The sequence below is a fragment of the Protopterus annectens genome, chromosome 17.part0, assembly GCF_019279795.1.
Source record: "Protopterus annectens isolate FY-2018-M chromosome 17.part0, PAN1.0, whole genome shotgun sequence".
Lineage (NCBI taxonomy): Eukaryota > Metazoa > Chordata > Ceratodontiformes > Protopteridae > Protopterus > Protopterus annectens.
In genome coordinates this window covers 280,949,561-281,093,739 of record NC_056751.1, presented here as the reverse complement: position 1 = coordinate 281,093,739, position 144,179 = coordinate 280,949,561, and positions in this window count along the sequence as shown.

Sequence of the window (144,179 nt, the reverse complement as noted above, 5' to 3'; positions counted from 1 at the left end):
GCATAAGTGTGCACACCCTTAAACTAATACTTTGTTGAAGCACCTTTTGATTTAATTACATCATTCAATCTTCTTGGGTACACACCTGCCATCAATTAAAGGGACTCTGATTAACTGCAAATAAAGTTCAGCTGTCCTAGTAGGATTTTCCTGACATTTACTCAGTTGCCTGCTACAGCAAAAGCCATGGTTTGCAGACAGCTTACAAAGCATCAAGGGGATCTTATTCTTGAAATGTATCAGTCAGGAGAAGGGTACAAAAAAATTTCCACGGCATTGGATATACCATGGAACACAGTGAAGACAGTCATCAAAAAGTGGAGAAAATATGGGACAACAGTGATGTTGCAAAGAACAAGGCATCCCTCCAAAACTGAAGAAAAGTCTAGATGAAAACTGGTCAGGGAGGCTGCCAAGAGACCTACAGCAATACTGAAGGAGCTGCAGGAATTTCTGGCAAGTACTGGTTGTGTACTACATATTACAACATCATTCTCTCTCTTTCGGCTTTTCCCGTTAGGGGTCGCCACAGCGGATCATCTCTTTCCATTTCTTCCTATCCTCTGCATCTTGCTCTGTCACACCAACCGCCTGCATGTCCTCTCTCACCACGTCCATAAACCTTATCTTAGGCCTTCCTCTATTCCTCTTACCTGGCAGCTCCATCCTTAGCATCTTTTTCCCAATATACCCATCATCCCTCCTCAGCACATGTCCAAACCAACGCAATCTCGTCTCTCTTGCTTTGTCTTACAACAATCTCCCATATTCTCCATATGTCTGAACTATGGGGTAGGGTTGCAGGACGGAAGTCTTTTTTTTACACGGAAAAACATCCAGGTCCAGCTAAAATTTGCAAAACAATACATCATGTCTCCCAAAAGCATGTGGGAAAATGTGTTATGGTCTGATGAGACCAAAGATGAATTTTTTGGCCACAATTCCAAAAGGTATGTTAGGAGCAAAAACAACTTTGCATCACCAAAAGAAAACCATCCCCACAGTGAAGCATGGTGGTCGCAGTATCATGCTTTGGGGTTGCTTTTCTTCATCTGGAACTGGGGCTTTAGTCAAGGTGGAGGGAATAATGAACAGTTCCAAATACCAGTCACTTTTCGCCCAAAATCTTCAGGCATCTGCTACAAAGCTGAATATGAAGAGGAATTTCACCTTTCAACATGACAATGACCTCTAGCATACATCCAAATCAACAAAAGAATGGCTTCACCATAAGAAAATTAAAGTTTTGGAATGGCCCAGCCAGAGCTCAGACCTAAATCCAATAGAAAATCTGTGAAGTGACCTGAAGAGGGCTGTGCACAAGAGATGCCCTCGCAATCTGACAGATTTGGAACGCTTTTTCAAGGAAGAGTGGGCAAATATTGCCAAGCCAAGATGTGCCATGCTGACAGACTCCTACCCAAAAAGACTGAATGTTGTAATTAAATCAAAAGGTGCTTCAACAAAGTATTAGTTTAAGGGAGTGCACACTTATGGAACAAGCTTATTGTACATTTTTTATTTTTTGTATTTTTCCCCTAACAGATTTGTTTGTTTTTCAATTGAATTGTACAGGTTATCGGTCCCATTAAAGGTGGGAAAAGTTCTGAAATGATTTATTGTGGTCTCATTTTTTATATCACAAAAACCTGGAATTTTAACAGGGGTGTGTACACTTTTTATATCCACTGTAGTCTCTTGTTTGTTCTAGTAGATGCCTGGTGAGAGCACTAATGAGAGTGTTGTCTAAGTATGGAGACACCTGGAATTCATGCAGTCTCAAGTGAGCTGCTGCTACTACTGTCATGCATTTGGTGAACACCCAGGGGACTGTGGTGATACCAAAGGGCAAGGCAATGAACTGATAATGACAGGCTTCCAGCCAGAAGCAGAGACATTTCCTGGAACCCTTGTCCATTTTTATGTGGTAATACACATCCTGGAGATCTACTGAGCACATCCAATTGTCTTTCTTTAGAAAAGGAAGGATAGACTGAACCATGATCATCCAGAATTTCATCTGTTGAACAGACTTGTTCAAAAAACTTAGTCCAAAATGGGTCTCAAGTACCCTGTCTTTTTTGACGCTAAAAGAATCCTGTGTAAACTCCAGATTCTATCTGGTCTGGCGGGACCTCTTGGATGACTCTTTTTCTAGCAGTTTTTGAATTTCTAGAACTGCTGGTTCACTCTTACTGGGAGGAACACTGGGGATGGGGGGGTGGGGGTTACTTTGTATCCTTTGGTTATGATCCTGTGCACCTAAACATCCAAAGTTATCTGGAGCCAGGCATGTTGGTGCAAATGCTTCCAAAGAAAAACAATCAGGCCTCCTTTCAGGAAACCTGATAGAGGTTTCCAGGAAAGGAGTCCCTGGAATCCTGATTTTTCGGGCCACCTCTGCCGCTAGGATGGCATCTTGCATTAAAGCTCCCCCCTCTGCCCCTGGGGGAGCCACTGCCACGCGTGTCCTGTAAAGGCACTTGGGACTCTTTGAATCACATTTTCTCATTCCTCTGGTTCCTAGAATAGGACTGTTGAGGGCAGAAAGGGTCTTTCCATCTTTTTTTGCACCTAGACAAAGTTTCTCGAACTTTAGGGTCAAAAAGGGATGATCTGTCAAAGGGGGCATTGATGAATGAAGACTTGAATGGCTCTGCAAATTTGCACAAGCATATCCAGTCATGTCTCCTTATGGTTGTGTTTGAACCCGCTGCTCTGGTAGTCACTTCAGCTGCATGAGCAATGAACCGCATGGAAGAATTGGACACAAACTCCATGGTAGCTAAACAAGAGGCAATTTTATCTTATGCCTTTTCTGAGAGCTCCTGTTAGGTAATCCAAGAGGTCCTTGACCAGATCCCTTTAAATCTTGGTGTAAAATGCCCAAAATTTCAAAGACTGTAAGGCAAAGGTCAATAAAACTTAAATCCTCTGCCAAACAAATACATCATCCAAGACTCTCTGTTGAGTGGAAGGAACTTTCCTCAGCCAGTTCCTGTTGTGTGGCAGCTGCTACGACCATGACATATACTCATCCTACAGATGGTTTCAATAAAGTTGCAATCAACTGAAAAGGGTCATCCATGGGCAGAGTCACTCAAGAGGTAGATGGGTGAGTGCGAAAAGCCTGCAGGTATGCAGATTCCTCAAGGGTAGGGTTTTTGTAAGTTCCAATCACCCGTTTCACAATTTTCAGGGTGTTTCCAAGGGAAAAATCATCACGGGAATCTAAGTGGTTCTTCTTGCACTTTTTCTTCTGATGGGTCTCATCTAGGGGATGGTCTGGCAAGGTATCAGAAAAAGACAATCTGTATCTGAGTCTCATGAGGTTTTATCACTCGCTGATCCAGTGCAGGAGCAGGTGGATAACTGGATTTGAGTAAAAAATATGCCTCGAGGAGGAAGAAGTCAATTCAGTGGTTGAGGCAGCCAAGGATCACTCCATAGCCTTGAAGGCTGGTCTCCCCAAAGAGGGAAGGGGAGCCTGGAATCATGATAGACTGACTTGGAACCGTGGTCACACTCTGCTCTGGCAAAACCATCTCCGAGACAAAAAACAGTGGCAAATGACCAGAGCCAATGCCCCAAGATATAGAGACAGCTCTGAAACAATTGAGATTGAGTCCTGCCCCTCGTGGCCAACCTGGTAGATAAGGGCTCAGGGAGGTTCCAAAAGTATCAAAGAACTCCTCTCATTTTTTTTTGTTTGTGTGGAACAGATAGACAATGCTGAAGGAGACTTGGGTATATGCAAAAGGACATCAAGAAATTCCCCAGGGAAAAAAAAAGATGAATGGCTGGGGAACACTGAAACGTAGGCAATTGCCAACTAGAAGTACTCAGTGCCAAATCAGTCAGCGCCAAAAAAGTGCTCAGAGCTGAGACCATTGGAACCGGGTTAGGGGTTTAAATCTGCACTGAAGTCCTCATCTTTGATGGTTTAGAAGCAATACAGGGTGTCAGTGTCAACATTTCAATACCATGACCATTGGTGCTGAAGAACTTTTTGGCACCAAGGATTTAACTTTTTTTACTGTCAGTGTTTCAGTACTAATGCCCATCAGTGCCGAGGAGCTTTTTGGCACCAAGGATTTGACTTTTTGATTTTCAGTGCTTCAGTACCAACGTCCACCAGTGTCGAAAACCTGTCTGACACTGAGGATTTGACTTTTGATTTCAGTGCTTCAGTACCAATGTCTGTCAGTGCCTAGGAAAGTTTTGCTATAGAGGATTTGACATTTAGACTGTCAGTGCCAGTGAAGAAGATAGCAAAGACATGCTTGCCTACTCAGCCTTCTCAGAGTTAGAGGAAGTAGAGGAAGGTGATGAAATGTCAGTTTGCTTATTTTTCTTAGCAGATATGCTATGAACGAAGGCTGTTCTGAGCTAAAACCATGGTATTGCAGGATCAGAGGTCCCAAGCAGTATACATATAATGCTTATAAGTCTGAAAAAGGAATTTTATTGCCACACTGCTGGCATTTCTTAAGGCCAGAGGGTACCAGTTCTTTCAGTCATAACAAAGAAGAGGAAAGTTTCAGTCACACCACACAAGCCCATGACAGATGGGTGGAGAAATACACAGGAAAACAAGCACTCGTAACCCATTTAAACACAGTAAATAGTCAAAGATTTTTAAAAGACTTTAAGGAAAGGGTATCGTACACCTGAGTGCACGGAAACAGAGATATCTACTAAAAATGGTAGAAGGACAGGTACACAAAGTGTACAGAAAAAGAGAAAATTACCAACAATGGTAATTAAGAACTACATGAGAAAGAAGTAAAGGGTAGGGATAACTACAGAAATAAATTTAGTTGTTGAAAAAAGAAGATAGGCAAAGTAATAAGAAAAATTCCTTACTTAGCTCGACAGCAAAGGCAAACGCGTCTGTCCAAGAAACCGGCAAACAAGTTAAATTGGAGAGGAACATTCTGGGTAGGACTTATGCTCGTGAGTTTTTGGTTCTCATGGGCTGTAGTAATGGCCAAGTTGGTTCCGATATTTGGAATCAAACCTATATGCCAAGGATTAAATGAAGAATGACAACATCAGATGAAATATTTTCAGTTATAACTTTTTTCAGATGCATATCTAGCCACATTCTGTTAATCTGTGAATGGATACAAAAACACAAGCTACTGTTATTTAGCACTTATGTGCTACAGTTTTCAGAATTGCGACTATGGAATTTAGTTAAACTGGTTTAATGGTTACACTGTAAGATTCCCTGGGCATTCTATCCTATTTGCTCTAAGGCCAGTTCCTATAAGTTGCATCAAAAAACTTATTTTCAAACTTAAAACCTGCTCTCCATCAGCTGACGATCTTTCATCTCTCTTCCTAAAATCTGCTGCTACATCTATAGCATATCTTGTCTCTCTTCACATAAACTGCTCTATTACTGAATCTACTGTTACTACTCTTTGGAAAAAATACTTTACTATACCTATTCACAAAGGAGGGAATTCTACAGAACTTTCTAACTTTCGACCTATTGCCATACTTTCTCCCCTCTCAAAAATGCTTGAACATTGCATCTACAAACAACTCACGGTCTACCTCATTCATAGGAACCTGATCACCCCTACCCAGCACGGCTTCCGCCCACACCACAGTACCTCTACTGCTCTCATTTCCTTTACCAATACCATTTCCCTAGCTAGAGATAATAATAAACTTGTTTTGTTTCTCTTCTTAGATTTGTCAAAAGCCTTTGATACCATCTCCCACCCTTCACTTCTCTCAAAGCTGTCCCAACTTAATCTCTCCTCAACAACAATCTCCTGGTTTAAGAGCTACCTGTCTGATCAGCAGCAATCCATCAAATGGCTCTCTGCTGTTTCTCCTTTTCACCCCATCAAAACTGGTGTCCCACAAGGTTCTATTCTTGGACCCTTTCATCTGAAGTAGTTAACTTTATTTGATCATCAACCTGTGGGTTACAGATCCGATACGGATCCGAGCCGGCAGCTTACCAAGCTAAAGATCCGACCTCCAAGCTCCTCCCCCTTACCCATACCACACTGCAACCTCCTTCCAATCCTCAGATCTTGTTTGCCGCGGCTTTGCCAGCATGGGATTCTTGAACTCCAGGCAGGTATAGTTGGGTTAATCAGCTAACCTTTCGGTCTGTGTGTTTTGTCTGACTGTTAAAACATTTAATCCCTTTCCTCACTTTATCCTCAGGTTTTGCGTCAAAAAAAAAAAAAAAAAGTAGTAGAGAAGAAAAGTTTTAGAACTTTCACCCAGTGTATGCCTCCCCTTCCCATCCTTGGTGTGTGTGTGTATGTGTATGTGTGTGTGTGTGTGTGTGTGTGTGTGTGCTTGACTACTTAGCCTAGTCTGTGAAGATGTCAGAAAATCAAAAGCCAATGTTTTCTAAGTGCACAAAGTGTAGCCATAAGCTGTCGCCGGCCAATGGTCACACTCTGTCTAGGGGTTCCTCACCTAAAATTGGGATGCAAGATATGTGCAGCTTTCAACCCCCGGGCCCTGCAGGATCGAAGGACCAAGCTGATTCTGGCGGGTCATTTACCTGCAGACTCAACCACCTCTTCTGCAGCATCTTTGTCAGCCACGGCTGTCTGGGACTGACACTCCCACCTTTAAACAGGGCAAGAGAGAGGCTAGGAAGGACAGACACAAAGAAAAGAAAAGGAGTGAGAGAGAGAGAAAAAGAGACAGAGACAGAGACAGGGAGAGGGGTTGCAAGAGGCAAGCGGACTCGGATCCATTGCCACCCCCCCCCGCGAAAATGGTCTCTATGCCAGAAAAAGTTGCTAGGCCATCTTCCCCTCGGCTCCGTTCTCCACGATTCTCCCCGGAGCCGGAGGAGGAGGCTCGGCCCACTTCGAGGTCATCCTCACATCGGCCCTCCCGACTGGTGTCGGTGGCATCCTCGAGATCCACAAGCAGCCTCTCGGAAACTGATATGGACCGGATGATGAGAAGATTCCTGCAAACTCAATTGCAGATGGGAGTATTGCTGGTTCCCCCTCCTGCCAGAGCGCGGAGTTCAGCTCCAACATTTGCCCCAATAGCTCCTTCTCTGATCCACCCTCGGGTTTCGGAGTCCATGGATCTGAGGAGCCCCAGAGTCAGGGGGTTGGATCTGATGGTTCCTCCAACTTCGACACCGGCCATGCCCTCGAGACTGTCGGATCTGAGCTCTCGGAGCCGAGATCTGGGCATCAGATCCGAGGTGATGAGTGTGTCATCGGCGCTGTTGTGGTCGGGGCATACCATCTCCCTGGGTCCGGCTGTTCCGGCTTCGGCTCCAAACCCCTCGTCGGATCCGAGGGGCATGGCTACCCATCCCACCAGTTTCAGCGAAGCCGGTTCCCCTTAGACTTTTGACATTGTGAAGAGGGTTCTCTCTGGAGGATCAAGACACCTCACTCTTTCCTCAGAGTCCGTCCCTGCTCCCTCGCAACTGAGTTTGTCTTCCATCATCCAGTCCTCCCAGGGACAGCCTGTGTCCGATAAGCCCCAGACGGTTCCCCTTGAGGAATATGAGACAGTTTGTGAGCCCTCCCTGGAGAGTCCCCCCGAGAAGGCCCCTCACAAATGCCAGTGCAAGAGGAGGCACATGGACTCCCCCGAGTCCCTCACTGAGGATACCGACTTGGAGGAAGGGGAAGGTTCCCCCAGATCGCCCCCCCAAAGACGTCTCCTTCAGAGACATAATGGAAATTCTTCACCAGAGTGGGGGGAGGGCTGGTCCTCCCAAAAAACTTTCTCGGATGAGTCGGTATTTCTGGAGGCATTCGACACAAGCCCATCTACCGCTTGGGTGTCCCCCCCGGCTGATCCTCTGGTGGACCTCATTACCACCAGAGCTTGGAAGGAACTGGACACTGTAAAGCCAATACCCAAATGGCCAGACAAAGTATTGAGCCCTCCTGCTGACAAGCCCACATGGAGTAAGGGTTCCCCCAGTTGACCCCCAGGTGGTGGTGGCGGCCATCAAAAAGGAACTGGCCCAGGAAAGTTCCTCGGTCCATCCTCCAGACAAGGAGTTGAGGGTGATAGATCATTTTGGAAAGCGGACGTTTGCTTCAGCTACCTTTGCTTTAAGGGCGCTGAATTACATGGCCCATGTAATTAGACTGCTGCATGACCTTGTGAAGGAGTATGCGGAGTCTCCCCCGGAGTCCATTTCGGCTGAAGATAAACGGACATTCTCGGCTTGTATGGCCACTCTCAAGTCTGTTTCAAATACGTCCATGCGTCTACTCTCTCATGCCACCGAGGGAGCTCCTAGGGCAGCCGGGTCCAGTATTGCCATGAGGCGTCATGCCTGGCTTTGGCTTTGCAATTTTTCGGAACCTTCCAAGGCATCCTTCGCTAATGCCCCTTTTGATGGTTCTACCCTGTTCAGGAAGACCATCCGAGATACGCTAGTCCAGAGCAAGAAGGATGGGAAAACACTGGTGGCCATCGGGATACACTTTTCCAACCCTCAAAGGTCCTTCTCCAGGAACCAGCGAGGGCAAAAGAAGTTGTGGTTCCAGAAGTCTCAGCAGTCCCGGAACACTCCGGACTCTTTCTCCCCTAGAGGCAGAGGGGGACAAGGTGGACGCCGGCCCAGAGGCAGAGGGGGACTGAAGAACTTCGGGTCATGGGAACCCTTTTCCGACCTACCTGCTCAGCAGCCCTGAGGGGTTGCCTGACTGCTCCTCTCTGGAGGCAGTCAGGGGCCATTTTTCGAGGCACCTAGCCCAGTAGGAGTTCATCACGTCAGATCGCTGAGTGCTTCGAATAGTATCCAGAGGCTATTCTATTCCCTTCATAAACAGTCCCCTGTCTGCAAGGCACCTCCCGGACGTCCCATCAGCTCACAGGGAGGTGGCAGCTTTGGAAATAAAAAAGCTGCTAGACAAAAGAGCAATCCAGCTAGTGCCCCCAGACCAGTCTGGATCAGGCATCTAGTCCAGGTTCTTTTTGGTGCCAAAAAAGACAGGGGACTTAAGGCCAATTCTCGGCTTATCCACAATGAACCTGTCCGTTGCCAAGGAGAAGTTCTGGATGGTCACTTTACAATCCATCCTGCCATTCTTGCAGGAGGAAGACTGGATGTGCTCAATAGACCTCAAGGATGCGTACTACCACATCCTGATAGACAGGCAGTCCGGGAGGTTCCTCCGCTTTCGGCTAAGAGCCAGTCACTACCAGTTCAGGGTCCTACCCTTCGGTCTCACCGCAGCCCTCAGGGTGTTTACCAAGGTCATGGCAGTTGTAGCGGCCACCTGAGGCTTCAGGGCATTCAGGTCTTTCCATTCCTGGATGACTGGCTTCTCACCGCCCCCACCAGGCATCAACTTGCACTAGCCAGAAAATTTTTTCTTCAGTTGTCGACTCGGCTGGGTATCACAATAAACCTCAAGATGTCGTCTCTTCAACCTGTTCAAATTCTAGACGTCATAGGGGCAAGAATAGATTCTTTTCAGGCCAGGATATTTTTGACCCCAGACAGACTTCACAGCCTGGCCCTTCATGTCTTGGTACTCCTTCAGACTCCTGCACCTCCAGCGGAGTTAGTCCTGAGAGCCCTAGGGTCCAGGGCAGCAGCTATACATCTGCATATGAGGGTGTTACAGTGGACGTTACAAGTTCAGTGTTCTCTACTATATCAGTCTCTAGACTTTCTGATTCCTCTAAGCAAAGTGTGCAAAGCTTCTCTCATGTGGCAGCTTCAATCCCAGGATCTGAGAGAAGGACGCCCCTTTGTTACGCCTCCGCCCCAAGCCATGGTGAGCATGGATGCTTCCCACTTAGGGTGGGGGGGGGCATTGCTCGGGCAGGACTGTCCAAGGCACGTGGACCCCAAGCAAGACTGTTCTGCATGTCAATGTTCTAGAGATAAGAGCAGTCCTTTTAGCATTGCAGGCCATTCATACCTCTCTTCCTCTGGGAACTATTGCAATCCAGTCAGACAATATGTCAGTGGTCTGGTACATCAACAAACAGGGGGGATCCAGGTCCTATCCACTTTGTCGAGAGGCCATGAGTGTGTGGGAATGGGCGATTTCCACCAACTGTTTTCTGATAGCAATGCACATCCTGGGTAGGTCCAACATTTTGGCAGACAAATTGAGCAGGACTAGCCTTTTGCCTTATGAGTGGTCTTTGAACCCTTATGTAGCGGAACAGATCTTCCTCAGGTGGGATCAGCCTTGCTGTGATCTCTTCGCATCGCCGTCCAACGCGAAGTGCAGTGAGTTTTTCGCACTGATTCCCCCAATGGGGAAAGTCCCCATAGACACTCTTGTCCATGCTTAGCCACCTGGTCTTCTTTATGCATATCTCCCACTTCCTCTCAAGACAAAATTCTTATAGAAAGCTCGTCAGTTGGGGAGCAAAGTTATCCTCATAGCCCCATTCTGGCCTCGTCAAGTTTGGTTCCCTTGCCTGCGGTCTCATCTTCTAGCTCTGCCCTGGATTTTGGATCCCATTCCGGATCTTATTCATCATCCCTCGGGAATTCTGCCTCCAAATCTGGACAGCCTCAAGCTTACAGCTTGGTTGTTCCAGTTCCATTAGTTGCCAGGACTCCTGGTATCGCTTCCCCAGTTAAATCCATTCTGGTAGCGGCACACAAGTCTTCTACAAGAAAAGTTTACAGTAGTAAATGGAAATGTATGTCTATTTGGGCTTCGCAGAGAAATCTGGATCCTTTTACCACTCCTGTTCCAGCGGTGTTAGACTTTTTGTCTCATATTTTCCAGCAAGGGGTCAGCTCTTCCACAGTGAAAGTCCAGCTGGCAGCCATACCCCATTTTCACTTGGGGGAAAATTCAGGTTCTCTAGCTGCTGCCAGAATTTGCAAGACCTTTATTAAAGGTACTTTTCTTCCGAGACCTCCTATCAAAAACCCTTTCCCTCCATGGGATTTGACATTGGTTCTTCATGCCTTAGCTGTGCCCCTGTTCAAGCCTGCAGCATCAGTTGACTTGAAATTCTTGTCGTGGAAGACAGCCTTCCTGGTAGCTATCACTTCAGCCAGGATAGTGTCGGAGCTTCAGGCACTATGTATGAAACCCCCATACCTAGTTTTTCATAAGGATAGGGTTTCTCTCAGGACTAACCCGTCTTTTCTTCCTAAAGTTGCTTCAGAGTCAAACATAATCAGTCTATTAATTTGCCTGTATATTTCCTTAATTTTAAAAATAAAGGGGAATACAAACTTCATTTGCTGGATGTTCACAGGCAGTTACGTTTTTACTTGCATAGGTCCAAACTCTTCCGTAAATCTGATCAGCTATTTGTTTCCTTTGCTAAACCCTTTTTAGGAAAACCAGTTTTGAAGGTGACTCTCGTTAAATGGATTTTGCTTTGTATTTTACAAGCATATAAAGAACTTGGATTACCAGAACCAGAAGGGGTTCATGCTCACTACCCATTTTATGGCTACTTCTGCTGCATTCTGGTCTAGAGTTTCCATGGATGATATTTGTTCAACAGCTACCTGAGCCTCCTCTCACACTTTTTTTACTCATTATAAGCTAGATATGGTGTCTAGAGGAAGGATTCCTTTGGCTCTGTAGTGCTCCGGAATATCCTTCCTTAAGGGCCTCCCAAGATTTCAGGTAGCTGGGGACTCTGTCCCACAGGTTGATAATCAAATGAAGTTTATGTACTCACCATAACGTTGCATCTGAGTAGTTAAGACTTCATTTGTCAGCAACCTTCCCTCCCTCCTTCTCCCTGACCTTGGTGGTTATTTCTCTGTTTGGGCTCGATGTCCTGAGTTTGACAAGCCTGGTGTATGTGTTTGGGTCAGGTTTTTGGTGTCTTAGGTTGTTGTGTGTCACGCAATGGGTGGCAAACTCGATCTGAAGATTGGAAGGGGGTTGCAGTGTAGTATGGGTAAGGGGGAGGAGCTTGGAGCTCGGATCTTTAGCTTTGTAAGCTGACGGCTTGGATCCGTATCAGATCCGTAACCCACAGGTTGCTGACAAATGAAGTCTAACTACTCAGATGGAACGTTATGGTGAGTACATAACTTCTTTTTTTTAATATATTTACTAATGAAATACACAAATCCTGTCCTCAGTCTTCCTTGTTACAATATGCTGATGACTCTACTTTCATATCTATAGCTGACAATCCTGCTGAACTACTCACCTTCACACAAAATTCTTTCAAACAAACTGAAACATGGCTTGCTAATGACCATCTAATACTTAATCCCAAAAAGACAAAACTCTTACTTTTTCTCCCAAAACCCCTCTTCCACCTCAAATCCTCTTTTAACATCTTTTCAGTGAATAATAACATCACCCCTGTTAGCCAGACTAAGCTCCTTGGAGCTATCATAGATGACTAATTAAAATTTGGCCTTCATATACATCACTATATTAAGAAAACTCATCAAAAGCTTGGTCTCCTATATAGAAACAAAAGGTTCCTCACCCCTGATACCAGAATCTCACTAGCAAATGCTTATCTTATTCCTAACCTTTTCTACAACTCAAATGTTCACAAATCTCCAGTCTTCTCATCTCTCTAAACTTGAAACTACCTATAAGAAAGTAGCCCAATTTACTGCTAATCTGCCATCCAAATCACACCACTGTCATGCTCTTAGAGCACTCAATTGGCTAGAGTTCCCTAACCAACTTAAAATCACCCAAATGCTAATCATTCACTCTATCATCAATAAGCCTTCTTCCTGCCCTAGTTTGTTCTCACTAGTCTCATTTTATACCCCTCCTCGATCTCTAAGGAGCTCAGTTCAATATTTGTTACAGATACATAAACCTAAAAAGTCTGTCGGACAGAACTTATATAGTTACTCTCCCGCTATTCAATGGAACAAGCTTCCTATGACACTGCGAAGCAAACCTCAAGCTTATAAATTCAAGAGATTTCTTAAAGAATACCTGAATCACTCTTGGAAATGCCACTGTAACCACCCTACCTGAATCTAGTTCCTACTCTAGCTATTCTTCTATCTTTCCTTAACCTATCTCTCCGTCTGTTTATTCCTACTAGTTTCCAGTCATTATACTGTATTTTTCTATCTTCTGCTCTACTTATTTGTGATAACTTCATGTACCTTTGCTATACAATCTCCTTTAGTTTCTATTCTTTTTTATCACCATGCTGCATATTGTTAATCTTTTGTATTATACTTCTATTGTAACATGTAGTTTTTATATTTGTATTGTGGAGTATTTCTCCCCAGGCCTCCTCTGAAAAAGGGATTTGTCCCAGTCTGACTTTCCCAGTCAACAAATCTCAAATAAATAAATTGAATAAATAAATTGCTTTATGTTCACCAGACACATTTACATTATACGACTGTTCTTGAGTAAATGTCACATCCAGTGTTACTAATGGATATTGATTTCCAAACCACACTTAACAGACCAAGATTTAAAAAACAGACCAGCTCTGTGATGTGACTTGGAAGCCTGAAAGAACTAACTGTGGGGGATGAGAGTGGGAAGCCACTGTCAGGCCATACATCCAGTGTGGAAAGGAGGCAGCTCTGGCTCACCATTAGTGTGATACCTATTGAGATCACCAAGTGTTAACCAGTCATGTTTGAGCCATCTGAGCACCCTTGAAGCCAAACGCAATTCAGTGTGTGGAAGTATGCCTCTCCATATGAGACAGCAATAGTGAGATCATGGGAGCCAGTGAGGACGGGGGGGATGCTCCCTAAGTGGACAGTGTAGGCCACTCTCCAGGCAAGCATGGTGGGCCGCTCCTTACCACCTGTCCTGACTCCTGCTAGAGATAAGACTAATTGGGATTCTTGGGAAAGAACAAGTAGAACATAGGGCCCTTGTCCAGCTGAGAAATGTACAGCTACTTTTGTGTCCTCAGAAATAATGGGATGACTGAGTATCAATAATGGAGCCATTAAGCAAGGTCCTGGAGGTGTGAAAAAAAAACACAGACTTTAAAAATTAGTCATGTCTTGTTTGTCAGTGCTTTCTTTAGCAACTGTTGTCTAGAACCCTTTATACACTTTATAAATATGGTTCAAAGTTGTACAGAATGTTGTATTTGTGATTTGTGTATTTCTTGTTACCATGTCATTTATAAAATATATGTTCTTTAATTCTTCTCCTTATTTCCTTATCTATGTATCTTTTTATTTTTCCGCTTTTATCAAAGTCTCTTTTCCTAATAACTTAATTTCCTTATCAGTTGACATTCTGGAGACTGTTACACAAAGAAGTTTATTCCTAAACAAATACGTAAACAATAACCTTGCAGATATATTTCTGCTAGTGATATACACTGAACTTCTAATGGCACTGAACATTTCCATCTGATATTCTTGGTTTCTGCAGATTTTTAGAAACTTGGCACAAAACAGCCTACAAACCTTTTGGCTTGTGCCTGTAGACTAGTCACTTTTCCTGTTGGCTAGGGGTCCCTATCAGTTGATTGATTTTCATAAACTCAAACTCCATATGGTCAAGACCATATGATCGAGTTTTTGAAAACTCAAAGCTACTGAATGGAGATCAAGGATCGTGAAATTTACCCTTTTCCTCACTGTAGTGCAATCTCAGAGATGGTATATATAATTTGCAGGGGGTTTGGGGGGTGCAGGGGGATTTGCCACCCTGCAAAAATGTAAAAAAAAAGATTTTTGTGGGGGTTTTTTTGATGCTCAGGTTTTCAGAAACTAGATCATATGTTCTCTCTGATATTTTTTTGAGTTTGCAAAAAGTCGATCATCTGACATAGACCCATTGGCTATACCCTAACACTCACATATTTTTTTGAAGTGGCAGCTGATAAAAGTAGAATACATTATGTGTTCCTGCTGTCTCTGGCTTAACTAATTTTCCAAGCCTTTAATTAAGTACAGGTATCACAGTGTCAGAAGATGCAGAAGACACTCATTCATATTAGTTCTGTAATGGAAAACCTTAAATAATCACCTATATCATCTATGATAGCCAGCAAGTATTGTTTAATGTATCCATCCCTGCTCTTCAAATACATTTGACTGCTGTATCAACCCTGTGAACAGACATGTCTATTCACAGAGTTTATTAGGTAAGTAAGGGAAAGGAAGTAGATTGCTGAACCTTTCTACCACGTTAGACATACACACATATAATGGACAGACCACTACAGGGAATTTATAATCACCAGGCATTCTATCAAATGTCTTTGGGAGTTGGACTATATAGGCCTTTAAAAGAAAAACTCGGGTTGCTCTGTGATTGTGTATAATTCCTGACATCAGAATGGCAGAAATCTTCCCACGCTGGGTGCAGGTTTAACCTACCAAGTAATATTTTATTAATAGTTTCCTATTAGTCCATGCATAGTGTACATACAGATTTTTTTATAATTGTCTTAGTCTCCAAAATACCAAAATTAAATTTACTGGCTAATTTTCTACATCTCTTCTGAAGATATTTTGTTATACTTAATCCGGTGTCACTTAGTGAACACCTTCTACTTTAAGATACTTATTTCCTTCTTACACTTTTCATAGCTAATCAGTCAATTCTGCATCAAGGTAATCAGAATTAATTTTGTGCCATGTGTAACTGATACTGAATTATTTTACCCCTTTTCAGAACAGTGTCACCTTCAAACTCCAGTTTCTCTGTCCATCAGTGTAAAAGCTCTTTGTACTGTATACTCAACAATCATGACATCAACATCTGTTATATAGCTTTCAACCTTTTCTGTGGAATCTGTAAGATGTTCAGACAATTTGCTATATGCCCTTTTTATTTCCTCAATTTTTATTTTTTACTGGGAACTGGTAGGGTTGTAATACTAAAGATCACCTCTTACTACTGACTGGGGTTTTCAGTTTTAGGTATTGTTGAATACAGTATATAACGGTTTGTGGTCCAGGGTGAAAGTAAAATCTTTGCAAATTCCTGGGGCTTTTTTTTAGTACAGCACAGTCTTTTCTCTATATTAGCTGCAGGCTTGGCACAAGCTATCATTTTTTTATATCTGTCATGTAATTGGCTCAAAACCATGTTAAATTACATTAAACAGGCATTAACATATAATAATGCTGGACAGTTTGTGTCAAAGGTTGAACTAATCATATAGAGGATTATGACCCAGTCTCCAGTCATAACTACCTTATTATATGTTTGAGACATGAATGCCAAGAAATTCACCATGAGAGTGAAGCTTGAGAGGTGAATCTTTGCATCCATGTTGAGAAAACATAATAAAGAGTTATGATCTGATACCTGATCATAATTCTTTATAATGCATGGAGCTTTACCTGCTGAGACAAAGGAAGAAAATAAATTCATGTAAAAAGTGAATGGGTCAGTGGGTTTTCCATCAATATGCATTTACCGAATATTAATGAGTGAAGCTATACTTTTGCCATGTGTGACTGACTGTAATCCTAATTAACCGTGCAAAATAGCAGACAGACTACTCAGGGAGAAATTCAGAGGTAAGGAAAGTTCCCAGTGCAAGACCTGATTGCAACAGCACTAAGGAGGGTATATGTGTGTGTGTATATGTAACACCCCCCTAAGTGCTGCTATGATCGGGTCTTATGCTTGAGATGTGCTTTCCAAGTTTAATTTTTCCCTGATACTGAAGCATAATCATGGTGCTACAAGCACTACGACATTTATAATACCTCTTGTTGCTTTTCTTCCCATTTGAATGGCAATTTTTTTTCATTAGTTCTGTGATTGTCTCTGTTACACTGCTAAACTTGATACAGCTTGACCTATAACTGGCCATATCGAACAAACTTTTAACTTCTTTAATATTTGTTTATATCCTTACATGGATTGCTTTCACAGAGACATGCCAATTTATGAATATGTAAATCTACAGAAATCAAGAATATTTTAATCAAATTTTATTTTAAGTAATGACACATACTTGTTTTTTTATGTCACTTTATTTCATTTGCCCATATTTCTACTGTATCCTTGGACCCTGCAAAGGTGGAAAAAAGTACCTAGTGTCATTTCTGCCTAATGCAGGACTTGCTTCCTAATAGTTCTTGTATTCAAGACTACGTTACCTGAGCTTTATTTTCCTTATCAGAATCTGCAAAATAATCGCTTGTTGTTGCCTTCTATTATATACTACATTTGTGTGGAAATAACTTCTTGTTATATAGTATTCCTGAACTTGTATATGTCAAAATGAAACTCCTTTTTCTTCTCAAGCTATATATTTTTGTTCCATTTTTGTTGCATTTTGAAACCTGTGTTCTGGTCCCATTATGGCCTTATAAATATCACAGACATATTGTCTTGCCACACATAAAAATAAAGCTTCAAATCTGTAAACACTTTGCAATATTCAGGTTAATGGCATATTTATTAAATTTTATGGGGGGGCATAACTGCATAATGGTAAAAGTGTTTAACTTACAGATACATGGTATAGGGTTTGATTCTCACCTATGAACATCCAGTTTTTCCAATGTTATCCTACATTAAAAATGTTACTGTCTATGCCAGTGGTAGACAAGCATAAGGATCAAGGGTCACTGATTGATGTACATCTCATTAACCACACATCCCATAAAATGTTACATGCCATTGAAGCTACTCATTAGTGGGGACTTCAGAGGCATGCAACCAGTTGTTACATGTTGATATAAAGACCTAAAAATGAATATGGCCAAATAAAGAATGGCAACATTTGGAAAACAGTTTTGCAAGCAGACAAAACCCAAAAACATACCTTCCTGTATGTCAGATTATGCTCCTTTGGCCCTGAACAGTCAGCCATTTGTGGGCCTGATCCTTGTCCATGATTTCATATCTATACACAGAAGCTGCCTGCATGTGCCTAACATCCCCAATGATGAATGGCTTCATCAACTTGGTGAGGGCTGCACGGGTGATGAAATACACATCAATCATCAGCCCTGCAGACTGACTTGGGATATTTATTTTATTATTTTGTTAACAGGGGTTATGATTCTAACATGGTGAGAGATATTAGGTGCAGGGTTTTGGGCCCAGTGACATCTGATATTGTTGATAATAATTTAAGTGTTAGTAAGAATTTGAGCCATAGAGATCATTATAGTACATATAATTCTGGCAAACATATTAAATATACTATCAAATATACGAGTGATGTTAAGAGTATACAGGATGTGATTTCTAGAAACTGGAATGTCCTTACTATGGATCGAACAACTAAAGATTTAGTAGGTGATAGACCCAGTTTTTTTATATAGGAATTGTGATAATCTTAAGCGTCTTTTATGTAATGATCAAGTTATATCTATTCCATCTATTGCTCCGAGGATGCCTAATTTTGGAACTTACCCCTGTAATCACTGTAACAGATGTAGTTATATTACCACTGTTCAGGAATATTGCCATCCACATATGAAGTATATGTTTGTTCCCAGATTTGTCGCCACATGTGACACCAAGAACTTGATTTATCTCGCTACCTGCTCAGGATGTGAAGCCTTTTATGTGGGCTTGATGAAGAGAAAATTACAAGATAGAATCTATAACCACGTATACGACATTCGTAAGGGGAATGAAGCTAATGCTTTGGCCAAGCATATCATGGAATACCTCTTAGATTACTCTTTTCGATTTAGAGTTCTACAGGTTGTAACCATGAATTTGAGGGGTGGTGATAATATTAATAGGTTAGCTCAAGCAGAGTTAAATTGGATATTGAGACTGGGTGCACATCAGCCACCAGGTCTCAATAATTATATATCTATTAAACCTATACTTGAACATAGGAGGTAGTAGCAGTGGTTATTGCAAACTTCCCCCTACATGATCTCCAAGTAAATAGTAGTAGGAACATAATATAATATTTTCATTATTTATAGGTTTAGTTTGTTTTGTTTATATTAACTGTATAGGTTTTTGTACATATATATGTGTTCCATGAATTTCCATGTACAGGTTTAATATTAAGTTTTCTGTGCTACATATTTTATGTAATGTATTCATATTAGATTGAAGTCAATTATTGGTTTTATGAAATGGCGATTGACATAGATTTTAATCTGCAGTTGAGGTATCAAATTGTACTGCTGCTTTATTGTTTTTATTTTATTTTTAACTTTATGAGCTGATTTATAGATAGCATTACTAAGTTTTAATAGCGATTTAATATGTCTTAGGTGGATTGTAGCTATGAACTGTTAATTAATTAATTAGATCTTCCCGCCTAGTTCTGTATTTAAGGGAAGTGTTTTGTGTATATTGTTATCTGATGAAGCGTAGATTACACTACGCGAAAGCGCTCATCTATATGTTTTTTATATTTGCGAATTAAATCTACTTTGCTTTTCATAACCAGTTTATGGATGTACATTTTGTTCGTGGTTAGACTCCCGTGTTGCTTCTACTGTTGATATTTATTTTATATATTTCTTGTTTTGTGTGCTTCAGCTTTACACAACAATGCACTTTTTTCTGTAGTGTTTTATTTTCTTGGGCATTCCTTCTGCCACAGTCTGCATTCCTCTAATGAAACATATCAGAAAAAAAAATTGTTTTTGAGGTATGTAGACTGGAATAATGCCTGTTTTTTTTCAGTCATGATTTGCTACAATAACCACAGTGGAATAAGAAAGTACAACAAAGAATTAACATCCTGTTCTAAGAGACCTATTATGACAGTACAGTCATACTAAAGTAGTGGTAGTTGTCAATTTATGAATTACAATGCAAGACCAACTTATCACCTACCCTAGTGTGTGTAGCAGTTAATACATGGGTGACCTTACTGGACATTATTAGTAGGTTTACTGAATTGACAGAAACATTTACATTTGCAAATTACTTTTTTTTTTAAAGGAAAGACTTTAACCTGGAATTAATCATTCTATGTGTTGACAAGTTTCTAATTACAAGAAGAAATAAGTTCCGGATTTTAGACTGTATATAACTAGTGCTCAGTTGCTTCCCCGCAATGCAGGTGATAAAGGCTGCTTTTGACTGAGAAGTAGTCCTCAACTTTACTTTGGTCCATGATACTGAGTACCTGCCAGTAAATCAGTATTGCTCTTGAGTAAACCTCCTTTAGAGCACATTAAAGCTTGGAGTCCTAGCCTGTGTTCCAGAAGGGTTTTACTTGTATCCACTGCGTTGCAGACAAAGTTAAATAACTTTGATTGCTAAAATGCACTTGCTTAAGGTATTCTGAGTAATTGCTACTTTTTCCTGCTTTTGTGTGAGCAGTTCACTGTATTATTTCGGAAATAAATCGCTCTTTCTGTCACTGTTACCGCTGTAAGATTGTCTTGAAGTCAGTCGCCTTTAATGAAGGAGTTCCAGGTAGCTATTTAATTGATTTGTGGTAGCACTGCACTTGTGGTCCTCTTCTACTGTGTTTTTACATTTGGAAAATTGGGTTTTTTCATCTTGTGGCAGGATGTGTTTGCCTAGCCTGCCAGAGCTGGAAAATATACAAAATGACTTGTTGTGTAGTCATTTTAATGGCCAGACAGTTCATTAGTTAGTTTTCTTTTTTTTTTCTGTGCTGCTATAAGTTTTGCGCATTAGCATGGATTAGCAGTAGCAAACACCTAGACAGCAAAGGGTCTATATTAGATGAGCGACCATTCCGATGTTGGAATCATAGATGGTCGACATCATATGATCGAACTTCGGAAAGGTCGAAGGTAAAAGTCAATGGCTTTTCATGTGCAGAATGGGAAATTTTCCCTTTCTGCACTGAAGTGCGTTCTCAAAGTTGGTATATTTAAGTAGGGGGGGTGTGGGTGGTGCAGGGGGGCGTGCCCCCCTGCTCAGAGCGGTAAGGTAAGTTTTTTTTATTACATAATCGATGTTTCGAACTTCGTTCATATGAGTTCGCTCATGTGAGGTTCGAAGTTTTGAAACTTCGACTATATAATATAGACCCGACAGCAAATTTTCCCTGTAGAGCAGTCCATAAAACTATACTTTATAAAAACAGCAATATAGAGCAAATATCTTGCAGGCTGACAAGCTTAGAGCAGCTAGTTGAGTGTTGAGTGAAAATACCTACAGATTTAGTAGAATTCAGTGTTGTGTAAAGATTAAATTTAGTAGAATTTAGTACTATTTATCATAATCTCCCCTAATAAAGCAATCTTATAAGTTTGCACCAACAAATCACCCTTAAAAGCATTCTAACACCACCCCACTGTATCTCACCAAAGAAAGGACTGGACAATATGGATATGCACTGTCCTAACTTCTCTGTAGCCAGTTTGGTGGATATGGGCATCTTGAGAAAATGTAGCAGTTGTCTCATGTTTACTGACAACCATTTAATCCTTAAAGAAGCAGACAAAGTATGCGAGAGGTGTACTTATACAATGACACTGGAGGCTAAATTCTCACATACAAGCACACATCAAGTTGTTGAAACCGCACACACAACACCCACCTCACACAGCACACAACACACACACAGACTAACTTAAGCTGAGGCACTTAAAAGCAATCTTCCTAAATAACAAAGATTGCCAAGGTTGCTCATTGTCAAAGCTATTCCTCAGCAAGCCCAAAGGAACTCAGAAAAAAACACCCAAAACCAGACATTCTGTCACTCTCAGTGGAGCTCCAAACATTAAACTGCTAAGGTAAGCAAACATACTTCTCAGGGATCTTGTTATATGGGACTCTACTGTAAGATATACTAATTCCCCTCTAATCAGGCTGAAGAAGAAAATAACTTTTAGTTGCTTATCTGGAGCCAGGATTGCCAAATCATGCAAGCAATCAAGTCATTATGCCACAGGTACCGGTATGATTCCATCATGACTGTTACTCCCCAGTAAAAGAGGTGTGAGGCACACTGATAAGGGAAAGAGGGATTGGAAATAACAGAAATACGTTGAGGGAGCAAGCGACCTTCTCAATGAGTTGTATACTATTTGGAAGTGGGACAGTATAGCACATTTGCAGTTTGGACAGAAGTTTGTGCTCACTGAATCCAGGAAAAGCTGCCCCTGAATTCTCCCTCAAAAATCTGAATCTGTTCTGTTTGGCAGGTGAGTACTGCTCATGGATGGTGACTTCACTAGTCAGTAACTGCCAGTAAGGAAGGCTGTTCACTGTCTCAGGATCACACTTCAACTAGTACTGCATTCAGTGGACTATCCTAGATGTGATTCTGCTTGTCATTGTTGGAGGCTTCAGACTTCTCCATTAGTCCCTCCAGTAGGAGAGAAATCTGGTGCAACAGTAAACATTTCACTTTATTTCCGGTTCTGTTCTTCCTAGCAGCTTCTTGTGCCATGGCACCATATTTGTGTTAAACCATGTTGTATATTTGTGCTACTTTTGTTAAGTTGAAGAGTTTGGAATAGAAGAGGATAAACTGAGATCATTCACTAGTTTCTAAAAGGGCCCATTGCCTTTCTGCCCCCCCCCCCTCAACTACTGAGCGGAGTAATCAGGCCGTGAGTTTCTCCCATCAGATAATCCTGTATCATGCCGCTAAGTCTGAGGCTGGTTCCAATAGACCTTCTCTTCCGTGGCTTGGACATTTATCAACCATTAGGTTGGTCTTCTCTCTGATGGAAAATCTGACCAGCATTTTTTCCTGCAATCTCTAAAATAAATACTTCACTGTTTGTACATTTTTTTTTCCGGGACTTGCCTCTTGAGCAATTCCATTTTGTTGTTTTAGACTCTGTGGTCTTGCCTTGATATTGTTTTTCTCTCCTTTGAGCTATTCTGGGAACCTTCTTAATATAGAGGGATGGCTTCTGATACAAGCATGGTCTCTCAGACTCTTTGATGCAGTCACCAAGTGATGAGCAGCTCAAACTAAGTGAGTCTGTCTCTTCAGACAAGAATTTCTTCAGTGTTTTTCAATACTTCCTATGTTGTTTTGTTGCTCGTTCATCTGTAATACAAATTACAAGAAGGCTTGGGGTTTGTTCTGATGCTTTAATACATAGAAACACATCAGGATGGATAGCAGCATAATTAAATATGAACAAACTAGTTAGCCAACAAAGCTTGCATATATACATGCTTACATCTCAACACCTAACTACAAAATAGCAGTCAGGCTTGCACATGCTCAGTATTTACACACTTGTGCAAGCCCTTAGAAAGCTTCTTAATGGTATATATACACACATTGATCTACAGCCTCCCTTTTAAAAAGATTGCCCTTTATACGCAACAATATCAGAGTCAGGCATGCATTACAATATACACTGGAGCAAAACACAATGTTCATGTCCAAGTTGCTTCATATCTGCTCCAGGGTTTAGAGATTCAACCACATCTCGTAACATAACAGTCTGGACTAAATTTAGCACAAGACAGTCTACGGTGCACAACTCATATCAGGAACTTCTGGATTCATCACAGGAACAGGAATGTCCTCTTTCCTCAGGAACTGGAACACTGGACAACTCACTCTAAGATAAAAAGTCTTTCTCACAGGCTATGTGCTGTGGTATAAGCTTGGACACCAGTTTCAAATGCTTCAGATTCCACCTAAATGTTGCTCCTTCTGATTCTATAATGGACAATCTCAGCTCTGGACCAATATTCTTCACGACACCAATCCGATCATAACCTTTGGATGTTTGCATACTTACCACTTCTCCCTCTTGTAATGGATTGAGTGGTTTACTTCTTGGTTAGGCGCTTCATCAACAGATTGGTTTTCACTAACCTGTTGTTGTTGACACATGGAACTAACAATTGACTGGTGATTGGTAATGTGGTTCTGGTTTGTCTCGACAGAAGTCTCTGAGCAGGTGAACCAAGATGTTTATCATGAGAAATACTTCTGAGATTCACGAAATTCAGGAAAACATCACTATTATCTCATTTTGACTTCTCTAGTAACTACTTTGCACTTTGCATGGCATGTTCTACCAAACCATTTGACTGTGGGTACTCTGGACTACTTGTGACGTGAGTAAAGTCCTATTCTTCAGCAAATCTTTTGAACTGTTGGCTTGTAAACTGTGTGCCATCATCAGAAATAACTTTCTGCAGACTTCCATGAACAACAAAATAACACTTCATCTTAGTAATGACAGTACTAGATGGTAGATTGGGAAGTAGGTCAATTTTGAACTAATTGGAGTAAGAGTCTACTAACACCAAATAATGTTGACCATTCCATTCGAAGACATCAGTGGCTACTGTCGACCAAGGTAGTTCCAGAATCTGGTTAAGCTAAAGTGGTTCCTTCTGCTGATGTGGGTTTGTACTTGCACAGTGAACAAGATAAAAGTGCTCTTTCAATGTCTTGTGACATAGATGGCCAAAATATAAATTCTCTCACCTTTCTTTTGCTAGATTTGGTTCCCGGGTGACCACGATGCAAGACAGTAAACTTTGGAACAATTACTTTTGGACCTTTCATTATGATACCTTTGTCAGACAAAATCTCAGCTCTGTATGGAAAATAAGTTTGCACTTCTTGAGGTAAATTGGATTGCTCTGATGGCCATCCTTGACTGATAAAGTGGTTGAGCCTTTGTAAAACTGAATCTGTGGCTGTATGATCTCTCAGCTCATCATGAGATGTGGAAGAAAAATGTCTCACTTCCATGACTTCAAAATCAAGGTTCTCATTCTCGTGCTGTTCTGTGGTGTTTCTGGGTGATCTGGATAATGTATCAGCAAGATAAAGAAGTTTGCCTTTTTTGTACTCAAGACTGAAATTGTACTGTTGCAATCTTAGCATCATATGTTGCAGTCTGGCTGGAGCTGAATGTGTTGGCTTTCTCGGGATAGTGACTAATGGCTGGTGGTCTGTTTCGTTCTGGATAGGTCTACCATAAACATAATCATGGAACTTCGAACATGCAAACACAATTGCCAAAAGCTCTTTCTCGACCTGGGCATAATACATCTCAGTCTGGGTAAGAGATCTCGATGCATAGACAACAGGTTGATCCTCCTGTAAAATGACTTCACCAATACCAAATTTTGAAGCATCACAGGAAAGTGTAACTGGTTTGTGAACATCACAGTATCTGAGCATCGATGGACTAGCAATTCTCTGTTTCAGGACATCATATGGTCATAGGTGTTGCTCTAACCAAGACCAGGATACATCTTTGTGTGTCAGCACTGTGAGTGGTGCTGACAGTTGGCCGAAGTCTGGAATGAACTTGCCTAGCTAGTTGACCATGCTAAGAAAACATTGCAGGGCTTGAACATTGTCTAGAGTTGGCATCTTGAGAATGTTTACTCTGAAGGGTCTAGTCGTAAGCCTGTACTTGTAAATAAATGACCAGCATAAGTAACTTCATGTAGCCTGAATTTACGTTTGTGTGGATTGAGCTTTAGATTCACTTGACATGCCCTTTCTAGAAATTTTCTGAGGTTTCTTTCATGTTCTGCTTCATTATGACCTCCTACTAGTACGTCATCTACTATAATAGCACAATGATACCCAGAAAAAATTTGCTCCATTGCACATTGAAAGACTTCTCTTACAGAATTTATCCCAAATGGCATTCTCAAAGATTTCTACCTGCCAAATGGAGTACTGAATGTAGACCAATGATGCTTTTTTTGTGAAGCTGCATTTGCCAAAATGAACTCTTTGCATCTAGGACAGAAGAAATAGTGGCATTTGGCATTAAAGCTGCAACTTCTTCGACTGTGTGCATTGGATGATGAGGTCTTTTTAGTGCTTTGTTTAAATGTTGTGGATCAATACATATTCTGATATCATCTGAGCTTTCACCATGAAGATACCCTCTCAGTTGGAGTTTCAGCTGGACAAATCACACCCTGTCGCACCATTTTATCTAACTCAGCTTTGACTCTGTTCTGCATGGCTATTGGAACTTTACGTGCTGGCTTGATAACTGAACTGACCACTGGGTCTAACTTCATGGAATACAAAACTGGAAGTTTGCCTAGTTTGTCTTGGAAAAGATCAGTATAGGTAGAAAAAATGTGCTGGGCAAAATTAGAGTAGTGGGCTTTTAAGCTAAGATGATGGACTTCCTTGTTAAGTTAAAGCAGTCCCATTTTCAAACTGTCTCTGGTCTCTAATAATGACTGGACATGCCTTTTGAACACATAAATGTACTGCAATGACTGTTTCATGAAGCACTGACACACCAATACCATAAAGAGTAGGACTGCCACTGTCTAACCTATCAACTTGTTTCTTAAAATGTTGCCTTTTAATAAAATAATGTGGGCCTTTTGATTTACAAAACCTTTTGAAATGATTCCACTTACTGCATTTGTAGCATTGTTGACCAAAAGCTAAATATTTTTCCCTTTTAGATTCATGATTACCACCACAATTATGACAGTTGGCAATGAAATTAGGTTGGGGCCCATGCTTTGAGTTTGCTGACTCACACTTGTGCTTCACTGAGACTATGCAAACTCTGGAATTTGCTAGAAAGTTCTGGGGTTTACCAGTGAGTACTGCAGAGGTTATAGCTGCATGTGCTTGGGCTTGTCTCTATTAATAACGTGCTGCATACTATCAACATGAGCTTTATCACTGTGCCTTCTAAAGCTGTTCTCATTTGTAAGCATATTTGTGTGCTTTTCTGTGAGCTCATATATCTGACAAATCTCAGTGGCCTTATTCAAAGTTAAATCACTGTCATGAAGCAAAATCTTTCTCACAGCATCATCCTTTATACCGCACACAAGTCTGTCCTTTATCAACTCATCCCTTAAGTCACCAAATCTGCATGTTTTAGCTTTATTTCTCAGGTCAGTTATATATGCTGCAAAAGTTTCACCACGCTTTTGATCCCTTGTGTAAAATAAATGCCTTTCCATAGTAACATTTGTCTGGGGGGGTACTAATTTCTCTAAATTTACATTTCAAGCACTCAGGGTCCTTCCTTGACTCAGCCGATGTAGCAATATGATGGTTTTCCCCCTCTCCAGTATAAATAGCAGGTGGATACACAAATGAGCGTTCCCTTTCTATAGCTTTTGACCAAGCTAAATTAAGTAGAATAAATGCCTTTGTATGGTCATCTTTATCAGAAAATGCAGCCTGTATGAAAATGTACTCTTGCTCAAACACTATCCAGTTCTCAGCAATATTACCGTCAAACGCAAGTGCACTGAGTTTTCAAAATCCATCTGCCCACAATGTATATACAAACACACTGTAAATTTGGCCCTTGTAATTATTTATGAACAAACTGTTCTGTGACCTTGCAACAACATTCAAATGCACAATAAACTCTTCGAAAAACTGTACTTTGCGAAGTAGCTTTACTGTAACACAGAACAAACATACAAACACTTTATATACTTCTGATAACTTGGATATCTTTGCTTAATATGAAAATACACATGCTTTGCAAAAATGCAATCATTTCCCTTTGTTTGTTTAATGCAATTCGGACTTCATTTCCAACATTTTCTGTAGTAATTTGAATACTTTTATCTATATCATACATATCAGATTATGTGAATATTATTTAGAACGTTCTGTATACTCCGTTTCATATTATGCAAAAAGAAATAGTGCTGAGAAAGATTTTGTATTTGAAATTCATTTCTGACTTGTTTTGTGAAGTTTACCATTTTAGGGATGATTCACTCCTTTATGTTAGCTGATGTCTCTCTGTCTTACTTCTGGATCCCACTTCTGACACCATGTCGCTCGTCCGTCTCTAATGCAATTAAGAAGAAGGCATGGGGTTTCATTCTGATGCTTTAATACACAGAAACATATCAGGATGGATAGCATCATCATCATTAAATATGAACTAACTAGTTAACAAACAGAGCTTATATACATACAAGCTTACATCTCAACAGCTAACTACAAAATGGCAGTCAGGCTCGCATGTGCTCAGTATTTACACGCTTGTGTAAGCCCTTGGATAGCTTCTTACACACATATTGATCTACAATTTACTTATGCATAAGTCTATTATTCTCATTTCCCCATTGTTACAGTTTTTGGTAAAATTTTGGCTTCAAACATCCATCGGTAGTTTCTCTGCAGCACAGAAATTTTTTTCTGCTGTATTTTGGAATCTGGCAATTGTTGCTGAATGCCTAGCTAATTTTCTTTTGTGTTCCTGCTAATATTAAGAGTATGAGGAAGCCTACTGTTATCTTTATTGAAAGACTCCTGCAATCTATGCACTGAACACATGGTCTTATATTAATATTGTTGGAATTTTTATCTGAATCTTTATCTGACAAGCAAGAAATATTTTCTGTTGCATTTATAATTACTTAGATACACTTTGTGTTTTTTATTCTGTATTACTGTACCCTTTTACTGTCTGTTTAACAATTACTTCCCTCATACCACTCTCTCTTCCCTCTACTCCTCCCTTTCATCTCTCACTTTCTCTTTTCAGCCCATCTACCCCCATCTATACTCCCTTTAACCTCATCCTAAATTTTTTCCCTATAATTGATACTTCACTTTTGTGTAACCTATAACTCCTCTTCAACTATGCATATCCCCTTATATCATTCTATTGTCTTCACCCCACTCCATCATGCTCCTCTATCACACTACTCTACTATCTCTACTTTTCTTAACCTCTACTCTAACTTCCTATCAACACCTTCTCCTTCCCCTCCCCTCCTCCCCTACACTTTCAATCCCTTCAAAACACCATACCAAATTCACACACTATGTTACAATACCTAGCTTCTACTCCATCACCAATCTAGCAGTTCACACATACAGATACACTCATGAACACACCTCATTACAACTTATTCATAAATATAGTAAACTAACTCTCAAACATCCTAACCTCATTATTCATTTAAACACTAATCTCAGTATTAGCAGAGGCATCCATTCTAACCCAGGTCCCAAGAATAATCCAATGGAACCAAGCACACGTCCCAATACAAATACTAATATTAAAATCACTCCCACCCCCAATAAATCAAACCCCTTTCTTTCTTCTAAACATGAACCTTAGGAGTCTATTAAATACAATACACAAATTCCATGTAACTGTCTCACTCAATGCTCCTGACATAGCAGTCCTAATTGAAACCTCACTAAAGCACAGCATAAAGGAAAGTGACATACTAACCCAAGGCTACAACATCCACAGAAAGGATAGACTAAACAAAAAATGGGGTGGAGGGATAGCTATCACCTACAGAAATACTCTCAACCTTCAACCCCTTGAACCTAACCCACCAAAATTCAACAACGCAGAACTGCTATTTACCAAACTTGTAATAAACTCCAAAAAATCTATAATTATAATAGCTAGCTACATCCCACCTGGAAACAATCTTGCCATAATTGAGGACTTCCTCCACTGGACATTCCTAACATTCTCCCAAGAAACAGTTGTTGACTTTAACAAAGACTGGATTACTTATTCTGCTGATAATCCATCAAATTTCAAGCACCTATTTGGATTCTTCCAGCTTATACAAATCACCATCTGGAGTGGACAAAGCATCTAATAGACATTCAACACTAGGCTGGATATTAACCAACAAACCATCACACACCTACCACTCAGGTTGCTTCCCAGATAGTTTCAGTTTCAGTGACCACCTACCTGGTTAGACAATGCCAACACATTACTAAAAACACTACATTTAGACAGGTATGCAACAAAAAACACTTCTTACCCCAAACATCCTTATCTACATTACAACAATGCGACTGGTTTCCACTGTTATCGCTCTCACAGGAAGCTGCTGTATCATACTTGAATAAAACATTTCTAGACATCCTAAATAGCTTAGCACCTCTCAAACTATTAGAAACAAGACAAACAATGCACCCTGGCTGACAAAAGAAATGAAACTATTATTGAAAACCAGAGACAAAGCCTGGGCTCAATACCAGTCCAACAAAACCCAAACCTCCATCGATTCGTATTGTCATCTAAGAAACAAAGCCAAGAAACAGGTTAAAATGATAAAAAAATAAATCCTACTATATTACAACCCATCAAAAATACCAAAACTGTCCGAAAAAAATTCTGGGCTTCTATGAATCATCTATTAATACCAGGTCAACCCAAAACCCCAACACCTAACCATAAAAAATCTTCGTACACTATAGCCACACAATTTAACACTTACTTTATAAACTCTATATACTAACCCTATCCCAAACTAACAACAATACTTCTATAACCATTCCCATTGGTCCTGAAAATACTTCCCATACTTTTACATTCAAAATGGTAAAAACAAGCAGAATAAAAAATAACTACTCAAACTTAGGCCTACTCTTCTTGCTGCTGACAATCTCCCTTCTGAATATCTCAAGCTAGCTGGTGACACAATCTCTTACCCTATCTCTGTCTTAATCAATTGCTTCATAATAGAACAGTACATGTCCAAGATTTGGAAAATTTCCTACATCACCCCATTACATAAAGGCAGTGCTTCTACTAACTTCTCCAACTACAGGCCTACTACCATCTTATTGCCACTATCAAAAATTCTACAAAAATGTATCCATTCCCAACTCATGCCTTACTTAATTTCCAACAACCTTCTAACTAATTCCCAACATGGATATAGATTCAACCGCAGTGCCACTACTGCTCTCTTAAACTTCACAAAGTCTATCAACCATTTCAGAAACAAAGGCCATCTAGTACCCTCCATTTTCCTTGACATGTCCACAGCCTTCAATACTGTCTCCCATCAGAAACTCCTCAATGAACTTTCATCCATTAAACTAAGCCACTCTGCCCTTTCATGGTTCCATAATTACTTCTCTGACCATCAGGAGGCTGTAAAATGGCAATATGAGCTCTCTTCTCTATTTTCTGTCCCATTAGGCATCCCACAAGGATCCATTCTAGGTCCTCGCCTATTTTTCATCTTCAACAACAAGCTTCACGCTGCCACTCACCAGGCCACTACCATACAATATGCTGATGACTCCACACTCATATGCGCAGACACCACTCTTTCTAAACTCCAAGAAATAACCGAAAAATCTTTTACAGAAGTAGAATCTTGGCTTTCTGATGCATAGTTAATCCTCAATCCCAATAAAACAAAATTTATGAGTTTCTCCCACAACAAGCCATCAGACCTCCTGTTCCACTTCATGATGCATTCTTCTAATAACACAAAAATAGAACCCATCGATCACACTAAGGTTCTTGGTGTTACTATTGACAACAAGATGAGATTTGACAAACACATTACCCTAACTATACAAAAGTTCACATTAAATTAGGCTCTTTCTACATAGTCAAACCCTTCCTCACTGACTGCACAAGAAAATCTATTGCCAGAACACACTTAATTGCTATTCTTCTTTATGCCTCACCCATTCTCACTAACATGTACAAAACAGACCTGGCAAAACTGGATGCCTGCTACAGCAAAACTGCCGGATTCGCCACCAACTCTCCTCATAGATCCCATCACTGTACTGCCCTATGCCAACTAAACTGGTTTGAGCTCACATACAGACTATGGCCCATGGCAGACTTTACCTCCCAGACAAGTGTTCTGTAATTGGCAAGCTACTTTAACTTTAATCTATTAAAAGACTACTTAGATCTTCTGGCAAATGCCTTTTACAAGTTACTAAAGCTAACAAGTTTTCTGGCGATTCTCTTTACTCGAAACGCATTGCCAGAACATGGAACTCAATCCCCCCAAACATACTTACCACAACAAATCGCCTACATTTCAAATTTCTCCTCAAATCTCACATATCTAATTCTTGGCCCTGCTCCTGCCTTACACCTGACTGATTCTTTCCCCCTTTTCTGCCATTTTTATAGGCTTTCCTTCACTACACTGCACTGTTGATCTTTACTCACTCAATTGATAGGAGTCTCTCTTTCCCATCTATTTCCACTCCTACTCTCTCTCTCTAGCTCCCCTATTTCTCTGTGCTTCTTCCTTCTTCGCTCTTTCTGAACTTCTCTACTTCATCCTACTAACTTCACTTCTCTCTCTCTCTGTCAATCATTCCTTTTTCAATTTATGTAAACTAATACTTTCCACTTTCCTTCTCTTGTACAAGCAACCATTCTGACTATTCTTGATTATCTCTAGTTCTTCTTGTTATCCTTGTATGTACCACTACTGTATGAGCTTTTGTACTCTATAATTTACTTGTAACTATCTTTATTCTGACTGGGGCTTTTCACTAGGGTCTCCTCTGAAAAAGGGCTTGTGCCCAGTCAGACTTTCCCAGTCAACAAACATTAAAAAAATAAATAAATATTACATGTACGTGTAAATGACCGGAGACGGACTTCTTTGGAATATATGAAGAGACACATTATGCAGCTTTCAGACCATGTAACTTGGGCTAGTATAAGCCTAGCACCGAGCAGCATATTGCCACCAACAAGGATGACGCCACAATATAAGCAAATAAAATGATTGATTTCAACAACTGCCTGTCTTTCTGATGTCATTCTAAATGGAAGCCAATATTTGTCAGTTTGGGAAGACATGGTTGTTTTGCCAAGGATAGTGGGCACCTTTCATCTCTAGGCTTTCAAATACTGGCTAAAACTTTATCCACCCCTCATAGTGAGTGCCTTTTTTAGCCAATGTGAAATTGACAACCCTAGCTACACAGCAAAATCAACTGAATTAAATCTCAAAGTTTTACTGCTCAGTGCCATAAGCCTAAACAAAAAATTACACTCCTTCCAAGCTCTCCTCACACTTGAGAATATAGACATCTATGTCATTACTGAGACATGGTTTAAAACATCAGACAGTATCCCAGCAATGCAAGGTTTCAGTGCCTCCCACACTTTTAGGCCAGTGGCTGCACACACAGGCAGATGTGTCTCAATATACATCAATAGCAAGCATACATCTAGGGTGGTCAAACAGTATGACACACTGGGGTTCCTCCATGTGCAGATCACTATAGACAAAATCCTGTACCATATATCCTAGCCAGCTATAGGTAACCCTCCATGTCCCAAGAACCTTATAATGCACACTTGGACCTACTGGAGACACCTACTATCCTAAAATTAAATCTAACACCCTACTCATGAGAGATTTTAATTATCCTTCTACAGACTGGGAATAATACACAGCCTCAAATCTACAGGCAGAGAGATTCCTGGACTTTATAAATACACTCTTGACCAAACTGTAAATATACCCTATACAGGATCCAAAATACTGGACCTCATGCTCACAAATATGGTAGACTGATGCACTCTACAATGTCTCGTCCATACCTCTCAACCTCTTACTGTGAGAAGTCTGAACAAAGCCTGACATAATGGGGGGGATAAAGGCCCACAACTATAGACAGGTTTTAAATGTAGCTCTTGTAAACTTAAGAAGTAACTAGAATAACAGGATTTATCTTAGCATGCATTTTTAGTAAGGGTATTTAGTCTGAGCCAGAAAAAAACACAGATTTTAGGAGGAACAGACCAAAAGTATGAGACAAAAATCTGGACATTCTGTGAAAATCTGGACAGTTGAGAGGAATGGTCTCACTCGCTTTGTTAAGGTCTGGCCATAAAGCTGTCTCCTTCAAAATCAAAATTATCTCTGTAATCTCATTAAAACCAGTGACAGTTACTATTAAAAAGCAAATTACCTTTTATTAAGTGACGGTTTGTCAGAATTCACTGCCCCTCCAAACCCTGAGAACACAGCAGCCTATGCTAAATTGCTTTCAGAAACTCTGTCCAGCCATGTTAATGGCTGCATAGAGGCTACTGTACTTACCAGAACTAAGCCTAGGACTAGTCCCAGAAACAAACTGCCCTGGTGTCATCCCAAATTAAACATGTTATAAAAAAAAAATACGGCAAAAATCAATAATGGCAATTTATATAAAGATAAAAATTATCTCATCAAACTAAATAGGCAACTAAGAGGGCAACTTACATCAAGCAAAGCCAACTTTGAGGCCAAGATAACCTCCCAAGTAAAAACTGACCATAGGGCCTTCTTACCTACATCAGAAACTTTAAGGGCAGCACACAGCAATGTGCTGAACTGGTAGTTTATGGTGCCACATTCATTATTCATTAAGCCTGGTGATTTAGCGAACCTGTTAGCGGACACATTCATTTCCATCTGTACCCCCTCTCAACCACAACCATCCCCCAAATAATACCCTCAAACATAATCCCTTCAAATACAACTAGAGATCATGGACTGGCTGCACTTGCAAAAGCCAAGAACTTGCCCTCAGTGGGGCCTTGATAACATCCCAGGATACCTCATGAACAGTCTAAAATATGACTTACCATGACCCCTGGAGTCATTATGTATCTACAGTCTTAAAACAAGCTTTGTGCCACATGAATAGTGGACTGTGATGGTCATCCCCCTTCAACAGATCCTGGAAACTACTGTCCCATTAGTCTGACTAGTATTTTCTATAAAGCTATATAAATTATTATTGTGGAAATTATCAACAAAGACACAGGAGACTTCCAGACACTGGTTCCATTGCATTTTGGATACATCAAAGGAAAGTCATTCTTACAGAATCTGGTGGATTTCTTAGAAATGGTCATTAAAGCAACAGATGAGGGGAAAACTGTGCATGTTGCCTACCTAGATCTGTCCAAAGCAATTGATACAACAACTTCCAAGATGGCTGCATATTAAGTAACAGATTAATTCTAACTCTCTCAGTGTGAAAACAGAAACTCAGCAGAGTAAGCCAGTGGACGTTTGTGTTTCAGGGTATATTTCAGTAACTGGATAGTAAGTACACTACCTGGATGCCAGGAAAAAAGAAATACAAAGGACCTGAAGGAAGATTAGCTATAAAGATGAGAAAAACACTGACTAGGAAAAGTACTACAGCTGTTCAACAAAAAACAGTGCATGCTTCAGACATGACTTCCAGTAACCTGGAGGAAATCATAAGACAACTACACACAGACCTGGTTAATATAAACAAAACACTGATGGAGTATATCACCTCAAACAATAAAAAGCTGGAAAAAAATGGAAGACGTTTTTAACAGATATTCAGATGAGGGGATAAAACTGGAAAAATCAGAGGTCAAAATGAAGAAAAGGCTGGCTGAATATGAGAATTCACAAGAAGAGATGTTTCAAAAAAATAATAGAATTAGAGGACAGAGCATGAAGGGAAAAACTAAGGTTTTCAGCTGTACCAGGGAAGCTGGAAGAAACAGATTTTATTAATTTTATGAAAGCATAAATAAGCAACTGGACTGGTATTCCACAGCAGGGGTTGTTAATTGAAAGTGTACATTGTGTGTATGCTCCAAACCTGGCTATGAGAAAGCAACCTAGACCTTTAACAGTAAACATGCAATCTTAAAGGCAGAAGGAGTGGGCAGCTAAGGATATTTGGAAAGAGACTTGTGATGACCCACCACTGGACCAGTAATCAAGGAGCCTCAATCCTCACCACTGGCAACAGTGGGGGATGTACACTGGGAAGATAACAGGTACACACACACTATTTCCAGATGCAGCTCTCGGCACACAGTGGCCACAGTCAGTTGAGGGCTGGTTTCTTCCTCTTTCTCCAGAACCCCAATAAGTCTCCTTACTAGCACAGCTATATAGTTGTGATCTCAGCTGCATGATCAAGCCAAAACCTACCACCACACTCTCTGTCCAACTAGTGCTTCGTGTCCCTGCACAAGTAGCACACACACACACACACACACACACACACACACACACACACACACACACACACACACACACACACACACACACACACGGAGAGGCTGGCACAGGTTTACTAGCTATGTCCCCTTCTGCCCAAACTATAAGGTAGTTACCACTACCACTACTACCAGTCAACTCCTTATCAGCTACTTTAAGCCCTTAACAAAGGGTGTCTAATCTTACTGTATAATATTAATATTAATATAAATGGTAGTCTAATCAAGAGCAAGGCTGTTTGGAGTGGCTCACACCATGTCATCAAATAAATATGCAAGTAGACTCAAAACTTAAATGTCTCTACACAGATCAGCCACTACAAAAGGTTTAAATATATTTCATAATAAATAGTAAAATAACAAGACAATGCTAAATATATATTCACAGTGACATCAGAGATCGAAACCACAGGAAATATTTAAAACAACATTGCAAGACAGCCTCAAATAAATAAAGAAAAACATCTAAACTAAGCTTCACTATATTCCTGACTATATCTAAGAGAATTACTATAACCTAGAACTTACTTATAGAGCAAGGCAGATGTGGTGAATGGATCTTCTATTTGTCACATCCAAGACAGAATACAGAATGGTCTGTCTCACTAAGAGACTTCTCAAATTAATATTTCAAACATTATTGCTGGGCTAGTTTGCAGAATGACATCATTTCTTGTCATCTGACTTCTAGTTCCCAGGCCCAAAACAATCACTGATGGCAGCTGGTAGCATTTAGCATCTACTTGTAAAAATACATAGACCTCATATCTTTGGCAGATGCTGGAAGTCATAAAACAATTACATTCCTTCACATTTCAAAACGAGTAATTATTACACCCTAGAGACAATACAGAGAGCTTCTCAGCACAGACTATGTGTCTCTAGCTGCACTGAAAACTGAAAGACACCATTTTTTATTGTGTAGCCTATAAAGTAATTTAATTTCAGCTATTTTCCTAAAATTTTCTGGACTGAAGTTAACCTCCTGTATTCCGATTTCCATTGTTAAAATATATACATTTAAACAGTTACAATAATGCATGTACATTTCTGTTCTCTTCCAGTAGGCCACACTGTGGATGCATCTCAACCACAAACACTTTACAAAATATCCCTTCAACACATATCTGTACAAACTAATTTGATATACACACGACATACAGTTCTAATACAGTTGTAACACATGTAACTTATATAAATCATTTTAATATCCACAAATGACATATAATTTTTTACAAAATTCCAGCTAGCTGGGCTGGCACTGGCAGTATCTCCTTTCATCACAACACTAAACAAAATATAATACAAAAACTTAGAAACTGGAAGCTCTGTTATATGGATGTGGGTAGTAAGATATAAGCAGTTAAAATAATTTTAGTTCCTTTAGTGTTATGCACAGGTCAGGCATATTTTTTATCAACAAGAAAAGAGATGAAGGATTTTATTTGAAAGGGGAAGACAAAAAGATCAAGTAGGATAAGATGATTCTTCCAACAGAACAAGGTGGATTGGGATTAACAGATTTTAATGGGTATTTCAGAGCTACACAGTTAAGGCTCCTATACATAGCACAAGCTTAAACCTATAATTCAAGTAGAAAGGGATAATGATGATGAAATGGGGGGAAGCTCAAGAAACAAGGACAGACTGGGATTTGGATGCAGATCTTTAAGGAGAATAACAATAATTTTACAGTATATTATATTCATAAATCAGCAGAAAGAACTAAGCCAACATAGGAATGGAGAAAAGAGATTCTGCCTATAGGGATGACTGCAGTTAGGGATACAGACACTAGTCAAAAGGGGGCTGGAATTTAGTGGAGAAAAATGGCAAAGGACCCAAGGTACTGGCAGCAAATAACTAGACAGTAAAAGGCAATAGAATGGGAAGATGACAAGAATTTATTTGGACTACAGGTTAGAGACTGCCTTCCCTATCAAGGATTGCTATCGGAGTATAGGTAAAGGGGAAAAAAATGGGATCCTAAACAAAAGACCAGCACTGGTAGAGTTTTTTTAAACACCTTTATTGAATTATCACTTGTGACATAGGCATGTTTACATTTATATCAAAGTAATCAAACTGTATTAAGTTAAAATGAACAAACATTATGCTTCACATATACTGCTATATAACATATAACCTAAGCAACATTACATAAATTATTCATTTCCTGCCCCCCTTTTAAACAAGAAACATCTTTATTAAACCATCACTTACGACATAAGCAAACACACATTTATGTAAATAAAAACAAACCACAACGACACAATCTTAGTTTCAAGCATTTTGCATCACAAGCCATACCAACACACTCCTAGCTGGAAATATTATACACCACTTAGAATCTACCAAATCATTTTCAGTCAAACATTATATAGCTCATTTAAGTCCTGCCTTCTTTTAAACCTCATTCTTCCCCTGTATGTATTGTTCCCACAATTCCTATTTTTTCCTATGTAGTTTGCTCTTAACATTTTTTTTAAGGATCTCAATTCCAGTTGTTTTTTCTCTGTTACTACATTCACTACTTCTAATATAGTTGGTTTAGATTTTGATTTCCAATTTCCAGTAATTGCTTTTTGGGCAGCCACCATAATTAGAGACAGCAAGGCCTTACCATGTCTAGGCAATCCTGATTCTGTATCACAGCTCAGAAAAATCATCTCTCTCGTCACACCAATCTGCCCACCCTGCATCTCTGCAGAGAATCCTTAAAGTCCGCCAACCCACTGCATTCTCAGAAAATATGTACCCAATTACCTATTTCTTCCCCATCACACCTACACACCTCCAACATTTGCTATCTACCCAAGGAAAAATTCTCTGGAGTTTACTTGGGGTATAAAAATATCTATCTAAACATTTCCAAGCAAAAAATCCTAAATCTTCTAGATTTGGTTGCACATTTGGGAGACCTACATATATACTCCCCTTGTCTCTTTGTGAATGGCTTATCCAGTCTCTCTTCGCAATCCTTTCTACCCTCCTATGATTGGTTCTTATATTGATCATGCAATATTTTATATGCTCTACTAATTATTCATTTTGTAGTGGCAGCTCCTGTTCTAGAGTGTCCTAAAAATCTACCAGTGCTGGTCTTTTATTTATGAACCCCCCCCCCCATTTCTTTCTCTTTGCCTATACTCTGATATCAATCCTTGAAGCACTGGTAGGATATTATCAATGTATGTATGTATGTATGTTTACTATATATATATATATATATATATATATATATATATATATATATATATATATATATATATATATATGTATATTTACTGATACATAACTTAGTGTCAAAAACCTCCCATGGTGGTGATGTGTAGAAGGATACTACCCCTGCATAAAAAGTATCTTGAAAATAAATATATCAGAACACTTGGAATATGCTGCTTTATTCATGACATGCTGAGATTTCATGTTCTAGTACTACATTTCCCCATTTAATCATTCTTGACATCAAAAAACAGAAAAAATTTGAAAGTGTAGCAAAGACTGATTTTTTTTGAGTTGGCTTCTCTTAAAACATTTTGCCTTAAACAATTTTGGTTTCTCTCTCTTGTCTTGACCATACTTCTCAACTGTACAGGTTTTCTCAGAATGTCCAGATTTTTGCCACATATTTTTGGTCTGTTCCTCATAAAATTTGTGGTTTTCTGGCACATCATTGAAGACTGAAGTCACTAAATAATACTAAATACTAACAGTTATTTGAGTTTCAGACTTTATATCCTTCAGAAAATACATAATAATGCAAAGCCTGTTATTCTAGCAACTTTCTAGGTTTATAGGAGCAATATTTAAATTCTGTCCCTATTTTTGGGCCTTTGACCACCCATTCTTTCTGGCTTTGTCCAGATTTCTTGCACTGAGAGATTCAGAGGTATGACTCTTGGCCAATATTTTTTGCTGGCATGCTGAACTGTGAGAAAAATACTTTCAAATATTTTTTCATATTTAAACTGATTAATCACTGTACAGAATTCTGTGTATTCAGTAGTGCAGTTACACCAGTCTGTCTTTGATGTGCCGTAGGCACTTTGTACTCGATGCAGGCCAAACAACTATCACTGTAGGTTCTGAACTGAATAAATTCTATTTTTCACTGAGGGAATGAATGCATTAACTCATTTAGTTCTAAGATTCCCTAGCAAATTCCTTAGATCATACCCAAGCTTTTTCAAGAAAATGCCTGCTGCAGCCAGAGAGGTAAGAAAATGATCACGTTAGCAAACAGGAATATTGTGATATTCTTCTTTTTTGTAAAAGTAGCAATGATCTACAAAACCCAAATGATGCCTTCTTCCAATTGACATATTCACACTTTACACCAAAATAACCTCCAAATGGCCTGTCTCAAAAGCCTGCCCAGCTCAAGCCAGCTTCATCAAGCTATAAAAGTAGGCACAGTATGCAAGCGCCATGAAGGATACCATCAAAAGCTAAAACTCACGGGCTTATTAAAGTAGGAACTTAATGCTGTGGCACGACATAATACATATGTAAGGATTTAGTTTACCATGCAACACAAAAGATCTGTCAATTTTAAAAGAAATAACATCAGTACATAATCTCACTGACCACTCTAGACTTCTTTTTCTTGACAATATAAACCTTAAATATTATTCTTTTTCACAAAGTTCCTGGGATGTATCTGAATTGTTTTTTTATATCTTCAACAGTAGCACCTCATACTTCATATTTCATCAACCCAAGATGCTTTCTGTTCTGATCAACCTAATACATAATCAGCTTTATTCATTTCAATGGAAATGCAATTTTAATATATTGAAAGATTTACAGGTAGCCAACAGGATGCAGCCAATTGCATGTCATCAGATGGGTTTTCTTAAAAGACAGAAATCCAGATCTTAACAAAATACAGTTAAGTCAGACAGACAATATCAATCAAGTTACCTAGGAGCAATATTCTCACTTAGTAGATTTAAATGGGAGAATGAAGAACTAAGATTGTTTTCTCACTTAGTAAATTTACAAAGGAGAATGAAGAACATCTATTAGATAACCAATCATACCTTGACGCCAGTATAGCAGCTAATGATTCTGAATATGGTGGTATCTCTTCAAAATTATTAATGTCCATATTAAAAGTGAAGCATGTCAGTGACAGTATTTAAAACATCCCATGTCTTCCCCTTTTACCAAATCACAGCAACATCCTAAAACATAAATTACAATAAACCTCCTTATCCAATAACCATCATCACATATACAGAGATATAATTTTCTTGTTACCCTTCAACTGAATATAGCTCATCAGCACAGAGGGACATTTTAAATGTACCTTTTGCCCAAAAAGGTCTATGAAGCTATAGATAATTCAAAATTTGCTAAAGCTATAAGCAGAGATGGCTTTAGACTACCTTTTACAAAAGCTTTAAAATTTATATTAATCATATCTTGTTGAATATGTATTGCCATACATACAAACGCATCAAGGATCTATATGAGAACCAGTCCAGGACTACATTCATATTAAAAGTAAAGGCAGAGCCATGCCTTTATTTTTAATATGAATATAGCAAAAGTAAAGGCAGAGCCATGTCTCATCTCTAGCTATAGGTCAGGTTCTTTAATAAACACATATATTAGCTCATAATTATTGCTAAAATATGTCAAACCAAAGCCAGTTACTTGATTTAAAACTTTCAAGCAGTCTTCATGGAAGCCCAATTCAAAATGCATAATAATCTAATGTTTGAGATTATCCATTACTGTAAAAATTCCTAACTGAAGTGACAAGAAACCTTTGGATTGAATGTAACCAAAGCCTTTGACAGTGTTCACGCTTAGAGACGTAAACATTCCTTTCAAATTTCAACAGATAATTCATCCTCTTAGTAACTTAGTTTTAGTTGTGTTATCCAGAAATAATTCAACCTCAGTTGCCACAAAATTCAGTACTGGAAAAAGGCAAGGATACTCCTTTCTCCTTTTCCTTTCATTCTTTCTTTAGAATTTATCTTCATTATTATCATAATCTAGTATATGGGATTATATTTATAAACCTGTTTACCAAAACAACTCCTATCAAGGATGGCATCTTAATCTATTTAAATAACTCTAATTTCCTTGAAATATCTAATTGAAATTACAGAAGAATATAGAATTTTTCTATTTATCTATCCTTTGTTGACTGGGTTAGTTCTACTGGGCTAATGGCCTCTTTTCAGGGGAGATCCAAGGTGGTATTTATACTACTAGGGGAAATCTGGCCAGAGCATCAAGGAACTTTCCCTACTCTTTGAAGGTGCTAGAGGGCTACTACAGCAGCAAGGAAGTGGCCTAAAGGAAGTAGCACTATGGAGGAGAAGAGAAAAGCTATGGTGAGTTTGGAGATGGAAAAGGAGAATCTGGAGAAACCTTTGTTTGATATGAAGTATCAGAATGCAGATAAACATTTATATGTGGTGGATGATACAAATGAGCAGTGTCTAAATGTCTCAATGGAGAATAAAGTAAGCAAGTCCGTTGGAGTGGTGCAGATAAGAGAACTGATGTCAGAAGGGCTTGTGGATGATATTATGTTGAGAACAGTCCAGCAGTATGATCCAGATGACAATTCTGCTGTTTCATTGGGTCAGATGGCAGGCAAATTTTTTGGAAGTGCTAAGGATGGTAATGTGGAAAAGGAACTTATGCAACAATGACAGAAAGTAAATGAGAAAGGCAGTAATGAACTGAGAGCAAGTTTGGTTTTGTGGCAATGGAGAATGCAGTAGTAATGAAAACATATGCAGCAGTGACAATAGGCAAAAAGCAGAGCAGCAACAAACTGTAAGTGAAACTGTTGAAAAAAAAAAAAGACTAACTTTGAGAATAAGAACAAAAATGAACCTAACATAAACTACGTATGGGACAATTTGGTAACTGAGTTTTAAAACTTAAGAAATTCAGTCTTTTGTACATACAGTGATAGAGGCTTTTTGTGACTTAATATTTGAAATTGGGGGACTGATGAAATTTCTGGAACTGTGAAACAAAAAAATTGACGGTTATCCAGGAAACAATTATCTGTTTTCTGGTACTAACTTAACTGTTAAAAAATGTTCCTTTGCAGTTTAAAACTGATGAAGTGGAAGAGCATGATGTTAAAAAAATGTATGGAAGATGTATGTGAAACTATTGATAACACTCAAAGTTAAGGATGAGAAAAACTTATGGAATGGAGAGTGGAGGTTGCAAGCTATTTTGAAATGTGAAAAAAATGGTGAAACACTTGCCAAGTGTTATTTTTGTGTTTGGTCATAGAAGGACATTGAGATATATTGGTCAACTGAAATAATGTTTCTTTTTTGTGGACCTTTCTCATTTAATTAAGGATTGTGACAAGATACAATGTAAACAGTGTGGGAATAATAAGATGCATGGTTGAATGCAGGCTAGGTAAAAAAGGAGACACTTTTAGCTCAGATGTCAACAGCAAACAGTAAATAATGAAAAAGAAGAGGAAAGGGAATAAAACATGCATGAGGTAGAACAACAAGAGGGAGAACTAAGTGAAGAAAAAAACTTTAGAATAAAAATTATGGAGGGGAACATAAGGAAAGAGACTGCATTGCAGAAAGAGAGGTCAGGAGAACGGAATGATTAACAGATTTTAGGTTCTACCCATTATATCTCTCAACTTGGAAATATCACAAATTTGGAAAAAGCCCCTTGAAAAAAGGTACAACCGACCAAAAATCTGTACACCGATTAACATAAAATTTGCATATGTAATTATGTAGCCCCACCCACTCCAATTTTAAATGCAAACTGAAAAACAGCCAAAATATGATCACAGAACATAAAATAAGCAGAACAATAGTGTTTTGTTTATATTTATATTTGAACTTGTGCAAAACTAAAATACAATTTTCTTTTATAAAAATGAAATTAACTGCGCTTCACCCTTCTTCATTAATATTAAATAACACAAAACATAACCAGAACAAAACTTTTATTTATATTAACTTTTGAACTTGTATAAAACTTTGAACTTGTATAAAACTAAAATACAATTCTCTTATATAAAAGTAAAATGAAGTAGTACTACTCTACTACACATATAAAATTAAAATAAATACAATCTGTGTAAACATTACAATCAAATAAATTCTAATTACTACATTGACTGGTAAAAAAATTAAATAAATGCAAATTAAATAAGGTCCGACTTCTAAACTGGTATAAAATAAAACTAAAATAAATACAAATCAAATTTTTACCTATTAACTAACTAACTACCGAACTAATGCAAAGTAAACTCATTCACAGCTCACAAAGTTAAAATGAAACAAAATTGGCAACCAAATAAAATAACCAATTATTTTTAAATACTCAGCCACAGATCACGGATTACTTCCTCCTCATCTTCACTTTTTTTAGTCATGATGGCCTCTAGCTCTGGGTCTGGTAGTGCAGCCTGGAGGGCACGTTCTCAATTGTAAACTACAGTTGCCCTTTTTGCTGTTTGTAGAACCGGTGGTGGGGTTTCCACAGAAAAACAGTCACTGTCTTCATTCTTTTTGATTGCTAGCAATGAGTTAAGTATTTTGACATTTAATGACTGCCTCAGCTCTGTTTTAACTTTTCTCACCATGCTGAATACTCGCTCAGGTTCACTATACGAATGTGGCAAACAAAGCAGCATTAATATGAGCTACTTAAAGAGAGGTAATTGTTCCACTTTAGGGCTTTGTAGGACTGTTGACCAGTACTTGAGGAAACATGTATCTGTTTCAGACTCCAGTTGGTATGGCAGCTTGAAGTTACTAACTTGGTATATGTCAAATTTATCCTTAAGTCGACTATGCTCTTGCCATGACTTGCAAAGTCCTAGATGAGCTGCAATGTTCGTAACAACTTCAGTGTCAACATTTAATTTCAAAGAAGGGTTCAAGAAACTGCCAATATTTTGCAGTATGACATCACCAACAAGCAAATGCTTTCTCATTTTCAGAAGGACTGCAACATAAATGCTTTTACTTGCATATAGAAGGTGTGCTCAGGTACAGTACCAATGATGTCATCACCATTTTCATGCAGGTATTTTTAAACATCAGGTCCAACATGAAGGTGTCGCTGCTGCAAAATATTATTGTCATCCTCAAAAAAAGAACCTACTGTTGGTACTGATACTACCTAGAAATTCTACAGCAGCACGTGGCTTCAATAACCTGCTTGCATAATCCTGTAGAAGATTTGTGATATCACTTTACAGAGTTAAAAGTCAACTGCCTCTGGCCTACAATTGCACACTGAACTTAAGGAGAGACTCCACAACATACTTCAGGAAAAGGATACCAGTTTTATCTCATGACTATTCAGCCATTCTGTTATGAGGTCTATTCTGTACGACCTGGGCTCATACAATAGAAAGTATGATAAAAGCACAGGCCACAGGTCCAGTATTCGCTCTACAACTTTATGAAGTCTCAGCCAATGAGTGAGGGTATGTCGGATAAGTACAAGTGGCTCAATGTCAACAAATAATACAAGTTTGTTTAGCTTCTATGGCCTCCGTGCACTATGTGAAAAGTGATTATAAATGTCTGATATTAGGTCTTCTACAAGTAACTTCATTGCTTTCAAACCTGAATTGATGCAAAGGTCTGCAATATGGCACAGGCAACCCATACTGAAGAGATCAGAACTGACGGTGTTTAATCGTGACAGTACAGAATTGTATTTACCAAACATGACTTTAGCATTATCTGATGAGTATATAGCCATATTATTTGTTGGAATACTGAATCTGTGAAGACTTTCCCATAAGGCAGCTGTATATCGCTTCACCAGTACTTGCCACACAAATAGGCATGTCTAAGAACCGAACATTTCCACACTTTGCCTGGTCAAAAAATCCAACCGGAATCACAAGGAGTTTATTATCCCCCATATCGGTGCTCTGATCTAAATAAATGCAATGAGGCTGCTTCCAATAAATTGCTGCTGCATCTTCCTGATATTTTGGACTCTCGACAACACATGCAATGTATACAGACTTAGTGGCCCCACAGCTCATCATCTTCAACACTTCAGGATCACCGAAGTGTTTTTTCATGTACTTCAGCAGATGACCCGCAGCACTAAAGGGTAGGTTGTGCTCTGCAAGTAAGGCAGCAAATCTCACTTCAGCTATTACCACTTTCTGAGCTGTACTTGCTTGTCTGGCTTGGGTGGCAAACATGTGTGTCGCTTTCCTTCTATATGCGACCTGCTTTGTATTTGACTTGTGTTTCTCTGTATCCATGTGCCTATGCAGATCATGGCATCCTCCATGGCCAATAGTAATGTTATAGTAACACACTTTACAGAAGGTATACCCTAGCCCAAGCTTACTCTCACTTAGCCAAAAAAAATAACATCTTCCAAGCTGCTTGGAATGATGACAGTCTTCTTTTTTGTCAACATGACCACACAAACACCTCCTCTAAGCATGAAGACATTGATAATCTTGCAAATCATTTTACGACTACTACTAATAAAGAGATATATGACTGAGAGAACACCTAATACCTTTTCCATCTTTAGCTGTCTCTGCCTGTGATTGCTCTGCATGGGTGATCACTGGGTCCTCACATGCACTGCTTGTGATTGGTACCGCTGCTACTGCAGGTACAGCTTGAAATGAAGACATTCTTTTTTCCTTGACCTGTCCTGTTTGTAAATTGAAAAAAAAAACACTACTTAACCCCCTCTAAGTATGACAACAGAGATTATGCTGAAAGCCACATTCTATTACTAACAGAGATATTACTGAGAACAGGTCTTACCTTTTTCACCTTCAGCCATCTCTGCTTGTCCACGTTGTCCGTTAGACTGTTTGATGGGGGTTGTGCTTTTTTTGCACTGCTTGAGCCTTGGGCTACAGGTGCAACTACAGCAGAAGCACTTTGTGAAGTCCTGTAAAATCAAAATGTGGTATCATGCAGCAACCAGTTAGTGTAAGACAAACAGACATGAAACAGATTAAGTGAACTAGCTGTCTTGGAGGGGTATGGTGATGATATTAGAAAAACTGATGCTTTTGGCATCTTTACTCTTCAGTCAAGTTCATCAAATAGGCAGGGTTTATGACAAACACAGCTAGTCACTCAGACAGACATAGCAATCATAGCAATGAAGTCCACACACACACACACACACACACACACACACACACACACACACACACACACACACACACACACACACACACACACACACTATCACACCATTTACATGAATGATTTATAATTCATATGTTCTTCATAACAGAGATAAACAGCTGTATATGCTTGATAGACAAGGTGTGAAATGTTATGGTGGGACACAGAAACGCAACAGAAAACTTGAATTAGGCTTACAGAAGCATGGACAGCTAACATACACACAAGACATGTACCGTACCATCACCACCTGTTCAACTTTTTTTTTTTAACTATCTAATGTCTACACATTACAGAAACTGACCCATGTGATAGTGTTAAGTGTATGTACTTTGTAAAAAGCAGAAAACAGTTTCTCTACAGTGTGCATACAATCCAAAATTAATCTGAATGTGATCTATGTGTATTCATTTCTGAACACATATTATGAACTGCATACATCCAGACAAACTACCTAGTTAACAAAATAAAACACAGTAGCTACTGAATCTTTAACTGCTGCTTTTCAGATCTTTACCAATGTGTACTATGTATAACATGCTTCCCAAGCTAAGAGAATTGCATTGTCAAAGCTCAACCTCTGTGAAACCCCCTTCCCAGATGCTGTTACTTATGGGATCTGTAAACCTGTCACAAAGTTCTCTGCTGTGATTTAACACCTTAGTCCAATTTTAAAGAACAAAGTGGAGTAGGGAGCCAAGACTAACTGAAGCAGCACAGCTAGGGTTGCCACCTTTTCAAATGCCCAAAGTGGGACAGTTGTGGTACAAACATCAGATTTTGCAGGCCAAAACATAGTGCAAAGGACAGAACTTCACTTTTTTGCCTAAATAAAAGCTTATCCTTATAGCATTTTAGTTGCTTATTCTGTTTCTGATAACATTTAGGTGTTTCAGTTACAGAATAAATGTTTTATGCAACTATTACATAAAAATAGGAAATAATTTTGCCCTAAAATCTCAGGACATTGGCCATTTTTACAATTTTTTTTGCAGGACACAACTGCCCAAAGAGGGACTGTCCCTCGCAAAGTGGGACAGGTGGTAACCCTACACACACAGGTCTTTTTACAACCCAGGCCTCCCCGTTACTCCCCTCCTCCAGCTAGCCTGCATAAATAACTCTCTCTCTCTAATTGCACACCACCATAAAGCTCAGACTAGAGGGTATCAGCTGGTGAATTGCTTTCAAGAACAAAAACAAGTGCAGACAGCATGCTATCTCTCAATCTGTTAGCACAACAGTCAGCAGTTAGTGACAAAGCCAAAAATGTAAGGGGTGGGTGTGTGGAGAACAGAAGCCAGGGAGATAGTTGAAATATTGCCTTTATGAAGTTGATATAATAACACACTTTGCATTATAACACATTTCCTGAAGCATATGAAGTCTGACATTAAAGTCACCTCTCATTACTTTGGTTACTGAATTAATACAGTCCTCAGTCTGCCAAGAAATGTACATTTCACAAGACAAAGCACCTTAGGACTACTAACTATATACTTCTATACTTCTAGGACAGCATGCAAGCCCTATGCTGGGTAAAAGTGTACAATACATACACAAACTGACATTAATATTGCAGCTGTGTTACGATATGGTGTATTCAGCAAACACAGCATATGCACACTACGGGTAAAATATGAAAGAATTACTCTCAGCTTACTAACAATTTCAGCTACAAAGCTCTCCGAATGGTTAAAATCTTTTACTTTCTACTGGCAAAAAAGTTGTTTTGATAACTTAATACCATTCAATATTAGTTTCCATGAATATACTTATAAAAACTTGTAGAGTGGGGGTGCCTGCCTCAATAAGAAACACTATGTGTTCTCAAAGTTTCAAAAGTCATCTTGAAAGCTAACATTACACTGCAGTTTCTTATTCATTATGCTATGCTATTAATCGCCACCTGGCACACCTTGATAGTCTGTGAGCTATGAGATACAAAATTATGCATTGCATCAAAAGTCACTAATGGGTAAACCAAATTAAAATCAGCAGAAGGCACTGATACAGCTCCATAGAATTATTTAGTTATATGACTGCAGATATTATTGCAATAACTCTCAATCTCTTAGGGCAAGAAATCTGGACAAAGCCACAAAATAATGGGGGACCAAACAAAGGCACAGAAATAGTCAGTAAAAAATATCTTTCGGCTTTTCCCGGGTAGGGGTCGCCACAGCGGAACTCCGGTCTGCTAATGATTGGCAGTGGATTTTTACGGTACCGAGTTGCCAGCCTGATGCCCAACCTTCAAAGAAGGAACACCCATTCACACATGCACCTACCTGCATGTCTTTAAATGTCACTTGACTGCGGGGAGGGTATGCAGACTCCACACAGTAGGCGCTCCAGCCGAGAATCAAACGGGAGAACCTCTTGCTGTGAGGCGACAATGCTAACCACTGCACCACCGCGGTCAGTGATACTTTTTAAATGCTGCTCTTCCAAATTTAGACTGTTGACAGAATAACAAATTTTGCATAGCATGAATTTTCTGAAGGATGAAGTCTGAAAATCAAATGTAATGTCTGCTGTCTGCCATTATCTTCTGACTTCAGTCCTCAAAGATGTGCCACTGCCAGTGATTTGCCAGAAAACTACAATTTTATGAGAAATGGACCCATAGCAAAAAAGCCAAAAACTTAATACCCCTCAGTAGTTTCAAGTATGCACAAGCACCAAAAGGAAACATTTCCTCCAGACCCCCACTAATCCCGTCAGCAGTATTTTTCTAAATATGCACAAGCACCAAAATGAAACACTTCCCCCAGTGATCCATCATCTCAGTAGTTTCAAGTATGCACAAGCACCAAAAGGAAACATTTCCCCCAGCGATCAATCCATCCCTCGACCCTCAAGCAAGCCTAACTCGGCATGTCTGTGGGGAAAATTATAGCGCTAATATGAATGATGAATAAATTAAATCGTGATCACAGACAGTTGAAAATATGAAGCGAGTGCTTGAGCTGCCCTGGCAGTGCAAGTAGAGAATGTAACAACAGTCTAGCACCAACCAAGAAATACAAGTGTACAAACTTCAAATTTTACAAAAAGCACCAAGAAGTATGTGCAAACTACAAAATACTGCAAATCAAGCTTCACAAACTAAACTGTTTTTTTCAGTTTGTGATATATACACCAATTTTGAAACCCTGAACACAATGCTGGAATTTTCTTAATTATAATAGTCTTGATTTTGGATACTGTTGTGTGAATGTATAGTGCGGTGGAACCTCTGAAAAGATTTTGCAGTCCCAAAAACATGTGAACAAATGATTAATTTTGATTGTTTAATTGTAAAAAAAACAGCAATACATGCATGTCTACTACAACTTCTTTTGATTTGACTGCATGCATTTTTCCTTCATTCATCTCCTGCAAGGGCAAGAGACAGGAACATCTGAAGCCTGACAACTATGCTCCGTGTTTTGGAATGTTGTTGGTAACCTATGAATCATAAATATTTCATGCAGATAATTAGCATCCCTCATTTTGTGATGAAACACATAGTGCAATCCACATCTTTCCCATATAAGTATTAAGAGACAAAAACAGCTACATGACAGAAGTAAGCAAAGCCTGAAGTGCAACATATTTGGTGGGTGTAACTTCAATAAAAGTTGGCTGCATCCATCCATTTTGACCCAGTTGGACAATCTTATTATGAACACCATTGAAGTGATGCAGTAATGGGTATTGGGCGATCTTGTTAAAATGTATAGTTCACCCTCAAGCTGAGAAAAAGAAAAAAAACACTAACAGATAACCAGTACAGACACAGTCACGAACTAAGCATTACACAGTGCATTGCATTTCTTTTTTCTTTCTTTTACCTGAAGGAGCCGGGGAAAGAACTTCTGGGTCTGGTGGTGATGAACATTTTTTTATGATTGACCATCCGAGTCTGACAAGGCAACGACTGCTGCCTGCACTAAGTGCACTTACTTACTACTACACTAGTATGTATGTATTAACGGACAACAAATGACTTGCCTGCAACACATTGCTGTAAAGATAAACAGAGTAGTACACTTCTCTCAAGCCCTCAGCCGAATTCCGACAAGCTGGCAGTCTGCTCATGAAGTTGACAATCGCCCCTGCACGTGATGATGTCAGTAAAAATTCGGCCAAAAAAAAAAAAAAAAAGGGAAATTCAGAAATTAAAAGGGCCACTCGGGAATTTGTGGCACCATATTATTTTGACCTCAAAACCTGTAAATACAGAGGAATTTGCTATGGTTGAGAGGTATGCTACCCAGTGAAAAATCTGATTCTGAGGATCAAGCATTATTCACATAAACCCAAGAAAATTATTCAATGAGGAAAGAGTAAAAATAAGAAAACAAACATTTGAAAATATTTCCCTAAATGTAAAAAGAAGGAAAAGCAACAATTTTAGAAAGCTTTCACTAAATTTGAACAGTGTTATTAACACTGTAAGAAGGATATGCAAACCAGAATGCTGTGCTAAATGTGATTTGGATCTTATTCTGTAAGAGGAAGTAAAGTTCCTGACAAAGTGAGAAAAGACTGCAAACAAAAAATTGTGGGGTGGAAATGCAATATAAACTTAAGAAGTGAACGTTGTTCTGAAGTGGCTGTGTTGTGTAAAAAAGAAAAAAACTGAAAATAGATAAAATACTGGTAAGGATGTGAAGGCTAATTGTTTTGTATGTGAGGCTGTGAAAACATGTTTATAGAATCTGTTTCATCAAATGTTAGACTGCGGTGGTTAATATGAAAATGATATTTGCAGGGTCTTTAATCGTGATTTAAGTGGAAGACATAGAAAGAAAGGGAAATTGTTTGTGTCTTTTGGCTTTTCCCAGTTAGTGGTCGCCACAGCGGAACTCCGGTCCGCTAATGACTGGCAGTTGATTTTTACGTACTGGCTTGCCAGGCCTGACGCACAACCTTCAACGAAGGTACACCCATTCACGCATGTCTCCACGCAGAAGACGCTCTAGCTGAGAATCGAACTGGACAGCGTCTTACTGTGAGGCGATATGTAGAAAAATACACAAGTAATAAGATGTGGTAAATTAGCTGTATGGAACAAAGTCAAAGTAAACTTTATCGTCATTCAGACTCACACACAGTATGAGTTAAACGTAATTATATTGCTTCGGTTCCAAGTGCATATATCACAAACAACTACAGAGAATAACAAGGACATATAACAGTACAGTAACATATATATACACTAAACAAGACTGACAAGATCTGAGATACCTCTATGAAACTGGTAGCAGCCTTCATCAAATATTGCACATGTGGACAAGCAATTATTTCACAGAGTATACAGAACATATTTCAATAGTGCAAGTATATTGTACGGAATGTTCAATTACTACTGATTGCACTTTTAAAGCAGCTTGATGTAGGTATTGCACAAGAAGATAGCTGTACTACTGATTGTTCCGGTCACCAGCTATTGATATGTTGCAGAGTTCAACAGTCTGATAGCATGTGGGAAGAAGCTCCTACTAAACCTGGAGAACTTGTAATGCATACTATGGTATCATCTTCCTGAACAGATAAGCAGAAGAACAGTCAAAGTGCAGGGTGTGTGTGGACTCTGATTATTTTTCAGGCTCTGCCAGTATATCATGCTTCAAATAGGGCCTGCAGAGCTGGAAGTGGGGATCTAATGATCTTCTCCGTTACCTTCACCACCTTCTGTAGGGCCTTTCGGTCCAAGACTTTGCAGTTTCTGAACCAAGCTGTGAGATTACTAGTCAAACTGCTTTCAATGGTACCCTTATATAGAAGGCTTTGAGGACAAAGGAAGGGAGACTAGCTTTCCTCAGCTTCAACAAGAAGTGCAGGCATTGATGTGCTTTCTTCACAATGTGGTTAGTATTTGTTGAACATACTAAGTCCTCAGAAATATACACACCCAGACATTTGGTGCTGCTCACTCTCTCCACTGCTTCCTTTTAATTATGAGTGGGTGATGCAAATCCCAATTCTTTCTGAAGTCCATTACTAACTCCTTGGTTTTATTCATGTTTAGGGCCAGGTTATTAATATCGCACCAGTTAATGAGGTGGTTTACCTTATCTCTCTAGGCAGTCTCGTCTCCACTCCAGATAAGACCCACTACAGTGGTGTCATCTGCGAACTTGATGATCTTGTTTGAATTATGTCTCGCGACACAATCATGAGTTAGTAAGGTAAACAACAGATGGCTCAGGATACATCTCTGAAGGACTCCCATGCTTAGTGTTAAGCTCCTTGAGGTGTTGTTGCCCACACATACTTTTTGAGGTCTATCAATGGGAACATCCAGGATCCAGTTGCATAAACAGGTGTTGATGCCCAGCTAGACAACTTTCTCAATCAAGTGTTGAGGGATGACCATATTAAAGGCGGAACTAAAATCAATGAATAGCATCCTTACACAACAGTTTTTGTTGTCAAGATGTGCCAAGGATTCATGAAGAGCAAATGAGATGGCATCTGTTGTAGAGCAGTTGGCCCAGTAGTCATTTAGGCTGCATGGCTGCAATTTCTTTGGTAGTGATATTATAATAGTATTCTTGAAGCACCTTGGTACTTGGACCTGGCTCAGAGATATGTTGAAAATGTCCGTAAGTACTGTAGAAAGTTGATCGGAGCAGCCTCTGAGTACTCTCCCTCAAATGTTGTCAGGGCCAGCTGCTTTTCTGGGATTTATTCTGCTTAGGATACTTTGGACTTCCATTGGATTATAGCACAGTACTTCCAACAATAGTCAATGGACTTATAGAATGGGAGAAACTTGGATCTGAAATTGATTATTTGTTATTATCAGAAGGCTTGGGGGAAGTAGAGGGTGATACAGCTGTGATTAATTTTTCTGACCATTTAGCAATATGGATGGAGGTGATGGAATAAAGGGAGTATATTAAAATAGGAAAGGGAATAAAAAGAATAAATGAGAAACTATGGGATGAAATTGTAGAGTGGGAAGGATTATAGTTATGGAAAGATCATATAACCATGAAAGACCCTCTTTAAAAACTGGTATGAGTGGTGGACTGAACTTAAAAAGTATAAAAAGTTTTTTTTTTCCAGTGGCAGGATGATGTAAGAAAGAGAAGTATGAAAAATTATAGAAATATATTAGAGAATTAAACAATAATACAAGAGAGTATTATGACATGGAGAAAAAATAAGGGGTTACTGGTTAGGTAGAGATATTATTTACAAAGGAGAAAGAAGAAGGTATCCCCATGCTTGGGTAAATAGTAAAGGAAGACATTTGTATAATGAGAGAAATAAAGTTAAAGGAGAGGTAAAAAGGACAAAAAGGCAAATTATGAATATTGTAGTATAGCATGTGTAAAACATGTATAAGAATATAATGATAGAAAATAAGCAGAATGGTAAGTAAAGGCATTTCAAGAACGAGTTCAGGAAGAATTGAAAAAGAAATTACTATTGTAATTTGTAAAGTAAATGTTGATTTAGTATCGGGCCTAGACCATTTAGGTTATGGAACATACAAGAAATTAATGGATTGGCAAAGATAGCATTTTGTAAATGTACTGAATGAAAGGTTGAAGGAAGGTTTATTTTTGAACAGGTATGTAGTAGGATATTAAGATTTATAGAGAAGAAAGATGGGAAGAATGAAATTAAAAAAAAATGGAGACCCATCACACTAAACTATACAGATTACAAAATGTTTATTGGAATAATACAGCAGAGAAGGGAAGAAAGGATAAATGATATTATGGAAAAAGTATATATGGTATAAAAAGGAAAGGATGCCAAGAATTGCTATTGGTTGTGAGAGAAATAGTGGATGACATTGTAAGTACAAGGGAAAATGTAAAACTTACAGTAGGTTATATTAACAAGGCATTTGATACAGTAGGACATGATGCTTTGGGTGATGCAATTAAGACATATAGAATTGGTAACAGAATTAGGAGAGTGTGAATATCAGCATATCAGAATAATAATACAGTGGAATGTTAGTGAATGGGTAGCTGAGTGAAAAAATGTGCGTGAAGTGTGGTTTAAGACAAGGACGTCCCATGAGTGGAATATTGTTTGCATTAATGATGATTGTGATAGATATTTAAGTAGCTTATTAAGTGAAATATGCTAGATATGCTATGCAAAAGGAGGTGGTAATAACTGTAACTTTGATATGTGCAGATGATATACTTGTAGTTGTTAAGAACAAAATATAGATGAAAGAAGTGCTGGTTTGTCTGGATGGGTGTATAACAGGCAATGGCAGTAACTCTGAATTAAGATAAAAGTAAGGGTTTGGGTGGTGTGGTGAAAATTGTGGATTAGTAGTTTTCAATGAATGAAGTGTCTTTGCTAGGAATAAAATTTGGGGAAAATGATATAATTATGATGCAATGGGGGCCTTGATAAAAGAGATGAAAGAAATATGTCTTTTGTGAAGGACATATAGGTTAGCATTCAAGAAAAAGTTTTATCTGGTGAATTTGGTACTATTGGGAAAAACAGAGTGTATGTGAAGTGTTTATATTATCCAAGTTAAAAATGAAAAGGAAATTGCTCAGTCACCGTGTTCTTTCATAAAGCATTCAAGATTAAACCCCATGGTCATTTATTAAAAAAAACTAAACAAATCAGACATACCTACCTTCGGTGATCATTACCATCTTATCTTGGTCTCCTGTGATGTTCATTAAATAAATAGCTATGTACAACTAAAATATTTGGGAGTTTAAATGCATAATACATATATGACAGTGCATTCCAATAAACTTTGGATTTGAATGATTACCTCCATGCATTAAATATGTCCTTAAAATATTGGGTAAATTAAAATATACTCTTCTAGCAAACGCCTCAATATGAAAAAAATAACATTTTTCAAAATATTTTCTAGTTCTATGATAACACTATCACTTTAAACAATTTGAGGACCTAGTGTTCAAATTTTAAAGGAATACAAAAAATCCTAGAATAAGTTAAAATGCTCCACTGTATAAGGAAGATTAAAATTCCCAGATCTAAAACTTTATTGCATTTATAAGTCAATGTTGCATGTATTCCAGTAAATGTAACTACTTAGACTTATGGCAAAAACAAACAGATTTGTTCTCAGTTCTGGGATTTATCCTAGGGTTAATTTACATAAACACTTCTTGGATAACTTCGTTATTCTTAAAAATGAAAAAAAACCTCAGAATTTATTAAATTCTCCAGAATTTGAAAATAAACCTATTTTGTACTCAATAAGCCATAGAGTCCCCAACAAAGGCCACAATTAATACTTCCATGGGACTAGACAGCATACCAGGCTGCATTCTTATCAGTACCAATTACTCAACCTTAGCTTCCCTACACAGTTTTGTTCCTGATGCCTGGAGTACAGCTATTGTGACTCTCAATGGTAGGACCTCTACAGACCCACCAGCCTTATATGCAAAGCCATGGAAAGTATCATAGCAGTCCTCATTTATGCAGACATAGGCAACTTAACTGATCTAGATCCCAGTCAGTTTGTTTTTTGTGAAAGGCAGATCCTGTCCCCTGAACCTGGCATGCTTCTTTGAAAAGGATACAGGGGATATGGACAGAGATCTTTCTGTGCACAATGCTTATCCTGATATGGGCAAGGCTTTTGATACTATGCCCCATGCTGGTATTACTGGAAAATAAGACAAGCTACTGTAATAATTTAGATAATTTTGGGTTATTTAAAAAATGTTTACTTTTGTCCCCTCCTTAAGTTTTGATATGGCAGATTGTTTAAAAGAGCTAAAACTGTTTACTAGAAGGGTTAATATAGCTTTACAATTTGACCACAATAATGGCCCCGAGGATGTTTATGGAGCTGTAGTAACCAAGGACTGAACTCTCAAGAAAAAGAGTATTTTTCAGCCTGTGAATCACCCTATGGTCCAGGTTTTTCAAACCACCTGTGAAAGGGACATCTATAACTATTTTTGTAGCAAAAGGAAATGGGGTATGAATAATTTAGCAAAGAAAGAGAAGGATTTATTAACCTCATTGAAGAGCAATATAGGTCTGATAAAACCAGAAGGGGGGTGAAGAAAGGGTATTTGATGCCATTGATTATTCTAGTTCTAGTGAAATGTTTACTATATTGCACTATGAGGAAACTTATGAACAAATTTCAAAGAATCAGATTAATTTAGCACACAGGAAATTGATCTACAATTGCATGACTGGTTTTTACAGGGTAATATTAATTTTAATATATATGAATTTTTAGACAAAAATCTATCTATTCCTTGTTATACCATCTATATTTAGAAGTCCTAAAGTGAACAAAGATGTATTACACCTCTCTTACAGGACTATCAGAGATGTGCAAATTATAAAGCCTATCCATATGTTGTTTTGATTGACAGGATGTTAAGACCAGTAACTAATATGAAGACTCATATGTTGAAAGATTCCTGGGATGTTTTCAGAATAATTAAAGACAAATTGTTTAAGGAGAACTTATTTTTTCTTACAGTACATGTTTAGAATTTGTTTTCATGTCTTACACCATTGGGAATAATTAAAGATGAATTGTTTAAGGAGAACTTACTCTTTTTTACAGTACATGTTAGGATTTGTTTTGTGCATTACAGCAAAACATAGGACTGGAATTTTTCCATGACACACTATTAGGATGGGGTTTTCTTACTAGTGTGGAAATTAATCTAATTTGTTGTATAATAAGAAGTTATGTACCTACCATAATGTTCCATGTTAGTTGTCTTCTCTCGCCTTCTTTCTTGCTTGATGGGTTCGGAGCCGATCCCTCGGCTCTGACTCGGCACTTGCTAAGCTCGAGAGTCACTTTTACCAGCTCGAGGCAGCCCCATATCCCATGATGCAAGGCGGTAAGTACCCAGATCTCGTTTGCTGACAAAGGTCAATAGCACCAAGCATAAAATACTTCCCAAAGGAAGAAAGAAAACTTACAGATGGAAGAAGGATCAGGTCTGAATGGTCTTCAGCATAACAGTTTCTTATAACAAGGTCTGTCCAGGCCAGGGGGAAGGAGGGAGGGTCGCAAGAAAGAAGGCGAGAAGACAACTAACATGGAACGTTATGGTAGGTACATAACTTCTTAATGTTAAGTTGTCAATCTCGCCTTCATTCTTGCTTGATGGGACCGCGTCCCTAGCACCTCTATCCTGGGTGGCTCAATGGAACAAACTCTTGAGGACTGTAGAGCCAAAACTGGCTCTGTCCCTGGAGGCCAAGTCCAATTTATAATGGGAAACAAAAGTGTGAGGAGTAGCCCAAGTGGCCGCTGCACAAATAGTGTCGAAAGGAAGTCTAGCTTGAAAAGCTGTAGAAGTAGCTAAGCTCCTAGTTGAATGTGCTTTAGGTTTTGAGCACAGCTGTTTTCCCCTGAGCGTATAAATTTCAGAGATGACCGAAGAAAGCCATCTGGACAAAGTCACTTTAGAAACAGGAAGGCCTTTTTTATTATCCGCATAGGAAACAAAAAGTTGATCAGATTTCCTAAATTTTTTTGTTCTGTCCAAATAATATCTAAGTTGACGGTGGACATCAAGATAATGTAGCTTTTGTTCAGCTCTATCTGAATAGTTAGGGAAAAATACCGGGAGATCAATGGATTGATTCAAATTGTTCTTTGAAGCGACCTTAGGTAAAAAGGTTGGGTTAGTTCTCAAAGATACTCTGTCTTTGTGGAAAACCAAATAGGGGGGTCGAACCGAAAGAGCATGAAGTTCAGACACCCTCCTGGCAGATGTAATAGCCACTAGGAATAACGTTTTCCAAGAAAGATATTTCAGGGAACAAGAAACAGCTGGCTCGAAGGGGGGAAGAATCAAGGATGTCAGCACTAAATTTAGATCCCACTGAGGAGGAGGATTCCTGATTGGAGGTTTTAGTAGGAAAATTCCTTTCAAGAAGGCCCTGCAGAGCCTATGGGACATAATATTATGATCTGCTATCCCGACATGAAAATTGGAAATAGCAGCCAATTGAACTCTGACTGTGGAAGAAGAGGAGCCGGCATGAAAAATCTCTGCTAAGAAGTCCAGAACTGCCTGAACAGGGGCAGTAAAAGGATCAATATTTTGGGCCTTAGCCCAATAAGAGAAACGTTTCCATTTGCTTGTGTAAATCCTCCTGGTAGAGGATTTTAGTGAAGCTACTATAATGTCTCTAACTGGGTTAGAGATCAAAGGAAGCCTGGCTAAGGAAGGAAGTGGAGCAACCATGCTGTGAGGTTGAGAGAAGGAATTGACCGGTGCAGCTGACCCGATTGGTGAATCAGAAGATCTGGTACTGGGTCCAGATGCCACGGCTGCACCAAAAGGTGATGATGGAGGAACGGGAACCAAACTTGTCGAGGCCAGTAAGGGGCAATGAGAATCAATTTGGCTCTCAAAACGGTAGCTTTCTGGATCACCTGAGGGATCAGAGGAAATGGAGGGAAGGCATAAAGAAGTCCCTGGGGCCAATCCTGGGTCAGAGCGTCTCTGGGGGGATGGCCTGATAGAGGGAAGAGGCTGAAGAAGTCTGGACATTTGCTGTTTTGGGGAGTAGCAAAAAGATCGCAACATGGACGACCCCATTCCAGAAAAATCTCTTCCGCTATAGATTGCTTGAGAGACCACTCATGAGGCATGAGGATAGCTCTGCTCAATCTGTCCGCTATAATGTTGGTTTTCCCAGGGATATGCGTTGCTACCAGAAACCGATGAGAGGAGATCGCCCATTGCCATAGTCTGAGCGCTTCTCGACACAAGGGGTAGGACTTGGTTCCGCCCTGTTTGTTGATATACCAAACTACAGACATGTTGTCTGTGTGGACTGCAATTGTCCCTATGGGAAGAAAGTCGTTGAGGGCTTGCAACGTTAAAAGCACTGCTCTCATCTCCAGGACATTTATGTGCAGATGGTACTCGAACGGCTGCCACGTTCCCATGAACCATCCTGCCCTGATAATGACCCCCCCACCCGATCAGGGAGGCATCCGTGGTGACAGTGGCTATCGGGGATGGGGGTACAAAGTACCTGCCTTGGTGAACCTGAGACGATGTGATCCACCGAGCAAGATGCTCTTTGCATGTCTGTGTCACCAGAATCTGGTGACGCATTGGAAGTTGCTGGTATGACCACTGTGTGAACAGCATCCACTGAAGAAGGCATGTAGAATCGAGCCAGGGAAGAAGAGTAATGGCCGCAGCCATGAGACCTAATACCTTTAGAACCATTCTGGCCTGTATTTTCTTGCTGGCCAGAATGATCCTGACATGAGTCTGAATGTCTGAAACTCTTTGTTCTGTAAGGGTAGCTGACATCCGAACAGTGTTTAAGTTTGCGCCTATGAAGGTAATAGACTGGCAGGGCGATAAGGATGACTTTTCGAAGTTGATTGAGATGCCCAAATGAGAACAAAGGTCTATTGTGTAATCCCTGGCTTGTATAAGCTGATGCCTGGTGGTGGCTGACAGGAGCCAGTCGTCGAGATACGGAAACACCTGGAATCCTTGACGTCCTCAGGTGAGCCGTGACCACTGCCATGCATTTGGTGAACACTCTGGGGGCTGTAGTGAGACCAAAGGGCAGGGCTCTGAACTGGAAATGACTGGACCCCAGCCGAAGCGGAGAAATCTCCTGGAGCGTGTGAATTTTGATGTGATAGTACGCATCCTGAAGATCTACTGAGCACATCCAGTTGTCCTTCTGTAAGAAGGGCAGAAATGACTGAAGAGTGACCATTCGAATCTTGTCTTCCTGACAGACTTGTTGAGTCTGCTGAGATCCAATATTGGTCTCCAGTCTCCCGTCTTTTGGGGACCAAAAAGAACCTTGAGTAGATTCCGGCTCTGAATGGTCTATTGTAACTGGCTGAATGGCTCTTTTGCAGTAGTTTTGCGATTTCTGACTCTGCAATCTCCCTTAGACCGGTGGTACATCTGGAAGGGAACTTGAGGGAAGGGACTTTCCTCGAAAGGAATTATGTAACCCTTGGATATGATCGACTGTACCCATCTGTCTTGAGTGAGGGAATGCCAGGCTTCTGGGTACAGTGATAATCTTCCCCGACTGCCTCCAAGGAGGGACAGCCGGGCAACACCTCAGGGATGCTGAAAGGGCTTGTCAGAGAGAGGCTCCCTGTTTCCCTGGTTCTTCGGACCCCTCTGCCTCTAGAGCGGCGCCTGTTGTTGTTACCCCTCTGCCTCTAGGGGTAAACTGACCACGTGAATCCGGCGTGACTCCTTGGGATTTACGGAACCACATCTTCCGCCCTTCTGTCCTTTGGCATAAGGTCTAGAAGCGGTGGAACACGGACTCCAACAGCAGAAAGAGTCTTGCCGTCCTGCTCGCACCTGGTCAAGGTTTCCTTCACCTGAGGGCCAAACAAAGCTGACCCATCAAAGGGAGAATTTGTGAAGGACGCCTTAAAGGGATCCGCAAAATCACATAGCCGCATCCAGGCTTGGCGCCTAAGAGCCACACCTGTACCTGCGGCTCTACTCGCTCCATCCGCAGCATAAGATATTAGCCGCATGGAGGAGTTTGCAATGGAATTGAGGGTTCCTAGCTGCGAAGCAATTTTTCTTGAGCCCCTGCAGCTGTAGGATCCTGAACTACTTCTCCCAGCTCCTTCAGGATATCTCTCTGGAGTCTGGTGAAGTGACATAGGTAATTCAGCGGACGATAGCAAAGGTCGCTGAGGAAAACATCCGCCACTGCACCTATCCATGGTCCTAGAGTCCTTATTAGGAGGATGGACGGGCACGGAAGGATCTGCAAGTTCCTTTTGGTGGCCGCAGCCACCACCATGGCATCAGCGGGACACCCTTAGTAAGGAATTGTTTGTCACTCGGGGCAGTGATGAATTTTGAAGGCCTCCTAGGGACTGGCTCTACAGAGTCAGGAGCTGCCCACGCCTTCGTGCAATAACCTGCATAAGGGGGTCGAATGGCGGAGACACCCAGGAGGTGGAGGGCCGAGATCCAAACGCCTCTAGGTATACTGACTCATCCTCAGAGGGATTGTTGGTGGGCCAGTTTCCCCTCTGTTTCAGAAGTTCTAGGATGTCTGAGAAGGAGACATCCTCAGAGGGGGATCTAGGGGATCCCTCTGACTCATCAAAGTCAGTATCCGAAGTGACAGACTCGGAGGAGTCTACATGCTTCCTCTTACAAGTCCTCTTCCTAGGAGGATCTCCCGAAACATCAGGAGAATCCTCGGAAGAGGGGGGAAATTCCCAATGGGGAAACCTGAGGCGGAGGATCTCTGGGTCCTGTAGCAAGAGAAGTGGCAGAGATGTCAACAGGTACTATAGAGGGAGGAGCTACGGGAACAGACTGCTGACTGATACCAGTGGCCAGTACACTCTTCATCACCTCGAATGCTCCCCTCCCAGGCAGGTCCGAGAGAACCCGCCCAAGAGCTAGGAACCCAGGGACCACCGAAAGGGAAGTCTCCGAGGCAGATGTCGGAGCCGAGCTCACTAAGGCCGAGGCTCCAAGGGGAAGAGCGGGTTCGGACAAGAGTCCGATGCCACTCACCCCCTCGGAGGAGACCATGGAAGCCCGACCACGAATCGCTCTAACGAACGTCTCCAAGAGGAGATAAGAGTAGAGGCTGAAGGAACAGAAGGGGGTATCCGTCCTCCAGCCGTAGCAGTAACCATTCCCGAAGACTCCAACTCCAAGCTCTGGGGTAGAGTTGAAGGAGGAACTGTAACGGGGTGTGGACCAACAGTCGTCTGTTGAGACGGACTGTGTAACATTTGGGCCAGTACCTGTGACTTAAGTAATCTACTGACCACTCTCTCTAGGTCATGATCTGACAACCTGGATGACCTTGAAGATCGGCTCCGATGGCTCCGTTCCGATAGAAGAGGTGAAGCCGAAGCCGAAGTATCGGCTCCAAGGAAGAAGACCCCGCCCTCTTCCTGGAATGAGCCATCGGAGCCGATACTATAGATCCTGTCGGAGCCGACCTCGGAGCCGACAGGAAGTTCGATGTATCGGCCCCAGCCGGAGCCGATACAGCCACCAAAGTAACGGTGTCGGAGCCGATCGGAGCCGACACCGATGCCTGTGCACATGGGTGTCGGAACCGATCGGAGCCGACATCGGCGGTCAATACAGATTCGCACCGATAGCCATCGGTGCCGAAGGCTTTGTCAAGCCAGAATCGGCTCCAGCCGGAGCCGATCTCGACTCAGTACGAGTCGGAGCCGAGGCCGCAGGCTTAGATACAGAAGCCTGGGCCTTGGAAGGTTTAACTGATTTGGATGGAGCCGACTTAGCCGGAGAGCCCTCCGGCTTAAGAAGGCCCCTAAGAATCAGTTTATTACGTCTTTCCTGCAGGACTCTCTGGCTGAAGGAATGACAAATAGCACATGAGTCCTGCAGGTGAAGAGGGCCCAGACAATACAGGCAAGAAGTGTGACCGTCTGTCAGAGACATCTTCTGACAGCACGAGTCACACTTCTTAAAACCTGAGACCCTCTCCTTTGACATGGTGCTGAAAAAACACACACACACACCAGTCAAAATTAACTTAAATAAAATACCAAAAGGTATTCTATAAAACCAACACACACACCCTAACAGGGGGGGGATGGGATAGGGAAAAGTTTGACTAACAAAATTAAAGGAGACAGGGATTTTCTGTCAGAAAAAGTACAAAATAAACTTAAAACTATCAATAAAAGGTTTTTTTACTAAAAGGGGCTTAAATCTCACAAAAGTGAATAACTTACCAGGAGCTGGTAAAAAGAAGACCTCCTAAGCGAAGCGGCAAACGAGATCTGGATACTTACCGCCTTGCATCATGGGATATGGGGCTGCCTCGAGCTGGTAAAAGTGACTCTCGAGCTTAGCAAGTGCCGAGTCGGAGCCGAGGGATCGGCTCCGAACCCATCAAGCAAGAATGAAGGCGAGATTGACAACTTAACATCAGTTGTTTTAGAAAACAATTACATTTTTGAAGGTGAATTTTACAGGCAAATCAAAGGAGTGGCAATGGAGGCAGCATGAACCCCTTGTTTGCCAACTTGATTTTATGGACTTAGGAAAAATGTTTTTCTTTTTCCCTCTAGTTATTATGAGCATTGCCTTCTTTATTTAAGCCTTGATTATGTACTTATATTATGGTATGGCACCAAGGAAGTTGCAAACAAATTTGTGCATTTTATGAACAATTCGTCCAAATTCTTAGAGTTCGCCCAAACTTTGAATTTTAATGAGGTGATTTTTTTGGATATTACTATTTCTTTTCATGAAAGTGGATTTGAATCTATCAGTTTTAGAATGCCCACATTTAGTAAAAATTAGTTATGTACTCACCATAACGTTCCATGTGAGTTGCTCATCTTGCCTTCATTCTTACTGATGGTTTTGGAGCCAATCCTCGTCTCCGACGAGGCCAACTGCAAAAGCTCGAGGTCTTCAACCAGCTCGAAGCCAACTCCCTATTGCATAATGCACCCTGATGTTCCCACAGATCTTGTTTGCTGCCAACTGACTACCTACTAGCATTAATATGCCACTCTAAGAGCTGGATAAGAGACAATGCACTATATAAGAAAGGTGACGGACCTCAAGTAGACTGGATGAGGGTTGGAGGGTGGGAAGTAACAATGAAGGTGAGATGAACAACTCACATGGAATGTTATGGTGAGTACATAACTTCTTTCTGTGAAGTTGTTCTATCTCGCCATTCATTCTTACTGATGGGTAGCATCCAAAGCACCATCTTTCTCAGATGGCTCATGGAAGAATATTCCTCAGAACTGTGGAACCAAAGGAGGTCCTGTCCCTGGAGGCCTTGTCTACTTTGTAATGAGTGATAAAGGTATGAGGTCTTGACCAGGTAACTGCTGCACAAATAGAATCTAATGGTAACCTTGCAGAAAAGGTTAATGAAGTTGAAACAGCTCTAGTAGAGTGGGTCTTTGTTTTCTGTTGTAAGGGAGCATTCTCTGAAGTATAAATGAAAGAAATGCAATCTGACAGCCATCTTGACAAGGTTACTTTTTGTCACTGGGGCACCCTTTTTTGACTCCGAAAAAGAAACAAGGAGCTGATCCGTTGATCTGAATTGTTTCATTCTATCTAGATAAAATTGAGGTTGTCTATGAACATCAAGTTTGTGCAGCATGTGTTCCATCCTATTTGTGTATTTAAGAAAGAAAACGGGCAACTCAATGGATTGGTTATGATTTGTCTCTGAACAAACTTTTGGTAAAAAGGATGGATTAGTTCTGAGCGAAACTCTGACATTATGGAAAATCAGATAAGGAGGTTTGATGGTCAAGGCCTGCAACTCAGAAATCCTCTGAGCAGAAATAATGGCTATGAAAAATATAGTCTTCCATAAAAGAAATTTCAAAAGACAGGATGAGCCTGGTTCGAAAGGAGGTAATATAATTCTGAAGAGAACAAAATTTAGATTCCATGGCATGGCTGGAGCTCTGATTGGTGGTCTCAAATGAAGGGTACCTTTAAGAAAGGCTTTAGAGAGTTGATGTGACATGACACTGGAGCCTTGGAAGCCAAGATGAAAGTTTGATATTGCTGCTAATTGAACTCTGATGGTAGCTGCAGCAGCTCCTTCGTTGAAAAGTTTAGTCAGAAATTCCAATATAGATGGGATCAGAGCTAGGTAAGGATCAACATCATCCTGAGATGCCCATAGAGAAAATCTGTTCCATTTGCTAAGATAAAACTTCCTGGTGGATGATTTATGAGAGGATGTTATGATATGTTGGGCCTCCGCTGAGTGGTTGTAAATCCTGACTATTGTTGGAACTGGAGCAGCCAAGCTGTCAGTTTGAAGGAAAGAAGAGAAAGATGAAGAGGCCCCGATGAATGGGTCAGCAGATCCGGAACTAGGTCCAGGATCCAGGGTTCTTCCAAGAGATGAGGCTGGAGGAAGGGAAACCAAATTTGCTGAGACCAGTAAGGGGCTATTAAGATTATGGTCCTTCCCAGATATTTTGCTTTCTGTAATACTTTGGGTATCAGAGGGAAGGGGGGAAAGGCATAAAGGAGACCCAGGGGCCAACTGTGCACCAGTGCATCCCTTGGGGCATCCCCCGGTGGGGGAGATTAGGGCAAAGTAGCTGCTGCATTTCGTGTTTGTTGGGGTTGCAAAGAGATCACAGCAAGGCTGGCCCCAACTGAGGAATACCTGTTCCGCTACTTGTTTCTTTAGGGACCACTCGTGAGGCAGAAGAATTGCCCTGCTTAGCTTGTCTGCTATCACACTGGATTTCCTCGGGATGTGCATTGCTATCAGAAAGTGCTGGGTGGAGACTGCCCACTGCCATAATCTCATGGCCTCTTGACACAGGGCGTAAGACTTGGTTCCTCCTTCTTTGTTTATGTGCCAGACCACTGACATGTTGTCTGTCTGAATTGCAATTGTTCCCGGAGGCAGAGAGTCTTGAAAAGACTGCAATGCTAGAAGTACCGCTCTCATCTCCAGAACATTTATATGCAGATGAGCCTCGTGTTTCTTCCACGTGCCTTGGGCTGTTCTTCCCTGATAATGCCCCCCCCCCCCACCCTATCAAGGAAGCGTCCGTGGTCACAGTGGCTATGGGAATGGGTAGAATGAATGGATGGCCCCGAGTTATCTGTTGAGATGTCAGCCACCATTGAAGGTCCTTCTTGCATGTCAGTCACCACTGAAGGTCCTTCTTGCATGTATTCATTATGATGATTTGGTGTGACACTGGGAGTTCCTGAAAGGACCATTGGGAGAATAGGAGCCATTGTAGAACTCGCATGTGCATTCGAGCTAGGGGAATGGCAATGATTGTTGCCGCCATTGATCCTAGCAATTTGAGTACCATTGAGACTGGGGCTTTTTTCCTTAGAAGAAGGTCTAATATTTGTTTTTGTAAGAGACAAACTCTTTCTGGAGGCAGACAATGTCATTGAAACTGTGTTTAGTTCTGCTCCTCTAAAGACGGTCTGTTGCAATGGCGATAAGGAGTTGATGGTAAGCCCCAATTGATTGCAGAGATTTAAGGTTGTGTCCCTCGCTTGAATAAGTTGACGCTTGGTGGTGGAAGTGAGGAGCCAGTCATCTAGATAAGGAAATGCCTGGAATCCCAAACGTCTCAGGTGAGCGGTGACTACTGCCATACATTTAGTGAACACTCTGGGGGCTGTAGTGAGACCAAAGGAAAGAGCACAAAATTGATAATGGCTGGCTCCCAGCCAGAAGCATAGATGATCCCTGGATGGCCTGTCCATCTTTATGTGGTAGTATGCATCCTGAAGCTCTATAGATCACATCCAATTGTCTTTCCCCAGAAAAGGGAGTATTGACTGAAGCATGATCATCTGGAACTTCGTCATTTTTACTGACTTGTTTAGTCTGCTTAGGTCCAGAATAGGTCTCCAGTCCTCAGTTTTCTTCTGAACTAAAAATAACCTTGAGTAAGTTCCAGATTCTCTCTGGTCTGCTGGGACTGGCTGGATGACTCTTTTTCTTCAGCAACCTTTGGACCTCTAAGGCTGCTTGGTCCCTGTGACTGGGTGGAACATCTGGGATTTTCTTTACTAGAGGGGGTGGAGTGGCAAAGGGAATTCAGTATCCTCTGGATATTATGTTTTGTACCCAGCTATCTTTTGTTATTTTTAGCAAGGCGTCTTGGTAAAAGATAGGTGTCCCCTGACTGCCTCCAGAGATGAACAGTCGGGCCTCCTTTCAGGAGTGCTGATAGGGCTTGTGAAAGAACTGATCTCTGTCGCCCTAGTTCTGCGGACCCCCTCTGCCGCATGGGCAACATCTTCCATTATTACCCCCTCCTCTGCCTCTAGAGGGGGTTTCACCATGAGTGTTCTGGAAAGATCCTTGAGATTTACGTGACCATATCTTTCTACCTCCCTTTGGGGAACGGTCTATTTGGGGAAGAAAAACGTACTCTGATGGCAGACAAGGTCTTTCCGTCTTTTTCACTCCTGGTAAGTGTTTCCTTTACCTCTGGTCCAAAAAGGGACAAACCGTCAAAGGGGGTGTTAATGAAGGAAGACTTAAAGGGTTCTGCAAAGGAACATAAGCGCATCCAGGAATGTCTCTTGAGAGCGATTCCTGTACCCGCTGCTCTACTCGTACCATCAGCTGCATATAACAGACGCATGGACGAGTTCACTATCAAGAGCTGGGAAGTTACCTTGTCCGAAACCTCCACAGCTACTGAACCCTGCAGGTTGTCTACTAGCTCCTTCAGGAGATCCCTTTAAAATCTAGTGAAATGTGTGAGGTAGTTCAGCAATCGAAGGACAAAGACCACTGAACTAAATATACGCTTCCCATATCTGACCATACTCCCGTATTCTCTATTAGGAGGATGAACAGATGAAGAAGTCTCTGATAATTCCTTCTTGGTGGCTGCTGCCACCACCATAGCATCAACAGGTATTCCTTTAGTAAGATAAAGTATATCTTGAGGGCTAGTTATAAATTTGTTAGGCCTCCTGGGTACATGCTCCGTGGTATCTGGGGACTCCCATGCCCTTCAAGTGAGTAATTCAAACAACTCATCAAAGGGTGGAGACACCCAAGCAGTGGAGAACTGAGACCCAAAAGCCTTCAGGAGTACTGACTCATCATCAGAAGGGTTAAGGGATTTCTAGCCACCCCTTTGTTTAAGAATTTCTAAGATATCTGCAAAGGAGATATCTTCTGTGGGGGACCGTGGGGACCCTTCTGACTCATCCAAGTCAGTATCCAATGTGACTGCCTCCTGTGGGGAGTCCAGATGCTTCCTCTTGCAAAGTCTCTTCCTAGGCACATCTTCAGTGGGAGCTTCTTGAAGAGGTCTCGGAAGAATATGGCTCACCCAATGGTGCTTCCTGAGGCTCAGGATCTCTACGCTTCACTGGAGAATGTGATGAAGAAGCAGACACCAGTGCTTTCAGGGAGGGAGCGCCCGAACTGATGGAGTGGTTGTCAGGGTGGACAAAGCCCTCCTCATAGCCTTGAAGGCCCCTCGGTCCCGATGAGAGGAATCCCTCGGGTCCGAAGATTCGATGGAAACTGCGCCAGTACAGACAGCTCCGAGCCCAGAGGTTGGGGCCGAACTCACTCGAGTCAAAGCCCCGAGAGGTAAAGTCAGCACCGACAAGTCGGTCCTACTATCCTCCCCGGACCCGACCAGTGAGTGTTGGCTCTGAGATCCTTCGGTCGGTGCCGAAGACATCAGGGCAATCAGGGACGAATTACCTAGAATAGGTGTCGGTCCCGAGGGTTCCACGATCATCAGCTCCAAAACCTCCATGCAGATCGGAGGGGGAACAGAAGATGTTGGAGGAACTAAGGTCAGCTCCGAATCCACCGGGGTCAGTGCCAATAAAATTTTTGTCAGCGCCGATATCTGTAGAAGCTTCTTCACCATGCGGTCCACATCCAAATCAGACAGTCTACTTGAGGCCCGTGAAGAATGTGACGAAGCCACCGATTGCAAAATGGGAGACTTTAATGTAGGAGATACCAGCTCTAAGGTCGGGGACTGGCTCCTAACCATAATGACAGTCGGTTCCGACAGCTGTGGAACCGATGTCGAAGCATTACTAGAGGGTGATTTTTACGTAGATGGACACTTTGTCAGTTCCGAAGTCTTTTTGGAGTGCTTGTCTGACTTATCCAGCGACTCTTGGAAAGAGGATTTTAACAGACCCTTATCCATGAGTTTTCTTTTCCTCTCATGCAACACTCTGGATCTAAAGGAGCGGCATATAGCACAGCTTTCCTGCAGGTTTACCTCACCCAAATAGTAGACACATTCAGTATGTCCATCAGTTATAGACATCTTTTGTCCACATCTTGGGCATTTTCTGAAGCCATACTTGGCTTTTTCCTTCTCCTGCTGAGACATATTCAAAAGTACAAAATACTAATTCACAGCAAAAATGCCCTGTAAACAAGAGGGCTCTAACAATAATATCCACACTAAACAACTATTAAAGCCTTGAAATAAAAAAGGCTCTGAGAGAATTAACTATTAATCTAAATTTTTTAGCTAAGACAAACTATCTGCCCTGTAAAAAAAGAAGGGCTGTAATTTAACAGATAACACACATACACACACACATACATACACACACACACACACACACACACACACACACACACACACACACACACACACACACACACACAATGTAATGCTATAGGTATGGAGACAAAAAAGGCCTTAAAACACGGCCACAAACATCTAATTTTTAATATTAGTATAAGTTAACTTTGTGCCCTGTGAAAAAGAAGGGCTCTAATATAATACAAACACACTCTCAATATAATTCTAAAGATAAAGAGAAAAAAAGGCCTAAAAACACGGCCACTAATTTCTCAGTAATTTAACTGAGATGGAGATAGGGAGAAAAAAAGGCCTAAAAAAGATGGCCCTAATAACTAACGATATTATCTATATAATGTAAGTATAGACTTAACACTCTAAACTAACTATCTATCTAAATCACTAAGTAACAAACTAAGCTATTTTAACAGTTATTTATGAGAAAAATAAAGTTATTTACTGGCCAGAGCTGGTGAACGTCCGATCAAGTTGCAGAGGCAAATGAGATCTGGGGAAAGATCAGGGTGCATAATGGGATAGGGAGTTGGCCTTGAGCTGGTTGAAGACCTTGAGCTTTTGCAGTTGGCCGAGTCAGAGCCGAGGATCGGCTCCGATGGCGAGATAGAACAACTTCACATCAGTTATTTACATTTTAAATGTTTACATCCATTTTCACTCAAGAAAGGGCTTATTAAAGGTCAGTTTACTTGCTTAGGAAGTATGATTTCTACAATGGAAGTTTTTGATTATAAAAGAAAAAAAAATGATGGACATGTTTTTATCTCAAGGACATCCTGAAAATTTGTTTAGCAAAATTACTAATGATATATTTGAAAAGTGGTGTGGGAGGGGGATTGACCACAAACTGCTTTTAAAGATTGGTTTTATATATACATCCATTTCAGAGGAGCCCTCCCCCACTATAAAACCTTGTTCATACATCTCAACTGTCCAGATTTTTGCCTTATATTTTTGGTCTGTTTCTCATAAAATTTGTGTTTTTCTGGCAAATCACTGAGGATTGGCATTGTTAAATAATGACAAACACGAGTTTTAGACTGCATATCCTTCACAAAATGCATGCTAAAACAAATCCTGTTATTATAGCAAATTTATAAGTTCATAAGAGCAATATTTAAATTCTGTCCCTATATTTTGGCCTTTGTCCCTACATTATTTTATGCTTTGTCCAGATTTCTTGGACTAAGAGTTTGAGAGGTATGAAAGCACTTGTGCTTGAATCCAGTTCCAACTCCAATATTATTAAAGACATTATTAAGAAAGATTTGAGTATTTCTAAGTCAACTGAAGCGACCATGAAAATAGCTGGAATAAAACCTAGATTTGTTTACAAAATTGGTAAGAATTTTAAAAGATTGTTTGAGCAACAAAGTAGGGTTCAAATTACTAAAAACATTGGGGTACTAATAAATGTCGAACTGTCCTTAATGCAAGTATGTACTTACAGACCTTATTACTATAGATAATTTCAATCATGCTAAGACAGAATGTGCACACTGGTAATGGTGGCACTAAAGGAGTAGTTTATATTGCTAAGTGCAACACATACTGTTTCTACACTGGAAAAAAATGAAAGGCTTTTTAATAAAATAATTTATGAGCATAATAATGATTTTCAAAGAGGGAATATTAATAATGCACTTTTTAACCATTCTGTAGTTTGCCAGGACTTTATGAACTTTAAGTTTGGCATAGTTGAGCAAGTTTTGCAAGAGCAAAAATAAGGCTGTTGGGAAAACAGTCTTGAATATGGGAATTACTATGGCAGATCCAAGCCAATTTCCAACAGTACATACACCTAAGAAACAAATGCAAAAGTTATATTGAAATGGCTAAAAAAAGTTACTTCAATGCAACTAAGCTGTAAAACTTTTAGTTATGTACTCACCATAACTTCAGATGTTTGGGATCCATCTCGCCTACATTCTGACTGATGGGTTCGGAGCCGATCCCTCGGCTCTGACTCGGCACGCTTATGCCAAAGAGCGAAGTCTCTTATTGGCTGAGCTTACTAGATCCCAGGATGCACCACTACCAGTCCCCCAGATCTAGTTTGTCCGCATACATGCACACATGCACGCACTGATTATATAACATCGTCAGATGAAACAAGATAAAAACAGTAGAACTCAAAAACCGTTCAATCTCTTCTGATCTCCAAGGCAGGGGGAAGGAGGGTGGATATTAGGAATGTAGGCGAGATGGATCCCAAACATCTGAAGTTATGGTGAGTACATAACTAAAAGATGTTATGTGATCCTATCTCGCCTACATTCTGACTGATGGGACAGCGTCCCTAGCACCTGAATCCTGGGTGGCTCACTGGAAAACACTCCTGAGTACCGTGGAACCAAATGATGCTCGCCCTTTAGATGCCACATCCAATTTATAGTGGGAAATGAAAGTGTGCGGATTGGACCAAGTAGCCGCAGCACAAATCTCAGAAATAGCGAGCTTGGAATGAAAAGCTACAGAAGTCGCCATAGCTCTGGTAGAGTGAGCTTTGATAGATGTTGTAAGTTGCTTATTCGAAGAGGAATAAGCCTGAGTTATACAATCTCTAATCCATTTGGAGATAGTAGCTTTTGTGATGGTTTTACCCAATTTATTGTCTGAGAAGGACACAAACAACTGGTCTGATTCTGAATTTGCTGAGTCCTGTCTAAATAGAAGCGCAATTGCCTGTGAACATCCAATTTATGGAGAGTGTATTCTGCTTCATTGGAGAATTTTGGAAAGAAAACTGGTAGCTCTAGAGATTGTTGGAGACAGAGATTAGAACAGACCTTTGGGACAAAAGATGGATTAGGCCTAAGTGATACTCTATCCTTGTGAAAATCAAATACGGTGGTTTGATAGATAGGGCTTGAAGCTCTGAAACTCTTCTTGCAGAGGTAATTGCAACTAAGAAGGCAGTTTTCCAAGACAAATATTTTAACTCACATGTAGCAGCCGGTTCGAAAGGGAAGATGTTAATGCACGAAGCACCAAATCAAGATCCCACGGAGGCGCAGGATGAAAAACTGGGGGTCTTAACAGCCCCGCACCTTTAATGAAAGTTTTGCATAATCTGCTGCTCATCAATGGAGGATCCATGGACTCGTGAAATTTAGAGATAGCCGCTAGTTGGACTTTAATAGTAGAGACAGAAGATCCTTGATTAAACAGGGATGTTAAGAATTTCAAAACCTCTGGGATTGGAGCAGTGATAGGGTCTAAGCCCCTGAGTTGAGCCCAGATAGCAAACCTCTTCCACTTACTGAGGTACAATTTCTTAGTGGTGGGTTTGTGGGCCGAAGATAAAATGTGAATAACTTCCGGGTCTAATGTGTGATTTCTGACTAAAGTCGGAAGTGGAGGAACCAAGCTGTCAACTTCAAGGTGTGAAGGGACTGATGTTGTCGTCCCGACTGATGAATTAGCAGATCCGGAGTTAGATCTAAGGTCCAAGGATCGTCCACCGCATGTTTCTTCAGGTAGGGAAACCATACTTGACGAGGCCAGTGCGGAGCAATTAGTATCATTGTGGACCCCGATTGTGAAGCTTTCTGAATGACTTTGGAGAGAAGTGGAATCGGAGGAAAAGCATAAAGTAGCCCTGTTGGCCAAGGTTGTGCTAGAGCATCCATAGCTGCTTCCCCCTGATGTGGAGTCAAGGAGAAGAACCTTTTGCACTTTGTATTTTGTGGTGTTGCAAACAGGTCGCAGCACGGCGTCCCCCATCTCCTGAAAACCTGAGCTGCTACTGTTTCGTTTAGGGACCACTCGTGAGGAGAGAGAATTGTCCTGCTTAATCTGTCTGCCAATACATTTGATTTCCCCGGAATGTGGGTCGCTACTAAGAAACGGCTGGTAGCTACAGCCCATTCCCACACCCTCATGGCCTCTCTGCAAAGGGGGTAAGATCTGGTCCCTCCTTGTTTGTTTAGATACCAGACCACCGACATGTTGTCTGTGTGGATGGCGATAATGCCCTGAGGGAGAAACTTGTGTAAGGCCTGTAGGGACAGAAGTACAGCCCTCATCTCCAATACATTGATGTGGAGAAAGGTTTCGTCTGGAAGCCAGGAACCCTGAACTAACCTGCCCAGACAATGCCCCCCACCCTGTCTGGGAGGCATCTGTCGTCAGGGTGACCACTGGGAGGGAATAACAAAGGACTTCCCTGATTTAGATTGGATGTCTGAAGCCACCAGCGAAGGTCCCGTTTGCATGTTTCTGTAATCATAATGGGGTGATTGAGGGAAGATCCTGAAAGGACCATTGAGTCGATAATAGCCACTGAAGAATCCTCATGTGCAATCTTGCCAGAGGAACTAGAAGAACCGTGGCAGACATCGAACCTAAAACTTGTAGGACCATCCTGGCTGGGGCCTTGGATCTTGAAATCAGGGCTTGAACTTGGCCTTGTAAAGTTTGGATCCTTTCGGTAGGAAGAAAAGCAGCATCAATTTTGAGTCTATCTCTGCTCCTATGAACCTTATGCTGAGAGGGCAGCAAGACAGACTTTGACCAAATGAATGTAATTCCCAGGGTAGCACCCAGGAGATGGTGGCTTTGAGGTTGTCCATTAGTAGATGACTGGTGGTGGCAGTCAGGAGCCAGTCGTCCAGATAGGGAAACACTTGGAATCCAAGACTCCTCAGGTGAGCAGTTACTACTGCCAAACATTTGGTGAACACCTTGGGGCTGTGGTGAGACCAAAGGGCAGAGCACAAAATTGGAAATGACTGTCTCCCAGGCTGAAGCGCAGATACTTCCTGGACGCCCGATGTATCGGTATGTGATAATAGGCGTCCTTGAGATCTATGGAGCACATCCAAACATCCTTCTCCAATAATGGGAGAATGGATTGTAACGTGACCATTCGGAATTTGGATTTCGTGACGGATTGGTTTAGTCTGCTGAGATCCAATATTGGTCTCAGGTCCCCTGTCTTTTTTGGCACTAAAGAACCTTGAGTAATTTCCGGATCCGATCTGGTCTGTGGGGACCGGTTGGATGACTCCTTTTCCTAGCAGCTTTAACGCTTCTGCGGCTGCAATTTCCCTTTGACTGGGTGGCGGGTCCGGGATTTTTTTGGACGGTGGGGGTGAGTGTGTGAAGGGGATGGTGTAACCTCCGGCAATAATCCGAAGCACCCATCTGTCCTGAGTGATTGACTCCCAGGCTTTTAGGTGCTTGGCAATGGCACCCGACTGGCTCCGGAGCAGCACAGCCGGGCAATCCCTCATGAAGTGTGGGAGGCTGAAGAGCCACGAAAGGACTCGCGGTCTCCAGAATTGCGGGGCCCTCTGCCGCCTCTGGGACGGCGTCTCCCAGAAAAATTTCCCCGTCCTCTGCCTCTGGAAGGGGAATCTTCCTGCTGTTGATGGAAAAACTTACGTGATTTGCGGAACCACATCTTCCCTCCTCCTTTAGCCTTGGGATAAGGCCGAAGGGAGTGGAATAACGTGCACCTACGGCAGATAAAGTTTTTCCTTCTTGCTCACAGCGGGTAAGAGTGTCTTTAACCTTAGGTCCAAATAAAGAGGACCCATCAAAGGGAGCGTCGGCGAAGGAAGACTTGAAGGCCTCCGCAAAATGACACAACGGAGCCAGGCCTGTCTCCGTGAGCCACGCCTGTGCCTGCCGCTCTACCCGCCCCTTCGGCCGCATACGAAATGAGCCTCATGGACGAGTTAGAAATTGAAGCAAGGATAGTCAACTGAGAGCTAACCGACTGGGCTAGCTGCTCAGGTAGGTTACCTGAGAGGGAATCTGACAGCTCCTTGACCAGATCCCTCTGAAGCCTGGTAAAATGTGCCAAATAATTCAGGGACCTTAAAGTAAAGGCCGCTGAAGTCAGGGTGCGCTTCCTGCCGGTCCATGCTCCTAGACTCCTTATTAGGAGGATGGACGGACGTTGAAGCCTCTGCCACGTCCTGTTGTGTAGCAAATGCCACCACCATGGCATCTACAGCCACGCCTTTAGTGAGGAACTCCTTCTCGGGTGGGGCAGACAAAAATTTGTTAGGACGAGAAGGGACTGGTTCCACGGTATCTGGATGTTCCCACGCCTCCGACAAACTAAATCCAGGAGCTCGTCAAGGCGGAGACACCCAGGAGGCGGAGGGCTGAGCCCCAAAGGCCTTGAGGAGCACTGACTCATCAGCAGAGGGGTTTGGATATCCAGCCGCCTCGTTGTTTGAGGATCTCTAAGATGTCTGCAAATGAGACATCATCCGAGGGCGACTTCGGGACCCCTCCGCATCATCAAGATCAGTGTCCGATGTAATAGACTCGGGGAGTCCACGTGCTTCCTCTTGCACGATCTCTTCCTTGGGGTTCCTCTGAAGACAACTCTGAAGAACCCTCAGGAGGAGGGAACCCCAATGGGGTAACCTCAGGCCCAGGGGCTCCGCTGCCTAAGGACAGGGAACTGCCAAAGACCCAGTCTCCACGCCCAGGAAGGTGCCGGTAAAGCCGGAGAGATGGCAAGAAGACTTGGCCAAGGCACTCCTCATAGCTCTGAAAGCCGGACCCCCAGAATCCTGGGAGTGTCCGGTCCCCAGAGCCATGATAGCAGACGGAAGTCCCGCAGCCGAAGCACCGAGAGGGAGGCTCGGAACCGACAGCATAGGTCCCGAAACATCACCCCCAGGTCCAGCTGAAGAAGTCCGTGTACCAAACTCGGACCCGAAGGCCGGGGTTGGAGTAAGGGTCGGAGCCGACCCTAAGACCTCCACTGGCTCCAACAGCACCTGCTCCGACGGAGCCGAAGCGGTCGGAGGAGGAATGGCAATGACATGGGCATGGGCCATCGGCTCCGAAGCCAACTGGGTCGGAGCCGAAACAAATTTTTCAAAGACTGGGGACTGGAACAGTCTTTGGAGCACCCTGTCTATGTCCGAATCTGACATCCTCGATGACCTAGAGGATACTGAACGGGTTCGAGATGGCCTCTCCAACGGCCCCAAGGGGCTAGGGGACCGGCTCCGAGGCGACTCGATGACTATCGGCGCCAAAGGAATACCCACACTAGTTTCCATCGGTGCCGAGGAGGACTTCGGCGCCGAGGAGGAAGTGTCTGAGCGGACAACCTTTGTCGGCTCCGAGACCAGTGGAGCCGGCGGTGACCCGCCTCTCGATGCCCCAGCCATCGGCTCCGAAGCCAGAGGAGTCGAGACTGGTGGCATCGAGGCAGACCGTTCCGCCCTCGGCTCCGAAGTCCTTGGAGCCGAAGGAGAAACCTGCCTATGTCTTTTGGCGGTCGGATCCGACGGACTGGTCGGAGCCGACGCCCTTTTCTTTTTAGCGGGAGAAAGAGAGGATGCTAAAGCTTCTTCAAAGGAGGGTTTTACAAGACCTTTTAATATGAGCTTATTTTTCCTCTCTTGGAGGACCCTCGAGGAAAAAGCGTGACACACGCTGCAGGACTCCTGCAAATGCTTTGCACCCAAACAATAAACACAGAGAGAGTGGTCATCTGTGATCGACATTTTAAAGTTGCACTTGGTGCACTTTTTAAAGCCTGAAGGCCTAGGTACCTGAGACATTCCGGTGAATTAAAGCCCAAAACACAGTACAAACACTGTAATTAGAAAGAAAGAAATTCTCTCTTCTTTGACCTTCTTTATAAGAAAGAGAAACTATCCACAGTATAAAGGATCCGAGATCCCTAACAAAACAGAAGTCACCTACAATCAAAAAGACCGGGAAAGGCCTTTACACACAAGAGGTACTCCTAGTCAACACTCACAACACAAGAATTTACTAAGTAAATTTCACCAAACTCACTCTAAACACAAGAATAGCTGTTAAAACAGCTTTTGTTGAAGAAAAATAGAAATTCCTGACAGAAAAACTAGTGAAATTAATCACTACTTAGCTCAGCCAGCTCGAGATCACGTCTTCACTTGTTAGCGGCAAACGAGATCTGGGGGACTGGTAGTGGTGCATCCTGGGATATAGTAAGCTCAGCCAATAAGAGACTTCGCTCTTTGGCATAAGCGTGCCGAGTCGGAGCCGAGGGATCGGCTCCGAACCCATCAGTCAGAATGTAGGCGAGATAGGATCACATAATATCATGTGTTAAAGGGAATTTTGGAACCTTATTCATAAACTGCAACAGCCAGGAAACTCCACAACACCATCATCATCTTACAACACCATAATACAAGGAAACAAAAGAACTGCTTTAAAATTACACAATATAAACTCTATTCCTCACCCCAGATTTATTCCGTGCTACTTAGGCACTCAAATTTACTCTGTCTAAAGTCAGTATATACAAAATCTTGCAAAAGAAAAAAAAAATGCAAAGCAGTAGCAGATTAATTAATTAAATTAGGAGTAAAAGTGAACACAAAAAGACAGCGAAACTTGCATATGTTCTCCTTTTCCAAAACTTCATTCCGTAAGCGCTTTCGTAAGGACTAGTATCCAAACCTCCTGTGTTGTTTTCAAATTCCTAAATTAGGAGTAAAAGAAAAAAGAAAAAAGAAAAAGCAGGAGTGGATGACCTCCCACCTAAATGCATTTATTTGACATTTGTTAACTGGGAAAGTCCGACTGTGCCAAAAAGTGCTCATTTTCAGCAATGACCTGGGGGAGAAAATCCCCACAATCACAATCTATCAAAAATCAATGACAAATATTTTAAATACAAAGTATCATGTGACATTACAAAACATAAGAGTGAAAAAAACATTGTAATGAGAAAAACGTAAAACATATGTTTTACAGTAGAGTGCAATGAAAAACAAAACATAAATTGGAGAAAACATGTAAGGAAAAATTCAGTCATATTATTTGCTACATACATTACTATGTGATAAATGAGACCTGAGACAATTCTAATAATATATTTAAAGGGGCTATTACAGATTACATGATTAGGGACAGTGAGGGGAAACTGAGTGATGTCTTAGTATGAGATAGGATGTTATTAGGGTTACAGAAGGAAGTAAGGATGGAGAGAAAAGGAAATTATAAGAAGAGTGCAGAATAGGGTGTTTTCAGGTAACTTAGGTGAACAGCGGGAAAGAGAAAGAGGTAGAGTAAAGGTCTGCATAGAGAAACTGGATATGGTAAGTTAGTGGCAAAAACAAAAGAAAGGAGTAGAGTAGGAGGTTGGAAATGGTTGTGAGGTGTGACTTATTGGGGGGGGGGGGGCAGTGAAGTATATTGAGTAAGCTCAGCCAGGATTGGTGTAGCAGCAGGTCCATGTTTTTGTAAAGTATTCTTTTAAGGAGCATTTAAAGTTAGCTGGGATAGAAATAGTTGTGGTTATTAGAGATAGGGAGTTCCATTTTTTTGCTACGAAGTATGAGCATAGGCTTTGTCCCGGGGACTTAATTAGTCTATTTATGGTGAACCAAATTAGTCAAATTAAGAGGCATATGTAGCCACATTCTGTGAAGGTAGGGAAGATTATAAAGGAATGATTGCTGCACTCAGCTTTATAATTTCTTTGAATGCCCCCTTGTTTTAATTGTAATGCATACTACTACCACTTGTAAGAATTAAATTGCCTTTTGAACCTGCATGCTGCACTATTAGCATGATACTTCAGAACAACTTTGTAGAACTTTACAACAATAGCTGAAGCTTTTCTTATTGGTATTTCAATGAAAATGAGCCCCAACCCAGTTCGAAAACCCAAGAATCAACATATAAAGAAATAAATAGATACAGATATATATATATATATATATATATATATATATATATATGTAAAATCCATGAATATTAGTTTACTGTACCCTAATATTTACATAAGGCCTAATGCAAAATAATCATTGCAATCTGTTGGTATTGGGGTTGCTATGCTTGGTTTATCAATGGTGAAGATGCAACAAACTTTGAATTCTTAAAAAATGCTTAATGACAAAGTACAGTTTTGTACCTACCATAAATGTAGATGTTCGAGGATTCCATTGCTGCAGTCCTGACTATTGGGTATAGTCCGCGTCCAGTCGGCCCGAATACCAGAGTATAAGGCTGACGTCGGTCAGGGCGCATTAGACTGACGTCAGTACGTCAGGGTACTAATGCGCATGACCGACGTCATATCCTCAGTCTTTTCTTGCCCCAGATGTCAGAAGATCCTAAAAAGACAAGTCCCAAAAAACCTGCACCAAAAACATGTACAATATATACAACAATATATACAAAAATATAAGCATGTAAACTCACCTACACAACCACCCCTAAATACAGAGGGTAGGAGGGAGGGTAAATTGGACTGCAGCAATGGAATCCTCGAACATCTACATTTATGGTAGGTACAAAACTGTACTATGTTCTTCGTCTTCCATTGCTGCAGTCCTGACTATTGGGTAGAATCCCAAAGCAGAGGTAAGGGAGGCTGGCAAATTATAAAGAAGTAGGAGCTGACAACATGCCTTGCAAAACAGCTGTGGCAAAACCAGCCCTAGACTTAGAGTAGATAGGAAGGTGATAATGCTTAGAGAAAGTATGCACTGAACTCCAAGTAGCTGCTTCCAAAATATCCTTAGTTGCCACCCCTTAGAAATGCTGTTGAAGTGGCAGTAGCCCTAGTGGAATGAGGCCTAATCCCAGCTGGAATCTCTTTGCCATGATGGGAATAACAAAATGCAATGCAAAAGCCAATCCACCTAGAAATAGTTTGTTTTGACACAGGCTTGCCCTGAGAACTCAAAGCAAAAGAAACAAACAACTGCTGAGACTGCCTAAAATCCTTAGTCCTGCTTAAATAATAACGCAATTGCCTGTGTACATCTAAAGTGTGCAAAATCTTTTCCCCTTTATTTTGAGGGTCTGCAAAAGACGTAGGCAAATGAATAGTTTGGTTTAAAGCCACACTAGAAACCACCTTAGGCATAAAAGAAGGATTAGTGCGTAATGATACCCTATCCTTATGGAAAATCAAAAGGGCTCTACTGCCATAAGGGCCTGCAACTCAGACACCCTTCTTGCAGAAGTAATAGCCAACAGAAAAGCAGTCTTCCATGACAAGTATTTCAATTCAGCAGTAGCTGCAGGCTCAAAAGGTTGTAGAGTAAGTTTTTCCAACACAAAATTGAGATCCCAAGCAGGAGTAGGAGCTCTACGTGGGGTCTTATATTCTTTGCCCCTCTAAGAAACTGCTTGAACAAAGGATGCGAAAACAAAGGTGGGTCACAATCATAGTGAGCTGAAATTGCTGCAGCATGAATCTTTATGGAAGAGAAGGACAATCCTTTGTCCAATAATTCAGTAAGATATTGAAGAGCTACACTCAAATTAGGCTCAGAAATCTCCAAATTCTTTGCTGTACTCCAAAACAAAAATCTCTTCCATTTTTCTGCATACACTTTCCTTGTACTAGGTCTTCTAGCTTCCATAATCACATTTAAAACTTGTTGAGGAAGTTGAGACCTGCTGTGTTTCAACACAGAATATGCCAAGCTGTTAGATGAAGAGAGTGTAGCTTGACATTGAGCAAATGACCGTCCTTCTGAGATAACAGATGAGGAATCAGAGGTAAAGGCCATGGAGGCTTCTTTACCAGACTCCGTAGTAGAGGGTACCAGTGTTGCCGAGGCCAATCTGGAGCTATCAAAATCATCCTTGGCCTGTCTTGTCTGACCTTTAACAGTACCTTTGGAAGAAGAGGTAGAGGTGGAAAGGCATACACATGAAGGTTTTTCCAACTGAAAGACAGAGCATCCACTTTCCAAGCTGTGTGATGAAACCCCTTTGTGCAATACTTTGGCAGCTGGTGGTTTAGTGGAGAAGCGAACAGATCTATGTCTGGAGTTCCCCATGACACTGTCAGTTTCTGAAATACATGAAGATCCAGTTTCCACTCGTGGGGATCCATGATTTGTCTGCTTAACACATCTGCTAAGGAGTTCTGTGCTCCTGGCAGAAACCTTGCCTGAAGAGTTAATTGCAGGCTTAGCGCAGTCTCCCATAAAATCATTGCTTGCCTGCATAGAGGATAAGAATGTGTTCCCCTTGCTTGTTGATGTACCACATGACAGTTGTGTTGTCTGTTAGAATCAACACCTGCCCTGGAAGAAGTAACTCCTTGAAAGCCATTAATGCAAACTGGACTGCTAACATCTCTTTCATGTTGATATGTAGATGCTGTAGTCTGGCAGGCCACTTGTCTTGTATCCACTTTCCATTTAGATGAGCTCCCCAAGCAATGTCCGAGGCATCTGTCGTTAAGATCTGACTTGCCTCTGGCCGGGTCACAGAGAGTCCCTTGTTTAGGTGACATTCCTGAGCCCACCACAAGAATTCTTTTTGAAGGCAAGGTATTATTTGAATGACAGTGTCCAAATCCTGGCAGTGCTGTGTCCATACATGTTTGAGATACCATTGTAACTTCCTCATATGCAGTTTGGCATTGGGAAGCACCAGAATACAAGATGCCATGAACCCTAATGCTTGAAGGACTGTCCTTGCAGTCAGCACGGACTGATGAGATAGTTGATGGAAGTAAAGTGACAGACTCTTTTGTTTGTCCGGGGTTAAAAGGCCATCTGGGCTGCTGTATTCAGTCTCACACCCAGAAAGCACATGTCTTGAGAGGGTACTAGACTGGACTTTATTTCGTTCACAGAATACCCTAGGCATCTTAGCACTGCGATAACATATTCCAGGTGCTGTAGAAGAACTTCTTTTTCTTGAGCCAGAATCAGGCAGTCGTCCAAGTAAGGATAGATTTGAATTCCTCGAAGCCTGAAGTAAGCTATCACTGGAGCCAGAACCTTTGTGAATACTCTGGGCAGTAGATAAGCCAAAGGGCAATGCAGAGAACTGATAATGAGAATTTCCAGCTCGAAACCGCAGATACTTCCTGCAACTTAGCCGTATAGGCACATGAAGGTAAGCTTCTTTGAGATCTAAAGTTACCATCCAGTGATCTTTGCCCAGCAGAGGTAAAAGCTGTTGTAACGTCAACATCTTGAACTTGGGAATGTCCAGATAAGTGTTGAGGATAGATAAATCCAAAATTGGTCTCCACGTGTTTCCCTTCTTTGGTACAAGGAACAGGCGAGAATAAAATCCTAGGCCCCTTTCTGATACAGGGACTGGCTGAATGGCCCCTATGTGAAGTAACTGAGAAACTTGCTTGTGAGCCTCTTTTCTTTGTGGAGGAGGAACGTCTGGCATGCCTTTGAAAGGGGGCATTGTATGGAAATAAAATCTGTAACCTTGGTGAATGATATCCAACACCCATTTGTCTTGAGTAATTAAATCCCAATTTTCTTTGAAAAGAGACAGTCTTCCTCCCAAAGGAGCTGCCAAACGTGAATCTGCTGGCAGCTGAAAAGACAGGTCATTGGGTCTGTTTACGAAAGGACTGACCCCTGCCCTCACCAGAAGTCTGAGCAGGTGAACTCCCTGTTCTAGGCCTAAAAGAACCTTGAGCCCTGCCCCTACCACGTCTAGACCTACCCCTAGACTGAGAATCATAAGCAGGATATGTCCATCCCTTAGCAGGCCAATTTCTACTAAACTTCGGTGGCTGCACCTGCAAAAAATCTTTAACAGTTTGCATAGACTTAGCTTTGTCCTCCATTTTCTTTAAAACTGCTTCCACAGGCGATCCAAACAACACATCAGACTGTAAAGGAGCATCCAAAATCCTTGTCTTAACATGCTCAGCTAAATTCTGATCCTTCAACCAGGCATGCCTGCGAAGAACAGAACTGGTAGCAGCCACCCTCGAGGAGGCCTGTACAGCATCAAAACCACATTGCAAAGAATGCTTACCCACTTGTTCAGACACATGAACCAAATCCAGCAACTCTTTACACTCAATACCTTCCGCCAAAGCATCCACCTTAGATTTCAATTGTGAAAGGAGATAATTCTGATACTTTAGCATGTGAAACTGACAATTCAAAGCTCTCATGGCTAGAGTGGAAGAAGTATACACTTTCTTTCCCCACCTATCCAAAGCCCTTGCCTCTTTATCAGTGGGAACAGGATTTTTAACCACAGAAGCCTTTACACCCTTAGGCCCTTGAGAAATAGTTTCTGGGTCCGCCCTAGGACTCTTAAACAAATATTTATGAGCTTCGGGCACCCTATAATATCTATCAGGCTTAACAGGAGCAGGAGGCAAAGAATCAGGGTTCAGGGAAGCCTCTGAAAAAACATCTTCCACCACATTCAACACAGGAGGAATAGCTAAAGGCCTATGCTGGGGTAAAACAAGAACTCCCTAAGCCTTTTCCTGGAATCAGAGTAATCCTGGCCTTCCCATTTAAAGTGCTCCCTCATGGAATGCAAAGTCTCTGAAAATGAGAAATCCTCAGGCGGAGAAGCTGTAGGAGTGGAATCATCCACATCAGAATCAGAATAAGTGGGATACTCCTGCATATCTTCCACAGAAGATTCTGAAGCCTCTGAACACTGTTCAAAACTATCAAACTCTGGTTCCACCCTAGGCCTCTTATCAGGCGGGGGCATAGAACCCCTAATCATAGTAATCAAATCTTCTGCCATTTTAAGCATATGTTTCTTAGGTACAGAACCCGAAATGCCAGGAGAAGCCCTCACTGAAGCTGAACTAGGCCTACCTCTTAAAGAAGTTTTGGCAACAGAAGGAGAGGCTCTAACTACCTTGGGAAGAGAGGGAAGAACAGTCACCTGAGAAGCCCCTCAGCCTGGCCTACCTCCTGAGAAGGCACATCCTGTAAGAGTATAGTTTCTGCCTGGGACTCCATGGAAACTCCTGGCAAAACCTCCGGCTCCACTGAGCCTTCTAAAGAACCGACGTCCGGGACTGCCGGTTCCTCAACCCTAGGCTTCACAGTTTTATCCTTGCGCTTCTTGGAGGAAGCGGGCGTCGGAGCATCCGACGGCATTTTATAATTGCAACGCTTCCCAAACACTAACCTGGCACAGTCCAACCTCCTCTTAATAGTGCGTTTGTTAAACCTAGCACAAGAGCGGCAACCAACAACGTCGTGCTCAGGCCCTAAACAAGGTATACACAAGGTATGATAATCCCTATGAGGTATCTGTTTTCCACAAGAAATACAGTTATTCACTTTTTCTGACATCCGGTAAAATACTGAGGCAAGAAAAAACCAAAATGTTCCCCAACGGGGTACTTAGCCAACTCTGTTTCGGTCTGAAACTCCGGTTTCGGAAATATTTCAGTACGCCAACCTGCACTCGCAAAACTGCTTCTGCATCGGACCATGCGGCAAAAAAGACTGAGGATATGACGTCGGTCATGCGCATTAGTACCCTGACGTACTGACGTCAGTCTAATGCGCCCTGACCGACGTCAGCCTTATACTCTGGTATTCGGGCCGACTGGACGCGGACTATACCCAATAGTCAGGACTGCAGCAATGGAAGACGAAGAACATCCACAATGTAGCATTCTATAAAAATTTAAGAACACTGTATAAATTTTAATTTAGTATGCAGGGCAGATGTAGCTGTCTGGAATACCTGTCTGAAAATAGGTGAGCTTAGAATGTAAAAATATGCCCAGAAGTGGAAAATGAAGGATGAAGTGTAGTTTATGAAGAACTACTGCTGGATTTGGAAATGAGGTCAGTGAGAGGAAGTGAAGTAGGTGGGGGGGGGGTAGGGAGAGCAGCTCTATAAGATAAGTGAAAGGGGGGCTTTCAGCCTATTTGGTGCTGATGTTAGTAGCTCACCCACACGTATTGGTTTTACTTAAGTGGTTTGTGGTTATTTACAATTAGGACAGAAGGAGACCTCTTCCCTTCTGAGGGACAAGAGGAATGAAGTCCTTTCCTTCCCTTCCTTCATTTCTGACTGAAGTATAGAGGAGTGAGCTGTATATTACAGTACTTCTAGAGGAGTCTAGTTGGTGTTAGTGAGTGGTATATTAATGCTGCTATTTGTATGTGGCAAATGAGAGGTGAGTGGTATGTAATGCTCCCAGGATATATTTTTGTTAAATGTTGACTTAAATATTAAATTTAGTTGAAAGTAATAGAATCTGTTCTGGTTTTGAAATATACAAATGCTTTAATGGCATGATAAAATCTGGTTACTAGGGCTATGCTTGTGTGATTATTTGTATTTGTGTAGGGGTTTACAGACAAAAAAAAATGTTGAGACATTGTGCATGTCCAACAACTTTTTTTAAAAGAATCAAATCTTTACCACAACTGGCTGATGCTAGTAGAACTGACATGCAGCAAACAAATCTAATGAGGAAAATCCTTTACAAGGATTTAAATTCAATAAATTAAACTGCATTTCCTGCAATACATGCAGAAGATCAACATACTACTTGTGTCTAGCCACATAAAGTGTAGTATTGTTATGTATTCTATCCCCTTATGGCGAGGTTTTCAGGAAAAATAAAGTTAAAAATTCAGGCTCTTCAAATATTTGATAACCAAACACTGTGACCTCAGCACTCGGTCAGGGAATAAAAAACTTATTTGCATATAAAAACATGTGCCTATACAATACATGTAAGTCACAGGAAGCAATACAACTTAAATTTCAAATATCACTACTTTGATCTCTCCATATTTATATTTTAATGAACATATAGTCCACAGGAACAATTCTATCCTCTTTTTGGATTGGGGGTCTGTTGCTCGTCTGGTCAGGATAAAACAGGCAAACATTTGTGGGTTCAGTTCAGGCAGCTTTATTACACAGACACGTCAGGAATGAGTCTTTGTAACTTAAACTTAAATAAACTTATAAACAGACTGACTACCACACTCGTACATGTTAACACTCTGGCTGTTCTCTCAAAACAGCACTGCTGCCTGCACATGCTCAGTATTTATATACACATGCTACATCTGGAAATGCTTCTTAAAGGTACATACACATACTCTAATCTACATCCTCCCTTTTTGAGAAATAGTCCATACATGAAATTACAGTATTCAATGACATGCAATTTGTAGAAATGATCTTTTGACATGCAATTATGCAAAACTAATTCTTTGACATGCAATCATACAAAATCAGACACATATAAAACAATTATGTTCAAGTTGCTGTGTATTTTACACTAGGTCTGGAAATACGACCTGTTCATGTAGCATTAAAGTCAGAATTAGATCTAGCAATGGGAACTGTCTTCAAGGAATGTTCAACTTTGGGGACATCTGAGACATCATCAGGAACGGGAATGGATACTGCAACACGTTCTTCGGTACGAACCTTGTTAGAGTTGCTCTGAGATCTAGAGTCTGTATCACAAGTACGATGCTGCAATATCTTTTCTGATACAGGCAGAAGATATTGGAGGTTTCTCCTGTACTCTATACCCTCAGATTTCAGTAAATAGGATCTTGGCTCGGCACATATATCTCTACCTTGACCAATTAGAGCAAAGCCTTTTCCCATTTGCATCCTCAGTCTCTCTTTCTTTTAACGGACAAAGAAATCTGCTCATTTTATCATAGCTGGACTGTTGAGAGGAATGCTTTTCAAAAAATTGGGCTTTGATTGCTCAGTTGTTTTTAGCATTAGGCACCAACAAACTAGAACTGATAGGCAAGGTTGCTCTGGTTTGCCTTGATAAAAGTCTCTGAGCAGGCAAGCCTAGTGGGTTGTCACAGGGTATATTTCTGAAATTATGTAAATTCAAGAAGATAATTGATATTGTCACCCTTTGACCTCACCAGTAATTACTTTGCACTCTGTACTCCACGTTCAGCAAGGCCGTTTGACTGAGGATATACAGGACTGCTAGTAACATGGATAAAGTCCCACTCTTGAGCAAATCTCTGAAACAACTGACTGGTAAACTGAAAACCGTTGTTAGAAATATCTTTGTGTGCACTATCATGGACTGAGAAATGACATTTCCTCTTAGTAATGGAAGGTTGGGCGCCAGGCTGGCAACTCGACACTGTAAAACTCCACTGCCAATCATGAGCGGACAGTGATCCGCTGTGGCAACCCCTAACCGGGAAAAAGCCGAAAGAAGAAGAATAACAGTACTTACCATTAGGTTAGATAGCAAATCAATCGCAAACCAGTTCAAATAAGAGCCTACCAACACTAAGTAATGTTGACTGTTCCACTCAAATATGTCAGTTGCTACTTGTTGACCAAGGTAGTTCAGGAATTTGGCTTAGCTGAAGTGGCTCTTTTTGCAAATGCAACTTAGTACTGCTACACACTGAACAAGAAGAAAGCACTTTATCAATGTCTTTTGCTAAAGAAGGCCAAAATACTAGTCCTCTCCCCCTTCTTTTGGTAGAATCAGAACCTGGGTGGCCACAATGTAAAATCTGACTGTATTCATGTTGTAAGGAAGTAGAAAAAACTTTTGGACCTTTGAAAATTATACCATCTTCCATCAGCATCTCATCTCTGTACGGAAAGTAAGGCTGTACTTCGGGTGGTACACAGGATTGCTTTGACAGCCATCCTACATTGAAGAAGTGGTTGAGCTTTAGCAAAACTAGATCAGTCTTTGTAAGATCTCTTCGCTCATCAAGTCTCGTGGTAGAAAGTTATGCACTTCCAAGACATCAAAGTCAAAATTCACTGCATCAAGGTGTTTTGTGTTATTTCTGGTTCTTGTTTGCTCTTATTTAAATGGTGATTATTCTGTGTAAAGTTATTAGCATTGAGAAAGGGTTGTTACCCACAAGCTTTGCTTTAATAAAGTTTTTGCTTGACTTTGGACCGGTTTATTTCTGAGTCTATCGTTATTTTTCCAGTTACCACAGTATCAACCTTATTACCAGATCTAGATAAGGTATCAGCCAGAGAAAGAAGTTTACCTTTTGTCTAGACCATTTTGAAATTGTACTTTTGCAATTTGAGCATCATTCTTTGTAGTCCTGCTGGAGCGAAATGCATAGGCTTCTTTAAAATAGTGACTAGAGGTTGATAGTTGGTTTCTATCTGGATTGCTTGGTCATAAATATAATCATGAAACTTCAAACATGTGAACACAATTGCCAAAAGCTCCTTCTCAATTTGAGCATACTACATCTCAGTTTGGATAGAGTTCTAGATGCATAGGCAACAGGTCTGCCCTCTTGAACTGTAACTGCACCAAGACCAAACTTTGAAGCATCACAGGAAGGAACTACTGGTTTGTGGACATCATAGTGTCTTAATGTAGGCCTGTTAGCAATTTGCTGTTTGAGGTCATCAAGTGTTCTCTGGTGTTGGTCTAACCATGAACATACAACATGTTTGCTGCTGGCTCTCTTCAAGGCGCTGATAACTCACTAAAGTCAGGGATCAATTTGCTCAGATAATTAACCATACCGAGAAAACACTGTAGGGCTTGAGCATTGTCTGGAGCTGGCATCTCATGAATGGTTGCTTACTTAGAAGGATCTGGTCATAAGCCTATACTGGTAAATAAATGACCTACATAAGTAACTTCTGGTAGTCTAAATTTGCATTTCAGAGGACTGAGCTTTAAATTCACTTCACGCGCTCTGTCCACAACTTCCCTGAGGTTTCTGTCATTCTCTGCTTCACCATTACCTCCAACCAGTAAATCATCAACTATTATTGCACACAGGTAGCCTGAAAACAATTTGCTGCACTGCATGCTGAAAAGACTTCACTGGCAGAATTTACTCCAAAAGGCATCCTGAGGAATCTATATCTACCAAATGGTGTATTGAATGTAGTCAGTAGTGAAAATGTGCGATCAAGCATCACTTGCTAAAATGAACTCTTTGCATCTAAGACAGAAAAAAAACAGTGGCCTTTGGCATGAGGGTTGCAATCTCCTTGACTACATGCATAGGATGATGAGGTCTTTTTAATGCCTTGTTCAAGTCTTTTGGGTCAATACATATTCTGATCTCATCTGAATTTTTCTTATGAGCCACTACTATGGTTGATACCCACTCAGCTTGTTCTGTGACTGGACAAATCACACCTAGCTGCACCATTTTGTCTAACTGGAGCTTGACTTTGTCCTACATAGCTATTGGAAGTCTTCTTGCTGGTTTGACCATTGGACTGACCTCTGGGTTTACTTTCATGGAGTACACAACTGGAAGTTTGCCTAGCTTCTCATCAAACACATCAGCATACTCTAAGAAAATAGCATCAGTAAAACTGGAACTTAGACATGTGATTATATGATGTACGTCTTTGGTAAAAGAAAGCAGTTTCATTCTTAAACTGTCTCTGAGACCTAATAATGACTGCATGGGTCTTCAGACTACATAAAACTGCAAGCTGTAACTGTTCCCAGCCGAAAAGGATGAAAGCATTACTGAGCATTTAGTTTGTATCTCTTCACCTCCATAAGCAACAAGCTTTGTACAATTGCCCAAATCAAGTTGCTCGTCAGTCCTCACTTTAGCAAATGTTTCTGCTGACATCACATTACACTTTGAACCAATGTCTACTTTGAGCTCTGTTGGTTTACCATTGATCAGGACAGTACAAAATACTTTGTTCTTTGCCAATAAATCTACTGCATTAACCTTTTCACCGACCACTGATACACCATCTACACAGCAAGTAGGGTTGCAGCTCTCTACATAATTAACTTGTTTTTTTGAATTACCTTTCTTAACTGAATGAGGCTTGCTTGATTTACAAAACATTTGAAAATGGTTCCAATTTTTACACTTATGGCATTGCTGACCAAATGCAAAGCATTTCTCTCTTTTAGACTCACAGTTGGGTCCACAATTATGACAGTTAACAATAAGACTTAACTTGGATTTTGCTGACTCACTCTTATATTGCACTGAGCATGTCCTTTTTACTAAGCTTGTCTTGGAAATTGCTAGAAAGCTACAGAATCTCCCAGCCATACCCGCAGGGGTTGCTGCTGCCATGTGCTTATGCCTGTTTCTGCTTGCCACGTGTTGCATGCTGTCTACATTTGCTCTAGAGGCTGTTAAAACCATGCTTTTATCGTTTGTAAGCATACTTGTGTGCCTGTCTGTGAGCTCATGGATTTGAGAAATCTCTATGGCTTTGCTTAATGTTAAATCACTGTCACAAAGCAAAATCTTTCTCACTACAGCACAATTAACACCACACACAAGTCTGTCCTTTATTAACTCATCTTTCAAGTCACTAAATCTGCACGTTTAAGCCTTGTTTCTCAAGTCAGTGATATAAGCTGCAAACGTTTCACCTGGCTTTTGGTCTCGTGTATAAAATAAGTGCCTCTCTAATGTAACATTTGTCTGGGGGTTGCACATTTCTCTAAATTTACATTTTAAGAACTCAAGGTCCTCCCCTGGATTCAGTCTGTACCACAATATGATGTTTTTTCCCCCTTTCCTGCATATATTTCTGGTGCATACAGAAATGAATGCTCTCTTTCAATAGCTTCTGTCCCAGCTAAGTTAAGCAAAATGAATGCCTTTGTACATGCATCTTTGTCAGAAAAAGCTGCTTGTATGAAAATATTGAATTCCTGCTGGAATAATCTCCACTTTTCTGCTATATTATGATCAAACACAAGTGGACCTGGTCTGCGAAATGCCTCTGCTATATCAACACACAACAATGAAGGTGCTTGAAATTATGTATAAACATGCACACACACAAATATATATGCCAGAACTTTATGCCAGTACTTGTAATTATGCCTAGTAGTACAAGAAGCTCTTTGAAATAACTGCACTTTTCCAAATACGTCTCTGTAGCACAACACTCTGAAATCACTGTACTTTATGAAACCATTCCTTATCAGTGTAAGAAATACTTCAAAATGACCGTACTTTGCAAATAAACTGTACACAATGGAAAAAGCTCAGAATAAGAAACACTTTGAGATTAATCCACTTTGCAAATAAACTGTACACAGCACAAGAACCTTTCAAAATGGCTGTACTTTGTGAAATAACTCTGCGCAGTGGAAGAAACACTCAAATGGCAGCTTTCTTCGAATAAATGCACACAGCACAAGAAACTTTTCAAAATGGCTGTATTTTGACTGCACTTTGCAATATAACTGTATTTTGTACACAGCAAACTCTTTGAAATAATTGCACCGTAATAAAGCACACACACTGCAAATACTTTGCATACTCTGAGATACCTCGAACAACTCTAGTTATGCTTTGAATGGCTTCTGTCAATGATAAATAGTAGTTTGTGCCCAGACATGGTCTCCTACTAAAAACATGCAGTCGCCTTGCTCTTTAAGCTTAATTTGCCCTTTTATTGTACTCATTATGCCCTTTTAATCTCCTATCATGCTCATTATACTTTTCTTGTGCCCGTTTTACTTTACAAATGCTCGTTATGCAAACCAAAGGTAATTCAGAGCCCCTTATGAACATCTCTGCTAGTTTTATCAAATATCGTAGTTTTGAACATTTTGTTTAATTAATAATGCAGTTTTTGCCTTTTGTTTGATTAAGACATTTTTGTGCTACTAGTCTGATTAATAATGCATTTTGTACTTTGTAAATGTGCCATTTCATTTTCTTTGTCAAATAAATAATTTGTGCAGTTTTCTTTACCTTTAGCTTGTTTCTGGCCCTTTTTTGTTCGTCTGAGCTCCGTTTAACTCAACCTGCTTAGTCTGCCTTCACCTTTAACTCTGCACTTCATGGCTCGAAGAAGTAGCGCTTCTAATCCCAGTTCTGACACCATATCACTTGTCTGATCAGGATAAAACAGATGAACAAAGAAATAAACGGAAAGCACCAAAGTCACCAATAAATAACAGAGTGCTTTGAGCTAGGATGGAGAAGTAAACTTATATCCAAAAGTTTAAAACACAGCTTTATTCACACACTCAAAACTGCATAAACGCTCTTCACCAAACACTCGCATTTTCGTCCATACTACTTGGACTTCATCAGATACAATAATTTAAACCAATTACTCCTTATATAACTTAATACATTCAAATAAACCAATACAATTCCTTAATTCCATCAGATGATTATACTTAATGAAATGACATCACGGGCTCATAAATATTAATAAATATAAAATATAACTTTTGTTTCAACAATCAAAAAATCATTTAAATACTCTAAAAACTTTAATTCAATAAATAAATAAATAATTCCTAAAACTTCTATTAAATAAAGTGCATGAAGTGATAATAATAATACCATATTTCATTTTTCTTGAGTTTTAGGGTATAGCACCATCTGGTGTCTATTACTAAAAGTGCAAGTGTCACAATTATGAAGCTCTTAACTTTAAAAGTGGTAGTATAGAAACATATTCATTTAGCCCAGGTGGCTTAGCTGCTTCCAAAGTTATTTGCCACCACAGCTCCCTATACAGAGCAGACAGATGAACATTCATGGGTTCAGTTTAAGCAGATTTATTACACACAAACATCAGAAATGAGGCTCTGTAACTTAAATGTAAATAAACTTATAAACAGACTGACTACCACACTCATACATGTTAACACTCAGGCTATTCTCTCAAAATAGCACTGCTGCCTGCATGTGCTCAGTATTATAAATGCATGTGCTACATCTGAAAATGCTTTTTAAAGGTAAATATACACACTCTGATCTACAGGGTGCAAGTTCAGAGCTGTGAAAAACAAAGAAATTGTAATTTTCAAAGAACATATGACTAAGTGCAGTTAACAATGATTAAGCAAGCAATAATGTGTAACACGATGTGTGTTATTGTATAAATAATGCATGCTCAAGGGTGTTCTGAGGCTCAACGCCACAGTAGAGCAGTTGGTTTTATAGATATTACTTATAATTAGCAGTAATAATTTATTTTATTTATTTATTTATTGCATTTGTTTACCGGGATAAGTCCACTGGGCCTAAAAGAGCCCATTTTCAGTGGAGGCCCGGGGAGAAAAGCTCCAATGAGATACAGAAAAAATATAAACATTAATTAGTACAGAAGCAGAAACAGTGTTACAGATAGTAAATATAGTAACATATACAGAATATTGTTATAAACCTTATAAGTTATAGTATGAATATAAAAACTTTATGTGACCCTCAAAGCAGAAGATGCCCCATATACTCAATGATATATAGCTTTCACTAATCCAGGTAAATAACTGCCTCCTCTAACAGGCAATGATCTTAAGGAATATAAGGATGTACCATAAAAATGCTGTATGAGTACAGAAGGCTTAAAGATATTAACTCCTAGCCAACAATCTGATTTTAAACAACCATTGTGAAGACAATACTCATTTCAATGCTTTTATGTAGTTTACCTGTATTCTACTCAAAGTTTCAGGGTCTGAATGAAAATATTCCTTGGTCAATCTTAGATTTAGCTTGATTTGAATGAGCCATATATTGCTTAACTGACAATGATTGGATGGATTATAAGTGGTGTATAATGTTTGCAACTACAGTTGCTTCAATGGTGTCTGTGATACATACTGTTTGCCACTAAAGTGGTGTAATTTTGTTTATTTTTCATTTATATAAATGTAAGATTGCCTATGTCATGTGTGAAAATTTAATAAAGATGTTTGTTGGAAAAAACAAACTTAGTTTGAACTTTTGCCACAGAAGACATGTTCTGTGCCTTTGCATTTTTGAGTACCTCTGAACCTACATGAAGCATATGATAGTATTATATGCCATAAAAGACATGCTCTGTGCCTTTGCATTTTTTCTAAGTACCTCTGCTCCTACATCAAGCGTATGATAGTATTATTTGCCACAGAAGACATGTTCTGTGCCTTTGCATTTTTCTGAGTACCTCTGTACACATGATGGAGTTATTTGCCACAGAAGACATGTTCCATGCCTTAACATTTTTCCGATTCCTACTGCTTCTACATGAAACATATGATAGTATTATTTGACACAGAAGACATGTTCCGTGCCTTTGCATTTTTCTGATTCCTGTTGCTCCTACATGAAGCATATGACAGACATAGTATTATTTGCCTGAGAAGACATGTTCTGTGCCTTTGCATTTTTCTGATTACTGCTGCTCCTACATGAAGCATATGACAGACATAGTATTATTTGCCTGAGAAGACATGTTCTGTGCCTTTGCATTTTTCTGATTACTGCTGCTCCTACATGAAGCATACAATAACATTTTTTGGGACTGAGGCAGGCAGTACAGGTAAGCATGAGCAAAGTGAGTAACAGACGTATATTTCCACATCTCTGGCACTATCAACATAAAGCTTGCATCTTTAGCTGTCACTGATCAGCAATGCCTGGTATTAGGTCATTTGTTCTTTTGTATGTCAAATGTGTATTTCTGGACTTTACTGCTGTCATCCTCAGACCTGGTGACAGCTGCCATCCATTTTCTCACTTGACAGAACTATGACAGCACACTTCAGGCAGCTTAAGACATGTCCATGAGTATGTCTCAGAGTAGTAATTAGTTTTAATTGATATTTCATTTGACTGTGAACATTTATTAACAATTTATGTCACATATTATATAACTGGCAGCATCAAACTGGTGTCAGTCTCAGTACAATTAACTGGCTCATGTGCAAATTAAAAAAGTGTACTGTTTTACCTAATTAGTTTAATTCTCTGAAATATTCTAACTTGGATGTTATATTCTAGGAAATGCTGAAATTGCTATATATTAACTGAATATATTGTGAATTATATGGGCAGACGTATTTATTAGGATTCTATACATTTTATTTTTCTTTGTTCAGTTCAAATTAGTAAATGTCGCACACCATACTGTCACACCATTTTTTATTAATCAAATATTAGAACTTAAGAAAAATCGAACTCACTAGCAACAGATACATTTTTGTGTGTATTTATATTCTCTTGTTCCAAAGTTTCACATTTGTGCACTCCTACGTAAGATGGGACACAGTATAAATGTTCAATGACATGAATTAGACTTCAGGCATTTTCATCTGTTTCTTATCTCTGTGAACAGCAGAGCTCTAGTTTTCATCGCACATAAAATGAGCTTTCTGCACTCACATCCCTACCAGCATCAGCATACACTTTGTTGTAAAAGCCTTCACAATGAAAAATACACATTTTTGAATTATAAAAAAGATTTACTAAATGCAAAACTTTAAGTGCCAGATAAAAAGATTTGTATGCACATCCTTTATTTAGTTGCCTGTAGATAGGTGAGATGCCAGTGCCAAAGTTTTTTTTTTAAAGAATTCCAGAACAGGGTAATGCTGGCTCATTGTCAGTGAAGTGACATGTATCATCTATCACTGTTAAGAGAGAACATTAACATGTACATATTAGCTATGCCCTTCAACATGACAACATTTGTTCCGCCTGTTCAAGCACAGTGCTGTCACTAGGATATTGCCTATATAAACAGTCCAGGAGTATATAGACATTGACTTAATATCTTAAAGAGAAACAAATACAGCATTAGGGTGACTGTGCCAAATTATGTGTAACTGACACAAAGTTTGTCTATCACTGTGGAAATACCCTGTAAAAAACAGTTACTGCACCATTTCTTTGCATAATAGCAAAGCAGTCCTCAAGTCCTGACTAACATCTGTAAGTATGTAAAGAAAATCATGATTTACAATTATGTTTCTTATTTTTAACTAGCTACAACTATATCACTATACATTTTATATGAATGCTGTGTGCTACCCCGTTTAGTTTGGTCAAACATATATTCTGATGGTTTACTACTGAAATTCCAAATCAGCTTCGGTCGACCGTATAAAATGTAGACCCGAAATGCTGAATTTGAAATTCTGGATAGTAAACCAAAGCGAAAATGAATACATTGACCTCCATGGTTCGATGTATTTGACATAGCAGGAGGTGACGTCAATCACCTCCTGCTATGCACAGTAACGTACTATTGAACAGTCAATGGTACGTTAATTCTACTACTTTGTGGGGGGCTATGCTTCCCTGCACCCCCCACACCCCCTGCACATTAAATATACCAACTCCGAGAAAGCACTACAGCGAGGAAATGGGCTAATTCCCTGTTCCTCACTGAAGTGCAACCTCCCTTCACAGTTTCGGTACGCCGTTTGCCAAAAGGTTGAGTGCACCATGCAACTTGATTAAACCTGATCGACCTATGTTACTTCGATTTCCTGCCCCTTGAACAACATGATTTCGAACATTGGCCATTCGACTGACTACCATTCGGGTAAGTCATAGTAAACCTATTCTGACAATCTAGCGATATCAACTTAAAATAACAATAACCACGGTTTTCTACAATTTTCTGCAATGATCATAATTATTCAGATCCTACCTGTATGAAACATGAAAGTAAAGTCCCAGAATACCAAGAAATAATTTACTGAATACACATTTCTCAGCAAAAACATGTCCACCCAAATTATAACATGTCAAAACAGATACCCAGTTTGAAATACATTTCAGTGAAACTTGATTATTCAAGTATGATTCTGTGAATGGGATTGAGAAGTGTACAGCTATATGTGGGGTCAAGTCTCCCTAGCACCCACTATGTAACTATTGTAAGGTTGTATAACCTAGGAATAGATTATAAGTGCTGTACTTTCAGGTTTATTCCATGAAGTGGGCTCATATAATTTGGTTTCACTAAAAAAGGTCCACATAAAATAAATAAATAAACAAATAAATAAACAAACAAACACACAAACAAACAAACAAATAAATAAATACGATCAAAACTTGTGAAAAGGTCACAACTTCTAGGGGCCCATGATTCTTCAACATTTGCATTCTCAAGAAAGGGTTGCCGTACCTTTTTCCTTTATTACGGAAAATCATCCAACAATCCAATAATCACTTCTCCCCACAAAATCCTGCCAACATAACAAAGACAACAATGTATCATCAGTGACTTGATTAATGCAATAGTACCTTCCATAAGTCAAGAGCATTATCAGAATCTAGAGTAATACACTAGTTCTCTCCACAGCTAGTCAACAAATTTCGACTTCAGTAATGCAATACTACTCCCTACAACTAGTCAATAAACATCATCTGTGAGTAGAGTAAAACACTAGTACCCTCCACAACTAGCCAAAAATCATCATTAGTACCTGCAGATATGCAATAATAACTTCCACAATTTGTGTATGGGCATCTTAAGTGACTGTTGTAATGCAGTACTACTCTCCATAATTACTCAATAAATAACATTAGTGACTACAGAAAAGCACTAAATCCCCTTACAACTAGTCAATGAACATCATCAGTGACTAGTGTAAAGCTGTAGAATGGATTACAACCATCAGTGATTACAGTTACAAGGGTAATATATTAGTACCCTCCACAACTAGCAAACAAGCATCAGTAGCAACTAGAGTAATACACTAGTGTGCCCCACAACTAGTCAATGAGCATCATTAATGACAACAGTAATGCCCTTCAAAATTTGTCAACAAACATGAGTGACTGTTGCAATATACTAGTACTCTTCATGGCTTGTTAATAAACATCATCAGTGACTACAGAAATACACTAGTATCCCCCATCGCTAGTCAACAAATATCAATAACTAGAAAATGCATTAGTACTCTCTACAATGAATCAAGGAACATCAAAAGCAACTAGGCTTATATAGTGGCACCCTCCCCAACTAGTCAAAAAGCATATGTGACCACAGTAATGCACTAGTACACTCAACAAATTATCAATGAACATCACCAGTGACTAGATTAATATATTAGCAACATTCAAATCCTATCAAAGAAAATCAGTGACAACAGCAATGCACTAGTACCCTCAACAACTAGTGAACAAACATTATCAGTGATAAATAATGCACTACTACTCTCCACAAATATTCAATGAACATCATCAGTGACAAAAGAAATACACTTATGCCCTCCAAAGCTAGGCAATAAACACCATCGGTGATTAGAGTAATGCTATAATAACCTACCCAACTTGTTTATCACAAGCATCAGTGACTACAGTAATATAAGATTACCATCCACAACTAGTCAACAAACATCAGCTACTGGAGTAATGCATTTGCACCCTCCCTAATTAGTCAAAAAACATTACCTGCAATGGGTAATGCACTAGCACTATTTATAACTAGTCATAAAATATTCAGAACCTCCACAACACATCAACCAACATCATCAGTGACTACAGTAATGTGCTAATACATAGCGAACTTGTCAACAACTATCAGTGACTAGTGTAATGTACTAGTACATTCCATGACTTGTCGATGAACATCATCAGTGACTACAATAATGCAGTAAGTACTCTCTATTATTAGTCAACAGGCATCATCAGTGACTAGAAATGCGCTCTGGAATGTTTCACAGCTAGTCAAGGAACATCATAAGCAACTATGCTACTGTACTGGCACTCTCCTCAACTAGTCAAAAAACATCTTCATTGACTACAGTAATGCAGCGGTACACTCCACTACTAGTCAAAAAATATCACCGATTACAGTAATACACTGGTCCCTCCACCACCTGAGAATGAATATCATCAATTACTAGACTGAAGCCGTAGTACCACTCAAATATTGCAGAGAAAATCAGTGACTAGAGGAATGTAATAGCATCCTCCACAACTAGTCAACAAACATTATCAGTGATAAATAATGCACTTACTATCCATCAAATGCAGTCAGTGAACATTATCACTGCTACAGTAATGCAACAGTACCATCCAGAACTACTCAGCGAACTTTGTCAGTGACCAGAGAAATGTATTCCTACGATCCACAACTAGTCAATGAACATCATCAGTGACTACAGTAATGCAATAATACCCTCCTCAACTTTTCAATGATCACCACCAGTAAATTGTGTAATGCACTAGTATCCTCCACAACTGGTCAAATATCATCACTGACTACAAAATACACTTGTGGACTCCACAACTAGACAATGAACATCATCAGTTACTACAGTAATGCAATAATACCCTCCACACTATGTCTATTAGCATCATTAGTGACTACAGTAAAGCACCATTGCCTTCCACAACTAGTCAATGAACGTGATCAGATGCTATAGTAATGCATTTATAGCCCTCCTCCCATACCTAATCAAAAAACATAATTAGCAATGGGTAATGCACAAGCACTATTTAGAACTAGTCAACAAATACTCAATGACTGGAGTTAGAACCCCAGCAACTAGTCAACAGCTATTGCCAGTGACAATAGCAATGAGCTAGTACCTTCCAAAACAAGTCAACAAACAGCATCGGTGACAAGAGTAATACACTAGTACCCTCCAAAGCTAGTTAAAGAATAACATCAGCAGCTATTGTAATGTAATAGTGACTACATTACTGTGATAATACCCACTGCAACTAGTCAATGAGCATCATCTGTAATTAGAGTAATGCACAGTACCCTCCACAGAAAATATGAATGTATACTTCCTGCCACACAGCATGGGAAATGCATTTTTCCCTTTAAAACATTTCTGGTGCACAGTGCATAACTGTCGGTGACTTGTTCATCCTTCTGCTCATCTCCACTGTTAGCCAACATCTGACGGCTGGTGCATGTACACAACATTGGAATGTATGCTTCCAGTAAATCAATGCACATTTTTAGAGTGACAGGTGATTGCACATTTCACAGTTTAGCACACAGTTCACAAAGCAGCTCATATTTTGTAATAAGATGAATCCCTAAATCCTTTAAGTGGTTTCTTAATAGTTTTGCATATGTCCTGTTGAAAATACATTTTGCAGCAGTTTTCTTTTTCAGTACCTACTTTCATACTGATTTGGGATTCTTTTTATATTTTATTTGGCATCATGCTGCAGATAATTAGCAACTAAAGTCTCCTACAGTAAGTCTGCATTTTATCTTGGTGCCAGATTCCAAAACGGTTTATGCTCAGGAAAAGGTTGTGCCCTGAGCTTACTGTACCTTTGAAAGCGATTCAGAAACGAGCCTTGTGCCCTTCCTAACATGAGTCCTGCAAATGAGGAACCATGTAGGCCTTCACAGGACCATGACTGAGGTTCACTGGAACTTCTTATCTAAACTCATGAGAAAGTGAACTGAAAGGTCAGGTGTGGATCCACATTTGTAATAAGAGTTCAGCATAGGGATATCTAGTTTACACAGTATATTACACCGAGTACCACATCATTAGGAGAGTTGTCAGGAAGTACTCCTATAAAACTTGATGACTTTGCATGTACAGTTCTGTGGAGAAAAGGTATTACTAAGTAGGCAAGAAATATTTTATATCTGTGAATAATGTTGGAAGAAATGTAAGATATTTCAGCCTACGTGATGGTGGTGTCCCCACCAAACTCAGTGCAATGATATTTCAATATATCCCATTAAATATTTTTTTACTCCTCAACATGATTCACAAATTATACAAAGGGACCATTGTCTCCTGTCTCCATAAGACATACATAATATGGCCACATCTGTCCTTTCTTTTGTATATGCCATAACATGGCCAACTCTGTCCTGCCCCTGTACTTATTATAACATTGACAAATATGCCACATCTCTGTACATGCCATAAAATGTTTGTTTCTCCCGTCTCATGTATATTACCAGAATGAGTGCATTGTACACGCATCCTTTTACTACATTCATCACTATGGAGTATGTGGTTAGAAAAAAGTAGATATGTTTATTCAAACATTTCTATGTTTTATTTCTTTTTGTGGTATTAAAATACTTAAATGTTAAACATTTTACAACTATTAAAAATTCTGAAACATATTTAATGCTGCAGACAGAAATTATAACATGAATATTGTGAAACAGATAAATATATTAAAATAAACCTATAAGGCAAAAGCAAAACCTCTTAATGAATGTAGAAAGATACTCACAAAGAGATGTTGCTTTAGGGTCCTCTTGGAAAAGTCCTTATAGTAGCCCTCCTGATTCAAGAGGGATAAACATTTCCTAAGGACAGGGGGAAGGTAGGCAAAAGACAACCTAACAGATGTTTTGAACTAATCCCTTAAAACAGAAGACAGCCTTCACCTGATAACATAAGAGACTTAGACTAGGAGCGTAGGCTGCAAGCTCTTAAATAGGCAGGGCCTAGATCATGCAAGACCTAGTGTGTAAGAAAAAATATAAAGGACAGATCTTGTAGCAATTAGCAACAAGTGCAAGGTATGTTAGCAAAAGCATTATATGACATATCCAAGATGCCCCAGCCATCAGGTACTGCCAAATTTTTCAACAACTGCAGGAAAAACTGGCCACATTTGAAAACCCAAGGTAAAAGATGGTGCAGTAGACAATGTGACATTTATTTGTTTATTTCTTTCTTTATTTAAATCTGTTAACCATGTAAGTAGGCTGGTTGAAGGACCCATTTAGCCATGATTCCAGCCAACTTGAAAAAAACAGTAATGACATGGCATAACAATTAGAAACAATGCTCAATGCTCACAAGCTGAAATACTACAAGGACATATGAGAAATCAATAGAAGAATTTATGGGTTTAAGTACACATTTACAATATGCACAGTGTTCTCAATTTATGTTTTTAAGTGTGTGCATTAGGGGTTAATACAATAGATGATGCATTTACATGGATATTTTATAATGTACAGAATTTCTACAACAAATATAGGATCATAGTGCTGTTGGCCTTGAGGCCCTTACAAGCCTAGCCAAGAATTTAGCCCATGTTACAACAAGTCAGCACCCAATGCCCCTGTCCAGCACGGATACAGGTGGAATCCCAGGAGATATTTTCTGTTCCCCACCTAGTTATCCAGGTTGTGCTTAAAAAGGGTTAATGAGGTACTCTGGTTGACTTGGAGAGGGAGTCTATTCCACAGAAGGGGGAGTTTCTGGGACATATATCTGACCCTCCAATAAGCCCAACTGATGCCACAGACCAGGTTGAGGTTGCGTGTGCGGGTTACTGGAGTGGAGCTTGTCCCATCAAGACAGGGTCTGAGATTGCTTTGTATCCCAGACAGAGGTCACCTCTGAGGAGTCTATATAAGACTGAGTAGAGGGACAGGGCTTTTAGCCTATCTGTGTAGGGTAGATGTTTGAGACCATGGATTCTCCTGGTGAGGAACCTCTGTAGTCTCTCCAGCTGCTGCATGTCCTTAGTGAGGTAAATGCCGAAAGGGCACATTGTACTCAATAATGGGTCTTATAAGGGAAGAATACAGGGATGTTATGACCTCCTTGTTCCTGGATGAGATACCCTTACTAATGAGGTGGGCTATGTAGAAAGCTTTCTGGACAACACAGGCAACACTGTGGTCAAAAGTCATATCAATCTGGGTGCCCGAGTCCCTCACAACTGATAATTTGTGAGGATTTCACTCTCCCCAAAGGGGATGACGATGATGATGATGATGCTTTTTTGTGGCATTCAGTTTGAGGCCATGTTTCTGGCACCAGTCATTTCTTTGGGTGAGACCCTCTTGGAAACCACAAATTTGTCACAGGGGTTCCACCTGTGTCCCTCATTGACAGGGGTGACAGTTTCAGAGGTTTATTTTGGGGGATAAACTCTTGGCTGGCTTGGAAGAGCCCCAGGGCCATTAGTCTATTAATCTCTTATGATCCATACTACCCAGTAACAATACTACCCTTGCCATGAAGTGCGTGACATGGGGAGTATCCCAAGACTCACAGGCACCTTATTCACAATAAGCATCTGTTGTCACCAGAATCTAATGGAATCCTGACTTCTGAAGTGGAAAGAAAAAGGCAAAAAAAGGATTCTTACAAAAAGACATAGATGATCATAAATCTACTGAACAGTTTCCTGCAATCAGTCATGTTGTGGATAGGTATGCTTCCTCTGCTTCATTAGTTTCACCTCTGGAGGACATTGCCTTCAAAATTATAAACCAGATGAACAAATATTAAACGAGTGAGATATGAAGGACTAAAATGAGTGAAGGTACTTTGAACACCATCTTCTTCTTCTTCTTCTTTTTCCCGGTTAGGGGTCGCCACAGTGGAACTCTGGTCTGCTAATGATTAGCAGTAGACTTTTTTTATGGGTGCTGAGGTGCCAGCTCGATGCCCAACCTTCAATGAAGGCATGCCCATGTCTTTCGAACGCCACTCAACCGTGGGGAGGACATGCAGACTCCACACAGAAGGCACTCCAGCCAAGAATCGAACAGGAGAACCTTTAGCTGTGAGGCAACAACGCTACCGCGGCTCTCTAGTAAAGTGCACCACCGCGGCTCTCTAGTGAAGGTACTTTGAGCATATTAGGGATAATTATTCACTACCCTTAGCTAAAATGTCATAAAAGGTACTGTATAACAATAATATATCCAGACTGCAGAATCCAGATGTCTACCTAAATCATATACGGCTCCTGCGAAGCATACTCAGAATGACATAAGTCTCACAACTGAGATGACGGACCTGAAGAAAGGATTTAGAGAGAGAGAGAGAGAGAGAGTTCTTTCATTAAGAGCTTTTATATCAGATGGGGAATGTAGGGATTTGGACAGGAATGACTAAAAATTCTACACTTCATCTACCCTAGAGGCAAAATGCTCAGAATTGCAAGGCTCACAGTAACTTTCTTTAGTGTACACATCTAAACTAGATGCAAAAATGTCAAAAAGTGATGGAAAGGAAAACTCACCAGTCTGAATAAGACAGCAAATAAGCATAGGGGACACATGACAAATTGCATCTCTGATGCCCCTTATATCTTTTGTAACTCTGCTACTTCTAGGAAGGTCATAACATGCTTGCCTGTCTAAATCCTCAGACTTCATAAGAGGATATCTCAACAACTCACCTGGATACCCATACTAATCCCCAAACCTTATTTTTGGACAAAGCTCATATAATCTTGAAAAAGCTGGAAAAAAGAAAATACCAAAAACAGGTCTGAATAAACATTTTCACATACCTACAGGGACCAATAAAAAAAGAATCTATAATCGTATTTAGATATACTGCCAATACATGTAACTCCATATGAACTGCAGAAGGAGTCATTACTGGGCACATTGCTGGTGCTGCGAAGAGCACTTTTGGCTAACATCAAATACTGAAACAATACTAATTTCATGAACTTTAATCATCCTTTGACTTAGGAATGGTGTCCATTCCCATCATGGTATTAGAAACCCAAAAGATTTAGAGAAATTAAAAAAGGGAAGGACAGATAAAATTAATAAAAGATAAAGTTTTACCACATAAATACAGGACGATATGGGAAAGGAAGGGATGAAATCAAATGCTATCATTGAAGTATCGAATAAAGAAAACTATAAAGTAATTAGGACAAGAACTGTCACTGTTAGAAGAGTACAGAAGCGAGAACAGATCAAAAAAATACTTAGAAAGATAGATGTGATAAAAGCAATACACAGTGTTAGAGCATACCAAGATCCATACACTATTGCAAATAAACTAAAGATATCAGCACAGGCAGAAAATCTTAGAAGATATGAAGATAAATATAACAGAAAAGTACAAAATAGCAATTAACTGATGACCCAAAAATGTTTTATAGAGAATTGGGAAACAAAGCAAAAGGAATAGAAACAGCACCAAAAAAAAAAAAAAAAGAAGAAATGGATACACTTTGGAGAAATATCTATGAAGACCCTGTGGAACATAAAAATGCTGAATGTATAGAAGAAGTAAAAGAAACAGTAAGAAGTTCAAATATACAGGATATGGAATGGGATGAATTAACAGTCAGAGAAATTGAAACAAGATTAAGAAAAGCTCCTAAATGGAAAACCCCTGGCCGAGATGCAGTACCAAACCTCTGGCTAAAAGTATTATCATCTTTACATGAAGATTTAGCTCTTAAGAACTACATATATGCACACCCCAAACAGACAACAACCTGGTTAACAGGAAAGATTATACTCCTCGTTAAGAATGAGCCTGCAAGCTATCCTATAAACTATACACGAATAACTTGCTTTCAGACGATATAAACAATATATATAATGGAATTGATGCTGACGAGTTTATAGTCATTTAGAAGAAAACTCATTCATGACACTAGAACAAAAGGGTAACAAAAGAAAGTCATATGGAACAAAGGATCATTTTTTTTAATAATGTCATAATGGAGAATTGCAAAAAGGGGAAGAATTTAAGTATGGCATGGATACATTACAAAAAAGCATATGACAGCATCTCACATTCATAAATAAAGAAGTGTTTTCAGATGTACAAGATAGATTCTGCATTGATCAATAACATGTAAGTGACCATGAAACAGTGGCAAACGACTTTACAGCTAAGCAATGCTAAAGGACAAATTATTAACTCAGGGATAAAAATTCAAAGGAGAATATATACAGGGTGACTGTTACCGCTGCTCTTTTTTCTTGCTCTTAACCCATTAAGCTGTCTACTTACCAGATTAGGTTATGGTTACAGTCTGGCCTCCAGAAAACAACAAAGTTTAAAGACTTTGCATCTTCTTTTTGTGTATGATTTAAAACTGTATAGTTTATCAGATGAAGAGCTGAAAGCAAAACTCGAAGTGGTCAAAACTTTCTCAGATTATATAAGAATGTTATTTGGTCTTCTTAAATGTGTAAAAGCAACATTTAAAACAGGAAAGCTGTAGCACCAAGAAATCAGTCTGGGACAGGAATATGATATAAAGGAACTTGAGCAGGAGGGAATATATAAATATTTGAAAATATTGATGAAGGATCGACAATAAAACATGAACAAATGAGACAAAACTCAGTAAGGAATATTTTAGAAGACTAAAATTAATACTGAAAACAGCCCCGACATCCAAGAACAAAGTCCAAGCTATAAACTAATTTGCTCCTCCTACTCTAACTTACAGTTTTGGGGTGAAAGACTGGCCTCAAAAGGTACTGAATCAGTCGGACAGGAAAAGAAGAAAAATACCTCATGCTTATCAAATGATATATAAAAATCAGTGTATAACAAGATTATATATTCCTCGTTCTGAAGGAGGTATGCGCCTCCTCAAAATTGATTACATGTATAGACCTTTAATTGTAGGACTACATGCATGTCATTTGACCTCACCAGGTCCAAACATAGTGAACGTTTTGAAATATGAAGAGAACAAACCTTAAGATGACTTCCCTGCTTAGTTTAGCAGAAGTATATCAGTGTAAAGTGGGAATGGAAACCAAACCAGAAGTAGACAAAAATCAGGCAGACTCTGACTGTGCCAAAAATGAAAGAATGTAAAAAGGATCTGATTGAGGAGGCAAGAAATGTGGAAAAGGCATAAATATAGTTGCAAGTATAGAAAGCTCCTGGAACACCTTCATGTTGACCAGGATCTGATGCAGGAATGCTTGAGGAGAGGTGAATTTAAACCAAAAGATGAAAGGTTAGTATCAGTGACCCAGGATAATGAACTACATACATGTTGGTTTACAACGTCCATTGAACATGTCAGATCAACAGACAAATGCAGGTTCCGTAAAATAACAGTAGCCCATCCTGTTGCTGGGTGTGATACACTAAAAGCAGAGGGCCTGTATATTGAAAGGCATAATAATGTGGCAAGACTGTTGCATTTGGGATTGTGCAAACGTTACAATATTGAGGTAGCTGAGAAGCATTATAAACATGATCTACAAAGCATTATAGATAGTGATGAATTCATATGACATGGGATCACCCATTACCGGCAATTAAAAAAAAAACAAACAAATGTAGTAGCCAATGAGAAGAAGATAAAAGTAGCATTAATCACTGAAATTACTACACCCAGTGATTACAGTGTCTTATGTACAGAGGGACACAAGTCATAAAACAACAGGATTTGCAGGAAGAAGTGAGGACAATGTGGAAGGAGGATACCCAGCCAGTTCCAATAGTAGCAGGAGCAATGGATCTCATAAAAAAAGAATTTACAGTCTTATTTAGATGTGCTACTGATGCATGTAACTCCGTATTGCAGAAGGAGTCAATTCTGGGCACACTGAGGGTGCTGCAAAGAGCTCTTTTGGCTAACATCAAAGATTGAAACAATACTCATTTCATGAACTTTAATCATATTTTAATTTAGGAATGGGATCCATTCCCATACTGGTATGAGAAACCCAATAGACTTGGTGAAATTAAATCAAGAGGGACCAAGCATAAGAATATCCCCTCTTCAGATAGCCCATTTTTAGATAATTTCAACACATAGGAAAGGAGTGACCCAAACATTGTCCATATACCTAAAAAATGCTCTTTAACTCTTAGAAGACATTTGGTACAGTTCTTGATGTCTTGCTATACTTCCAGATCTCATACATTTCAGACATTTTCTTAATATGTCAACATTTTTGACTTTGTACCAACAATTAGAAACCCTTCGCTACAGATAAACATTTGTCAGCAGTAGTTATCTTGGTGTGTTTATACAGAATTTAGTCATCCTTACTTGCACAACTTCCAGAGACTCCACATAGTTGGCTTCTGTGATCTAGAAGCAGGTCAAAAAGTGATTCCAGGGAACATAGTAGCATCATTTATGCTGTCATAAGTAGCTTGTTTATATTTAAAATTATTTGCCAACCCCCAAAATAATCTGTATATTCCAATTCTAGATTTAGCATCTCTAAGAGAGGTAGTGAGTGTAGTACAGTTCTAGACCTAGCAGATCTTGACAATACTGACTGCAGGAAGGAAGGGTAGTTATGGTAGTGGGAAGGTTGTTCCAGAGCTCGGATATAGCGCAGGAAAATAGTGCTTCACCTGCTGACTTTTTAGCTTTGGTGACCTGGAGTAGATTTTTGTTGCAGGAGCGTAGTGGTCTGGAAGAGTGGTAGGGTTGGAGAATTGTATGGAAAGATGGGATTCGGAGAGGGTGGTTTACTAGTTTATGAGCAAAGGTGAGTTGAGTTTGGTGTAGGAGTTGTGGGAGTTCAAGCCAGTCAAGGTCTCTAAAGGAGACACAGTGGTGGCTGCGGTAAGACCACCAGTGGCAAATTTTGCGATTTTATTGTAGCAGGCTTCAAGTTGGTGTAGGTCTGAATGTCTAAGATTTGTAAGTATGGGCGATGCGTAGAGTAGAGTGGAAATTAGTTGGGAATTGGCGATAGGGATTCTTGATGGTTTGGTGAGGTATTGGCAGCTTCTACATAAGGCACCCATTTTTTTGTGAACTTTTTTTATTGTTAATGAAATGTGGGTGTCAAATATGAGATTACTGTATATCTGTACACCAAGTAGTTTTGTTTGGACTGCTGGTGAAATTAAGGTATTATCCTTGGCTTGAATAATGAAATGTGGGGTGTTTGAGGTACATTTGGAGGATTGGAAGATGAGGAGTTTGGTTTTATTTGGACTGAGGAGAAGCTGGGCGTTACATAGCCAGCTTTCAACTTAAGAGAAAGATTCCTCGGTGATCTGTTGGAGTTCTGTTAGAGTTGGGGCTGAGCAGATGAGGGTGGAATCATCTGCATACCATATGAGGGAGGCATGCTCTTGGCAGTGTGCAGGTTGTTGGTGAAAAGGGAGAAAAGTAGGGGGTCAAGGAGACAAGTGAATAGATTGTTGCCCCAGATGACTGACTGCTGGTGGCCTTGTAGACAGCTGTGGAACCAGTTTGTGTCTGGTGTGGAGAAAGAGAGGTTAGACAGAGCAGAGAGTAGTAGATTGTGTGACACAATGCCAAAGGCTTTGGATAGATCCAGAAATACAGCAGAGGAGAGGAGGCCATTGTTTTTGTGATGGAGGATAGTGTTGGTTTGTATATTAGATCTTGAAGCTTTGGGTTGACGTTTATGTTTTATGGTAAAAATGTTTTGCTTTCCTTGTGGAAGTCATTTGTGCTTCTATTTATATTATATGAAAAAAATAAAAATCGAATATACAAAACATTAATAAAGCCAGTAATGCAATATGAAATTGCCTGCTTGTTCACAGGGATGCCCAATTTACTATGGGCAAAGGAGACAAACAATTGTTTACACTTTCTAAACCCTCTAGTCATGAACATTTAAGAAAAAAAGGTGCTGCTGGCATTCCTGTGATACAGAATATACTCACCAGGATTCTGATTATTTGGATAATTAGACAGAAGTTGGAGCTTCCAAGTCAAGGTAATGTCTGGTTTCACTTTATGAAGCAGCACATAAGGTTTTGAGCACATCATTACCTGCAATTCTATTACCTTCCTGACAGAAGTAAATGGGATAAAATATGTCATCTTAAAGGCAAAGAACTTCAAAGGAGCATAATAAGTGGTCTGTAAATGAAGCTTCCAAGAAAAACATCTCAAATCCCACAGGAGGGCAGTCTTCATTTGTAGGTTGAGATGAAGACTCCCTCTATGAACCATCTTAACTATAAACTAAAAGGTTAAGGAAAGTTCCCAAGAGAGCAAAGCTGACAGAGAGGAATAAAAGACCTTAATAAAAGTGAAACAAAACCACAGACAAGGCAAATGAGACAGAAGATCCAGCTTACTTGGAATCTGTATTGGAAGACTACATTTTCATGATCACTTAGATAAGAAATGCTTTTTCACTATGACTAACACAGTTTCCTTGCCTTCTGAAGAACAAGAATGAACAAGAACTATAACTACTCATGGCAAGAACAGATCCATATGATAAATCAAAATGTCAACCTGCAGGCTATCTGACAAAGTGTACATATGGTGCAAAACCAAACCTTTATGTTGCATCAGAACAGCCTCCTTAAGATAAAGAAACAGAAATTGAGTCACATGCTCTAACAGCAGGGGAAATGTACACTGTATTGGTAAACAGGAATAATGTTTCCTTTGCACAGCAAACTTTGTCAAACAGGTATAAAACTGAGGATAAGGCATCCTTCCCAATATATCCATACAGCATTTTGATACATCATCCAAAATCTTGGTATTTGGGCACTATTTATCTTTGGCATGCTCCAATGGGTATGAGGGGAGCAAACGTTGAAATCAAATTCTATTAATGTGACAGCTACATTAAGTGGCTTAATACCTCTACCAGAGCATAGATTTCTCCTGGAAGATGACTGCACTCTTACAGCAAGTCTCAGGGAAAATGCTAACTGCCACAGTTTTATAACCATTACGCAAAGTTCATAAGAACTTGTGAAACCTCTTTGGTTATGTATAACTTAACTGTGGATTTTGTCAGTTACCACTTGAAGAACACATGGAGAAAGACAATTTTGAAAGCCTTGAAAGTTTGAGCAGTTGTCAACATCTTGTTTACATGGAAGAATACATCTTTCTGATACAGGATCCAGGTCCCTGGGACAGAGGGAGTTCTGTAGAATAAAACAAACTTAACAGCGCAATTCAACCAAAACGTTTTAATCCAACAGAGTTTTCAGGTTCAAACAACCCTTCATCAGTGTATAACATCTAAAAAATAACAGTTTCCTTAGATACTAATCACACACAGCCTATTAACTGAATAAGTAACAATCAATTAAAAACTTTAAAGTAAAAAATGCAGACACATTTGCTTATATTTCAAAACAGGTTTCAGTGATACTGCTTGATTTAATCCAGGGAATAAATCAGCACCCATCCAAAGAATCCATTTATATTCCTTTATTTCTAGTCTATTATTAGTATCACTCCTTCTCAAGTTTTTAAAACCTTTATCTATCACCATAAATGTAAAGGTATGTTCATTTCCACACTCATTGCTATGTTTAGCCAATGAATTAGTGCTGACATTCCTTCTAATATCTGATCTATGCTCAATGACTCTGTCATTTAATTTCCTTGTTGATTTTCCTATGTAAAAAGCCATGCACAACTTGCAAGTTGCAAGATAAACTATATATTATAGAATTGCATGTTGCAAAGCAACTAAACATGAATTTCTTCCTAGTTACTGGATGAATAAATATAACATCCTTATTAATAAAGTCACAACAACAATTATGACAGAGAATGGTCCCATTTTTACTAGAAATATCCCTGTCCAAAGTGGTACACATATCTTTATAACATAGGATTTGTTTTAAACTAGAAAAGTTGTGGTAGGAAAAGCCTGGGCCTTGCCAATTAGGGGGCACAATTCAGGTAAACATCTCAGTATACACCAATCGTTTATAATTCTCTTTATGTCTATTGTGTTTCTATTAAATGTCATCATATACCGCAATTTTTTGTCTTTTTTTGGCAAAACTTGCACTTCTGTCAATTCTTTAACAGATCTTATTCCAAAATAAGGTTTAGCAACAGATGATCTTAATTTTATTACATCTTTAATTTCCCTTTCTAAAATTTCCTCATTATAGTCCTTCATAATAAAATCATATTTTAATTCACTCATTTGTTGGCAATATTTATCCATTTCTGTATTTAATCTGCTCATTCACATCAATTGCCATTTAGATATACCTTTAAAATATGTGGGAAATGCATGCTATTACAATGTAAAGACTTATTTTTGTGAACTGGCTTTATAAACACTGTGATTTGTATATTAATACCATTGTAAATAATAGAGACATCAAGTAAATTAATACTATTTGTAGAACTATTCATAGAGAATTTCAAAAAATCAGTGCTTGAATTTAAGTATTCTAAAAAGGAATACAGTTCATCTCTTGTGCCATGCCATATAAAAAAAGACGTCATCAACAAAACGTTTAAAACAACTTACATTCATTGAGTATTGTACAGGTCTGTTATATACAAACTCATTCTCCCACTTATCCAGCACTAGGTTGGCACAGGTGTTAGCAATGGGGGTACCCATTGCTACACCAGAGATTTGATGGTATATCTTATTATCAAAAACAAAATAATTATTATCTAGCACCAACTCTAACAGCTCACATAGAGTTTCAGTATGTCTACCTGTATTATGCCCATATTTATGCAATAATTCCCTAATGGCATCAACACCATATATATTTGGTATTACAGAATAGTGATTGAATATCAAGCACTACCATCCAAAAATAAGTATTCCTGTTCTCATGAAACCAGTTTGTAAACACCTTAAAAATCACTGATATCCTTTATATAACTTTTCACATACTGTAAAAATTCCGACAAGGTATTTTGTAGAAATATAGATACGAGTTCCATTATCCATCCCCGTCCCGACACTATAGGTCTCATGGGGGGATTTTCTAAGCATTTTTGGACTTTGAGTATCCCAGAGGGAGTACTAACATCATCTATTTCTCTGTTTCTGTATGAAAGGAGACAGAGAAAAGGCCTACTGGATTTTACATAGGTGGACATCATCTTTCAGTCCAGCTATGCAATCAAAGATAAGAATCATAGGAATAACAATGAATAGTACTATTTTGTCTGAAAACAAGGATGTATATACAGCCCAGTGAAAGAAGAAAACCACTAATAGAATCCTCTGGACCCCCCCTCCCCAAAAAAAGTCTTGCTTGAGATGCACTATATGACTCCCAAAAACTCCTTCTGATGACAGGGGACAAGATCATTTCTTTATTCACTGTAAAACCCTATGAGTTTAATAACAATTTACTAACAGAAGAGCCTTCCTTGAGTGGTTAAACGGCTTCTGCCTGTAGTGAGCTTGGGTGAAGCAGTCATGCAAGTAATGATAAATGTGAATCCTCCTCCATATGACAGCTGCAAAAGCTGTACCACTATAGCTGCAAAATACTGTTGGCAGCATTACAAACCTAAAAGGAAGAACTCAAAGTTGATAACAATGCCTTTTACCTCAACTCTGTAGGAACCTTCTACCGGGCAGAAATATAGGAAACATGACAGTATGCATCATCTGAATGACCATCCAAGCCTTCTGGGACAGGAAATACTCCAAAGTGTTTGGATGCCTGTCATTTTTGTTTTTACTTTGATGCATCTGTTGAGAATGAAAATGTTCAGAACTGGCATCCATTATTCATTAGGTATTTATTTATTTATTTATTTATTTTACATTTGTTTACCGGGAAAGTCCGACTGGATATATGTCCATTTTCAGTGGAGGCCTGGGGAGAAAAGCTCCAGAAAGCAGAGTACAAATACATTAGGAACAATAGAAACATTTAGAGATAAGTATAATATGCAGTTTTCAGTAAGGTTACAAACATAGATAAAACATAGTAGATAACATCAAAATCATGCGGCTTCAGTTTCAGACAATAATACATGCAGTAATGGGCTAAGTCTCATCAAGAATTCATACACTTATTATTGTACATGACTGAAATGCTTAGGGAGAGTTTGCAGGAACAGCGGGTGGTGATTAGTTGGGGTTTAAGCAGGGACATTGCCAATACTGTTGGAAGTGCAGTTTGAGGCTTTTTTGAACTGGATTAAGGAGGATTGGTGAGTAAGTTTGGCAGGTAGCATATTCCAAGTTTTGCCTACTGAGTTGGAGAATGGAGAGTCCCCAGCCACATTTATGCTCTTAGTTGTTTGTCCCAGCAGTTTGTCAGCAGAGCGTAGTGACCTCAGGTTGCTGTATGGTTTGATGATCTTATTTAGTGTTGGTGTTTTTTTGGGTTGTATAGTATTTTGTGGGTTATTACAAGTTGGTTGTATTGGAGAAGACTGGACTACTCCAGCCATCCTAGTTGAGTTAGGTTGATACAATGCTGGATCCTAGAGGTAGCACCTGTAGCAAATCTAGCAATATGGTTGTAACAACTAGCAAGTTTGGTAAGGGTGGCTTGGTTCAGGTTAGTGAAGAGGGGGGAGGCATAGAGGAGGGTAGAAAGTAGGTGGGACTGAGCGATAGTGGTTCTTGCAAAAGGAGTGAAGAAGGGTTTGATCTTGTATACGGAACCCAGTTTTTTGTTGACAGATTTGATGGTTTTATTGACATGGATATCATATTTTAGGGCGTTATCGACTGTGACACCCAAGAGTTTTGTGTGAGTATCTGGGGATATAATTGTGCCATTGTTGGAACTTATAGTAAAGAATGGTGAGGAGGATTTGCAGGTGGGGAAAAGATTTGCAGTTTAGTTTTGTTGGGGTTTAATAGAAGCTGACGGTTTGCAAACCATTTTTCTACATCATTGAAGGTATTCTGGGTTAGGGTCATAAGCTCAGTTGAGGAGGAGGTGGTACATATTAAAGTAGAGTCGTCCGCATATTGGATGCAGGTGGCCTTGGGAGTGATGGTGGGTAGTGTGAACCCCACGCCTCGCCAGTACAGTATGCCCGGCCAAACCAATATAGAAGAAAACACAAGAGGCCAGCATGTACAGCTGTAAATAATTTAATATATAATAACTAGACTTGAGGCATAAAATGCCATTTTAATGGCATTTTATGCCTCAAGTCTAGTTATTATATATTAAATTATTTACAGCTACACATGCTGGCCTCTTGTGTTCTTCAGTGATGGTGGGTAGGTCATTGATAAAGACTGAGAAGAGTAGTGATCCTAGTATGGAGCCTTGGGGGAACTCCTAGAGTAATGGGTAGACGCGTGGATAGGGTATTCTGTCATAAAACTGCTTATCTATCAGACAGGTAAGAGTGGAACAATTTAATAGAGCTACTATTCAGTGACAGTTCCTTCAGGGTACAGAGAAGCAGTTGGTGACTGACCATATCAAAGGCCTTAGAGATATCTAGGAAGAGAGCAGAGGGTAAGTTTGTTATTGTTTTGGTTGATGTTGATAAAGTTAGAGAAGGATAAAAGGGCTGATGTGGTGCTGTGGTGTGGCCTAAAACTGTGCTGAGAGTTGACCAGTAGTTTATTTTGGGTGAGACAGTGCATTAATTGGCTGTGGACACCACTTTTCCATAATTTTGGCCAATGGTGATATTATGGCTATTGGTCGGAAGTTTGAGAGGTCTAAAAAATTCCCTCCTTTATGAAGGGGAATGACATGGAAAACCTTCCAGATAGAGGGGATAGTGGCTTCAGTCAAGGTGCTGTTTATTATGATTGAGACAGGGTATGCAATGGCATCTGCCTCTTTTTGTAAATATTCTGGTGGGAGGAGATCAGCTGCCAGGGTAGTGGGCTTTAGTTTGTTAATTAGAGATTGGATGGTGGATGTAGATACAGGTTGGAAGGCGAAAGGGAGTGGGATAGAGATTCTGGAGGAGTTTTGAAAGGAGTTGGTGCGGGGTAGTTGGCTAGCTAGTGATTGGATGGTTTTGGTAAAAAAATTGTTAATGATGTTAGCAGTTTCCTCTGGAGTTTCAAGGTCGCAAGTTGAGGGGGTGGGGGTGGAGGTTTGGCCAGGGTAGAGCAGTTTGTTTATGCCTGCCCAAACTTTTTGAGGTTTGTTCTGGTGTTTTTGCTGAAGGTGTTGATGGACGTTTTTTTTTTGTCTAACAGTGTGGCTTTCTTGGTATCACTCCTTAGTTGTCGGAATTTAATGTGGTCAAATGGGTCTTTGGAGGTGTGCCATTTGTCCCATGCTTTACTTCTTGCTATGATTTCGGTTTTGGTTACTTTAGAGAGCCAGGGGGCATTCTTAGTTTTGGTTCTAAGGGTGCGGATAGGAGCATGGGAATCTAGAATGGAGATGAATTTAGAATTAAAGAAGGCTACAGCATCATCTAGCGGAAGTTCTTTAAGCATGGACCAATTGCATACTCTGAGTTCATTCTGAAAGTCAGTGGAGTTAAAGTTCTTGTTGTTTCTGATAGATTTATATAGAATTTGGTGGTGGTTATCTACTTTATGCTTAATGATGTAAGTGAGTAGGTGGTCACATATCATCTGGGTGGGTACCCATGTTATACAGATCTGGGTGATTGTTGATAAGAATCCAGTCCAGGATACTGCCTTTGTAGTTGTATTTATTTATTCTGGTGGGTGAGGATATAAGTTGGGTATAACCATGAAGGTTTATATGGGTGGTGGGAGATTCAGAGGAACACTTGTTTCAGTCAATATTAATGTCCCCTAACACCATAGTTTCATGGGGCTATGTGTTGGAAAGCCATTGGAGGAAGTCTTCTAGGGTATTTGCATTGTTGCCTGGGGGATATAAATGCAGGCAATGAATATAGATTTACTTTTGTTAAGCTGTAGTTTGCTAACTAGGGTTTCTGCATTATTGAACAAGGGGGTTGTTGAGGGGCTAGTGTGACATCTATTGTGTTTTTAAAAAGAACTGCTACTCCTCCACCTTTCCTGGTGTTACGGTCTAGTATAAGTATGTTGTACCCTGGTGGGATAACCAGTTTACCTTTATAAAGCCGAATCATAGTGGTTCGAATGCACATATGAGCGACTCAAAACCACGAAAGTGAAAACGGCGACAGTCCTTAATGTTCGAAAAACAGCAAATCGAAAAGCAGACTCACTGTTTTTCGAACATGAATGTTGAACAAAAAAAAAGAAGAAGTGTAAAGCAGGGGGCAAGCACCCCTGCATCCCCCACACCCCCCTACTTTAATATTCTAACTCCGAGATCGCACTACAGTGGAGAAAGGGACCATTTCCTGATCCCCACTATAGTACAATCTGCCCCACAATGTCGAATGTGCAATGAGCAAATGTCAATGTGCATTCGCTCATTGCACATTCAAACCTTTTTCCGTTTGGCGTTTGCAAATCTTGGAAACTGCCTTTCACCCAATTGCTGTTCGCCTGTGTGCAATTCGCAGAACTAAAGGTAAACTGGGATAACCTCATCAGGTATAAGGAAGAATATGTAATACCACCCTTCATACGTGTACAGGGTTAGAACGCTTTGCATTGTTTTAATTAAAATTTTCTCAGAAGAGCTCTTGTACTTCAAAATAGATGTAAATTACTCCAAAAGGGTTAAGCAAGAAGTTTTATTAAAAATCATATCTTATAATCCATCTCTAAAAGATGTCTTACCCATGGATTGTCTGAAATGCCTCTCCACTCCCACCAGAGTTTTAAGATTCTACCTGTCACTGTTATTAATACCTTTGTTATGGGTGGCAGAAATAAGGAAAAAGGTGAAGGAAGAGGTATGGCCTTCCTGCTGCAGATAACCAGTGAAACCCTTAAAGCCATTTGTAAGTGTTTTTCTTAATTGAATAACAGGATATGACATGTGAGTTGTTCATCTCGCCTTCATTCTTACACATGGGATCGGCTCAGTCGGCTGCTTTACTAGCTGAAGATCTCAGAGTAGCTCGAGGCCAGGTCCCTGTCCCATGATGCTCTCTGTCCTACCTCAGATCAGGTTTGCAGAACCCAGCATGAACAGGTATAACTCAGTAAATACTCCAACCGGAGTAAGAAGTCCCAGAACAAGACCACCAGACCCCAAGTCTACTCATTCTTCGAGACCCTGGAGGGGGAAGGCAGGTGGGAATGTAAGAATGAAGGCGAGATGAACAACTCACATGGAACGTTATGGTAAGTACATAACTTCTTTATGTAAAGTTGTTCAATCTCGCCGTTCATTCTTACACATGGGTAGCATCCCAAACACCCTAATCCTGGGTGGCTCAAGGGAGTATATTCCTGAGGACAGTGGAACCAAAGGAAGCCCTGTCCCTGGATGCCCTGTCCACTTTGTAATGAGAGATAAAGGTATGCGGCTTAGACAAAGTGGCAGCTGCACATATAGTGTCCAAAGGCAATTGAGCCGCATAAGCAGAAGAAGTGGAAACAGCCCTAGTGGAGTGCGCCTTCACACCATGCTCTAATGTTTGGTTAGCTGAAGGGTATATAAATTTAATGTAGTCAGTTAACCATTTGTAAAGGGTAACTTTAGAGACTGGTAATCCTTTCTTAGTGTCAGCATGAGATACAAAGAGTTGTTCAGATCTTCTGTATTCCTTAGTCCTGTCCAAATAGAATCTCAATTGTCTGTGGACATCAAGTTTATGCAACATGTACTCCAACTTATTAGAATGATTACTGAAAAAGGTTGGAAGTTCGATAGTTTGATTCAGGTTAGTCTCGGAACACATCTTTGGCAGGAATGAAGGATTAGTCCTCAGTGATACTCTGTCTGGATGGAACACCAAATATGGGGGTTTTATAGGAAGGGCTTGAAATTCAGACACCATATGTGGTGAGGTAATGGCCACCAAGAAAATAGTTTTCCAAGAAAGTAACTTCAACTGGCAGGAAGATGCAGGCTCAAAGGGGGGAAGAATAATACGTGACAACACAAAATTTAGATTCCAGGGAGTAAAGGGTTGCCTAACAGGTGGCCTAAGATGAATGGTACCCTTCAAGAAGGCCCTACATAATCTGTGAGACATCAAATTAGAACCTTCAGCTCCAAGGTGAAAATTCGAAATTGCAGCCAATTGAACTCTAATAGTGGCAGCTGCAGCACCTTCATGAAAAAGCTTAGATAGGAATTCCAGGATACTAGCAATCGGGGAAACATAAGGATCAATGTTATTTTGGGAGGCCCAAAAAGCAAATCGCTTCCATTTACTAGCATACAACTTTCTGGTGGAAGCCTTATGCGAAGATACAAGAATGTGCTGTACCTCAGAAGAAAAATTGTGTGAACTGGCTAAGTTGGGAATCGGAGCAGCCAAGCTGTCAGTCTGAGGAAACGAAGGGAGGGATGGAGGGCCCCTGACGAGTGTGTCAGCAGGTCTGGAACTAGGTTCAGAATCCAAGGTTCCTCCAGTTGATAGAGTCTGAGGAAGGGGAACCAAATCTGAAGAGGCCAAAAAGGGGCTATAAAGATTACAGTCCTTCCCAGGCTTTTGGCTTTCTGCAAGAATTTCGGAATCAGGGGTATAGGTGGGAAGGCATACAGGAGTCCTGGGGGCCAATCGTGTATGAGCGAGTCCCTTGGGCTGTCCCCCGGAAGAGGATTCAGGGCAAAGTAGCTTCTGCATTTGGCATTCATAGGGGATGCAAACAGGTCGCAGCAAGGCTGGCCCCATCTGTGGAAAATCATCTCCACAACTTCGTCTTTGAGAGACCACTCGTGTGGTAACAGAATGGCTCTGCTCAGTTAGTCCGCTATCACGTTGGATTTCCCCAGGATATGCGTTGCTATCAGAAAGCGCCCAGTGGATACTGCCCACTGACAAATTCTCAAGGTCTCTCGACACAGGGGGTAAGAATTGGTTCCCCCTTGATATACCAGACCACAGACATGTTGTCCATCTGTATCGCAATCGTCCCTAGAAGCAGAGAGTCGTGGAAATGCTGCAACACCAAAAGCACCTGATATGCAACTGTGACTTTGTCCCTGACCAGGTGTGTTGGGCTGTTCTTCCCTGAAAAAGCCCCCCCCCCATTAGAGAAGCATCTGTGGTCACCGCGGCTGACGGTGGGGGAGAAACAAATGGTCGACCCACTGTAACTTGTTGGCTGGTCAACCACCAGCAAAGATCCTTCTTGCAAGAGTCCGTAATCATGATTAAGAATGATTGTTGGTAAGACCATTGGGTGAAGAGTAACCATTGAAGAATCCTCATGTGCATTCGTCCCAGAAGAACTGCTATGAGCGTAGCTGCCAAGGTACCTAGTAGCGTCAGAACTTGATGAGCCAGTACTCTTCATCTCTGCAAAATGTCCAAGACCTGATTTCGGAGAGTGGTTATTCTGTCCAGGGGCAATTTTACAGTGGCGGTGGTGGTGTCTAGTTCTGCTCCGATAAAGGAGATATGCTGCGATGGCAACAACGCAGTCTTTTCGAAATTGATAGCGATGCCTAACTGAGAGCAGAGATTGAGAATGTGATCCCTGGACAGAATTAGTTGATGCCTGGAGGCGGCGGTAAGGAGCCAGTCATCCAGATACAGAAACACTTGGAATCCTAGACACCTCAGGTGAGCCATAGCCACTGCCATGCATTTGGTAAACACTCTGGGGGCTGTTGTGAGTCCAAAGGGCAGTGCTCGGAATTGGTAGTGACTGGCTCCCAGCCAGAAACGCAGATGATCTCTGGATGGCCTGGCCATTTTGATATGGTAGAACGCATCCTTGAGATCTATAGAGCACATCCAATTGCCCACTCCGAGGAAAGGGAGAATAGACTGAAGCGTGATCATCTGGAACTTCTCCTTTACAAATGTGTTGTGTCTGCTGAGATCCAAGATGGGCCTCCAGTCCCCTGTCTTCTTTGGAACTAAACATAATCTGGAGTAAGTTCCGGATCCTATCTGGTCTGCTGGGACTGGCTGGATGACTCTTTTTCCTGCAGCCTCTGGATTTCTATGGCTGCTTGATCCTTGAGACTGGGTGGAACGTCTGGGATTTTCTTCCCAACAGATGGGTTTTCTAAGAATGGAATGATGTAACCTTTGGTAACAATGCTTTGTACCCAAGAATCTGTTGTAATTCCTAGCCAGGCATCCGGATACAAAGCCAAGCGACCCCCGACTGCCTCCAGAGTAGGACAGTCAGGCCTCCTTTCAGGAGCACTGATAGGGCTTACCAAGGAACTGATCCCTGTCGCCCTGGTTCTGCGGACCCCCTCTGCCGCTGGGGTGGCATCTTCCATTATTATTACCCCCCTCCTCTGCCCCTGGAGGGGGGTTCACTGCGTGTGTTCTGGAAAGCTCCTTGGGACTTTCGGAACCACATTTTTTCCACCTTTTTGCCCTTTGGGGTATGGTCTGATAGGGGTTGAAAAACGGACTTCTACGGCAGACAGAGTCTTTCCCTCTTGCTCACACCTAGTGAGAGTCTCCTTTACTTTGGGCCCAAAAAGAGAAGAGCCATCGAATGGGGTGTTGACAAAGGTACACTTGAAAGCTTCCGCAAAGGAGCATAAGCACATCCAGGACTGTCTCCGAAGAGCTATTGCTGGACCCGCTACCAGACTCAAACCATCGGCTGCATAGGAAATGAGCCGCATGGATGAGTTCACTATGGAATTAAGGGTATTAAGCTGGGCTGTCACTTTCTCAGAGACAGCTCCATCTTAACTACCCTGCAGAGTATCTCCGAGCTCTTTTAGGAGATCTCTTTGAAGACGGGTAAAATGGGTCAAGTAGTTAAGTGATCGCATAGCAAAGGTCGCAGAACTAATGATGCATTTCCCATATCTGTCCATAGTCCTGGAATCCCTATTAGGAGGATGGACAGTAGAAGAGGTTTTGGACATCTCTTTTTTGGTGGCCACCGCCACCACCATGGCATCAACCGGAACTCCCTTAGTGAGGAACATCTTGTCTTGGGGGGAGGTGATAAACTTGCTGGGCCTCTGAGGGACTGGTTCCACAGTATCAGGAGACTCCCACGCCCTTCGAGCAACCAATTCCATTAGCTCGACGAAGGGCGGAGTCACCCAGGAAGTGGAAGTTTGAGACCCAAAGGCCTTCAGGAGCACCGACTCATCCTCAGTAGGGCTAATGGACTGCCAGTCACCCCTCTGCTTAAGGACTTCCAGGATATCAGCAAAGGAGATATCCTCCGAGGGGGACCGTGTGGACCCTTCTGATTCCTCTAAGTCGGTGTCTGATGTCAAAGACTCCTGTGGGGAGTCTAAATGCCTCCTCTTACACAAAGTCTCTTCCTGGGAACTTCATCAGTGGGAGCTTCTGGTGAGGTCTCAGTAGAACAAGGGTCACCTGATGGGGTTACCTGAGGGTCCGGGTCTTGATGCTTCACAGGGACCTGCGATGTAGAGGCAGAAAGCGGCACTTTAGGGGAGGAGGAGGAGGAAGGACCTGATGAAGTGTGTGTCTTGGATGACATAACCCTCCTCATAGCATCGAAGGCACCACTGCTCCAACCTGAGGAAGCCGCCAGTTTCGAAGAAGACAGCAACTTCCCCGGTACCGAGACAGTGGGCTCTGAACCAGGGGACGGAGCCGAACTCATCTGCGTCGAAGCCCTGAGAGGAAGAATCGGAACCGATGCATCGGTTCGACTCTCCCCCTGGAATCGACCAGAGAGTGTTGGCTCAGGGTTGATGGAGCCGATGGCACTGGAACAGGCCTCGGCTCCGAAGGCTCGACAATCATCAGATCCTCCTCCCCGGCTCCGAAAGCCTTGCTCGGCTTGGAGGAGGAGTAGTCACAGCAGGAAGGATGGTCTTAGGCACTGAAACTGGTTGGGTCGAGGCCGATAACAATTTAGCCAGTGCCGGGTTCTCAAGAAGCCTCTGCACTACCAGGTCCACATCCACATCAGAGAGGGTCCTCGAAGAACAAGTCAAAGGAACCAAAGACGCCACCGATTGAAGGATAGGCGACCTCAAAGTTTTGGAGAGTGGCCCCAAGACCGGGTCGAAAAACTGGCTCGGTGCACGGGTCCAAAGACTGCAGAGCCGGCGACTGCACCTTCATGGTAAGGCTTGGAGCTGATGACTTGAGCTCCGAGGAAGCCTTAAAAGACTTTGACCCCTTCAATGACTTGGAGGTCTGGTCTGCCTTGTCCAAGGACTCCTGGAAATCTGGCTTCAACAAGCTTCTATCCACCAACTTCCTTAGTCTCTCAAGTAAAACCCTGCTACTGAAGGAATGGCAGATAGAGCAATCCTCCTGGAGGTGAAAAGGCCCCAAGCAATAAACACAATTCACATGTGTGTCCATGATGGACATCTTCTGCCCGCATTTTGGGCACTTTTTAAAACCTGATTTTTGTTTCTCCTTATGGTCAGACATACTAGGAGCAACACCACAGTAAAACAGCAATGAAAAGAAAACCAATCACACACAAACACTGCAAACTGTAACTACTAGAACAATTCTGAGTTGCCAGACCACTGAAACAACTGACAAGCTAATTACAAAACACTACAAACTCTAACTCTAAGATAGAAAATATATATTTATCTGATTTCCTAAGCACACTATTACTTTAGTAATAATAAGCTAGAACACACTATTAATATTTTTGCTAAATGGGATAGGGATTAATAACAATAATACGGCCAAAGCCCTAAGAGCAACCACTCTGAAAAGGACGAAATTCGTCAAACTTTGATAACGAAAATGCAAGCAAAGGCTAACTAGCCCAATAAGCAATACAACTGTACAAATTAGAAATACTATGCAGCTAAATGCAGAAAAAATAGCAAAAGGGGGAAAATATATGGCACAAACTGGCCTGACCTCTTCGACGACCTCCGATCTGTTGCAGCGACAAACTAGATCTGAGGTAGGACAGAGAGCATCATGGGATAGGGACCTGGCCTCGAGCTACTCTGAGATCTTCAGCTAGTAAAGCGGCCAACATGAAGCCGATGGATCAGCTCCGAACCCATGTGTAAGAATGAACAACTTCACATCAACTTTTTAACCATTAGGACTTAGTTGCACAACTCCCATTGTACGATCATATTCCAGAATATTACATATAAAATGCATATAGTTTAAAGGACTTCCTTTTACATGAGATCTAAAGCTACTGTATCTGTTCCATTTTTATCTTTTTTGATATTTATTTTTAGTATCAGGTTTCCTGACCTGATGTTAGTGCCACCAGTGATGCACTCTATTCAAAGACTTTCAAACAGAAGTGTAACAATTCACTGCCTTACAGACCAGGCAGAGGTCACCACTAAGTTTATTTATAAGATGCAGAACGTAATGCACTTTAAAAGAGAATTACACCAGTAAAAAGGGGTCAGGAAGAAATTGGAAAGACACAGAAAGGGCAACATCCAAAAGTTTGAATCTGGAGGCACAGAAAGAAAAGAGATAAAAAGGGGGAGGGAGCACACAGAAGATAACGTTTGGTTAAAATCACTTTTGAGAGTCACTGTTTCAGTAGGAAATGATCAGTATTGAGGTGAGCTCGATTCACAAAAATGCATAGGCATATCTGGTTATCTTTGCCCTGGGCATGTGGAGACTGAAAACTGAAACATGACGGTTGTTTCATATTGCCTGAAAATAACTTAGGCACCGAAGTGTGAGTTCTACTTAGCAGCAGAACAGTGACAGCATCTCAAAGACAGCAGGATGAGGAACAAGGGATAGAATGATGAGGAACTGCAGTGTAGATGTGAGAAACGCAAGTGAAACAGTGACAGAAGCTTCAGGAAACCTGTAATACAGCAGTGAAATCAGTGGGTAATACATTTAGGTCTGTAGCAGTAGAGTAAAGGTAAATGAGCAGGTGTAATATGATGAAACAGAAAATTAAAAGGTATCTGGGTAAGAGAGAAAATATAAGAAAAATCTATAAAAGGAAATAAACACAGGGAAAGAACAGTTAGCTAAACTACAGAAACAAAATAAATGTGTTCCTAGACAGTAAAATTATAACTAGATGTCTTCTCAGTAGACCAGCATCAATGGGTCTTACAACTCCTTTCCAAGCCATGTTAAATACTGATTGTCCTTAAAGCACTGGCTGTAGTGGGCAGTTATGACAGTGCAAGTTAGAATAAGGCCATACAAGGTCAATGAAGAATGGCTGACAAACTACCTAATACTAACACAGGAAGGAAAACAATTTGGAAATGTATAAAGTTTTGAATAATTAATGCAAAATACTGTAATTCTGAGACTTAAGAAAACTCTGTGTTAAGGGAATTAGCCACTCACTCAATCAATGAATTAAGGCACTTAGGATGCAGACTATCATATTCACAAGGGATAAAACTGTCCTAAAACAGCATTGCTGTGAAGGAAAAAAAAATGGTTGGATTGACTAATAGTTACATCAAGCCATATGGCACCCTGACATCAAAGTTAGATAAAAGAGGTAAACTATTTAGGCAGTTTAATAAATGTAGTCAATATTCTTCAAGATGCAAAAGACAACGGAGAGAGACAAAAATGATGATGGAAAAAATGTAAAGCTTTGGAATCAGAGTGCTAAAATGTAGGCAAGTTGTTAGCTGGATATAACTGTGGGATAGGCTATCAAGTACTGGGGAGAAGGCACTCTGAATTATAAACTGACAAGACTTGGAGAGGGCATTTAAATATAAACCATTGTTATAATGAGGGAAATGGAAGGAAGAAACAAAAAGATCAAGTAAAAACCAGTCCAGACATGCAATTACTAGCAAAATCAAGTCACTGTGTAACAAACTGAGCGCCTGATACAAGTAACCCACCTGCAACCAGTACTGGTAGCATTAAAAATGCCAAGGTAAATGTACAAAACACAAAATGAGTTGGAAGAAGCACATAAAGCTTTTTATTTCTTAGAGGATGTAAATATACAGAAGGCAAAATGATAATAGCGGATGCAAACAGAGCTATAATTACAAAAAGAAAAATAATTTACTAGTTACAATATGATGGACAGAGAATTTCATAACTGTTAATTAAAGTAAAAAACTGCACACACATACAAACATGCACACACACACAGAAACATTAAGACAAACTACGAATTATGGGACACAGACGATAGTAACAATAAAACTAAAAACTGAAGAAATGGTACTAAACTCAGACTTTACAGAGTACTTGAAACAGACCCATTATACACTGATCCTGCTGAGTCTGCAGGCAGTAAACTCAAAGAATGTTGCCCTAGCAATGCAGCATGAAAAGTGAAAAAAGCCAGGGAATATGCGCATGCAAGCACATGCACACACACACACACACACACACACACACACACACACACACACACACACACACACACACACACACACACACACACACACACACACACGCACACACACACACACGCACACACACATAAATGCATACCTGTAGCACCATTATGTACAAATGCAACAGAGTGCATATTCTGACTGCAGAAGACAACAGATGATGCCTTTTTAAATTATTTTTGTTTTACAATGGAGCTGTCTGCCATCATCCATGTCTGGGAAGTGTTGCATATCCATCTGCTCTAACCTCTCCAAAATGTTTGTCTTCCAATGCAGTTGTCTGCCATCATCCATGTCCCAGAGGTACTCCACTATCATCTGTTCTAACCTCCCCAATATCTGTCTGATTTCTACTTTCAATCAGAACCCTGTTCATTGCCTACTTAGAACAGGAAAATCTTTAGTGCAAGCCAATGGGAAGGAGTGTAGAGTCAGAAAATCATGGTACCATCTGAATGGCTACAGAGGGCTTTTTCAGATGTTCTATCCACTGTTTTGCCTAATCTTTCATATGCATTACATATTTATTTATGTATTTGCATTTGTTTTCCAGGGTATAGCACTGATCTCCATGGACCACTTTCAGACTCAGCCTGAGAGTAGAGTCTGATTAAGTGACTTGCAGAGAGCTACGTATTTAGGCAATGGAGGCTGAGGAAATCAAACTTTGCACCACTATACCACAGGAAACAGCTTGTTAACAGCTCCATAACCCTCTAAGTCAGCTGCCTGACTAATATGCCCAGACATCTGGATTAATATCATCGGTCTTCACCAACTTCAGCTAATCATTTGGCTTTAACCTCATGTCTTCCCACAAGATATGAGGGTTGGCCAAAATGTCACTCCTCCTGATCATCCCCCATCAGACTCCTGAGGCAATGAGCTTGCTAAATGAGCCCAAGTCACCTGGGTTACAGACAAGGTTTGATTCCTCTGTAACAAGCCAATCACAGCAAGACAGATGACGCTAATAACTGATTATAAAGGGGATGAACAGGGTGACAAAAGTACTGAAACTGCTGAGGAACATGCTAATGCACTGGACATTGCTTCAACAACAAAAAGACTATACTTGTTCCTTCATAGATAGTTGCAGCAACATTCAAAATATAGGGACATAGTGTCATTCCAGGATGCCTTCTTCATGTTCTTTATTTGTTAGTTTGTTCATTCATTGGGTGTTGAATTATTGAAAACCTGCTCATTTGAATATTCACCAAAGCTTTTTTTTTTTGAAAATACAGTTTGCGCTGATTGCTAAAGAATAAGTCACTATTCTAAGATCGGTCTAGACTGCTCTTCACTATTACCACGTACAGGATACAACAAATGGAAACATATCACCACTTATATGATAAAACAAACAGAAATGCATTTGAAGACAAATAATGTCCTTAGCTACAAAACGTTATCATAGATGCAGAACACCAGCCTGTATTTGAGTTCTACTTTTAGAAAAAATGTTTGTCTTCCAAATATTATCCAAATATTTATGAAGGTATAGTACCTGGTAATACATTTTTTTAACATTTACTGACAATTTTACTTTTTCCAACAAAATGATTAACTTTCCAAACTCATAAAATATTCCAAGAATAAATTCCAAGATAAATAAAATAAAATAAAATAAATAAAAATTCCAAGAATTACCACACCCTGCTGAAAATATAATACAGCAAGCAGCTTTCACCGAAGAGCCAAGGTGGTCACACAATATTGTACATTATCTTATGGAAGCTGTTGTCTAGGGTCTAAGGTACCTTTAGTTTGTCCCTCCTAAACAGGGCTTCTCCCAACCCTACTCAGGGATATTTACCCCTGGTTAATAATAATTTGGAACAACTATTAAAACACCCCATATGTTTACAAGTTATAGCAAATTGCTGCAGAAAATTGTAGTTTAAACAGAAAATCCATAAAGGTTTATTCAAACCTACTGAATTTTACAATCCCAAAATAGTTTATGTAAAATCCTGGCATATAAGATAATATACTTACCTAGCTAAGCTAATGTCTTGCTGAGCTAAAGCTGACTGGTATTATCTGAGGATTGCTATAGCCCCGCTCCGATCGCCCTCGCTACGCTCGGGCTCTCTCCGCTCCCCTCCCTGCCCCCAAATTCCACCCGCCCCCACTACCTCTAAATTTATTGCCACTAAGCCACACCCACATGTGCTAGCTCCTATCACCTTCTGCTAATTTAATTATTCCCCTTACCCCATCTCTTGTCCTCCTTTGTAGTGGTACAAATCTGCTCCCAGCTGTTTCCCTCTCTTCCATTATAGTTACCCTTTTCACACTATCATCTGATAGTGCACTTCTAGGTACTTAGTTCCTCATCTCTTTAGATATGTGGTACTCCATTCTACTACCTACCCTATTAGCCCCATACCTCCTAACCTTATATGAAACTAAACCTCTCTTAGGATTCCAAGCCTCAAAGGCCCACACTAACACTCCAGAAGCTAAACATCCTAACTTTTATCACATCCATAGTACTAGGATGCATCTAACATCATGCTCTCAATCCCCATACACCTACACCAGGAAAATTAGCCCTAAACTCAAACATTACTATACAATTGTAGATAAATTCCTGAAACATATCTCCAAGCTTAGACTTAGTCTATTACTTGATGGGGATATACACCCCAACCCTGGCCCTGCCAACTCAGGCATGCACTCTCCCTCTACCACAAACCTAAGCCTCAACCCTACAATCTCCCGGCCACCCAATTCTCTCCTAACCTGTCATCTTAACATCAGAAGCATCAATAACAAGGTGCATGAACTACATGCACTCATTGCTGATCTATCCCCTGAGATTCTGTGCCTATCTGAGACATGGTTAAAACCTACCACTACTGATAATGAAATACTACTCCCTGGATATAATATACACAGGTGGGACCTTACTTCCAGAAAAGGGGGTGGGGTAGCCATACTCTACAAATCTGAGTTGATTGTATCTACGGATGTCATACAACCACCTCAGATTAACAACTTAGAGATTCTAACCACCAAACTGCAACTTAACAATAGTAGATGCATTTATATAATTTGTATGTACATTCCCCCAGGTAATAATATAGTTACACTTGAAGACACCCTACACTGGATATCTAGCCACTACCCTCAAGAAACCTTACTTCTCGGAGACTTTAATATAGATTGGACCACCTGTTCTTCAGAATCCCCTACCACCCATATTAACTTGCACTCATTCACGCAAGTTATTAACACCCCAACTAGGACAGGTAAACCCAACCAGAAAGAAAGTATACTTGATTGGGTACTTATTAATAGTCACCCTAACCTGTATACATTTGGTACCCGCCCTGATAGTCTAAGTGATCACCATCTCACATATATAATTAAGCACAAAGTAACAAATCCCAAACAACCCTTACTAAGAACTGTCAGAAATAAAAAAAAATTTGACTCAACCAAATTCCAACTAGAATTAAATTCTTGCAATTGGTCTATACTAAAACATCTCCCCTCAGAAGAAGCAGTATTGTATTTTAACAAAAAATTCCTTGAGATTCTTGACTTTCATGCCCCTACTCGCTCAAAGAAAACTAAGGCAATAGCTGCACCTTGGCTTTCAAAAGAGACCAGGCTCAAAATTAATCTTAGAAATAAAGCTTGGGCTTTATGGCGAACTACTAAACTTCCTCATGATCAAATTAAATATAGGCAACTTAGGAATGAAACTAAAAAACATATATTACTTGACAAAAAAACAATACTACTGCAAACTACAAACAGAAAATCAAAATCACCCTCAGAAGTTCTGGGCAGGGTTAAATAATCTTCTACACCCTGGTCATTCTACTACCCCTGTCCCAGCTGCCTTCACCGATAAACCATCAGAAGCAGTCTCTGACAGTTTTAACCGATTCTTTACCGAGACAATCCAAGCCCTAGCCAGCCAACTGCCTCTTAGTTCTCACAGCCTAGATAGTTCCACCCTTATAAATCTACCCTCATTTAGCTTTCAACCTATTCCTACATCACTTATCCGCACCTTAATCAGAAAACTAAAACCCACTACTCTCTCAGCTGACCAACTTCCAGCTGAATACTTACAAAAATCAGCTGATGCCATTGCCTACCCAGTGTCATTAATTATCAATCGCACTTTAGCAGAAGCAAAAATTCCTGATATCTGGAAGATATCCTATGTAATCCCTCTTCATAAAGGAGGTAGTTCCACTGAGCTCTTCAATTACAGGCCTATAGCTATACTCTCTCCTCTAGCAAAGATAATGGAAAAATGTATTCAAAAACAGTTCATGCACCACCTAATTAACAACCACCTCATGGCAGATACCCAGCATGGCTTCAGACCTCACCATAGCACTACCTCAGCCCTACTAGTCTTCTCCAATACCATAAATTTCCATCGTAACAATAACCATATTTCTTCAGCTCTGTTTTTGGATCTGTCCAAAGCTTTCGATATGGTGGATCACCAACTATTAATCAACACCCTACAATCACTTTGTCTAGATCCCAAAGCCCTTCAAAGGTTTAATTCCTACCTAAGTGGTAGAAAACAGGCTGTACTATGGCAGACCAAACTCTCTACCCTGTTATCTAACACCCTGGGAATACCACAAGGATCTATATTAGGCCCACTGTTATTCTCCATCTTCATCAACGATTTGAACACTGTCATACCTAATGTCAGCTGTATCCAATATGCAGATGACTCTACACTGATTTGCTCAGGAACATCCCCTACAGAATTACAGTTAACTACCCAGACTACCTTTAACACAATAGAAAACTGGCTTTCCAATCGTAGCCTGATACTGAATCCCAAAAAGACTAAAATGCTATTATTCCTACCAACACAAAGGTCTAGCGCCATTAACTTTACCATCAAAGCAAAGGATGGCACAATAATCTCATCAGACCATTCTACAAAACTACTAGGTGTCACTATCGACAATAACTTAAAATTTGACCTACATGTTAACCAATTGATCAAAACCATCAATAAAAAACTAGGCTCATTGTATAGAATAAAAAGCTTCCTGACTCCCCCAGCCAAAGTTGCCATTGCTCGATCTCACCTTCTCTCTACTCTACTCTCCTGTACGCATCCCCTCTTCTCCATAATACTAGTAAGACTGTCCTGAACAAAATCACTATCTGTTATAATCACATCGACAGGTTTGCTACTGGGCTGCCTTTCAGGGCACATCATTGCATCAATCTAATTCAGCTTGGATGGCTCGAACTACCTAGTCTAATACTATATAACCAACTAGTTATGACCCACAAAATTATATACAACCCTGAAAACACCCCTGCACTCAAAAATCTGGTCACCCTGTATAACAACCCTAGACCATTGCGTTCTTCCAGCAGACTCCTTGTCCAGACATGTAAAACTAATAACTTAGCCGGCGACTCTCTCTTTACTAACTCTGTAGGCAGAACATGGAACCTACTACCTCCTGAGATTACCTCACTCTCTTCTCTAGGTCATTTCAAAGCTAAACTCAAACTACACCTGGGGTCAAAATGGACTTGCTATTGTATCAAGCCTGGCTAATCCTTTCTCTAGATTATGTACAGATGCTATGTAACCCATTTTGTACTGCAACTCTAGATTTCCCTACTTTGAACTGTATCAACTGCTCTTTATGAAACTGTTACAAATGGTAGTTCATTGATATAATGTAAAAAAAAAAAAAATGATTGTCTTGATGTTCTTCTGTAAATATTCTATCATTGTCTCGATGTTCTTCTGCAAATATTCTATAATGCTATTCGAGATATGTGATATGTAATGATGTTTTTGTGATATGTAATGATGTTTTGTTACTGTTGGGAGCTTTTCTCCCCGGGCCTCCACTGGAAATGGACATATATCCAGTCGGACTATCCCGGTTAACAAATGTAAAATAAATAAATAAAATAAAAATGATGAACATTTACTGAAGTAGACATACTTTGCTGTATGTGAAGTAACAAGGAAATATGTGCTGATGAAGCAAAGACAAAGTTTCATGGACACATTCTTCAAGCAGTACCTTCCAGCAAATTTCAGAATGAAAATATGATTGTCTAGTGAAGACTGACATTCTCCAAGGAAATTGTGAGCCAATGATGAGTGATTGTTGGCTACCATGCACAGCTGTTTTAGCTGTACTGACTGACGATAAATATAAAAGTCATTGGGATCTGCATAGATGAAGTTTTTTTTAAAAGGTTAGCAGGTCAGACTGAAAAGAACGGATGGACACTGCATAGTGTATACCAGAAGAAATTAACTGCCTAGTACAAGGGCAATGTCCCCACTCTGGGCCAGTACTCAAGGAGCTTGATCCCTCACCATTGACACTGGAGAGGGACATTCACTTGGAACAAAAATAGATACACTCAGTATTTCCAGATGCAGACCTCTCTGCATCAAGCTCAATTTCCCTTAAGAGTACACAGGTAACACACTCAGCCCAGGGTTTGGGTTTCTCTTTGTCTCTCCCCAGGTCCCCAATAAGGCTCTCCACTGGCACAGCTCCTAGGGTTAAGTCCTCAGCCGAATGTCCAAGCCAAGTCCTCCAGCACCCTCTCTATGAAACCAGTGCTTCTTTTCCCTGTTCCAAGTAGCTCAGACACACACACACACACACACACACACACACACACACACACACACACACACACACACACACACACACACACACGCACACACACACTTTCAGATTTAATTTTCACACACACCCACACCTGGGAAAGGCTGGCACAGCCTACCCACTCTACCAACTTTGCCCTGACTATAAGGTAGATTCATTATCACCTGTCAGTTACTATAAGGCTCTTAAAAGTGTATCCAATTATACCAAGTGAAATTAATATTAATATAAATGGTAACGTTGACCAAACAGCCAGGCTTTCAAAAGTGGCCACAGTTATTACCAAATAAATAAATGCAAATACTCTCAAAGCTTAAAGGACCAGCCAAAATGAAAAGTTTAAATATATTTAATAATAAATAACAAAAGAACAAGAAAATACTAAATATCTATTTACAGTAAACACCAGAGTTTCAACCACAGGAAATATTAAAATAACACAGATGAATCGATTCACACAGTTACAGAAAAACAGTACTTAATTAATCTCACTATATTTCCCTGCCTAATCTAAAGAGTTACCAGTCCCTGGTTCACTTACTATAGCAAGGCAAGAAGAATTAGGTGAGGGATCCTTCTATCTCAGGTTCCAATAAACAGACTGCCCAGTATGCCTGAAAGACTTCTCAATATAATACCTAATTATTATTTCTGGGATGGCTTACAGAATGACATCACATCTGGTCATCTGACTCTGTTTCCCACACTATCACCAACACTAGAATCTGCCAGGATTTTAGCACCTATGTGTTGCCATACACACAGATAGAGCTTTGCTCAGATCTGCTGCAGTTCCTGGAAGCCATAAAACCATTTCAAACCTCTACCCCTCCTATAAAGCCAGGCTTCTCACAGACATTTTGTCTCTGGCTGCAATCAGAACCATAAGATGCAATCTTTATGGCCTAATTTAATTGTAGCTATTTTCCAAAGTTAGCTGGCACTGTGCTTAACCTCCTCTCTTCTAGTGTTCTCCGTTTCAATATATGCATTTAAATAGTTACTATAATGCATGTACATTTTTTTTCTTTGCAGCAGGGCACACTGTTGATACATTTTTAACACAAACAGTTTTACAAATACATTTCCAACAACAGCATCTGTACAAATCAGTTTGATATTCAAACATATAATTATTTACAAAATTACAGATAGCTGTGCTGGTATATGTTACACATCCACTGCCCTATTTCTCCTGGCATAGCTAGCAGAACCTGCTATTGTCACATCTATCTCCCCTTTGAAGACTCAAGCTAGTTTTTCAATTGACTCTTGAGAAACGTTGCTTGAGAGGAATATACCTGTCTGGGAATACATTACCTCATACCCTCGTTTGAGAGCCCATCTGCACTGGCATTGATAACTCCACTATGGTGCTGCACTGTCATATCATATGCCTGCAACCCTAGGCTCCACTTTAGTAATTTGGCATTTTGCTGGCTGGCTCGATGTAGCCATGTTAAAGGAGTGTGGTCTGTAACTACAGTGAATTTCCTTCCATACAGATAGGGTTGAAGTTTATGGAGTGCTCATACTATGGCTAGACATTCTTTTTTCTATAGCTGCATAACATTCCTCCTAGGTTGGAGTCTACAGCTAAGATATACCACTGGGTGCTCTTTTCCCTCTGAGGAAACCTGGCTGAGTAAAGTCCCCACCACATGGTTCAAAGCATCCACCTGCACAATAAATTATTTGCTGTAATCTGGACTTGCTAACACAGGGAGTCCTCTCAAAGCCCCTTTAAGCTTTTGGAATCCCTGTTTGCAGGCTAGGATCCACACTACCTTGTCTGGCATGTTTTTCTTCACCAGGTCTGTAAGGAGAGTGGCTATTGCACTATAATTGGGAACAAACTTTCTACAGTACCCTGCTGTCCCCAAGAATGTCCTCACCTGCTTTTTCGTACCAGGGGCAAGCCATGCCTGAATGGCATCCACTTTGACAGGTTCTGGCCTGATCTTACGACTCCCAACTCGTCCCAGGTAGAAGACCTCTGCCATACCCACCTGACACATGCTGGGCTTAATGGTCAACCCTGCCCTTTGCAGTCTGCCCAGGGCCTCACTGACATGCTGAAGGTGCACATGCCAGGAATGGCTGTAAATGGCAATATCATCCAGGCAAGCAAGGGCATAATCTGCTCCTGCTAGGATATGATCTACTAGCCACTGAAATGTTGCTGGGGCATTTTTCATCACAAAGGGCATTGTTGTGAACTCGTATAAACTGAAAGGAGTCACAAAGGCTGAGCCCTCTCTAGTGGTGGAAGTCAAGGCAACTGCCAGTAGCCCTTGGTTAGATCAATAGTGGTCAGAAACTTAGCCCCATCCAGCTGCTCTAAGGCTTCATCTGTCTTAGACATGAGGTAAGCATCTGATTCTGTGTGTGACTATTTAGATTCCTGTAGTCCACACAGAACCTGGTGTTCCCATCTTTCCTTGGTACCAGCACCACTGTGGAGGCCCAGGGACTGCTGGACTCCTGGATTACCCCCAGTTCCAACATTTCATGCAACTCCTCCCTCAGAGTCTGTCTGACTCACTCAGGCACCCATGTAAGGGGCCTGCGTAATAGGTCTTTGGGGTCTTGTGTCCACATGGTGATGCACCAGGTGGGTGTACCTAGGTTTCCTAGTGAACATGCCCTCAAACTCCTGTAACACTGCTCAAATTTCCCGAACCTGGATAGTAGATAACTGCTGGGACAATGCTACCCCTTCCACTGAGGTGATAGTCCAAGCCTCACTGAGAAGATTAGTTACCAGATCCCCCTCAAACTCCTCCTGCCATCCATGGCAAATACTCAGTACCAGGGCTTCCCTATGATAAGGTTTCATCAAGTTAACTTGGCACAATTTGTGCCCCTGCATCCTGCCTAGCAGTTCTACCATGTAGTTAACATCACTGACCTTCCTTACCACTTTGAAGGGTCCCTCCCAAGTTACCTGCAGCTTATTTTGTCTGACAGGAATGAGAACCATCACCTGCTGTCCCACAACATACTTTTGCACTTGAGCATTCCTGTCATACCAGACCTTTTTCTGTTGTTGGGCTCCTGCCAGGCTCTCCTGGGCCATGCCGATGAGCTCCCAAAGCCTTGTCCTGAGATTTATGACATATGCCACAAAAGACTCCTTGTGGGATTCACACTCACCCTCCCACTCATCACGAATCAAATCTGAAGGCCCCACTCACCCCATGTCCATACAGCAACTCAAAGGGTGAAAAACCTGCGATTTCCTGGGGTACCTCTCTGTAAGCAAACAGCAGATGCAGCACATTATTTGTCCCACTCTCCCTTAAACTGGTCTGCAAATGCCTGTAGCACTCTCTTTGGTGTAGAGTTTAAAGTCTCCATAAGGCCATTAGTCTGGGGATGGTAAGGGGTGGTCTTTAGGTGCTTCACCCTGGAATGCTTCCACAGACAAACCAGCAGGTCAGACATGAAATTGATGCCCTTGCCAGTCATTATTTCTCTTGGGAAACCTACCCTGCTGAAAATCTCTAGCGATGCATTTGCCACCTTCTCTGCCTCAATGGAGGACAGAGCCACTGCCTCAGGGTATCTAGTAGCATAATCTACTAACAACAGGTTATACTTCTTCCCTGTGGAACTTTGGGTACTCAGAGGCACCATAATATCTGTAGTTACCCCCTGAAATGGTTCCTCAATTACAGCTAAAGGCACCAAAGGACCTTTGACCTTGTCTCCTACCTTGTCTAGTTTTTGACACTGCTCACATGTCCTGCATTATTACATAATTTGCAAACCCAGGCCAATAAAAGTTCTGCATAACAAGTCTCTTGGTATACTTTATGCCCATATGATCTGCAAAAGGAATGTCATGGGCTAGGGCTAGAAGAGCCAGATGGTATGCTCGAGGCACTATCAACTGCTGTGTTACCTCACCCACTAGCCCTCCCTCCGGGGTCCACTCTCTATATAGTAACCGTTTGTTCCAATATATTGATTCCCCCTTTCCTTGAGAATCAGGTGCCTCCTTAGCTACCTCCCTCAAGTCTCGTAATGTAGGGTCTGAGGGCTGAGACAGTTTCATCTCTACTTTTGTGACTCTTCCCAGGTCCCTTTCCAGAGGAAGTCTGGTATCCTCTGACAGCAGTGTCTCACAGTCAGCCTGGGTACTAGCACTCCCACTTACCTCTGCCCTTGCAGAAACTCTGTCCAAGGGAACATGAGTACTTACCAGCAGTGTGGCTCACTGCTACAGGGAAGTTCCCTCCCTGAAACAGTCACCTCACCAGCCCTGGATTCACGTGTGGCGTCTGTCTTGGTCTCTCCCAGGTTACTAGACCCATGCCTGTCTCCAAGCCTGACTATGTGTAACTGCATGCACACAAGCTACTGCATTATCCAAATCATTCTCTATCAGGACATCTGCAGGGATCTCCTCAAATGCACATACTTGCTTGCTTCCTTTTCCACCCTCCCAGTCAAGGTGAATCCTGTCCAAAGCCAGTTGGAATGGGGTCCCTCCTTAAGCTCCAACTGGAGTGGGCTGCCCTAGCAAGTACTGTTCTTCTTTAACCACTGCAGGCTTCACAAGGGTTATGTCAGAGGCTGTCTCTCTCTTAGCGGTGGCCTGTTTTCCATCCACTAAGATAGGATATAACATATTGTGATAGTTTGATACCCCTGTCTTACCACTTGCATACTGTTATTCCCACTTGCTAGATACTCCACCTTGCCTCTGTGGACATCTGTATAATACATGGCTCCACTGGTTACATCTAAAACATTTACCCCTGGATCCTGGCCATGTACCTGAACTTTTGGCTTCCTTTGTACTGGTGGACTCTGTTGGGGTGGTTTAGGCTGCCCAATGTGGGTTCCCTTATATCAATGTGCAGGACTAGGTATCCCTTTCCTCTGCAGTAATGCCCTGCTTGCCAAGTAGCAATCCCCCTTCTCCCCAGCTCATCTGCAGGGTTACACTCTCGTTCTGCCAACCAGATTCTCATGTCCTCAGGCAAAGTGTTGAGAGCTTGTTCCCGCATCTAAAGGTCTGCCAGTCCTTCAAAATTGGTGACCTGACACCCACTCACCCACCTATGAAAATAAGTGCTTAACACAGCAACATAATCACACACTGGCCTTGCATCTATGCTCAGAAAACTTTTTACTGTAAGCTTCAGGTGTTAACTTAAAGCATTCAAGTAAACAACATTTGAGTTTATCATAATTTACACAATTAATATCAGACAATTTAGAAACAGCAATTACAGCTTTACCATGGAGTAAGGGGGACAGGAACACAGAGCTCTTGGTCAGCATTATACTGTTTACATACTCTTTCAAATACATGAATAAAACTATCAAAATTACCACCGTCTGTAAAGTGTGGAAGAAATTTACTGACTTTTATTGCGAATGTGGTTCGACTATTCCCTTCCCCATTACCTCTCTGCTGATTCCAATTCCAAATGTTTAGCCTTCAGTTCAAGTCTCTAACTCCAGATGGGTTTTTCACACACACACACACACACACACACACACACACACACACACACACACACACACACACACACACACACACACACACACACACACACACACACACACACACACACACACACACACACACACACACACACACACAATCTCTCTGAGATTTAATTTTCTCACACACACACACACACACACACACACACACACACACACACACACACACCTGGGAAAGGCTGGCACAGACTACTTGCTCTACCAACTTTACCCAGACTATAAGGTAGATTCACTGCCACCAGTCAGTTACTATAAGACTCTTAAAAGGGTATCCAGTTATACTGAGTGAAAATAAAATTAATATGAATTGTAATGATGACCAAACAGCCAGGCTTTCAGGAGTGGTCAAATAAATATATGCAAATACTCTCAAAGCTTAAATATTTTCTAAAAGGACCAGCCACAATGAAAAGTTTAAATATATTTAATAATAAAAGAACAGGAAAATATTAAATATCTAATTACAGTAAACACTAGAGTTTCAACCGCAGGAAATATTAAAATAACACAGATGAATAGATCCACACAGTTTCAGAAAAACAGTACAGTACTTAACTAATTTCACTATATTTTCCTGACTAATCTAAAGAGTTACTATTTCCTGGTTCACTTACTAGAGAAAGGCAAGATGAAGTAGGTGAGGGATCCTTGCATGTCAGGTTCCAATAAACAGACTGCTAGTATGCCTGATAGACTTCTCAATATAATATCTAAATATTATTTCTCAATATAATATCTAAATATTATTTCTGGAATAGCTTACAGAATGACATCCCATCTGGTCATCTAACTCTGTTTCCCACACTGTCACCAACACTAGAAACTGCTAGGATTTTAGCACCTATGGGTTACCATGCACACAGACAGAGCTTTGCTCAGAACTGCTGCAGCGCCTGGAAGTCATAAAACCATTTAAAACCTCTACCCCTCCTACACAGCTACTAAGCCAGGCTTCTCACAGACATTTTGTCTCTGGCTGCAATCAGAACTATAAGATACAATCTTTATGGCCTAATTTAATTTCAGCTATTTTCCAAAGTTGGTTGGGACTGTGCTTAACCTCTTCTCTTCCAGTATTCTCTATTTCAATATATACATTTAAACAGCTACTGTAATGCATGTACATTTCTTTTCTTTCCAGCAGGGCACACTGTTGATACATTTTTACACAAGCAGCTTAACAAATACATTAACAACACAAGCATCTGTACAAATCAGTTTGATATTCAAACAACATATAATTCTTTACAAACTTCCAGCTAGCTCTGCTGGCATATGTTTCACATCCACTGCCCTACTTCTTCTGGCACAGCTGGCAGTACCTTGTATCATCCCAAGAAGAATGAATGCATGCCAGTTCAGAGGTAGCAACCTCATAGGTTGGTACTAGGCTATCGGCCCTAGGGCCTATACAAGCCTAGCCATAACTATTCCCTGGCTATTTCTTCCCACAGTATTTCACTTATGATGTCAAACTTGTTTCATCAGTATGTAAAAGGTGTATGTAAAATTGAGGTACAGTACAAGAAGAGAAAAGCAGGTTTAGTGTAACATATCTATGAGTAAGGGACAAATTTGAAAACTATGTGCTGCCTAATAAAATCATGAAATAGTACCACTCTGTATGCTACCAGCTGACTAATATAGCTCTAAGGAATATATATATATATATATATATATATATATATATACACACACACACATACACACACACACACACATATATATATATATATATATATATATATATATATACACACACACACATACATATACATACACACACACATACACACACACACACACACACACACACACACACACACACACAAGCATATATATATATATATATATATATATATATATACACACACACACAATGCAACCTACAAAACCCTTTTAATAAAATACTGCAAAGGAAATTTCTATAAAAGGTAATGGAGAATTTACTAACAGACACTAAAAGACAAGCTTCAATGGAAAAGTGTCTGTATATTATTGGTAGCAAACTCAGCCATGACTGACTGTCTAAATGACACATCCCAGTGCAATTTAAGGATAAGAAAAAAATGTCCTAACTGCATTCTGCAGAACTGTGCCTTAAACGATATGCAAATGAATTTATGATACACCAAAATGGAGTGAAATAAGTTTGCAATTATAAGGAGCGATAAAAAATAAAATAAAAATAAAGCTTTTATCTTTACTCTCATTGCAAATTGTCAGTTTAACAGCATTTACAGGTAGTTTATATACACCAGTATATTTCATAATTTTTCTCCATAATAAATATCTAGGAGTACAATATGACAGGATGATGACTATTTTATGATAACCACCTGTATAGGCATGTGGTAAGACAAGTGGCCAAAGCATACCTCTCAACCTCTAAGAGCAAGAGATCTTGAGAAAGCCATATAAAATGGGTGGAAAATTTTGAAATATTACTCTTACATACCTAGAAAGTTGATAGAACAACACATGTTGCATTTGCATGAATTATCTGAAAAGTATGAAGTCTGAAACTCAAATGTCTGTCATTATTTTCTGAATTCAATCCTCAATGATTTGCCAATGATTGGCCAGAAAACCAAAATTTTATGAGGAACAGACCAAAAACTCGAGGCAAAAATATGGACATTCTGTGCAAATCTGGACAGTTGAGAGGTATGGGCCGAAGATGACTGCCCTTTTGAACTTTAGTGTGAAGTAAATATAAAACAACCATTACACCTTTTATGTGCTTGCACAATGGAATTTTTGTAATTTGAAGTGATGTAAAATCATTATGCTATTTATCTACATTGTCTACATTTTGGGCACATCTCTGCTTGCTCCATTGCCATATATCATATCTTAATACTGTATTTAATAGAAAAAGCATTTCCAAGGCAATAAAACAAGTGTCATTGAAAAATTAACATAAAATAAAGCAGATGTTAAAAAAACATAAGCAAAGAACCACTGTGTCTCTTATAAACCATTTCCTGTATAACTGCAGTTGTTTGCATTTAGAATATATACTGGAGTAGCATAAGAATTAATAGTGCCACTGTGATAAAGATAACTACTTTCCATTGGTACTATTATGCATTAAATACAAACATTTTGTATGTTGACTTAATTATCACAGCTATTTCTGACTGGCAGCCAGTTATTCAGATTCTATTGGTCAAATGATACTCTTAGAAATTTTGGGTAGGGCCCATCCAGCATATGAGATGTTTAAGCTTGCCTCTTCACATTAGAACAATATTTTGCGTTTATTTTTGTGTGTTTCAGTGAGTGGGTCTAGAGGGGATTACAAGGTAAGTTTTTGTATCTTGGAGCAGGTGGTCTGCATTCACATCTCTGCCATGCTTTTGACTTCAGTAGCCAGAACAGATGATGACTGTCTTATCAATGTTTTTTGATGAGGTGATCATTAAATCACCTGGCATCATTACAAAAGACCATATCCAAATTTTTACAACTGAAAAATAATGCATGCTGCTACATAAATGTCCCTCTTCAGGTGCAGACTGTACATTGCTTTGCAATGAAAATATTTGCCTGTTTAACAATAATGATATATTTAAAATGTAAATGTTTTCCACTGAATGTATAATTTCCATCAACTAGTAGTGCTACTTGTCCATGTATAATTATGAACATTGTTTAACATAAAATATTGGTAAAATAAATAAAAATAACAATAATGTGTCACTGGAAAGTCTGTTCAACTCTATTCTTTCTTTATGCAATATTTCACACCTGGAGACCAAAGCTGGCATTCACAGTTATACACTGCACAAGTATGTAAGGTGAATGTGTGAACACTGGCACTTCACCGATATGCTAATGCAGTAGGAGTAAACCAACAACACTGGTTTTCACACATATGCAGCTTGACAAGAACCGCTCAAGCAAACTGTGCAGAGATGCAAGTATGCAAGCTGAGCTGAAACTTGTGTAGATAATACTTGCACATGTGTACAAGCTGTACATATGTGGAAGACTGCTATAAATATGCAAGTTTCCAAATTTAGTTGGCAAGTGTGGACTTTCAATAATACTGTGAAAAGGCTGTGTGTACCTTGGGAGACCAGCACTGGGAAGTGGATAAACCCACTTTTTCAGCATCCTTACTCTGCAAGTGTCCACTGATGGCCATCAGTTTAGAAGTACGGAAAGGGGTGGATAGAAAAGTTGGAAAAGTAGACCATGGAAACACAGTAGCATGCCAAAAGAGGGCTGTGAGGGAGGAAGAGGGAGCTGAGGGTATTTTAATTTTTTTAGTGTTGATAAACCTTTTTCTGAAATATATATAATGGAAGAGGTGGAAGATGTATGAAAGCAATGACAAGTATGAAAGGTAGAATAGCTAAGTGTTTTGACAGAAAACATAAAAAGATTGACAAGACAGATCTAAGCTAGGTGATCACACTAAACAAAATTTCACAAAAGGAATAAAAGACAGATAGAGGATGGACTATTGGTGGTGGGGAAAATGTATGATGACTGACAGTGGAAGGCATAAAACAATAAGGTGGGTGCACAGATGATGGGGAAAGGGAGGACATGACCTACATCACCAAACTGGTGCACAGACCTTAAATGACAGCTCTGCCAAGGGGTGCCTGGGCAGGCAAACCCCAATGTTGAGGAGGGATGATGTCTGGAGCCTACTTATTCAGAGCATAGCATTGACTGCAGGAGGAATTCATATGGGATATACCATGACTTCTACACAGCCCTAACTGGTACTGGTCCTGCTGCTGATGACTATGAAATGATACCACTCATACAACTGCAGAATTGTAGCAATGAAAGACAAGTGAAGCGATACTTACTGAATGACTCTGAGAACTGATAGTCAATTTCTGCCACTCAATGGGCAAGGCAATGAGGCAGCCATCATTGTAGGTCATCATAGCAATGATGCCCATGCTCCCCACCTCTGGAGATTCCAGTTTCTATGGACAGCTGGTCTGCTAGCTCAGTGCATAGATCAATATTTTGAATGGACGACCCTAAGAAGCATGCAGTATTTTTCTATGGTTGGTGCAGTAGAAGTGGATAAATAATTTTGCTTCCTTAGCACATCAGCTTAGAGCATTGCCCTGACTGTTCACAAAACCCAAAATGGTGGTTATTCTGTGAATGTCAGATTGCTAGGGTGTGAATCACCTCTAATGCAATGTGACTATATGCAATTCATTTTTCTGCAAGGATGCACGTAGCAGCATGAAGCACGGGCATGTGCATGCATGATTAAGACAAAAACATGTGCATTCAACAGTCATTTCTTGTTATGGTTATGCATACTTGCTTATGATGTGAACATGTACATATCTGTGTAATAATGTAGTTCATAGAACAGTATGCCAAAAAGTCTAATTTATATAAGAACTTTGTAAACTTACCAACATTCCGTGAAACATTGCGTGCATCACCATTTTGTGTGCTGCTGGTAACTGCATTTCAATTATAATTGTCAGAAACCTAGAGTAAAACAAAAAAATATATATTTAAAGTAAAGTTAAAAATGCAAAAGGGTGAACATACTCAGAACATTTCCTTATAGTGAGGGATGTAAACAAATTGTTTCTACAGTACGGGTAATAATTAATATAATATATATATTATATTAATTATATTATTGAATTATTATATTATTATTGTATTATTATTTATATTATTCAATTAAATTATTAAATTATTAATTATGTTATATATATTATATAATATTAATATTTCTATTAACAACTGCCACTCTCTCACCAAGATCAGTGTAAGCATCTTGGGAGTTCTCATTTTACCATACGCTAGCATAAGCAGTATTTCATGTTTATCAATGCTACTGGAACCTGTCAGTAGTTATGAACAGACATGACTGAATGTAATTAAGAACAACATCTAGCATCTTGAATTCCACACATTAATACACCCTCCACCTCCATATAACATGCAACAGTAAAGTCACGCCTGTCATGTAGTAGTTAGAACAGTGTAACATACACCTCAGTGCTCAGTGTGCAGGGAGAAACACACATTCTACATAAATCCTTACAAACACACACCTCCGTACATACAGGCACACACGCATATGCTCATCAAAATACCCAATGGTTAATAATCAAAAATCAAAACTGCATGTGCAACA